This window comes from Orussus abietinus, unplaced genomic scaffold (genome assembly GCF_000612105.2).
Source record: "Orussus abietinus isolate OABI.00-Male unplaced genomic scaffold, Oabi_2.0 scaffold4, whole genome shotgun sequence".
NCBI classification, from domain to species: Eukaryota; Metazoa; Arthropoda; class Insecta; order Hymenoptera; family Orussidae; genus Orussus; species Orussus abietinus.
The window spans coordinates 1,883,356-2,021,932 of NW_019396014.1; the positions used below are offsets into that span (position 1 = coordinate 1,883,356).

Consider the following 138,577-nt stretch of genomic DNA (forward strand, 5'->3'; position numbering starts at 1 on the left):
TCGATCGCGGCGCAATCGCCGGTCAGGACGGAGCCCTCGGGATGGGGCGGCAGCGGAAGAGGTCGCCTGCTCCACCGGAAAGGCGGAGGCGCTGCGGTGCGGAGAACCGATCGACGGGAGGAAAGTACGCTGATTGTGAATCGAGCTGATTGCCCGAGTGCCGGTGGCGTTCAAACATCATCCACAAAGGCGGTAATGCCGGAGCACCGGCCTCCGCTCCCAAACTACCCCGTGCACCGCCCTAAAACGATTATCCACTCGCGAGCCAAAGTCGGGAGGGTAGTCGCACGGGGATGACGCTCGTAACGACGTATTGTGGGGCGAAAGCGGCGCTGGAACCCCGTAGGGATGTTCCGCCACTCGTCGAAATCCGAGAGGAGGATCCTCCCACCTAGATCCTGAAGAGTCGATACTCGAAGGAGTCGTCGATTGTCTTTGACGCGACGTCGGAGGTGCGACCCTCTTCCTCGTGGCGCTCGATTTGCATGGTGGATGCACGAGAGGGCGATTAACGTTTCTTTGTCTCCGTGATCCGTGATCCGGAAGATCAGGAGGGGACCCTGATGACGGCCACTCGTTGGAATCTTTCGGGGAGGTCCATGCAGCTTCATGGATTTCGATGGTTGATACTCCCTAGAGGACCTTGCGATAATAGGTTAGGTTCTCCCCATAGAAGACGTCGCGACAGTCGGTGCTCCCCATAGAAGACCTCGATCGAAGCTCTCAGGAGCCGTACCAAAAAGAAATGATTAAAGATACGACTCGGCAGCCTCGAAACTTTAATTTCCTGGCCGATAGAGCATCTACGGTTCCATTCTCCTCTCCAAGGATGCAGTTTCGCAGCCAATTTCAGGGTGAGCCCTTTTTCCGCCGAGTCACGGATGGCGCTGGAAAATTTCATTGTTATTGTTGACACCAAGTAGAGAGGTTTCCATTCTTTCCTGAATTCCAGCTGCGAGTGGGAGGTAACTTCTGGGTCATACCGAAGTTCGCTCCGGAACGGCATACTTAGGCAACGGCGCACGGTAATGGCGCGCAAGTGCGATTAACGTTTCTTTGTCTCTGCATTTTGTGGCCGGAATAAACGTAACCGGGCGGCGTTACTCGGCGCATTTCAATGAGCATAAAGTAGGAACTATTAAAAATATAAATCCTTAGCTGCGACTTTAATCCCCTGGGTGATGGGCTAACGCCTCCACCCTTTGGGATGAGTTTGAATCGCGTCCTTGCGACCGATTTCTCCGACCCTTTGCCTCCTAACGAAGATAGAAACGGGAAAATGGCATCTTCTACCGCTTGTCTCGGTTTTATGGAAACATCGCGAACTGAGGAAATAAGGGAGGTTTTCCCTACCCCGAGGGAAACGACGCAACTTTTCCTAGACGCCGAGCTCGTCGACCGAGTCGCGATTCTTCGCTCTAATTCACGACAAGGAATACCATCGGCGATCGCGGTCGAGATCGCTGGAGAGTAACGATCGAACTTGGCGAACTCGAAGTTTTCTCCTCGGAACGAAACGGGGCTTCGAAATCGATACTCCTCTCCTGTCTCGGGTTCGCGAACCCGAGGAGCGTGAACCTGGGTGAACCCTTTCGGGGAAATAATCGAGCCGAGGACGACGAACGCAAGGAAGGATTTTTTACGGCCCATCGGAGGTTTGGTCATCTCGGAATTGAATTCCAGTATCGATGAGGGTGGAGGAGGAAATTCGATTCGCGAGTTGCCGGAAGAGGGATCGAACCGAACGGTTGCGTGAGACCGGCTAAGAGGGACGTGAATTAATAATCCGCGTGGCGCGTTTCCAGGACGAACGATCCCCGAAGAGATGGACGAGCGGAATGCCCGACTCCGAGGGGAACCTGGAGGATGGGACCTCGTCGGAGTTCCGCGAGTCCTGGTTTCCCGAGTTTGCGAAGACAACAGCTGCGCGTCCCCTGAAATATTAAGGAGACCCCAGAGAGAGGTGGCCTCCTCGGACAACCCTTCCGCCGAGGGGTGTAATCGATGAAATAGAACCGTAATGTTCACCTTTGCGATCCGGATATAGAATCGAGCAAAGACCCCGGGTGTCGTTCCGAGTGCGGATCGGACGTCAATTAGGTCGAATTATGTGCACGAACCGACGTCAGCTCTATCGATCTTAGACGAGACATTGTGCCACGGAGAAAGTCGTAAGACGCTCTTTTTTGTAAATATTAAAAAGCATTCGATCAAGGATATTTTCCTCGGCGGCGAAAGTTCACTTGATTTGAACCTGCGATGCGACGCGTCCAGATAAAATGAAGGAAATTAATTTCTCAGGGATAACTAGACTTGATTTTGCGTCGTAAGAGTAAATCGAGGTGTCTTAGATTTAAGTCGATCGAAAGGATCAACTCCCAAGGATCTACGGGAATCTCGATTCGATAAATCACACTTCGAGGACGTGCGGAATTGCGTCTGCGGATTAAGATCGCGTGTATTAAGCCGGATTGCGGATCGCCTTAAAATTCCAGACTCGCGAGTCGCACCTTGATCTCCTTTCCAGGGGCCATTAATTATCGAGCTCGTAATCCCAGGAAGGTCCGGTAATTCTACCTCCTAGCCGGCCGATCGACCAGTCGAAAAAGAGATGAAACCGAATCGGTGGGAACGAAGGAACGCTGATTCGTCGCATTATTGACCGCATCGTTGAATTTTGGAGCACTCCAACCGAGATTCATGCAGATCACGGACGGGCTTTGGGTGTTTTAAAGTTCTCACAGAATCGAATCCGATTTGCACAACCCCCGAGGCTCTCTACGGGTTTCCTCGTGTAAACCCACGCTGCCGTGGTTGTATCTGATTTCACGGTGTAAACGGGTCAGCAGAGATCGACCGTCGAAATCTCACACGTTCTCGCGGGGATCCCTTTCGGCGAGGACGAGATCCATTCGCCGGGACATCGGATATAGGCGAACGAAAGCTCATCCCAAGATCACATGAGCTCGACGACACGTAATCTCGTGGATCGCGCACTTACCGTACTTTTTCATGATCAGGAAGAGTGTCCAAATTAAGTCCGTCCAGACAAAGGGAGAGCCCACCGAGACCGTTCCGTCAATCGGAGAAACGACTGCAGTCGGTTGGCAAAAAGTTCATCCCAGGCAGACTGCCTCGACGGTGACATTAGTCTTGTGGTGTCGGTCAAAGGAGGGAAACAAGGAGGCGGACAAAAACGCCCGACATTGACGAAGAAAGTCCGTGACTGCGGCTAAGACCCGTTCCATCGCCAGTGAGGGAGCGAAATCGTTCTCGGATTTTTCTAGAGAGACGAAAACCGTCAACGTAGTTATACTCGAATTTCACGGTGTTAACGTTAAGCCTCCGACGAGAATTTAATCGTTCGCCGATTTTTTTTTAAGAGCGCTACGTTGGTGTTTCTAAATGTACACGTAGAACGGGGAATGGATTCGGCTGTAAAAAATAAGATTCTTCTCGAGCGAGACTCCGGCATTAAACATTGAAGACTCATCCGGGAGCATAATGCCTCCACCCGATTCCAGTATTTGTCGTTCATAAAACCCAGGGGTAGGAAGATTTGAAGAGCCACCCCCCAAGTAAGTTTCCACCCCCGTGAAAGAGAGCGCAACCTCCTGGAGCAGCATCGACATCGGGGGATGAAGGAGCGTGTAGGCAACCAAGTGCGCAGTATATATATAGATATATATAAAGCGGAGCGCGACCGGCGGCGCGCTCAGTCGTGTCCCGCGCGTCGAGCCGCGAGGATCGTGCACCGCCTGGCCCAGGGGTTTCTGCGATTTTTTTCGTCCCGCCGTACCGCACCATCCCTTTCCCCGGAGTCCCACCCCTGTCTTGTAAGCCCCCACCCGTAGTCTGTATTGAGTAATAAATGATTCATCGGGAAGCCACCCCGACCTCTGCGCCTCCCAGTGGCTCGTTTTGACGGTCTTATTTTTCTCCCCCTTTCTCTCCACTTTGATTTGATTTTCATTTTGAAAGTGCGACACGCCCGAGATGATCGATCGAGGCTGCCACCGCGATTTCGGAACACCGTGTGCACAGTAGTATAGTTGAAATGAGAGGAAGCGATGGAGCTGAAGATCGGCATTCTGCTCCTGGCGCTTCTAAGGATCGCCAACGCTTTCGAAAGTAAGACTTCGTGCGTTGCGGCGATCGGGGAGCTAGGAGGATCTGTGCCAAACAATTTACCGTGATCGACGCTAAGATCGATCTGTGACTCGTTCCGATTGGAGAGCTTCGTTAAATGCGGCAAATGCGATAGTTTGGTTATATCCTGCGGTGCAAAAAAAGTACGGCTATTTGTGGAACCAACCGAAGTAAAAGTTTTACGGCGCTCGTTTCCCGGTCTTAATTAAACCTTTTGGGGCACTTGGAAGTAGCGGCTGGTGAAAAAAAAAAAAACAAGTGAAAAATCGTTTCTCCGTAATTGAACTCGACCCCGAAGTCACGATGCAGGGGGTGATTTCGGTTTCGCGTTTGCGCTCACTTTCCGGGCTCAATTTAGCTTTCGGGGCTTACACTTGAGCTTCTGGTTAACCGCAAATGGGTTCGGCGTGAACGAACCTGGGACCGAGACGTGCGAACATATGGGGTAATAAAGTTGGCGCGAGTAAAATAACAGAAACAGGGGGGTCGGGGACACCCGACGTTTACACCAAGCCGGGATATGCGGGAGGAAAATTGGAAGGTGTATTTCGCTTCGACTTAACCCAGGATTTGCTCACACCTCGCGTTTCCGTCGTACATTTCGGAAACTCGCTTTTGAGTTTTTACATCGTTCTCAATTGAGAATTGCTCAGAAAAATCCCGGAATTAATTTCGCCTCCATCCGTATTACCGAAGGACCGGATGAGTCCGGTTAAATCTCAACACTCCGACGCAGCCTTAATTTTCGAGGCTTAATTTAGCTTTTGGGTCTCGACACCACCGCGGTTAACCGCGGGTGGGTTCAGCGCAAACGAACCTGCGGGTTCAGGACGTGCGAACATACGGGGCAATAAAGTTCAGGCATGAAGAAGAAGAACACCACGAGGACCCACGAGGTGCTCGGTCGGGCCTCTAAGTGAGCCGCACTGCTGACTGATACACCACGTAAACTCCCGTTGGAGTCGTTAAAGCCAGCTTTACGACTTCCATCGGGACCAGCGTCTAAATATACTCGCCCACGCCTCGTCACTACTTCCAAGTCCCAGAAAAATTCGGATCCCAGACTTCATCGATCCAGTCCGGAAACTAATGCCCCTCTATGGGTCCTAGACTATACCCGACGCGGAATTGACCAAACTATCGCCATAAGAAAGTATTTATCGAAAAGTGGAAATGTCGCGAAACGTTCCTCGCCACGAATCGCTCTGTTGGCAGACTCGAAGGAGGAGGACGATGCTGACGACAAGGACGACGAAAACTACCCCATCGAGGAGTATGAATACGACTATGGGAGCGCCACGATATCCAGCGATACCGACCTTATATCAGGCGGATCGTTACCGATTTTCCTGACAGAACCCGTGGACACGTTCGTCGTCAAGGGGAAACCAGCCACTCTTCACTGCCGCGCCGCCCACGCTCTTCAGGTGAGGACCCTGAAGAAATGGACAAGATATCTCGACTATCAGGGCTGCATTATCTCGAATCCTCGAGAAACTCGGGAATTGATCCTTTTCCGTCATCTTTTCGCCTTGTACAGGTGTACTTCCGGTGCAACGGAGATCGCATGGACGGGTCCCATCACCAGGAATTCGTCGATCCGAGGACCGGGACCAGAATCGTGGAGGCGGAGCTCAACGTCACCAGGAACATCGTCGAAGAGTACTTCGTGAAAGAGGGGTTCAAGTGCGAATGCGTAGCTTGGTCTGGTTCGGGACAAATTCGAGGACAGCCTGCCGCCGTCGAGGTCGCATGTAAGTCTTGATCGTCCTCCTCTTCGAATTTATTCCGAAATCTTTGGGACGCCCCGATTCGAGATTCGACGAAAGAACGAAAAATGATGGATGCGATTAATTTTCGGAGAGGAAAAAAAACGACAAAAAACACGCGAAAGCTCTCGGCTCGCATTTAATCGGCCGAATGTGGGGTCGGCAATTTTCATCAGGCGCCTCGATCGGACAGCAAACAAGGCGCGCAAACAGGGCGCAAAATTAAATCGGCATTCGGCTAGGGGGAGGCGCACTTTGGAAATGGAATACGTGAGATCGGCGGCCAGTTTTCGATTTTACTCGAGGAATAAAATCGATCGGCGAGGCCGCTTCCTGGGGAAGTAGAGGACAACTCGGTGCCGGGGGTCACTCGATATCGAGCAAATAAGCTTATTCAAAAGTAGGCTCGCCTTACTAATGCTGTTTGCCTTAAGCCCGGCATGCGATTCCGACCACTCTGCTGGATGCACTTTAGTGGACGCGCAAGATCGGAATACATTGTCTCGACATGACAATCCTTTTAATGCGCGCCCCCCCTGCTCACCGTCCGCGAATCTCCCCGGAAATGCTCGCAATGGCAGCGCCGAGTTATTAAAAAAAAATTCGCCTACACAGGGCAGTCGCATCAGCAGCAAACTTGCAGGCTCCAAATGTACCCTCGGGAAACGCGGGATCGCTGAAAGGATTTTCCCGAGATCTCGTTTCGCCCGATGCGCCCGACGAACGGGAAGTTCCAGGTGGCGACACCTGATGCGTTAAGGCCCCCCCTTAAGCATGGCGTGCAATTAAGCCGACCAGCTGAGGCAGATACGATCTCGCACGCGCAAGGTCGGAGTGCAGGTTAAATCGTTCGAATGCAGCGATTATAATTGCCGGAGCCCGACATGTGGATTCCTCGATGATCCTTTTTAATCCCCCGGTAGAAATCCGATCCCTCCGGGAGATAGCGATGCCTTGGGAATGTAGATGCAAATCTCGCGACACGAGGATGCATAATGCATCCTAACGCGCGGCAGCACTCGCGCGTTTTAGCATCGCCGTTTCCCTTAAGGCACGCGATTGGGGCCACTTTACCAGATGCACTCTAGTAAACGCAGGAACAAGACCGAAATACCTTGTCCCGACACGACAATCCTCTTAATGCCGACGTTACACTTGGTAATTTTGCCCAACTTCTCCGCCAGCTCGCGAGTAAGGCTCGCTCGAGGACTGCACATCTCCTGGAAGGAGCTGAACCTGGAATTTCAAATCGTCTTCATCGTCCAATTTCGCCCCCCGCCGCAGATCGCGACGTCTTCCTGGGATTAATTACCACCTTCCGATTATTCCTTTGATAATTTCCCTCCTGGGGTCCCCGAGAAGGGATCCCTAATGCCGGGGACGCGTATGCAAATCCCGGAACGAAAGAGTGCATCCCACTGCGCGTGTTCCCCGGCGACGCCGCGCGTCTCCTGCACCGTCCCTCCACTCCGGGCAGGGTCTTCTAAATTATGCATTCCCCGGAATGCCGGGTACATTGTCCCGAACATGACAATTCCTTCGATGCACTCGTTCGCATCGGGCCGTTTTTGCATACGGTAGCCTCGCATCAAAGGCCCCTCTCGAGATACTAATGTCTTACGGATGCGTATGCAAATGGCGCAACAAAAGGGCAGGCGCACCGCGGTACGTCTTGCTCGGTGCATCTTAATATCGGGTGCCCCGAGCGAGAAGGGCGTCGCTGCAGCCACCGAGGCCGCCAGACAAGCCGGGGTCCGAGTCATGACGGGTAATTGCTACTGTTTGCTTTGGGAGCACCGCGTAATTACGGCCACTCCGGGCCGATGCCCGCCACTTGCCCCGCGGAATCCGCAAAGGATCCAACATTGGCCGAGTTGTTCCGACCTGGCAATTATTCTAATGCGCTCGTCCTGTCGGCCGGTCCTCGGTGCCGCTTCGAGGGGGGGCTCTTCAAAGTCGGTTCGCATACGAGAGCCGTGGAAAATCGGAAATCGAGAAATCGAGATATCGAGCCCCACCGATGGGGCGTCTCCCCGGCTCTCGATTCCGCCGTTCCGCGGTTGCGAAGCTCATTACCCTCGAGGGGCACTAAATGTCGCGTGTACCTGCCGATCCTCAAAAACGCAATTTCGCGCACTCGCTCGTCACGGGATATGGAGGCCCAAATTCGAAACCGCGGAGGGCACGGCTGCACCGTGCCGCTCTTTATGCACGATATTACAGCTTTATTTACGCGGCCCGGCCGGTAAATAATGACGTTGGGTGCGCGCCGGCCATTGGTTCTCGCGCCAGTGCCCACTTTTTTCCCTCCCGCGGTTTTTCCCCTCCTCTTGCCCCGCTTCCGCGGGACCGTATGAAAGGCGCCTTCCCATTTATAGGTATATCCTGGCCCTAATATCGCTGAGTGCTCGCCCACGGCGAATCTCCTCCCATTGCTCCGTGTTCGCAGGAATATTAAAAAACCGGCCGATCGGAACCGGTGTTAGGAATCTTGCGCTCCATTTGGGGGAGGGCAGACCACCAAGGGGTGGACGGCCCCGGGTTTTCATATTTTACAACCGAATGGGCCTCCTTACTGCGGGAAATCTAGCAATTAACGTAATGCGGGGACGGATTCGGGGCAGTTTTTGGGGGCGAGATGGTGGTCGATATCCTCGGGGAACGACGCAACGGGGTTTTCAGTTCCTTTGGGGGACTTTGCTTGGTTATCGGCTGCCGACCTTTTTCCGCAGACTTGAAGAAGCACTTTATATCGCCGCCGTATTCCGTCGCGGTCGAGGCAGGTCGTGGCACCGAATTGCAGTGCGTTCCTCCCTTGGGAGTACCGGCACCTCGTTTGTCGTGGCTAAGAAACGGCGCGCCGCTGGAACCGTCTACTGCACCGGAGAAAAATGCCGAGGAAGGCAGTCGCCTTCGGGTCTCGGCGGAAGGCCACCTTCTTCTAGAGCAGGCCGCCACCTGGCACCAGGGTAACTATACCTGTGTGGCAGAGAACATTGCGGCGAGAAGGAGCAGCGATCCTGCCCTACTTACCGTCTATGGTAAGACTCGAACTAAGTCGGTCTGTACGCTGAGGAAAAAAATTTCATTGAACCGGAGGAACTTTTCTTTGAAGGGTACCACAGAAATATTCGAGTCGAATAGCTATTCTTTGAATTAAAATAGTTTTTTTTTTTTAGTTTTGGTACCGTGCAAAGAAATGTTTCCTTGGTTCTGAGAATCTTTTTCTCAGGGTAGTCGCAGAAGGAGGCACTCGAACTCCTAAATCGTGTGCTCGGTCAGCCGAAGTTAGGACTCTCTCGTTTCTCGATCCCTCAGTCAACGGTGGCTGGTCTTCCTGGTCAGGGTGGTCCGAATGCTCCGTCCGATGTGGACGGGGACTCCAAAAGAGGACCAGGACTTGCTCCAACCCGACTCCCGTTAATGGCGGCCAGACTTGTCCTGGATCACCTGTCCAGCGAACGGAATGCGACATTTCATGCCCCGGTAGGTAGCTTTCGATCCCCCGGATGGACGCTTCAATCTCCAGTGGGTACTCTTCCGATGAACGCGAAGATCCACGACAAGAAACCGATTGCTCCTCCCGTTGTTATTTATCGGGGCCGTCGAATCAGCCGAATGGTAAAAAACCCTCTCATCCGGTCGGAGAGCTGCCCAGTCATCGCCCGCGCATTTCGCACGACATTCGCGTTCATTGGGGGGATATTTACTGCGAACGCGGTTGGCGGCTGTGTGGCCGTCTTCAGGGTTCACCGGGACTCACTTTCACGCTGCAGCTGTTGATGGGAGGTGGTCTTCCTGGTCACCTTGGTCGGCTTGTGGTCCGAACTGCTCGAGAACCAGAAGACGGTTCTGCAATGACCCTCCACCCAGCAATGGTGGCAGGTCTTGTCAAGGGAAAGACTTTGTCATCGAGTCCTGCACGGCCGATCGTTGCGGAGGTAGGATACTTTGATCACTTCATGGGAGTTTCGCGTCTTCTATAAAGGCTCAGGGTATTTAAATGAGGTCTCGTCCACAGCTCTTGGTCATGGAGGTCCTAGGATCTTCAAGGAAGGTCGGTCGCGAAATTAGTAGATCTTGTCAGAATTCGGTGTGAATTCATTAGGCAGGGTCAAAACGGTGTCGAATGTTTTAGCAACGACGGCAGTCGATAGGAAGACGTCGTTGATCCTCTGGGTATCGCTGAGCTTGGCCATGTTGGTGATCTCCCTCACGGCCATCTTCTTGGTCAGGATGGTGAGGCGGAAGGAGAGGATGGATACTCTCTATGGGGTGGCCAAGCTGGACTTCCGGTCCGAACTCTTTGGGAATCGCGCCCAAAAACCGGTGATCACCAGGACGGAGAGGTCCACCTTGACGAACGACTTCGATGCCGAGGATCGGGTCTTCGGGATGTCGAGGTATAGAGTTCCTGCTTACCTGTCCGGTGTGCGGGATTTTTCATTGATCCGTGTTGGATTAGATCCTGCTCGGAGCATCATTACGACGTGCCACAGTTGTCCGTACCTTCGACCAAGTCATCGTCCAGCTCCTCGAGGAGCCATTCCCCGAGGACGTCGATTCATCGACAGACGACCTCCGAGAGCGAAGACGGCTCTGCCAGTAAGTCCGATGAGCTGAGAGAATTTGCAATTTCTATTCCCCCTAAAAATCGTTCGTGACTTCCTTTGAGCAATTTTTTCTCTCCTGAATTATCTGCAGATTCTCCCTGCAACCCCGAACGGGAAGAGGACCACGAAGAGGATTCAAGATCAGGGGTCGAGAGCGAACTGCATCTAACTCGGGACGTTGAAGGGAGTTTCATAGTTAGGGCCCTGGTGTCCGATCAGGGAGCACTTCTGGTGGTCCCAGAGGCGGGAGTTTCGATATCGGTTCCCGAAGGATCGCTTTCCAGGGGACGGCGCGAGAACATGTACCTAGCCCTTCTAGGAGACGACTTCTTCCGACCGATCCTGCCGCCGAACGTGACCCTGCTCTCGGGAATCGTCAGTTGCGGTCCATCGGGAGTGAATCTAACCAAACCGGTGATTCTCCAGCTGGAGCACTGCGCCGAGCTGAGGACCAATAATTGGGAGCTGGCCCTTTGGTCGGCACCCATCGACCTGGATGGCTCCACCAGGTCCTACCAATGGAGGAAGGTTCTGACTCTAGGCGGAGAGCCGACCAACCTCCCTGGGCAGCCTTTCGCTCAGCTGGACCATTCCGGGATCTTTCTGGTGACCGAAACTCTGGGAGGATATCTGATAGCCGGGGAGAGTTCCACCGTGGCGCCTGGGATCGCGATGAAGAGACTCAAGCTCGTCGTCTACGCGTCCAGGGACAGGGACTACGTCAGGTGTTACGTCCTGGAGGACACCAGAGCCTCCTTCAAAGTGATCGAGGAACAGGAACGCCGGGTCAGAGGCATCCTGATCGATCGCCGCAGCTTCGGATTCCAGGCCAGCGGAGCTCCCCTCAGTCTCTATCTGGAGGACCTGGAGAGTGGGTTCGCGGACAGACAGGAAGTCCCCTACAGGCGAGTCTGGTCCACCTCCAGGACCAGCCTGCACAGGACGTTCAAGATCGAGAGGATCGCCGGAGACGTCCGTCTGGTGTTCGAGCTGAGGGCCAGCCAACGGGGATTCGAGGATCACGGGGTCCTTCTCAGGATCGATCTCGACGTTGCCGATCGAGGGAGCAAGAGGAGGAGTGGCAAGATAGAGACCACAGTCGTCAGCCGCACTGCCAGATCCACGGAGTCCATCGTTCCTAGGACATTCAGGTGAGGACCCCCATCACCTCTTAAACCCGGAGAAAAAAAAAATCTTATTGGACCAGAAAAATATTTCCGATAATTATTCCCACTGAATTGACACAATATGTGTGTGGTACCATTCGGGGAAATATTTCTTTGGTTCAATGAATTCTTCTCGGTGCACCGATGAGGGAGCTATTGATTTTATCGCAAGGCCTTGAGTTTCATCGGTGAGTCCGATTGCGTAGATTCTCCAAGAGCCTCAGGAAGCAACTGTGCCAATGCCTGGACCCTCCCAGCGCCCGCGGGAACGATTGGCGAATGCTGGCGCAGAGACTGCAGGTCGATCGGTACGTTATCACGTCGTGGGGGCTGCATTTCATCGGGTATCCTCCCCTGGTAATTTTCTATGGCGAGTTCGCTGGATGTTTCAGCTACGTGGAGTACTTCGCCACGAAGGCTAGTCCCACCGAGCACATCCTGGACCTCTGGGAGGCCAGGCACAGGGAGGCGACTGCCCTGGCGGATCTGCTCAACCATTTGAGACTGATGGGACGTGTCGATGCCGCCAGCATCCTCGAGAACCGTTTCGGACCCTGGCTCTAACTGCCCCGATGTCGTTCCCTATCGATGTAAATGTAAATACCAAGTCACCAAAAGTGTAATCGACAAGTTTTGTAGCACTCGTTGGAGGACCCTGTCCTCAAGACCGTGTACATAAAGCCCGTTTATAGGAAAACGATTGCAACTTCCTTGTAGCTTGCTTCCCCCCGTGCCATGCTCAGAAACAGACCTATACTCCTTCATTGAGAAAAACTTCCTTTGACTAATACTCATTTAGATCAAATAACAAGGTTTTAGTAGAAAGAACGATGCAATGCATCGCAATTGAACATTCGGTATTTTTGAGGGAAGACTAGGTTTCTTTGATTTCATGCCGGTTCCTTTAACTCCGTTGGAACTTTTTTTGGAGGAAGAGAAGAAAAATTGTTTCCTCGAGGTTCTTCTATCCAGAATTGGGTTAGAAAAGTGTAGGGTGGAAAATGTCTGCAGACCCACTTTTCCATGGCAGGGTGGTCCAGCACCGGCCACCTTGGCTATACAAGATGGCCGCGGGATTGGCGGGTAACTCTGCGGGAATTCCCCAGTCTGTCAAGAGATGCTCCCCACCGGGGTCCACAGAGGGATGCTGGGTAGCGTTTAATCACAGGAGTCCGTTCGTGGTAATTCCGGAGGACAATGCCTGTTGACTCGCGTTCTGGCGGAGCGGAGGGCTAGCGGGGCGGGTGGACGTGCGGAGTGCTTTTAGCGTTACTACCAGGACCCGCTTGGAACCGAATCAAAACGTTTCGGTCCAGTCGAAACAATTCCCAAAAACAACGGGGGCTGAGTGCATCGCTCGACGGAGTGCCCGCCGCTTTAACGGCCGTTTCGGGGGGAAAAAAAAGAGCCCTTCCAAAATAATCGAAATCATCCCAATGCAGGCCGGAAATCCAGCCGAACAGCGCGCATCGACCGCCGCTGCGTTTTCCCTTCCGCATTCGAGACATATCGGTAGCGAGTACTAATCCGCGGTGTCGGCTGCTGTTCCGAATCGATGTTTCGGAACGACGATGGAACGAATTTCCCCGCAGAATGGGATTAATCAGCGCGAAATGTCGATACCCGTTGATGACGGCTCCAATTTGGGCACGTCCCGTCGGGCGCGATGTGCGCGCGGCGCACGCGTTTCTTGGATTATATATTCCAGCCGAGCCTTTCTCTTGGGTTTCATTAGCCTCTGCTGGTGGCCTTTGTCATGTAAACGGCCAACGAGGGAGTAAAACCGAAAAACGAAGGACGAAAAGGGGTGCGCTCGGGGAAGCGTGTCGCGGTCGTTTGGCACCCCTTTCGCGTTTCATCTCTCATTGTTGGGAGTCCGGCAGGGGCGCGATACACAAATCGCGGCCCCGACGCCGTATTAATTTCCAGACCAATCGCGATTGGGATCTACAGGCAATTACGGGGAGATCGACCAATCGGATTGCGGGGGGGGGGCGCTTTACTCGCGCGACCACCGGAAGCTAGCGCGGAGCTCTACGAGCCGCACTCACGCGAGTGCGAGGAGGACGTTTCCGCTGACAAATCGGCATTTCGCCGCACGTGCTCAGATCTGGCGAAACGTCCCCGAGGTAATTAAATGAAGGATGGAATTATCTTTCGGATTTTCCTCATTTTTCTCATTTTTTTTTTCGGCCAGCCTCCCGGGCGTCTCGGTTTTGTTCCCCCGAGAGGCGCACCCTCGGAGAGGGTCGGCCTTCCCTCCGTTAGGACGGCGCGGAAATTCCGCACCGCTCGCCGCATTCCGCCGGTGAAAAGTTCCCGGGTGCCCCGTCGTCTCCGATTCCGGCCGGCCGGGACAAAGCGTCGGTCTCGGGCGCCGCGACGCCCGCGGAAAATTCCGCGGACTTTTACACCCGCGGCCGCCGAAGAGAGAAAACAAACGGCACATAGTTCGGGGAACAATTTCACCCTGGAATTCCACGGCCGTGGAGGCCAGTAAATTTCGCACGAATTCCCGCGTGTGGGAGCTGCCCGCACGGCGTGGCATCGCGAACACCGGCTACGACCACGGCCTGATCGTATAAGTACCCTAGGGCCTAGATAGTGCTCTCTCCCGAAACCTGGAGACAACTGGAAAGTTACGATAAGGAGTGAATTAAAATACAACACTTCGCAAGGACGGTTCCCCGAGAAAGAAATGCTAATTCTGGATTCCTAATGCCGACGGTTTTACAATCACCTTTGTAGGACATCGACTTCTGCGTCACCTTGTATGCACGTCCAGGACTATTACGGACGAGTACGTAGGCACGCGTTGCCCTCGAATAAAGCCGCGCGCCTCGGCGACCGTCGTTGCGATGTGGACTAGCCTTTTCGTGGGCGGCTTACCTCGTCGACTTCCGGCTCTTGCAGGAGATTTACACCGACGCGACGGAACTTACGACGAATTCCTGGCACGTGCGAACGCGCCCCAATACGGATTTCGAACGCGCGGAAACTCGCCTCGGGATTTCGCATTTTTAGCCTCGCCCTAAAGGCGAAACTACCTTTTGCCACGAGAGCAGCTACTGTCTGAAATTTCTGGAAGGAATAGTTGGAACCGCCAGGGCTGATAAGACGATGATTCGCTTTTTTACCCTCGCCCAAAAGGCGAAACTACCTTTTGCCACGAGAGCAGCTACTGTCCGAAATTTGTGGAAGGAATAGTTGGAACCGCCAGGGTTGACAAGACGATGATTCGCATAGGGACAGCCGAGCACCTCGGGCGCCGCCATTGTCGTCGCTTTTGCTAAAACCCTCTCGTTACCCGAGGCTCTTAGCGCGGCCAGTCATTTGTAAACCGGCCGTAAATCGGGCCGCGGCCGATCGTTCGAACCCGCAATGACGTACGATCGACGGCCGCCATAACTTAGAGGAGAATCAAAAGGCGATTACCCACGTTAGATCTGCCGGCGGCCGATCGACCTCCGGCCCCTGGCCCCGTCGATTCTTGATCGCGCGATGCATCGCATTAACAAATTGCCCGTGTACCTCTCACCTCCCCTCGTAAATCTACTCGGCGAGCCGTTCCTCTCGACGAATACGGAGATCGATACGGAACGAGGCGGGTTTCTTGAAAACAATCGCCGCAAAACGAGTCTAAGTGGATCGGAACTGGAAGTGGACTCGCAGAGGTTAGGTTATAACCACGGCTACAGCTGATCGGATCCGTTTAAAATGAATTCATTTTTTTTTTATATTCAGACATGACAAGGTATCACCACGTCTATAAAAATTAATGCATCCGTTTCAGGTGGATTTGGTCAGGTCCACCCTAATAAGATCCGAACGGAAGTGATTCGTCGCGTAGCCGCAGCCTATCCGAAGAAGCCGGAGACCAACATCCGGGGGACCAAAATGGCGGACCTAAGACGCCAAATCTCTTGTTCTCCACAAGGGTCATCGATGCGGAGCAAAATCTCGATGTCGGGTGGATGTTTCCTCGAGTTTCTCACGGCGGACCGTTAAGGCGCTCCTCTCGTAAACGGCCGCGACAAGATACGGGGATGCGGAAAGCGAGAAAGCGCGAAAAGAGAAATGGCGAGGAATCTCGATCGCGAACTCGGGAATTCCCGTCGAAGGGGCCGACAGAGACAAACCGCCCGGCGGGGGAAAAGCCTTGCCGCTATTAATTTCGCGACCCTGAAGAATCGGCCGTCACTCCGCGGGGAAAGCGAAAACCTCGCGGCGGGCTTAAGTGCACGCGGGAAGCCGATCGATTCGCAAAACAAAGCCATTCGTAAGCATCCCCGGCTAAGTCTCGACGGACGTCGGACGGATCCATCACGGCCGCCTCGGCCGTCGCTCCAACGGCCCTTCCGTCTCTCCGACGACGTCGTTAACGCCACGGCGCGCGGATTGCCTAATCGCCGCCACTTTTCCGGCCTTTGTCGCGGCCGGAAAACACGGGTCGAGCATTCAGCCGAGCCGCGACATTAACGCCACCCCAAACGACTGCATGTGCGCACTCGTTATCATTTATAAGAATCCCTTAAAACCGCGCGAAAGTGGCGTGGAAGACCCACGACACTTTATCTCCGGACGGAGGGCATCGAATCGTTCGAAACTTTAGGTTTCTTCGTTCTGCCAACACTTTCTACCCATCTACGAAAAGTGTACACTTTGGCGTTACCTTCTGCTTTCTTGAGCTTTCCGGCGTTCGGGATGTCGGCGAAAGTGTATCTACCCTTCTGCACCTTTCAAGAAAAGTGTGGGACACTCTTCACCCTCGAGGGTGGAAAGGGCAGACGACGCGAACAAACCTCTCACCACGTGATTACTTAGGCTTTACAGAAAGTCTCGACACTCGTGAAACTTCATTATTCCGCGGAAAATTGAACAAACGTTTATAAAGAAATTTAAAGAATGAAATTTCGCGAGGGCTTATATACTCATGCGGTACAGTCTCAAACCATTCCGTGCACTCGGTCTCAGTGTGACCGGTTTCCTTAAGGCCTCGATTGATAACAAGTTCTTATCAACCGAGTTTCGCCGGAGTCACGGCAGAAGTCGCACCCGCTGTCGGCGGCGTTAGGTCGCGTCGCATTTTCGCATAGATCTTTCTCTCTCACTTCCCGTTCCGGTCCCGCGTCCGCGTAACGATATCGTTACCGTCACCGTGGCCGAGGTCGCGGTCGTTATTACCGGGACGACGCGACGGAGGTAAAGGCGCGTCCACCCCCGCCTCGTGTAGGACGGCGTGACGCATGGACGCGTTTTCATGAAAGGACCGAGCCAGGAGGGGGCGCGCGATAACGCTCTTGTTCCTTCGAAAGCGGACACGTCCCGGCGCGTGTATCGAGGACCGGATTCGAGATACGAGATCGGCGGCGCCGATCTTGTACCGAGATAGCACACGACCCGTTCCGACCTCCTAGGGGGGCCGAAACTCCCGAAACCTCGCTGCGAGACGCGCCACTCCAAGATGGCGGCGCCCCTTTCCTCCACCCTGGCCCACGCTTCCGAGGGTTCCGTTGGATCTCTCGACGAGGCTTTCGGAACCCGGTCGATTTGTATGCTCGCGGGGCAAAACGGCGGGATTAATTTCCGATTCCTCCCCGGTGTCCGCGCCCAACGGAGCCGAGCGACGCGAAAAAGGAAAAGGGCATCCGGGACGCACCGGCCGCGTCATAAAATCCTCCGGGCGAGTGCCGGTGCCCGCGCTAATCGGACAATCGATAATTAAGGATAAACCCCCGTGTCGACGGGGGAGAGCCGGCGGAAAAACCGACCGGGGTCCAGGAATTCCAGTAACGAGCCCGAGATTCTCGGCGGCCCCCCTCTCGGCACGAGGAAGTAAAGAAGTCGGCCGGATCGCGCGGGGAAACGCGTTATTTACGGGGCTACTTCGAGGAATTTACCGCGGTACATTCTGCGGTGGCAATTTGGTTGCTCGGCCGTGTACGGGCCCGAGTACCAGGACGTCCATGTAAATGCAAATACAAGCGCATTTAAACCGAGCGACCGTTAATCCGGCCGGTAACTGCGCTCACGTGTGTGCACGACGGCATCGACGCCAAGAAATTCGCGGGTCCACCGGCGACGCTTCTCGCGGGAGAGGCCAAACGTTCCAAGATGGCGGCGCCGAGGAAGACACTCGAGGCGGTGATAAGGTGGCCCGTTGACCCCTCTTCTGGGAAGGATAGTTCTCCCGCAAAAGATGTCCTCCTCAAAAATGCCGTCCTATGTCCTAGAGGGCCCAAGGGCTCCTTGTCACATTTTTGGCTCCTCCCCAGACATACGATGTGGTACTCTAATCAAATTAACTGGATCATAGAAAATCAATCCGGAATTATTAGAGCTTGTTTTGACCCTTCCAATTGACAATCCAAAATTTTTCGAGTTATTAGATTTACCGCGCGTGTTATTTATGTATGTTACGGTGAAACACCGAAATCTGGAGAATGTCGACTTTCACCGGTAAATGTCAACATTCACATAGTCGCTTAGTGTATGTCCGAAATATTTGCTAAATACCCTTATTTCTGACTTACACCGGTAAATGTTGACATTCACCGGTGTGTGATGAAAGGGTCCGAATGTACAACAATGTAATGAAATATTCGATCTTTCACCGACGTATTTAATATCTGTTAACATTAACCGGTGAAAGTCGACATTCTCCAATTTCGGTCATTCACGATAACATGTATATATCCTTTCGACTCGTTATTCTTATCAGTTTTCAAACTCTGCCCACCTTAGGGATCGACCGTCCACCTCCGAGTCAGGTTCACGGAAGTGACGTCTGTATCCGGTCGACGTTTTTCTCTCCGAGTTCCTTTTATAGGACGGATCGAAGGGGACGCACCTTCGGCCAGGTTTGCGAGCTTCGGGAGCTCCATGGGGTGTCTCGTCAGGGGTGGAGGCGATAGGACGCGGACTCGCAGCCTCTCGATCGGCCTCTCGCAGACGACCCTCTCGGCGAGCGACACCCGGTGCCTGTCGGCGACAGGATAAAGAGCCGCTCCTACGCGCACTTACGTCACTTCCTTCCACGCCGGGTCTCGGGGCGCGTCGAGAGGGCGCAGCGCGCGGCACGCAGCGAGGCGCCCGTTATCGGCCCGACCCCCGGCCTGATAAGGCACGTCGGACTCGCCGAGGCATAAATTCCCCAGACCGGGAGGAACCTCCGTCTCTACTACCGCGTCCGGTTCCGCTCCCACGGCGGCCGATCGAGAGCGGCGACAACGCTGCGAGATACCGGCATATACGTGCAAAAACTACGCGACCGCTTCCATACGAAATAACACATTAGCATGTGCCATCCCCTAAACATCCGGCACGTCCCACAACATACTATTCCGAACCCCGTCGAATACATTTTATCATAACATTTTAAGTTTAAAAATACACCTAACCTCTTTCCGTTAGAATTGAAAACTCCAGCGAAGAAGAAAAACAAATGGCGGTCTTTAAATACTCGCGCGCAGATTATTCGGTTGTAACCAAATTTTCGACTCGCTTATAATATATCCGATATGTTAAATCTGTAGAAACAACGTTATAGGGATTTTTGCAATTTACTTGGTTGCGGTCGCCTTGGCAAGATCCCCCTAGTCTCTGGCGACAGCGGTCGCGGGTTCTCCAAACATCCGTGGGGTCGGTGACCTCTCGCCAATTGAGCGGTCACGTGACGCCCGCATGGGTCACCGGTTACCTGTTCGCCGCGCTCCCGAATCTCCCGGGTCAGTGTCCGCCGGACGATCGACGGAGGCGGTTGCGCGTCCGTGCAATCGGCCGTCGATTCGTCCGCGGAATGGGGGCTGGCGATAAATTAACGACTTGGAGCGGAGTTAAGGAGACGGCCGCGTCGGGGGAGCCGGAAGGGCGGGGGAGGTTGCCGCTTCCGCGGCGCGGGGCCGAGCGAGCGGGCATTGTTCGCTCGCGAGTCGCGATTTATCGTCCCGTCGGCGTTTAATTGTCCGGACGGGCATTCCCTAAGGAGGACGCCGGGCCCTAAGGAGGTGCCTTAGCGCGAGTCCTTTCCCGGGACTCGAGGAATCCCGAAGAAGATACCGGGGCGCCGGCCAAATTGAATTCCGTATCGGTCCGCCTCGAAACTTCTCGATATCCGGGGTCAGGGCCGCCGTCGATGGTAATACGCGAATTCCGGCCGATCCGACCCGCTCGACGAAGGCGACTTATTTTCCTTCTCTACGGAGAAGAAATCCGGGATTTTCCCGGAAAAGATCTCCCCAAGAATTTAATTTCATTCGGACGGAGCCGCGTCGTTTGGAGGGTCCATTCGCGCTCTGCGTGGAGGTTCCTTCGCTTCTTTTTAGGATACTTTCGGAGATGGATTTTGATGGACTTAAGTGATTTTGGAAGGGAGGCTTCGACGATGGTCGCAGAGGTACTCGCGTGCCCTCCTCACGTGGAGGGACCGTGCACCTCGGGTGCATCTCTAATTGCCAGTGACGAAAATACCCGAGAAATTGATATGCACTTGGTGTGCTGCCGAGTGTGACGTGGCGTGCGTCCAGTGAAATTCTTCATTGACGGGGTGGACGAGACGAGCAAAACCGAGACGTGGTCGAAGGTGGACAAAGGATTGCGTTAAGGGGAGGGAGAAAGAATCTCTCAATGTTTAAAGCCAAAATCGAGTTATTAAGTAGACAATTGATAGAAACTAATTATTGACTTCGGTTAGCCCCATCACTTGGCACGCGTGGAAAGGCGCGGTTTTATTAAACTCTCGGTGTAAACGATATCCAACCAAAGAGGGACGATAGGAAACATTCGAGCAGAACGGATCACGGCGATGTGTGATCGTTTACCCTGGTGGTTTAATAAAACCACGGCCTTTATTAGGCGCACCGAGTGATCGGGGTTAACTAGGTGCATATCCTTCGACTTTGGTCTATGTTTGGCCTTACTAATCCGCGATATCGAGAGAGCCAAGGCGTAAAAGTCGGGCCAATCGGTGGAGGCGCGATGGGGAACAAAGGACTCCGGGAATATACCGAGGATTCTGCCGAACAATTGGCCGCAACGGCTGGCGTGTCAGGGCGCGTTAAACGGCGCAGTAACTCATATTTAGCGGCGAATCGGCGGGCGCTTTTAAACAAATGAACGGCCAGTAAAAAGCGCCGTTCGTGACGAGCCGCTGTTAAAATGACGGGCACGGCATTCGGGGCTCGGTGAGCGTGCCCAAGTCCGCGTCTGCTGGTCGCGAGGTACGTGCCGGTTGCGGCCGCGTGCCCGGAATGTTTGCGGAATTATTCCGATCGCCGGGGATGCTCTCCCGCAGCTGTCCGCTCCGTAGCCGGGGATCGATCGCGCCCGCGGAAAAGGAGGAAAAAGAGCCGACCCAATAAAGCCGGTAACAATGGCAAGACGCCCGCGATCGACCACGAGCCCCGATCCGAGATGGGATGACGAATTGCAAAAAGCGTCGCGAGTGTTTGCACGATCGGCGGAAAGCGCCGGACCGGATTAGGTCGTCTTCCTTCCGGATGCGGCCAAGTGCTCGGAATGCCCGGCGAATTGCTCCAATCTCCAGACCTTTCCAACGCTGTCTGCTCTCCGCGATCGATCGCGTCCCTTGAGCTCATCCCCGGAAAGGAAAAATATCCGCCGGATGGAACCCGTCGAACGGCAGCCACGGCTAATCCGGGACGGGTCTTACGCGATAATGATAAATCATTCCGGCCCAGTTTTTCCCGGCTCCCCCGAGACGCCGAAACCACCGCGCGCAAGGTGTCGAGAAATCCCCTGGGGGAGAGACGCCGGTGCACCGGAATTTCATCAGCGGCGCTGCCCATTTTCTTTTTTTCCCTGGAAGCGATCGATCAGCAGGTTCCATCCGGACGTTCTCGTCACGAGCGAATCCCCTCGGCAGTAAAAACGCCGGGCGGGCCCTCCCGGTAAACGCGGCACGCCCAGCCATCTTGGAAGCGCGGCCAGACGGGAGACCTCGAGGAAATAACTCCCGGAGACTGATAGATTTCGCCTCGCGGACCGGCTGCCGGAGTCCTGTCGCGGGAACCGTCTTCTGCCCGCTAATGGTCGGCCATCCGAGTCGGATCCTCTTTTTGCCAGCCCATGGACGACGAGGGAAGTTCGCGACGGTTGCCCCAATGGGCCCGCGGAATCGATATCCCCGCCGCTGAGACGGAATCACGGCCGGCTGAGCATAACGTCCCATCGGCCCGCCATTTCTCCACTAATACATCCCTCGGGACTGAAGAAAGGGTTCCGGGGAATCTCGTCGCTCCTCTCCGCGGAGATCGCCTCCGAGGACACCCGGAGGGGCCGCGAGGCTTGACAAAGACGGATTCTGCCGAAACGGCCGCTATCGGCGTCGGGACGCCAACTTCCCCCGAGACTGCGAGTCGCTCTTCTACAAAGAAACCCGGCCCCCGGAAGTTTCGTCTTCATTGACGACGATCGGAAGCGGAACGCCCGCGTCTCCTGGGACGGAATTCGGAAGGGGTCCTGTGCCAATCGCCGGGAACCGCATTGTCTACGAGCAGCCGAAATGAGGAATTGGAAGGAGGCGAACGAGAGGAAACAATGCCGAATGTAGACGGTGGAACGCGAAGGTGGAACTTCCGACTTTCGGTCGTCGCTAACTGGACGGTTCGGACGAGAATCCTTGGGCTGCTGGACCGATAGAGGTCCACTAGGAAGGACTTTCGAATGGAAATTTTCGTCTCTGGACCCCGGAACACGGGGAGGCACCCGAAGAGATGTCGGAACAAAGAGCGAGACAATTCCTATCGGTCCCAAGTCGAACTCCCTCGAAACTGCATCTACAAAGAAACTCGACTCTCGAGAAGTTTCGTCCTCATTGACGACGATGGGAAGCGGAATTTCTTCGCCCCTGGGGACGGAATTCGGAAGAGGTCCTGGGCCAATCGCCGGGAATCGCGTCGTCTACGACCAGCCAAAGCGAGGAAGTGGAGGAATTAGGAAATTAGGAAATAAAGGAAAAACAAGGAGAGGAAGTAATGTCGGAGAACCTTGAAGAGTGGAACTTTCGTTCTTCGGACATTGCCAACTGGACAGCTGGAACGAGTCTCCTCCGTGCGGCATTGAAAATCCCACTGGAAAGGACTCGTCACTCCTTTCCTCTGAGAATTTCCGTCCCTGGACATCGAAGTACATGGAGGAAGCAGAAGAGGAGAGCCGAGGACAAAGAGCGGACTCGAGGCAAAACGATTCCTATCGGCGCCGAGGACTGGCTCCCGACTGCAACTTTGATGTATGTTGCGCCTGAAAACGCGAACGTCGAAGGTTTCCACCGGATACGCCACCGCGAATAACCATATTTAGAGAGGGAGCTTCGAATCCATCGCCATTGGAACACCGAACTCCTCGCCGGAAGTTACCGCCATTTTTCTCTCGGCGGTTTAACTCAGTCCGTGGCTTCCGCCTCGCGGTATGCAATAACGGTGGCACCTAGCGCCTCCAACAATGAGTCGAAAGTCATTCGGATTACTCCATCTGAAATTGAATCATTTCCAGTTTAATTAGATTTCCCCGGCGAGTCCGCTCGCTTGGCTTCCGCAAAGACTGGAGAGCTCGGCGGCGGCGCCGATGACTTCGACAAAACTTGCAACAATGGCGCACAAAGAGAGACCCGCGGTATTATTCCCGGCGGATGTAATCCCCTGGGCTTCGTCGGACGATATTTATTACACGAGCGGCTAAGCGGTCGGCTGAAGCGGAAAACAAAAGGGGATTTCCTGCGCCCAACGCGAACCCATCGTGCCGTCGAAGTTAAGACGCGAACTCGACTCCAAAGCCGAAAACCCATCCGGGGGGGTATGAATGCTTGCATTGGGTGCAGGCACATATTGCGCCCATATTTACGGACACGAGGTGTTCGAAACAATCGCCCCTGGGAAAATGGAATATTCCTGATGGAGGAATCTCCGCTCGTCGCTTTGGGAACGCTCGCATCCACAGTGCCCGGCCATGTTGAATGCAAAGTAGAAACTGCACCCGCGGCTGACCAGCCTTTTTATCTTTCCGTGAATCTCTGCATTTCGAACTTTGGTATTGCGTGGTTGACCAGTCCTATTTTGTTTATTATATTTTCGAAAATCCCGAGATTTTGAGCCTGGGTTCGCGGGACCCAAGTTGAAATTTTAGTCCTCCTTTGAACCTGTGTAACCTAAACAAAACGTCTTTTGGTTCTGACTCACTCTTTAAATTCTCCTAACCTCGTAAGTCGTAGTTTATTGAAATTAGGTGTAAGTAAGAAATTGCAAACACCTGTCACTTGAAGTCTAAAGTAGGACCTGAACGAAAAAATCCATTTACCTTCCCCGTTCCCAAGTTTAGTACGAAGCGACTGACTTAAACCCGAAAGGAGGCACTTCCATCCTTGGATCGACTTCAGGGTGAAATGTCAGGGAATTAGCGTAATTATATAAACACGGTTATAGGAATTTCCTGAATTTCCCGGCGCGGCCGGAACCTCGCGGATTTTCGCGGCCCCGACGGGAGTGTCTCGGATTACCATAAAGCGCGCTTCCGCGCGAGGCGAGCTTTTACGCGTGTTTTAAAATATTTGCTCTTTATGAAGGCCCCCAGGGGAGGGTGCATAAATTATGGGGCGCGAGACAAAGGGGAAGCGTTCGGAGTGACATCGCGCCGCGTTCCGAAATAGCGCAGGTGAAACTCCATGGAAACCTCGATTCCTCCCCGCGTCCCAGAGGACTTTGTCGGCCCCGTTTACGGTGCCGACAGGTGCCAAACGGGGTCACTTTTGCCGGTTTGCAAAAAGGTAACAGGCTCTTGATAACGCGTTTATCCCTACGACTTAAAACAGCTTCGCAACGGCGCATTCTCCGATAATAACGCCTCGGGTTTTTCTTCTTCTCGTTTCCCGTACGTGCGCTCGAAGGAAACGCTATTTCCTCCGCAGTTTTTCCCCGATCGTGTCCCACCGGAGAGCCGGGGGAAACAATTAACGTTCCCGTAACGTCGAGTGGTATCGACGCGTCGAGAGAGCCGGGGATATCCATCTTCGTGCCAGGTGAGAGGGCCGGTAACACCTGGTGCCCGGCCTGCATTGCCGGCGGAGCGAGCTGTCGTCCCGTCCCGATTCGCCTTTGCGAGCCGGCTCCCGAGGGAACCTCGGACGCGCCTCTTCCCGGGATTCCTGTTCGATCGCCGATCGCGAATCGATAGAAATCGAGATCGAGCTTCCACCCCGCAGCATCCGGGACGCGCCGACCGCAAACCACTCTCGCGATTACAATAGTTTCCGCGATCCTAACCTCCGTTACGAACCGTGCAACTCTGGCAAGACGTTTCTTCGGTACCAAGGAACTCCTGCAGTCACCTGTCCAAGTGTTTTTATTACTTTTTGATACTTAGAATAACCTCTAATCGTAACCCTTAATTCACTTTTGAGGTTATACACAGATGGGTGACTTCTACACCGTGGAAGTTTGAATTAAAACCTCGAAGGTTTAAACTCCACATCTAGAGTTAAATCAGGCCTTAATATGAATTAAGTAAGCGGTGCAACGTCGAAAGTGGGACTTAAACTCTGAAGCCGGACCAAGAGAGGGCTTAGTTAGGTCGTAGGTAGAGAATAGGGCTAAAATTTCTACTCGAGTCGGGCGGGCACTCGGAGGGCCGACTTTCTTAAGAGAGTTTCTTAATTGCTGGGGGCCGGCGAGCTCTTTGAAGGAGAGCTAGAATCCGCCTCGTTTTATTGGCGCCGTCCATCAGGGAGGACTCGACTCCGCGAGCCGCGCCAGCTCATCCTCGAGGCGCGAGTATGCCGGAGATATTTTAATTGTCGTCCTCAAAGCGTGCGGGGGCTCGGTCTTAATGCAAAAATTCCTGCTCGGCAGCCGCCACGCATGGAAGCTCGCCTTAACCCTCCGAGCGAGGCGATAATAACCCCAGAAACGTGGTTAACGTGGGGGCAAAAGCGACGCCAGCGCCGCGGAATTAGCGCTCGAGGCGGCGCCTCCCGAAATCACGAGAGTCGGAACCGAAACGTTGAATGGGAGGCGCGGAACTGCCGCCGCAGAGGCGGAAACCAAGGTAGGAAAAGTAGGCTGGAAGATCGAAAAGGAAGAGCGAACTAGCCGGGAATATCGCGTTCAACGCTATCAGGCTCACGGGGATGAAACGTGACGAGGTTAGGGAGAGTTCCGGGCGGCATTTAAATTTGCCCGGTTCGTTCGTTAGCGCTCCGGGGTGCAGCTGAAAGCGCGGCCGCCAGAGAGAGCCACCGTCTGCCCTGTAAAGAACGGCAGCTCGTAATAACCACCTGGGCGTGGGTTAATGCGGCCGAATTTAAAGTTACGCTCTTGCGATCGAGCGAACGGGAGGGCGCTGTTAACCGCTAAAGGAATTCTCCCCGATAATAGCCACCTGGCCGAGCGTTAATGTACCCAAATTCGAAGTTACGCCTCGATCGAGGCCCCGAACTATATGCACCCCATCTAGCGATCCATTTCGGGGGAGCAGCCCCCGGACTTGGGAGCGTCATAATTATCGAGGCCGACGGTGGCGCCTCCACATTCCGAAGCCAGAATTCAAAGGAGCTTCCTCGGGGAAATAATCCCGGGGAGGTGCTCCGCGAATCGATATTCGTCTCGCCTCGGGGTAATCGCCTTTCGAGAGGCGAACTTCCAATCGCGACTTCGGATTTTCATTAGCGACCCGCAAGTCGAGACCGAGTCGAGAATCGGGCCATCTTCGGCGATTCTCTGGGCTCAGGTGTTTGGATTTCCAGTGCCGAGGAGGAAACATCGCGAGAGATCGTCCTAAGACGAGGGGACCTCCGTCCGCCATTTTGTCTCGTTAAAGAAGCTCGCCATCCTCGATATGGGTCGCTCTCCCTCGAGTTTGGCAAATCAGAGACTGACAGGACATTTCTTCTCCCCGTTTTGTTTTAGTTTTCCGTCGTTTTGGGTCCGTTTCACCGGAGTCTCCTCGCAGGTGGAGGCTCGGAAATTCGCGTGAAATCCCCTCGGGTCGATCGTCCGGATAAACGATGCCGGTTTTTATCGCTACTCGGGACGTCCTCGTCGGACAAGATCAGGCGCGAGTAGTTACACAGAATGAATATTCATGGGGCCCAGATAAGGGTGAAATTGGAAGGTGTTCCTTCCTCGTTCGGCAGGATAAATATTCGAGATTAAGAGTCCCCGCCACCGGCAGGACAGGTGGCACGAATCCCGACCTACGTCGGGAGTTTATCTCGAATTCACGTCCGAACGGACACGGAGGAGAAACCCCGACGTGGAGGGACCTTAATATAGCCCTGGGCTACTTCGTATGCATGCCGCGAGAGGACCTTCCCTCTTATATTTAGAGCAAACTGCCGCCCAACGAAATGGGACTTCGAGCCCTCTCGGAGCAGGATGCCGATCCTCCTGATTTACGTCCCACCAGGACGAGGCCCTGGGAACGGGTTGCGTCCTTGATTATGGAAACGCTCCGAGTGAGATTTTCTCCCTCCGGTTTCTCAAACGCAAAATCCTACGAATAAACCACCCTGACCAACCTTTAATCAAACGGAACCTGGTAATTGTATCCGCCAACGCGGGACGATCGGGAAACTACTTTTCCATTTTTTTCCCCCCCCCCTTTTTCCAACGCAACATTTCACCGCATTATGCGCATCCCCTTTTCCCTCCGCATTGTAATCGAGCGACTTGTGTACACGTTCGGCGTTTATTTTGCTTTTTAATGCGAATTAATAAAAGCCGAATGCAAAAGTGGTCGCCAAACGGGGTGCTCCGGGGGTCGCGTAATTTATACCCCCGGGTGTAGGGTTGCTTTGGGCCATAAAGCAAGATAAATACGCGGCGCGTTCCCAGCGGCCCTAAAGGCCGGTCCACAACGGGCGACTCTCCTCTTTCTCCCAGGTGGCCTCGCTGACGCACCTTCATGGCGTCTCCGCAGGGCTCGTTCGCACAGGGACGCGTTAAGCCCGCGATTACATCGTCTCGAAGAAGGGACGCGTCGCCGTCGGCCACGCGACGAGAATAAACGAGGAAACGCGGCTTAAAGCCCCGGTCGATACACCTCTCTTTCCACGGGCGTGCATCTCGGGTGTCGTCTCGAAAATATGAGAAACGCGCCGTCCTTTTCCGGCATTCCCGCCTCTCCCCTCGGGGAAGGGGTCCTAATTAATCGATTTAGTTTCGGTCCGGCGGAAAACTATATTCGACCGCTCCCCGGGAAGCGGCCACCGGTGAAAATGCCCCGCGCTTTTTACCCGGCATAATTAATCGATTTAGTTCGCCCGGCTGAGAATTATTTTCGAGCGGAACCCGGGAATTCCCCCCCGGAAAAATGACGCGGCGAGGAATAGCCCGGACCTCTCGAAAATTCCCGAAAATGATTTACCGCGCTCCGGTGCGCTCCAATTTTTCCGCGATTCCCCGGATTTGCATTTTTTAAAGGGATGTCGCGATGAGGACTGCTGAATTTTTAAATTGCCCCGCCGACATGGCGGAGGTTGCTACGTGCGTACTTTGCGAGGGTAGTTACGGGGTATCATTAGACATGGAGGTCTTCGAGTCTCGAGGAACGATCCATCTTTATTTCTCGGGGATGCGACGCTACCGCCCCCCGACTAATCACGGGACTAAGAAGAGGACGCCCCAAGACGCGTCCCGGATTTCGCGGGATTTCCTCGGCGTCTTCCGGAACGTCCACGGCTGAGCGATGGCTCGAAATTAGGCTCAGGTTCGAGATAATCGCGTAATCGATCGCCCTCGGCCACGGCCGCTATCGAGTCATTTCGGAATCGAGATTAATCGAACTCGACTGCGAAGACGCCGCCAGCCGGCGATTCGCCCCGTCAGCTCGTTTCACGAACGAGCGAGCACGTCCTCGCGATGTCATCGGGACTCGGCCGTTTCGAGATTTATCGAAGCGATTCGGGAAAGCCGATTTCGAGCCATTCGACTCGAAATCGAGAAGCGACGAAACGTCGCCGAGAATGCGCGGATTTCAGGAATTCCTCCTCCTCGGTGCATTTATTGGGGTTTAGGAGTCGAAGGAAGTAAGATCGAGCATTCCAAAACAAGATGGCGGGGAGAAGGGTCGCCTCTTATGAGGTAAGTCAGTGTCGTGAAAGACGCGATCGAGGATGAGGCCCCTCGCCGCGGGTCGTCGCCGAACGAATTAACTCCGTCGCTCCGGCGTTCGCCTTTTTATCGGGCTGCGCGTAAATTGCTCGAAGCCTTTGAAGCCGGCGTTAATTATAACATCGACCGTAAATAACAGCCGGTGTAAACCATGGCGCCCGGAGTTCTGCCGTCGTCTGGAGAAGGCGAGTAGGAATAGACCCGGCGCGGTTCTCGCCTTTCGAGAAAAATCCACCCCCTCGTAAATTACGGAACGAATGGGCCGAGCGGGCCGATATAGGCTGAACTTACAGTCTATTAGCTCGAATGGAGCAACTGTACCGTGGCGATAGGCTTGATCCAATTAGCGACGTGCCATCACCGGCCGATCCGGATTCGAAATAAATCCGTCGACTCCTCCTTTTGGGTAGCCGATGATCGCCGCGGCGCGAAGAGCCGCCTTCATTAGCATATTTCAAACGGAACGAATTCCTCCCGAAACTCTTCTATCTCGTTTATCTCTCGCTTTTGTTGGATTTCCCACGAATTATCGGCCTTCGCGGGCGTTACACTTTCGGTGTACGTATATCTCGCGAGCACCGCTTCGTACGGCCGGCTCGAAGAATTGGGTTCAGCGATCTTTTTACCGGCGGGGCATTACGCGGAATCTAAAGGAGAGCACGTAGCTCGAAGGAGAAACGCTTTTCGTCGGGGAGCACCAGCTACTTTGAAAATGGGATCGAGCTGGCCGGGGAAGCGGAGGAGGAACGTCGATCCGTCAGAGCGCCGATCCCCCGGCGAGTCCTATCGATCACTGCCTACTCTAACCGGCATCGAACTCTCCGCCTTCCCCTGTCGGCGTCTCTCTCGCACTCCCGTGCGCGCGCCTCGCTCCGTCTCGCTCCCTCCCACGGGCTCGCGCTCCTCGTCCGTAGGGACGCTCGATACCGCCTCGTATCGACTCTAATTGATTCCGGTCGGCTCGCCTGCTTCTGGAGGTCTTGCCATTTTTATTTTCCCTTCTACCCGGGTCCTTCCAGCTATTAAAGGATGGACGCGACCCTCGGTTCAGGTTTTTCTTTTCCACGGTTTTCGTTATTGTGGATCATCGGGCGCTCAGTCGTCGCATACATGAATTTTCTTTGAGTCCTTTCGGAGGTCCGAGTGTTCGTATCCGCATGGCTAAATATGCAAAAGGCGACAAAAAGGAGGGATGGTAAAGTACAAGGCCCGCGGTTCCGCGGAATAAAGCTCCGTATCCTCGTGGGGCAACACCCCGATCGGCTCGCTCTAAACAGGGTGGCGTCGTGAAATATTCATAACCGAGTGGCAATTATCCGGAAGCGGCGGCGGGGCTATCGAGGAACAATGTTCCGGATAAAAGTATCGAACGTTCTCCAATTAAGGCTCGTTTGCATAAGGTCTCTCTCCGCGGCGCACTCGAGGCGGCCGCCATTACCGGGGTGTTCGCTCAAAGGGAATTATTTTATAACAATCGTCGTTCAACGATTAATTCCGCGGCAGTGCTTTACCTCGAGCCACGAACTACGGTACTAATTACTTATAGACCGGGGCGAAGGAAGAAGTTTCAGTTTTGGAAAGATTCTCGAGATTGACCGCCCCTCTCCTATCTAGCGCCGCGCGGTAGACGAACTCCATGAATAAGAAACTACTTGCTTTATTATATGAATATTTCATACGGCCGTTTCTCGCTGGTCGGTCCGTTGCGGAGGTCATTTCATAGAGTAAATTACTTTTTCACCGATATTGACAATTTGGCGTATTCAATTCTTGTTCGACTCGGAGGTTAGTTCCACGCTGCCCTCTATTACCCGACCCGACCGTGCGGAGGAAATTGCATTATGGATGCGAGACCGAGGCATAAGATAATCGAGCACTTAAATCGTTTTTCAGCGTTTCCTCGGCATCTCGTGCCATTACTCGAAGCATTTCAGAGGGCCCTCGAGTTTTTGAGTCGTGAGGGAACACCCTGAATATCGAACCGACTCGTTTAATCAATAACATATCCCGCGACCATTAATTTCCCTTTATCGAAGAAAAAACGAATCGCTGCTCTCAGCAGGTTATACCGGTCGTGGATCACCCCTCGCCGTCTCCTGGACATCCCGACCCGCGGCACGCGACTCATCGGCCGCATTAATTACGAATTAAAAACGCCCGACCGCTATGCGGAATTATTAATTAACCTTATCGAAGAAAAAGCAGAGCGTGTTGAGTCGGGATCCGCGGATTCGCGTAAGTCTCCCAGCAGGCTTCGACCATCCTTCGGCGTCTCTTCTGCATTCGAATCCACGGCACGCGACTCATCTGCATTAATTACGGATTAAAAACGCCTGACCGCGACGCGGATCGATCAACGAGTAATCTCGGAATTCGGCTGTCTCCCCGCGGATTTCTCGGATCCTCCGGCGCCTCCACGAGGTCTCTTCGACATCCGAATCCGGGGCACGCGACCCGCTCCCCGTTCCCCGCCACGCACACGCAGGCCCCTCCCACGCACCGCCGAATCGTGCGGACCCTGATTACACCATAAATCGAATCTCGGCCGACCGCGTGGAACCTCGGATTAAATGAAATTCCTATGCGATCTCGTATATCTTTCCGGTTCGGCCGGGCGCCGCGCCCGATATATCCGCCCCGCCACTCTTTTCTCGACCCGCAGCCCGTTCCGCACGCGAGTGCGTAATCCGCATAGCTGCATAGCAGCGGATTACGTGCGCGCGAGGCGTGACCGATGTCCCCGCGAGGCCGTTAATTCCGAGCAACGAGGCCGATTCTTCGCCGAGTCCGCTCTCGTTACCCACTATTGACTGCCCTACTATCCGTGGTAATTCGTTTTTTCTTTTCACTGATAATTAGCCGTTTCTCCGGCCGCGCCGAAACTCCCGAAAAAATGGCCCCAGGTCCGCTGACGGGGCTCGCGATCGGCTCGATCGACGCGATCAATGGGATCGCGAGCCGATATCGCCGGCCGTTACGGTGGCTGTTTGCGGTCGACCTATCGGCAACGGCCGATCGATCGAACGATTAAACCCGTCCGGTGCCGGACACCTTTGTAGACTACGGTGAAATGCGGCTGATTGCCGGTGCGAGAGAGAGGACAGACCGACGCGGTAGTGCGGTCGCTTGTGTATGGATTTAAGCGAATCACGGTGCACAATGGCCGCGCGGAACGGTCCCATCTTAATAAAGATCCGTTGGGGTGGCTCGCCCGTCTCGGCCATGTTTTATTCAGATGTGGGATTGTCGAGCCTTCGGAAAGAAGCGGAGCCCGATATTCGAATACCGCGATCGGATGGGCGCACTCTTCGAACAAGTTGTCCCCGATATCTTATTTTCCCCCGTTTCGGGCGACGCTAAATGGAGACGCGATAGCGTGTGCGGCAATGGCCCGACATTGTCGCTTCCATTTTTTCTTTTCTTGAGTGGACCTTCTTCGGGGTAGGGTGAGTTCGATGCATGAGAGGGCGAGCCCGAAAGTGAACCGTGCTAAAGGAACATTCGTTTGAATGCAGCTGCTGTTTCTTACCTGGTATTAAATTTACATTCTTAATTAATAATAAAAGGAAAAAAAACCTGCCGGGTGACATAGGCGACTCGTATAAAAAATGGGCAAATTTTGGGCGATTTTTCGAAATTCCGAGTTTTACCAAAATATCGGTGGTTTTACTTAAAAATCATTTTTTTCATCTTCGCAATTTGTAAGTATATCTTGAAAAAAAGAAATTACCGTACTATGACATAACGCACGGATTCGATTAAGAAATGGATTTTAGTTATGAAAATGAAATTCTTGAATTTCGCCCATGACCACTGCATAACCCTTAAGGCGCAATTACATGTCCAAGAGGCATTGGCCGCAGTAGAAGTGTCTTCTTCTGTCGAGCAGTTTTCCCGGATCTCTTTTCTCTTTCTTTCTTTTCCGAGGGAATGTACGCATGCGCGCTTTAAGGGAAGGCTCCGGTGAAGCGCATTTTCCACAGGGCTCATATTCCACGTGGCATCCAGGGAACGCGGGCCTCCGGAGAAAATGACGTACACCACTTTTCCGAGGAACGGCTCAAATCACCTCTCGTCCCCCCTGTGACCGGAGGAACGTCGAGGACGCGCGGCGACTGTCGGGCGCGTCGACATTTTCATCGGAATTCCGTCGGAGTATCGAGATCGCATCGCGGAAACGGGCGTGTACGAACGTACCCGCTCGCGTGCACTCCCGACAGGAGGAAATTCCGAAGGAAATGCTTCGAGGGGAGAATTATGCAGGTCCGAGGCATGCACCTCGCAGAAGACACGGCGGGTGTCGAGGCGACTCCATTGACGAGCACGACGGGAATCCACGAGCGCCGCCACTCGCGGATGCATCCGCGATTTGCATGTCGCGACGTTTGCTCGTCTTCCCCCGGATCCCCCCTCCGGACTTCGAGGACACGATCGCAAAGATCCGATAATTAAACCCCGAGGACACATTAGATCCCAGAGCGGGATAATTCGGTTTTTATTCCCCTATTTCCATTTCCACCCCGAGAAAAAAAAATTCATATTCAAATTTCGTCGATCCAAAGAGCAGTTCGATTACAACGCAATTTGCGCGGTTTTGACACGTCGTTATTTTCATTATTAATATTTCATTTCGTTAATCGGACCCACGTGGAACGGATACTACGCGTAAATCGAGGGATACCTGTATTAGAATTTACATGAGTAAAATAATTTAATTAACATTATATTTCTATGGTACCGTTCATGGAGATATTTCTCTGGTTCGACGAGATTTTTTTCCGCCGCCATTCGGATCAGTGTCACGAAATCGGAGAGCACGGTCGAGCGAGCTATGTCGGCGGTGATGCATCGCCGATGCGTCGATGATGCATCCGTGATGCATCGGTGAAGGAGTTTGGGACCCGCTCGTCCCGAACATGGAGTACATACGAGCACGCATGATGGAGCACGCGGGGGGTCCGGTCCAACCGGACGCGGGGAAATCGGAAAGACTCCGACTTTCCGCGGGGAGGTTTGATCGTTAACCGTGGGGGATCGAGGATCGAGGTAATCCTTTGATAGCACGAGCGGGTATTTGTCGAGCTAATGTTACGCGAGGGCACAGGGGGGCGACAGGGCGCACTCCCGTGCACGGCGCACCCTCGGCACGAGAGCCCGACCCTTTGTTTGAGCTCCGTCAGGCGCGATACATTTTCCGTTTCGCGCCGAGGGTGCAAACGATTGTTCGACGGGAATCTCCCGGTCGTTCGCGAGAGAGCGAAAGAGCATCCCGGGCGCACTTACGGGCATTACGATCTCGCCCTTCCGTCCCGGGGTCTCCTTCTTTCCGAATATTTACGAGGCGCCTCCACCCCGGCATTTTGCGCGGCCCTTCGGATTTATATCAACGGAATCGCGAGATCGTCGGCGACCCCGAGGTTCCGGACGAGAGACGTAACCCCGGGGTACCCTAGGGACGACCGCGGCCGACAGGTGTAATCCCGCGGCGCGGTATCGCCGGAAACCGCTCCCGGAAATCGGTATTAGCACTTGCCGATTATGTAAAGCTCGCGCGATTATGGAGATCGAATTAAGCTCAGGGCCGCCGGCCGAGGGCTCGCCCGGGGCTGCAATTCCCGTAAATTAAAGGACAATCGAGCCGAGGTCACTCCCCATTGTTGCGGCACTGGGTGCAGTTGCGGCGCCGCCGACGCGTCGCCGAGAGTGGCGCCCTCGTATTTCACGGAGGCGCCGTCCGCCCGGAAGTGAGAACCTTGACGACCTTCGGTTCGATCGGAAACACCGAAAGCCCGGGGACGAGAGGTTGCCCATAATTGTTTAATGCAATTCCCTAAAATTATTATAATAAATAAAATTATATATTTAATAAAACTAGGGATTACGGTAAACTCTTTAAAGTGGGGTGAAAGCGTTTATGAAATTTTTCTCCGATCTGGGTTCATCGAGACGTTTGAAGTATTACCGCGTGAACATGAAGGAGGGTTCCGACGCCCATGAAATTTCATTGGTTTTCAATTTAGAAGAATGACTATATACAAATTTTTAAATTGAAATTTCATGGTGTGCGAAGAAAATCGCAAACACCTCAGAAGTCACTCGAAAACCCTGGAAATGACCAAAGTATTTGTTATAGAAATTTCTTTCGCCGTTATACGTTATTAATTTCCGAGTCACTTTGTCGTTCCTCGTATGAAATCTCGTCTCGAAGATCGACCTCGATACTTTTTTTTTTGAGTATATCGTGAATCCGCGTTCATTGGAAACGGGCGATAATTACCTCGCAAAGTCGGGACAAACGATCGGCCTAGCCGCGGGCGTCGTTAGCTCCTTTCCGCAAACGCGACGCTCTCCTCCGCACCCTCTACGAGGACCTCGGTTCGCCGAGGAATCGCGTCGGTTCGCCGCAACTTACCGAGCTTTGATCTTTAGCCCCGATAAGTCGCCGCAGCCCGCAATTGGCGGGGCAAACTTTCGGCGAAGTTCGCGACACGACGGACGCTCGTCCGAGGGCGAAACTTCGATTCGGTTTCACGGAGCCCCCGAAAACGAGGTTGGGAAGGGTTGGTTTCGCCATTTCCGGAATTGGAGAGGTCCTCACGACAGGTGCATCTTCGAGGCCCCTACCCCTCCCTTGCACGTATCGAGTGTGCCTAATATTTGCGCACTTCGCTTATTTACGTACCACCCGGAGGTAACCGCAAAAGAGTGTGCAGAACGCACGGAAGAAAAAAGAGAGAAAAAAAAAAGTATGGAAACGAGGCCGCGACCCTTTCGACACCTCGAAATCCCGCGGAACGCGTTCGATTCGTTCAGTGGAGGGTTCTTGCGGTTGAAGTTAAAAGGTTAATTTAGACTTTCCCGGTTGATGGCGCTCGATCGACGTCACTCCGAGCTGGAAATCAGTTTTATTTGCCGCCGAGGGGATTCGCAATTGTACACGTCGGCGCTTTTGGAGCGGATTCGATTTTGAAATTCGGAGAGCCATCGGGAGGGCTTTGGCGAGTCAACGAGCTGCATCGGCGGTAAAGTACCGCTTGCAGTTGTCGTGTCCTATTAAAATCCGTCAAGCCCTTGCCGCAATTAAAGCGGCCCGGTCCGGCTTGTCAAATAAATCACGGATCAATAAATTAGCGGGCGGTTAAGCTCGCGGAGGCTTTATCTGCGGCCTGGCATCGCCCATGGCGGGGCCGCCGAAAGACCGGAAACCACCCCCAATAAAACACTTGCCTTTGCGCTCTTACGTGTGCGTCTACGTTCGCACTAGGGCCACCAATCTGCATTTTAAATGGCCGCACCCTATCCCGATAAGGGAGACCGGTCCACCTCCGGTACCCAAGGACCACCCCCAAAATAAACTCTCCTCGTTCGGAGAGAGCTTCGATCGATACGATTAAAACGAGTTCGAGAGGAGAATCTTAATCCAAGTTCTGGAATTTCACCCGAAATTAGGTGATATACCTAAAAAACTACCCCAATACGAATTCTCGTCCAAAGAGTGCTTTGCATTAATGCAACGATTAAAATTTTCTCGAAGGGCAATTCTTAATCCGCTCCTCGAAATTCGCCCAAAATCAGGCCCTACTTTTAAGGACCACCCTTAAAAAAAAATTCTCTACGTACAGACGGGGCTTTACATTAATACGAGGATTAAAACGAGTTCGATAAGGGGATTTTAATGCGATTCTCGAATTTTTCCCGAAATCGAGCGTTACGAGAAAAGATTCGGAGGGCCATTTAACGAACGACTCTGACTCATCCCTTGGAGTTCCGCCGCCCCCGGCGATTCCTTCCCGGAGCACTCCAGCTCGTAACTCTTGTTCCATTGAATTCGACGAGACCATAAAGCGGATCGTTCCTTGACGTCCCCGCCATGAGTGCGATTTACGCGGAGATTCCGCGCGCGCGCGCGAGCGTCGCCTTATTTCCGGCCGGTCCGAGTTTCCGGCTGTCCGGCAAGCCGTCCAATGAAGGGACTGCACGGTGTACTCGATTCCATTTGCCTTGTTTTCCTCCTGTCGAAACGCCATAGATAATGCCCCGCCATAGATAATGGTAATGTCGAATTGTTCTCCGGTCTGCCGGATATTGATTTTCCGCGTTAATTTAGCGCGACTGGTGCGGATCCTCCGAAACGAAATAAAAGTTTCATCTGACATTTAATTTATAATCCTCTTTCGTTCGATTGGATTTGGTTTTTAATCTTCCTCCTTGATTAGACGGAGTAGAAAATTAAATTTACACGGGCATGACTTTGAGGGAAACTGTAATTTCTTGAATAGATGTACTCGGACCACCCTTGAAAGAAAATACACCGTGACATTTGGCAAAGATATTGGGGCTATTTTTGCAATTAATTGAGCAAATATAAATATAAATATATTTAGCCAAGTTTTTGTATGCCAAAGGTTTCTTTTTTTTTTAATATGGGGATATTGGTTTTCCGTGTTAAGATGAGCGACGAGGGCAGATCCTCCGAAATGCCGGTAGGTGTAACTTTTTTTCTAACGTTCGCGAATGCGAAATCTCGCGTCATATTTTTTTCGGCTTCTTTTGACGGAATGACGCGCGAGTGCGCGCGCATCGCCCCCTCGTTCAGAGGGCGCAGCAAGCGGCAGAACTCAAAGTGAAAGCGACTTCCTTCGGCCGCAACTTTCGTGGAGGCGGACAATGGGCGCCGCGTAGCGGAGGATTTTCGAAAAAGGAACCCGAGCATGGGGCGCTTTGTCTCTAAGAGTTAGGATGCCCCGTCGTTTCCGGCCCGACTACGAGGAAACGACTTCCGGTCCCGGGCCACCCCTCGCGGATACCCCCTGCGGAATCCCCCCGGCGGAATTTTTTGGAACTTACGCGGAGTCGCCGCTCTACCTCGACCTCGGATACCGCGACAAGAAATCCCTTCAATTGCCCCTCCAACAAATAAATACCGAAAAACCGGGACCGCGCTCCTAAACGCAGAGGAAGGAATTCCGTCGAGCATCCTTTGCGGCAAAAGGAACGCCGGATAATCCACAAGGAAGAAAAAAAAAAAAAAAGTCGAGGGGAGGAGTGAAGCATCGAGGCACGTTAACGGCTCCGCGTCGCGGGGATTTAATTAAGTACGTCGAATCGCGAGAGCACGGCGACGATAACCCGTCGGGCTTGGAAACAATTTAACAGTAGCCCATTCCGGGTTTTAATGAACTGCGTCGGATCGGGCAAGAGTGCAGACGGCGGCCGGTAAATAACGGCCGGCCGCGGCGTCGATGGGTCGCGGCAACCGATGCATCGTAAACGCCGCGGCGAAATCGATGCTCCGTTAACTTCGCGCCGTGACGCATGGCCTCGGCGCCGATATCGCTTTACGACTCCTCCTGGAGGATCGGCTCGCAATATCTGCCCTGACTGGCAACTATTACATCCGAAGAGATAGCTGTAATACCAACGACGAGGTCGCGATCGAATCGGACCGAAATCGACCGACCCGCGCGACGGTCGGCGAGAGAATGAGGCGAGATCGGAAGAAGCGCGCCGGCGCGATATCGGGTTGCGCGCGGCGAGGCGACGTTGCGCGGCGAGGCGACGTTGCGCGGTGAGGCGACGTTGCGCGCCGCTGGATCCGCGCAGAGGTGCATCGGCGCATTCGCGCGCGAGGTCGCGCGGCAGGCGGGCGGGTGTCCGCGGCAGACAATGCGATCGGACGGGAGACGAGGCAGCGGCGCGCCCCTTTCGTGTACCGTTCACCGATACCCTCGGCCCCGTCGCTCCTAGGGATGCGCTGCTCTTGTCAACCCCGTTCCCGTCATCCGCGTGTTGCCATATTATCCCCACCCACGAGGATAAACCCGCAACAGCACTCGTACGCGCCGATTGCGCGCTCTGTACCGAGCACTGTTACGGGCGTGCCGCGTCGGATTTATGGATCCGCCGTTTAATTTCGTAAACGTACCCCGGGACGTAACATACCGCTCTTACATGAATCGAGACGCGGAGTAGGAAGTCCGTGTAGAGAGGGATTTCGAGGTCGAAGGTCGCACCCTAGAGGAGAGGATTTTTCACCCCGGATTCTCGGCGAACGACAAAGCGCGCGTTTCCCGCCCGATTAACGCACCCCCACGCTCCCTGCTAATTTCCGCGCGGAATCGCCGCGCGGCTTGGCGGTTCGTGCGAGGAGCAATTCCGGAGATTCCTGCCTCCGAGGAATGCACCTTTGACGGCGACGTCGAGTGCCGCTCGGCTCCAGACGACGACGCCGGGTTTAAAACGCGAACCTTCAGACCTTGGGGTCTCTTTTTGAACAACCCTCCTTGAAAATTATGAGAAAAATCCGGAGAGGTACTGTAGGATGGAATATGGGAAGGGGAGGAATTAGATATGGGGGAATCTGAGTCGGGTCGCAGATCTGGTGGATCTTCATGGGGGGTTGATGTCGCGTATCAGCAGGGAAGACGATTCCGGGAGCCCGGGTCCTTTTTGGGATCCTCCTTGCTGATGCGAACTCGAGATTCTTAAGACAAGGAAAAAGGAAAAGGACGGATTTAAGGATCGCGAAGGGATAGTCGTTTGTTCGGGCAAAGCCGTCGAGCAAGGACCCGTGTAGCTGCGGATGCCCATGGCGTTTTTCATGGCGACGAAGGAACTCCGGCCGGGGTGATACGTACCTCTGTCAACGTCCATGACTTCGGTCCATCTGCAAACTCCTTACCTGTTATGTATATTTCTGGCAAAACGCCCTCCCTCTTGGACAAGACCCTCCAAGTGTTCTGCAAATTCCGAACGAGGACCCTGACTAAACAAAGCCACACTTAGGAGGCTCTAATCATCCGCACAAACATACGTGGTTTCGCGAGCCTCGTTATTTCTCTGGTTTACATATGCAAACCATTCTGCAAACCGACGCAAGTTTTAGACCTACTCCGGCTCGACCTGGGGAGGTGCATTTCGTGCCATCGTTGACACGAGTTGGATATTTCTGCTCATCGTCGATTTCCATCGAGATGGCCCTCTGGGGCACGATTCTCCAGTTAGTACGGATTCTTTTCCCATACGAATGGATTCGCATGAAAAATATTGCATTGTTGCGAAGTCGCGTCTGTGGTCAACGGTCGAAAGTTGTATACGAAACTGTCAATTTTGCATGCGAATGTTGATCGTATGGGTTCGATAATCGAATATCTCCGGAATCCTAGTCTCGGATCCATACGATCAACTTTCGCATGCGAAATCTACACTTCGCAACAATGCGACATTTTTTAATGGGAATTTATTCCCATGAGAAAAAATCCGTATGAACTCGAAAATCGGAGTCCAGGGACCTAATTCTCGAGTTTGTATGATTTTTATTTTTTTTGCAAACGAATGGATTCGCATGAAAAATATCGCATTGTTGCAAAGTCGCGTCTGTGGTCAACGGTCGAAAGTTGTATACGAAACTGTCACTTTTGCATGCGAATGTTGATCGTATGGGTTCGATAATCGGATATCTCCGGAATCTTAGTCTCGGATCCATACGATCAACTTTCGCATGCGAAATCTATACTTCACAACAATGCGATATTTTTTAATGGGAATTTATTCCCATGAGAAAAAATCCGTATGAACTCGAAAATCGGAGTCCAGGGACCTAATTCTCGAGTTTGTATGATTTTTATTTTTTTTGCAAACGAATAGATTCGCATAAAAATTTTTGCATTGTTATGAGAGTCGGGTCCCAGCAGATAGGACAATCCGTTCGGGAGTGTTCCGGGCCAGAGCAGACTCCGTAGGCGTTGGCCTGGAAAACAAAAGAGGGGAAATAAAATAACCAACTCGTCAGAGCCTCTGATCGCGATCATCGATCTTCGTTTCTCCGCTCGCTCCTAGATCATTGATCAGCTGAATATCCTCCTTGTACTCGCGATACGAATCTGCAGCAACATCGCCGAGGCCGGGGATCGGCTTGGGCCTGGTGTGTGTCATCCGATCCCACACGACTCGTGCTTAGTTGAAAGAAATTAATTGGCCGATAAAAAGGAGTAACAAAGTCGCTGGATACCGGAGAACGACGTCTCCCGAAAGTATGAACGGAGCTCGAGCATGACCCTGCTTAAGGAGCGACGACCACGAGGAGTTTTATCGGAAGTCGCGTAGGATGTACATCCGTGTGCAGTCCTTAAGTCCTGCGGGGTGGAGGGAAAAATTGATAAGCTCCGCGAACAAACGCTCGCATATCCTGGGAATTGTGTCGCCGGGATGTGGACAAAAAGAAGGGCCCTTAACTTTTATTCTGAATTTAAGGTAACATAAAAGTGGCCTCGAAGAAGTTCCGTATATGAAACTTTTCTCCGAACTAGGTGTACCGAATCGTTTCAAAGTTTACAGTGTGAATGTGGGAGCTATAAGGAAGGTCCTGATATCCATGGAATTTCAATTTTTTAACAATTTCTTTATACATATTTTAAACATTTTTCTTAGAAAATGAAATTTCAAGGGCGTCGTCACCTTTCTTGTAGCCTCCATGTTCACTTTGTTAGGTTTGAAACGATTCGGTACACCCTATTCGGGAAAAAGTATCATGAACGAGTGATTGCCACTATCACACCCCCTTAATCCTTAGCGCTCCATCAGCTCCGCTACGAAGACATCCGTCATTTGTTCCGCAACTCGCGAAGTACGAAGGGTTAACAATATGTATTACAGTAGTGGAGGAAAATTTCTTCCGGGGTTTCTGCATAATGAGGAAACGGTGCCAAGAAGATGGAGTCCAAAGTGGAGACTCGTCGAAGGGTCGAAAGTGATCTTTGCCCGGCATATTGTGCTCAAAGGACTAACGACTAGCGAAGGCTCCATCGAACGCGATTAAGCCCCTCTCGCTCGACATCTTTCTCGAGATTAATGGCCCGTATCCAGATAGGCAGGATTCTCGTTGCATACCCGATGAAAGGAAGCCCGAGGGAGCGCGAGAGGGACAGAGAGGGAGCGAGCTTCCATTAAATGAAATCCAAGAAAAGCGAAAACAAGAGCGACGAGAGCGAAACCATTCATCGACGTTCCTTGGCGAACAATGCGACGAGACGAGACAAGTTCGCTCGGTTATCGCTGTCTCGGGAAGAATCGAAGAGACACGGCGAGACGAAGAGGAACAATGCAAATGGCCTCCTCCACCCCCGCCTTCCCTCGCCGTCTCCGAGGAACCACGGAATTTTCCGACATTAATTCCCGCATAAATCCGGATTTCGACTAATCAACCCTCGAATTGACATATCTCATCTTCGGGACTTTGGCAAATCCCGTCTCCACCGTGTAACGATTAATTACTTAGACCAGCGTGAAGGCTCAAATTGAAAAACGAGGGTGTCTAGTCGATACAAAAAAAAGGAGTAAGGAGGACAATGGAAGTAGACGTCTGCCTTCCTTCCTTCCTTGAGGTATCTGGGGACCGTCTTCAGCAACTCGTGGCTGTTTAAGTCCTTCGAGGATGGGTATTCCGGTCAGAGATATCGATCATGACCGGGCCGAGTTCTCTGCCAAAGCACAATAGAGATGTAGAGAGGTCGAGTGCTGGATGCTGCGGTACCAACCCTTGGACTTCGAGGGATGGACACCGATATATCGAGGCCTGTGATCGACCCTCCACCGCGATTCTAATGGAATTAATAGGTCCTCATAGCCGTACAATGCACCGCTAGAAATAAGCTCGTTGCTTAGAAAACGTCGGCACGATCGATCGTCACCGACGTATTCCGTACAATTGAAATTTGACAATGTTCTGGAATTTTTTTTGCCGACAGCACGTAGGGAAAGATATAAATTATACGTCGCAACGTCGAACGCAGTGCTCGTACGTGTGCAGAGGAACGGCGAACCACCTCAGCGTCTTCTTTTTCTGTTTGAAGTGCCCCTTTTCGTCGCGTTGTTCTTCTTTCGCCCCATCTTTGGGGGGCCGCGACTCCCCCAAAGTAACGTTGAAAGATTTCTTCAAGACCGACGACGCGACGCTGGGGTCCAGCTGAAAGGAGGAGATGTATTAACAAATAAAGTATCTGGAGGCTTCCGTGTATCTTCCATCGTACACGGTAATCCAAGGGGCCAGGGTTTTGCGACATCCCTCGATCAGCTGTTCCTCCGCGCGCAATGACTCCACCCTTGACGTCTTCCGAAATGTCTCTGGACAATTCATAGATTCCTGGCGCTACAAACGAAGAAAAAAGAAAGAAACCATTGAAAATATTTTATATCTACGGCTCTTACAATAGATTAGAATTTTAGAAACCTGGAGTATAACGTTCAGTCGGTTTCGCCAATCGGCTGGTCCCGGATGCGAAGACGGCGCTGAGTTTGCAGCACCGGAAGTCGCGAGGATTCGTAACCGCGTTAAAGGCTAAGCTCGCCTCGTAAGTGGTTGGATCCGGATTTCCCTGGAATCGTAAGAAACATAGTTGATAAGAGTGAAATTAAGGGATCTTCCATCGCACCAGACATTTCTGGGGGACTTTGGGAACCTTCATCTCAAATCTCCACCGCGAGCAATCTTTACGGATTCATTTCCAACCTTGATTTCCGCAATTACCGTACCCTCCCACCCCGCGGGCGATGAGGCTCGGTGTGTCCAAAAGCCATCCTAGAAAAGAAAAAAACGGAAAAAAGCCGAAATGGATCTTCCCGGAGGCTGGGCGTGCGAGATGCGAGCCGCGGAAGCAGCGGAGCCAACCCGAAACGGGGATAACTGAGAGAGCGCGGTTTCACCGGTAACCCCGCAGCGAGCCACAGGTGCGAGAGAGACGCACCGATGCGGACTCCACGGGACCGAGAGAGACGCACCGAGCGGAGGGCTCCGGCCATTCGCAATTCGCGTTGCAGAGACACAGAGCGCGGGGATTGGCTCGAATTTCCGGCTCAGCGGCCCGGAAGTGATTTCTCCGCGCGGAGCTACATCGACACGGGAACGTGGAAATGTCCCGAGCGCGACACCCGGACGTACGGAACGTCATTTCCGGGGACTGAGTTACGGCCGGGGCGCGACCGCGAGCGTGGCCGCTCCTGCCGCTTCGGGGAGCCTTCGGGGACCTTCTACTGGGACTCCCAGAGGCTGCTGGATAGGTCGACCCCAGCGCTCCTTCGACCGACCGCGGAACTATAAGGAGCCGACGAGAGCGCCTCTAACGACGAGACTCTAAAGACGTGCACAAATGCTTCAAGCAATGTTTAAGGGGATGCGAAAGTGGTATCCGGAGGGTTAATTAAACACATCTCCAAACTAGGTACACCGAATCGTTTCAAACCATACAACGTGAATATGGAGGCTATAACAAAGGTCTTACACTCGTCAAATTTCAATTTTTTTTTAAATCATTTTTATACACATTTTTTAAATTTGGCATAGAAAATGAAATTTAAGGGATTTAAGGATCTCTCATATAGCCTCTATGTACACGTTGTAAAGTTTTGAACCAATAATTTTGTTATGTCGAAAATCGATCTTGAAGCTATGCGTCTTGAAAGATGTAGAGGGGCCTTAGAAAGGGGTTTTCATTCTTTCAGAGTTGGGGTTGGTTTATATGACGGATTTTCGGGGGCATTGGCCGACTATCGGGAAGATCCTGATAGTCAAGGGGTAGAGGTCGATCGGCCCGATCCCTCCCTATCGCTCTCCGGTGTCCTCGCACCAGGACCCCCTCGATTAACGACCAAATTGGATCCTGGAGGCTACATCGCCTCGGGTACAGATGCAGAGCTTCGGAATGCATCGCCATTAATTTCACCGACCTCGCCCGATTATCTTGTGCCACGAGGATTACGTCCTGGTCCTGGCGTTTTTTAGGGGGCCTTGAATTCCGGCTTTACCACGGAATTAAATTAAAAATTAATCATTGTGCTTTTGTAGTCTCATTACCGATATCACGGTTGGACGGAAACGCTCAACCGTAGATCTAAAGACCGCATGGTGGACTCGAGTTTTTTTAGACTTGAAGTCCTGGGAGATGCCGAAGTCCCTTAGATCTACTTTTTCGATTTTCGAGAGGGTGTCCGATCCTCTGACGGGAATCCTTGGGCAGCTCCTTTTACACCGACTCTTCCACTTGTAGGCCAAGTCCTCCCTGCCTGTGTAGTAATCCCCAGGTCCTGAAATTCCAAAAATCCTAAAATAAATCCTGACTAAAGCGCATATCCACTCGAATTTTTTACCTGGGAACGAATCCTGGCACTTCTCTTTGAATCTGGGAACGTGCGAACCAAAGGAAGCGCATGTGTAGGATCGGAGACCAGCTGATTTTTTGGAAATGTATATTCCAGGTCCTGGAGTGTCCTCGGAAGAGTAGGGGAAACGCTACGCAGAGAATGAATATTACCATCTTATTCAGATGAAGTTGTACCGATGAACCGAAATCTCGTGGTGGAGAAGGTGTGACCGATCTTCAAAGCAATGGTCCTCGAGGGAACTACGTACTCCTCGAGGTCGGTGGTGATTAAATTTCCGAAATACCTTCGCACCCTGGCCAAAGGGTGGTGGTTTTGGAGTATAGTCCTCGCACTCGCATTGCTGATGGAAGTCAAAAGGACCTTTGGGAGGATCATAACTGTTGGGTCCAGGGAAATCCTCTCGCACCTTCCTGCTGCAGAGTGCATCCAAATATCGGGGAACTCTCGATGAAGCTCTCTTCAGTTCTTTCAGTTTCTCATTGTGGATTTTTCCCAAACTGGGCTTTACTTCCAACTCGTAAGTTCCTGGGCCTGGAGTGGAGAACGTCGGCGAATCTTGCCTGCCTGACATCCTACTCCAGAAATTGCCTTTGTACCTTCTGGTATTGAAGTTTACTTCCTGGAAGAATGGACCAGATTATTCTTTACCGAGTAAATGAACGCGTAATAGGAAATACGTGAATCGCACTTGTGTGGGAATATCGTAAAAGTCAGGAGGGTGCTTCTCCTCGGGAGGATTCTTTACGAGAGTACCAAATTGATTGATGTCGTAACCATTGACGTCACGTCGAGATGGAACCGAAACACCGGTTAATATTAACGACCGTGGAGGAGGTCCAATATGAATCTGAAATTTAATTCACTCACTAATTACTCCGTAACGAGTAATTCTGCTACGCTGATTCCCAGAATTTCATACTTTTCCTAATGGTCTTTTACAAGTGCCTTCGTGTCCGTGACAAGATTCGAGAAAATCATTTCCTAGGTCATAACCTGCGGATCTGCTGTACTTAACGGAATTGTTATTGAATCTCTGCTCGGTGAAATCGATACTGACGCCTCCCTAAATGAGGAAAGAACTTACAGGATCGTTTAATGATTACTTATCGAGTAAGATTATACTTTCTGGAATGTGACGTTTAGAGGCTTTCGGATAATAAGCAGCAGGTCCAGGAAAGCGAAACGCATCCTTCGAAATTTCTCCCGTTTTTCGTTCGGCTCCAACCAAGAAGGGATACTGACAACCTGTACAAATATTTATGTCGTAATTAATGAGAGAAATTAAATTGATTACAAATTACCAAGGTCTCTTGGAGGTTTAGAAAAATCTACGGCATCGTAAGCTCCAGGTCCGACAAATGGGCCGGTTTGATATACTCGTTTTGAAAACCTTTCCGCTCGGTTGTACGCCATTTTATTTATAAAAATTATTTCAATTCCCTTTCCTGTTCCTCATTATCGAAAGTGAAAACTTCGAACTCTGACGTAACCCAATCGGAGTCTTTCTAATTGATACCGGAAAAAGAAACTATCGAAATACCAGCCGTAGCATATAAGTGTGTTCATAATAAATTTCAAATTTACGTCATAGTAAACTCCTCTATGTATCAAATTCTGTACTATACCTTCAACCAATACTTGGTAGATAAATATGTCAAATGGTATTCTTCTCACTAAGAGTGAGAAATTTATCCGAAGAGTAACTGCTCGAGCAAAGAGAACTTCCTTTCCACTAGTCGATAACGTACCTCATGTCGACGTTTAAAGTTATCAGTGTTAATCACTGATAAGATGTTTACTGTATTTCTGATAATAGTGCACAATTATTTTTCTCGTCTCGGTATCGAATTACCGGAATGTTGACTTGAGAAGTGCGGTGTTTCCTTTATCGAGGTTTCCGGAACCACACCTTCCTGTTATCATTCGACTACTGCACATCTTATACTTCGTTTTGTACAACACCTCGGCAACAGATATTTCTTTCATGAAATCGCGCCGATTTATTTCCACAAAATTTGCAGAAATTTGAACGGTCCAAACTTTTGTGCGAACTACCCTTCCAACGGACGATAACGCGATTGATAACGTATTTTATAATCTTTTTTTATCTACTCTACCAACCGACGCTAATGACTATTAATTATTATGAATCACTGATAATAATACGTTTGCTGTATCGTGATTCACAATTATTTTTCAAGCCTCGATTTCGATTTACCGTAGGGTCGATTTAAAAAACACGGACCGCGGTAGTTTCCTTATCGAGGCATATCAGAACCACGCCTTCCTGTTATCACCAGACTACAACACATTTTATGAACTTCAAAGTGTGCCTCATTTTGCACACCTTGGCAACCGATATTTTTTCCTGGAAAACGTGCCGATTTGTTCCTTACAATTTGCAGAGAATGGAAATGTCGAAACTTTTCTATTCATTGCGTCACGTGCGTAAATGCGTAAACTGGAAAAAAAAATCAATGAAAATTTACATACGCATTGTTACACACTGCATAACTGAACTTGACTCGTGAACGTTGGATACGAGTCGAGGGGAACACGAATCACTCGAAAATATGGGATAATGGAGTAGGAGGTGGTGGGGTACCTTGCGATTTATCCAAGCTATCAGTCCCCTGTATATACGAACGACACGTTGGGCGAGAGAGCAGTTCTCTTGCACCGGAGATCCGATCTACTTGTCAAATACTTCGAATCGTGCACAAGGTAAGTATTTCATTTATTTAGGCCCAAACTTTCTCGCGGTTAGTAAAAATCTCAAGTGCTGATAAATACTCAACCGCGCGTCTGTCGAAGGTAACTTCGTCACTCCGCTAAAAATATCAAGAGGTTCGCATCGCGTTTCCGCCATAAGACGGGTGTGGTGATTAAGTCGCAAAAGAGTGCAGATTTGTTGATAAGAAGGGAGAAAAGAAGCAAGGGCGTTTTAATTAAAATTTGCGTCCATAGGGGACGCCAATTGCCTCGCAACGTCTAGGAAATACATTGAACCGGACAATACCCTAGATTAGGTCATGGCGTGATTGTATATCACAATCTGAACCGTACGTAAAAATCACTTTACGGAAAAAAAGGGATTCTTGCGGCGACGATATTTCATTCGATATTTCTTTCTCTCAGATTAGGTCATGACGTGATTTTATATCGCAATCTAAACTGTACGTAAAAGTCACATTACAGGAAAAAAGTGATTTGTGCGACATTTTTGCCATTAACATTTGATAACGTCAAGTGGGTTTAACATTTAGCAGCCACGCCGCAAGGATGTTCGGCGGATCGTGTACAAACACAAGTCGCGGAAACCGCACGACCTCGACGGATCCAGGTGGCAGGACAACGTGCCACTACTCAGGAGGAGGAGGAGGATCGCGTTCCGGAGGCTACGCAGGATCGAAAGGAGGATCGGGATCCTCTTCCAGGAGTAGCAGTGGGAAGGGTCCATCAAGCCCCAGTGCCGCGGACCGAGCTCGCGACCAGGAGTCCAGGAATGTGATCGCCGAAGCGGGCACCCTGGCGATTCCTGGAGCGGCACTTGTTCCTGGGAGAATGCCGATGAACCTGTCGGTCGCAGGAGTAGGCACCGTCCCCATGTCCGAAGGAATAGCCGCATCCATGTTGGCAGGACTTCGCGCTTCCGTGGCGGCATTGGGAGGATTGGCTCGCAGCGTGGTGTCGGCGACACCCATGGGGATGGTGATCGCCAGCATAGCCTACACCCCCAAAGTGGGGGTGGGCAGCGACCAGGTGCCCGGTCGTACCCCGGAAAACTTCTTCGCCATGGCGGTCCCCGCGCAAGCGGTCAATCTCCCAGATAAGGGTCAATTGCAGCGCATAGCCCAGGAATCCGGCAAAGTTAACATGGACGTGCGAGGGGTCCTAACCGCTGAACAGGACGTGAAGGTCCACGTGGTCAGAACCCCCACGGCGGAGCCGGTAAACGTCGTAAGGGCTGCCAAGGACGAGAGAACCGGGCTTTACGTGCACTCCTTGCCGGAAAGTGGAGTGCCAAATGGGAGGCTGGTGACCACCCCACCCACATCCGTGGTGCCGAATTCCCCGCCGTTGGTGTCACCGATTCCTGACGTCCCGGTAACGGTGCACACTGGTGGGGACGTAAACGCTCCGGTCGCCCCTCCAGCGACCGAGTTCCCTATATCAGGCGGGAGCTCGATCAGAGATACCGTAGTCGTATACCCCGAAGACGCGGGACTGGAGCCTATCTATGTTATGTTCAATACCCCCCGAAAAGGTGTGAAACCCTCTGGACACGATTATCACCAGGCCCCCAAGACGGAGGATATCACTGGGTTCCCTGGTCTTATCAAGCGACCGCCGAAAACTCCTAAACAGGGCGGGGCTGGAAAGAGAGCTCGCTGGGCCGACCCGAAGGGGAAAACAATATACGAGTGGGATTCCAAAAAGGGCGAATTGGAGGCGTACAGAGCTAGTAACGGTGAGCACCTTGGTAGCTTTGACTATAAGACCGGAGCACCCATTAAAGGACCGGTCCCTAATCGCAATATCAAGGACTATCTGTAATGTTGTCGGAAGGTACTTGCAAGAGCCGACCAAATGGCAATTACTGCTGATATACTTTGGTACTATCGAATTGTGCATTTTTAGTTAAGACTTAAGATAATATTCCGAGTTGTGTCAATTATTTTTAAGGGTTGTGACTGTCGTTCATTATCGCGACCTGTGTAACGGCGTGTTTTGTGATCGTTGCGAGTGTAATTGCGTAATGTGTAATCTTCTTCAGATATTACGTAAGCTGTAAGAGGCTCGAAAAATGGGACTGAAAATATTGCTCGAGTGGTACGACAAGTCCACCGGCTCTTTAGTGGGTAAAGGATACTCAAAGGACTTACGCGACGACGGATCGGTAATTGAAGAACTTGGCTTGAAGATTGACGGTACCGTCAACAATGGAGAATATGACGTGGAGCCCCGGTGGGTGGGTATTCTTCAGAGGTACTTTACTCATCGCATCGAATTGAGCCAATTTGACTACTTCGTTGCCTTTGAGTATCGGGACGAGTGGCCGGAGGATATGAGGACCTTGTCCTGGGAGCTGCATGGCAATCCTGCTGCGTTTAGGCGTAATGATTATTGGCATGTACCGGTTACTCCCGATGTCAGTGGCGAAGTTATTCGGATACATTATACCTATCACGGGAACAAATTCCCGCGGAAGAGAATTTGGTTTTTCATTTTGGGAACTGAGTTCGATTGCGACGTTTCGCGCAATGGGAATAAGGAAACGATTGTTCCCAAGGAGAAATTCATTTCGGCTGGTCAGTCCATTGACATAAAACACGCTGCATTGGCTAAAGGCGGTCATGGTAAATTAGATTACGGTAAACCGCTGGAATTATTGCTAGAGTTTTATGTTAGAATGACTTAATAATCGTTAACACATCCGAATGATTTGGGAAATTGTTTGACCTCGTATTGCCAAGCGTAACTCGTAATGATGAACACAAGAATTTTTGTAATTTGTGATTAATTATATTAGCCACATATCCTTTTTTCTATACCCAAAGAACATTTTGTATTTTTCTTATTTTTATTATCGAATAAAGTATTTTGCATGTCATACTCTTATTAACCTTTATTGTATGTTTAACCCAAATGAATAGGTGTACGGTGAAATTGTTGAATAACCTGATAATTCCTTCTATAAAATTTTACATCCTCGTAGTGGGTCTATCAAAATCTCTCCTAGTCCTTAACTTTCGGAACTCGGTATGTGTTATATTAAAAAGAGCTTATACCGATTTTCATATTTCTTTTTTATTTCTCAATAATAAAGTCACATTCCCCTCTGCATGTCTAACATTAATTTTCAGTTCTCCAACATTGATAGTAATACAATAATGTAACATCTGTCTCTAGAAATAAGATATATTAGTCTCTCGTTTAGACTACATGAACACCGTCATTATAGTTACAACTAGACCTTTCCAATATTTAAAAAATAATCGCTTTCGTCGTGTCTATGCGTAATAACAGCTGGGGTTGTTTTAACATTTCAGTCAATACGATGTTGAAATTTCAAGACACGACACTCTTGCACTTCCTTTTCACAAAAAAAAAAAACGATAAGTCTTTTATTGCTGCATTCTTCACACAGTTTTTATTTTAGCAAAATTGTTTCTAGCACACAAGTTCCAGTTACCATTCAATGCATTTACAGTTCAACTCTTAATAATTCACTGCACGTATGGAACTGTAAACTTTTTCTATGTACTCTTTGTTTTTCTGTATGTAATAAACTTATGACTTTTATAGCATAGGCAGATTTGTGTCAATTGAATCGATAGTTCCCAATCCTGTTGCATGTATGTGTTTGTATCGATTACGTGCAAGTCCTGGGAATGTTAACTGAAGCAGAACCAACTGTAAGTTTTGTTAAGAATGTCTGCAATTTTACTTTCAAACTTACTAAGATAAAGGCGCGACGTTTTCTTTACATCTGAGGCAACTGATCGATTGGCGTAGCGAACTTGAAATCTTCTGGAAAGAGCTTTATTGCATGTGGGTACATTAGCTTGTAAGACTGCCTGATTGTGACATCGGCTACTCCTGCAATGTCTCCAATTTCTTTCTGTGACCTTTTATCTTCTGAAGCCTAAATTTAACATATACAATATAAATGTTGATAACAGTACAATTATATAACGGAAAACAATGGCTTTCACCGGGACGGAAAAAAATCTCTGAATTCTCTTACCTGGGATGCCATGTAAATTGCCGCAGCAGCTACTGAAATAGGAGATCTTCCTGGAACAATGTCGATTTCGACTGCTTTTCTTGCAATATGCGTCGCAGCTCTTTGTACCATGTTAGGTAGTCCCAGGTTTGAACAAAATCTCGACATGAAGTCACCCGTTGTAATAAGATCGACACTAGTTTCCAAGGCTTTCAAGATAAGCTTGAAACATCTCCCTATTTCTTTCTTGCTTATCTTGCTAACTGCACAGATTTCTTTAAATGTACGAGGTACACCTTCCTGTCTACAGGCTATGTACAAGCAAGCCGAAGAGATGGCATCGTTTGCCCGGCCTTTCAGGTTTTTCCCATCATGAACTTGTTTAAAAAGATTATTGGCACGGTCCACAATGGTTTTAGGAAGATTGATACGGTCAGCCATTCCATTAATTTCACGAAAAGCATTAATCAATGCTCTATCCGAACTGCTCATCTGCAAACCTCATTTTTGTTACGTCAAGGAATGTATTTATAAATGTTCGATATATAATTTCAGTATACTAACAGTACGTCGATTTTGATATTTAGAAGCTCCGAAGGCATCGAAGGAGGCAGCTCCAGTTCCCGGTCCAATCATAGTGGATAAGTCTGATCCATTTAATAATGGATTTTCTGGACCACCCACACGAGATGGATCCACTCCTGCCTTTTCGTTGCTGAATGTTCGCCATTCCGACCCCACATCTATCACCCTTTAAATGTAGCAATAATTTAGTTTAATAGGCATAACAACATGAAATTATAGTTAACTAACATACTTTACCCCGTTGTAAATGTTTTTTACCTGTCACCCACAACTAAACCACATTCGGAGCATATTTGATCCCCTGCTCTATAGTCTTCGATGAGAGGTGCATCCGGATGGGAGTAACAGCACACTTTATTGGTATCATGTCTTCAAGATAAAAAAAACCATATTAAAGTAATTATTTTCGTTGTATAATTAACTTCATAATCATACAATTAAGATCTAAATGGTGAAATCTCCAAAATGATACTAAAGTTTCTTGGAAGATTTAGCTTAAAGTTCATCGATGCGAGAACTGCAATAACGGATGTTGCATTTAGAGCAACATACATTATCATTAATTGTACTTGAAATTGAATAAGTATTGTATTGTCAACTCCCTAGTCTGTTGAAATTTAAAGTCAGTTCGTTATCAGAATCCTACATTGACAAAGAATGTTCCATTTAAACACAAAAGTATTTTCTCTCTCCGTGAATTGAGGTTACAAATTCTAAAATGGAACTTGAAGGTTCTCAGAGCTCACGGGTATTTCATACGACCAACGGCGCATGAGAAAATATTATCGTGTTTTCTTTATTAACCTAGCTAACCATGTAAATTAAACGGCATTATCGATAAAAACGTCCTTAAGGAATCTTGCATCGTTGACATTCTAACTTTATTTCCCATTTCACACGTAATTGTATTAAATTCAGTTTCTACAGTCCGCGCCACCCATTCTTACGGACGTGGACTAAATAATGCGGATCAAAAATTAAGAAATTCACCTTGACGAACTAGCCATGCCTCATCTGTTGTCAATCGTGTTGTGCTTTGCTGTTGTGTATAAACAGGTATAAATAGCGAGGCATCGATAAATGCAGTATGAAAGATGTATCGTCTACTAATTAATCTGCGTCTCTCGAATTTCGTTTTCAACTTTCAACGCGAAAAGTAGATAGGTAAATGGCGCTATATACCTGTTTCCATGTCCCCTTCAACGTGTTTTCAAATTCCAGAGTCTTATTGAATGTGTCAAGTGTCACACACAGTGCGGCGCGTCGTCGCGGTGAGGACGAACCAATCAGAACTGCGCTTAAGTCCGCGTGTCACTTCTGATTGGTTGTCCAACTTTGATACGTTTACACATCGCAATCGATGAACTCCGCCTTATAACAAGGAGCGTTTCCATCCCTGTTAAATATTGATCAGTTTCGGTAGAACGCCGCTACGCCGGTCGGCTCTTAATCTCGGGTGCCTGGATGATACCTTGGTATTCCCATTGAATGATCACAAAAAAATATGGATATTCCGATAAGATGACGAGAAAGGGACACCTGAGAGGTCAATGTTCCGTTAATTTTTCTCGAACGTATTGCGCCACCACTGAGGGGTAACAGGTGGCAAATACGTTAGCCGTCCGCATCCTCCACTGGGGGGCAGCACAGGACGCGATCGCGCGTCCCTGCCCGTGAGCAAACTCCCAACTCATCTCTGATGCCTGTGACTTTTATTCGGTATACCTTCGTTGTTACAATATATTCGATGCGATTATACAGTGGTATTCTACAGGTTAGTTTTAGTAAAAAAGAGAGAAATAGAGACAAAAGCGAAGGGACATCTCGTGGGTGCTCCCACCATGCTCGTTGCACCTAGACGGGAAACTCTGTTGGAAGCATTCGACAGACTCGCATGGACCCGAACCCGAATTACAACGGAGCGCTGTTATACCGACTTCATTCCACGAATTGTAGTTTCCTACTATATCGGAGAACGGATTCACAGTAATGGGTGATTTACCGCATAAATGCGTACATACCGTACAAGGTCAAGATGCTACCTACTTGGAATTTAATACGATAAGTAACAATCACTGTTGTACATACGTCGATCCTGATATTGCGAGTTACGGAAGAAGTAGAGAAGTTCAATTTTTACTGTTAACAGAGGTTTATTGCAGGCAACTGCAATCGTCCGTACAGCTCGAAGGGATGACGATGTTTATTGCATTCTTTTTAGACTGAAAACCCATAAAGAACCGATGGATCCATCGTTCTGTACCCATTCTGTACATATTAGTCCAAGGTTGTACGAGTCTGCGATTCCTTCCAACAAAAGAGCGAAAGAAGAATGATTCGATGTTACATAGTATGATATCGGTAATACGGTATGTAAGAATGTACAAAGCTCGTCAGTGCGCACGTCTTTTCCTTTTAAACAAAACAAAATTGCCTCGTTGCTTACCTCCTACCTTCATCGAAATGCATTTCTACGAAGTTACTGTTAATTTCCCGGCTTACTTTGTGGCGACGAAATCGGCGAGTCGCGGAGCGAGATGCAATTTCGCCGGGCGATTCGTTTAATCGTTTCTCTTCTTTGTTTTCTTTTTTTTATTAAGGCGCTCGGTTAAGTTCTACGGTTTTGGCACTTAGAATAAGGTTTACGATTGCACTAAGTGGTACACTGTGATGGGTAGTATCTAGTTACAGGTCTCCAAATCTGGTGCGCTCCTGTGTCTAGTACCTGGGGCTAAGTACGTTTAAAACGGGTTCCTTAACTTATGTCTGCACCTAGATACTACGAATCTATCATGGAACGACCTGTGACAGCAAGTATTTAGATACAGGTATTCGAATTTTGATTTTCACCTACCCTGTTAGAAGAGTGCGATCGCTCTTCAGGTTCGCTAAGGTAATCCTGTTTGGAATGTACTCGGACACGTACCTGTATTTAAATACTCCGAAGAAGTACTTATTTGTCTCATCACCGGTGATACGTCTCGCACACCGATAAGTGATCGGGGCTCCTTCAATATTTTGATAAGAGGTTCCCTCGGAATACCGACATTTCTTAAGGTGTGCGAAAAGTCTTGAGTCACCCCTGTCGCGTCTTTACTTTTTTTGTTTATTAAATCACTATGTTACACGCGTGCAATTCTCTCGGGAAAATAAAAAAAAGGGGCATTTTCCCGAGAGAAGGAGAGAAAGAGAAGAGGAGATGCAATTCGACGAAGGATCGAGTACACTTCCTTCTCAAAAGTGAGATCGATGATCCAAATACGGTGTGGAGCTTTTAACCCGCTAGAAGACGCGCACGAATTTCTCAGCACCTTTCTAGATACGGCTGACATTTCATTGCGATCATAAATCATTTTAGGAACCGGACTCCTCGGTGACGATTCTACGAGGATCAAATGCCATTTGCTTTTGCGAATCGCTTTCCTGAAATAAAGCGAGGCGAAGCTGAGGACTATCGACGGGTTTCCTTACCCTGTTGATCGGTTACGGAGGAGCCTAGAAAAATAAATAACAATTCGAACATAGTTCGCCAATGAGTTATGATCTGTAATGAGTGACTGGCGGAACTCATATCGGTTTCAAGAAGGTTACCAAGTGCATCGGTGGAGAAACACTCCCTCGTCTCTCATCGAATTGCAAATTAAGATGCGATCGCCGATACAGTTACAATGGTTAACTTAACTAAATACACTGGTTTAAGTTGACCGCAGAGATACTGGATGGACGCTGGAAGTTCCTCGTAGCTTGGCTACCGAAACGACGATCAGGCCCCGATGCTCGTTGCTCGTTAATCCGTAGAGACAAATGGCAGTGAAACGTCGATAATTCGAGGAAAGCCTCCATTTTGGAATTTGGAAGTCCCCAACATTGGAATCCTGGTAGATATGTGGCGGAGCATCGAGCCTGTCCTCTACTTCTCAATAGCAGTATCCGTGGTACCTGGAAAATAACGACATTAATTAAATAAAAACACAGGTACCGTACTTGGCGTAAAACGCAAGTCTAAGCCGTACCTAAACCAGTCCAAAATCGGTATGGACGGTGACATCGCAGTTGTTCGGTTTCTCAGCAGCAGCCATGTTGACTTCGATCAGAGTATCGACGCTCTTGTTGGAGCTTCCATTAAGTATCTTTTGAGCGGCAATACTGGTGAACTGAACTTGCATATCGCTCAGGCTAGGATAAGAATGCAAGTCCCCGCGACTTATGGTTTTGTCCAAATTAGGCTCGGAACCTTGAGGAGCTCTCTGTTGCTTCCCAGATTCCAAGTTCTCGATGTACACGTTGTTAAAGGACCCCCCAAATCCGTCGTAGGATTTGGTGGGCGAGGGAGGATTCGAAGCAACGTTGCTTTTCGACCCAGGTCTTAAAAGATTCCTGTAGCTCAACGCGTCCTTCGACAGCGACAAACTGAGCTTCCTCGAGTTGTTCATCGCATCGTTGGTGTTCTTCGAGCTCTGCAAGGCGGTCGCCGGATGTTCTCCAGAGAGTACCAGGGAGTTCTTGTCCACGTTGTTGGTGGAGCCGTCGATGAGGTGTGCCTGGCTGTTGTTGAGCCGATTGGTCAGCTTCAGTTTGTTAGGAGTCTCTTCGTCGGCCTTCTTGTTCTCCTTGTCGGACTCGGAGAACGTGGGTTTGGAGTCCTTCGACGCATAGAGAGAAGAGGGCCTCTCCAGTTTGATGGGCTTCCAGTCCTCCACCTTCGAGATAGGCTTGTACAGCCTCTCTTCCTCGACTTTGCTCTTGAATAGCTTTTCGTCTTCCGTTCTGTTCTTGTAGGCTTTCTCTCCAACGAGTTCCTTCTCCTGCTTCTCCTTCCCAACTGGAATGCTCTCCTTCTCCTTGCTCCTGGACGTGCCGTTCTCGAAGGTGATGACCGACCTCATCGGAGAGTTGTTCTGCTGGACGTAGATCTTGGTCCCGGGTGAACCAGAGATGGTAGTGGTACTCAGGGAGTTAGAAGCCAAAGTGACGCTGCTTTGGATTCCCCTTTGCTCCGGTTGTTGGCCAGTGACAGGACTCAGGTTAGTAGAGACCTGCAACGTGATGGAGTTCTGAGCCTCCTGAAGAGGCGTCAGGGCTCCCTGTTGAATCACCTTCAGGGGCGACGACTTCACCGGCAACGTGGACGTCTTCAACGGCGACGAGGACAGTTTACCACTGGAAATCGATTTCCCGCTGGAATGGGTGGAGTGGCTGGACGAGGTTTTCTGGAGAATTTTGTGCTGCGGGGACCCATTGGAAGACTTGGTTCCGCTTCCGGTGGAGTCATGGCTTGGTCTCCTTGAACTGTGACGAACGCTGGACCTCCCTAAGGTCGCAGCCTTGGCTGGACTCGCATTGGCTGCTCGCACCGATCCTGAACTTCCACCACTTCTGCTAGGCGAGGAATTGGCGGAGTTCTTCTCGTTTTGGGTCGCTGCCCGATTTTGGTACGGCTCTTGATTGTTGCTTGCCGGTAGGACGGAAGCTCGAGACGTGCATCTGCTGAGGCTGGAGCACTTGGAGCGAGGCAAGGTGGAGCAGGGCGACCTGTGTCTTCGGGAACTCCTCGGGGTGGAGTTCGCCAGAAGACTGGAGGAATCCCCGCTTGCCTGGCGTCGATGTCTCCTCGGTAGAGTCGCCGATCGGACGGAACTCGAGTCGTCCCACACCTGGAAGCTGGCTTGCGACTGGTCCAAGCCCTCCATCATCTGTGAACGGTTACCTAAATTTAGGACAACCCCTCCGTACCAAGATGTACCTACTACACACGATTTTTCAGACATTTACCGATGGACTCGCGGCTCTGGTCTGCGTCGCCACACTGTGGAGGTGCACCACCCTGGGATTGAACCATTCTGTCGGAGGATACTGGGCACTGAACGTCCCCATCAGAGGTGCTCCCTTTCTGCGGGAGCTGCGTCTGAAGAGCCTCGACAGAAGGCCTATTTTCTCTGAAAAAATCCCGGAGAAACCTTGAGACAAAGGACGGTCACGGAGCTTATCGAAGGATCGAGGAAGGGTTTGCCAGCTAAGGGTGACTAGAAGCTTCGACCGCGATCCCCGAATACTTTATGCCTAAGGAAACCGAAACTTCTTACACCTTCCAACATCTTCCAAGTTAGGTCTGCACTATTTCTTAAAATGACTATCAACCTTGTTCTTGGGTTTCCGTAGGGCGAAAGTATCGGGTCGGGATTTGAACAGTCTGGGAAAAGCCAAATCGGGAAGAACTCCACATCAAGCTTTCTATGGGACCATCGCAAAGCGTGGTACTTTTTCTAGGGTGGTACCAAATTGGACACCCTACAACCAATCACCCATCACCAAAACACCCCCTTCCCCGACAGGACTCACTGGTTGGACTATGGGGTGCGCTGTCGGTGCTCGCATATTCCGCACTAGAAGACGTGTCGCTTCTGTCCGGTCTTCGAGGCAGCGACCTTGAACTTCCGCTTCGATGAAGACGCCTTGCAGAGCCCCACAGGCGCAAAGAGTGCCTCCTCTCGAGGCGTCCTGGCACCGAGCGACACCTGGCGAACAGGACCTTGTCGTTCGGATTTCCTGGAACAGGACGACAAGAGTTGCAGTTTTATGTATGCCAGGATGGATTTATGTATCGCCACCTAAACCTTAAAAGGAACCCTTAAAAGGCCCTGCAAAGGTTCTCAGAGCCTACCGGGCTGAGAAACGAGGACGTAAAACCGGGAACAAGGATCACGCCATATTTACCTCTTCGCCTAAGATTTTTCGAGACGGTGTTGTTACCTTTAACGCAAAGTTAATACGACTTCGGGACGCGTGAAAGCAAACTGTCCAATAAATCGGACAGATCTGCTCGACGGCGTCCTCGATAGTGACAGGGTATAAAACCCTCCTCTTTTTCTGCAAAGAAACTCTGACGGACGTCTCTCCTTTCAGCCGACTAGCGGGAATAAATCATGCCGCGGTTAATTGTCCAATATAATTGGACAAATTTGGCAAGGTCCGGCCACGAAGAGGTCTCGCTGACAGCCGGTGGAATTACTGCGAAATTGAACCGAGATGTCCAAAGTCGAGGATGAAAGGATCCCCCGAAAGAGGCTGGCGCGGTTGCCCGTAAAAAGGCTCCCGGGGAAATAAGTACACCAAGCGGACATTATAACGGGGTAATGCAGAGGAGGAAGAGAAGGAGGAGAGGAATTGCGCGTTATTTATCTCGGGGCTTTCGGCTAAGAAATTTTTCTTGAAACTCGGCACCGATGGTACGAGCTTCCGTCTCCTACCCGGCGATAAGGCGGGCGTAAATCACGCCAAGTGATCACCAAAAGTGTCCAATAAATTGGACAAGTTTCGTCGCAAATGGCGACCGCAACGTCCGCGCCGGCCAATGGCGTCCTTCGGGGATGTAATGTCGGGTCTTTAATGCGTTATTATTTTTTAATGCCGCGTTTCAAGGTGAATTTCTCCACGCACGTTGCGGGAATATATCACGTGGGAACGAACCGTTCGGTGAAGGGGTCTTAATTAGCCGGCCGAATGCAAAGAGTACGCGTCACGTGGATTTCGATCCTAATGAAGAAGAACCTCCGGTTGGACCCGATGATTGTATCTTTAGAAGGGTCTCGTGAGAACATACCCTAAGGGAATTCAGGGGACGAGGATGATTCAGGAGATGAAAATTACACGTGGCAGTTGTTGATCCCTAGCCCTCACGTGATCGGTGATCTCGACAGCACGTAACGGTAGACAATGTCGTGACGGATGGCTAATATATTGTTGTACTAAACGCTTTCGAGCCACCGCCGCGGGGCGGGCACGTGAACACCTATTTTCCAAGGGACAGGGAATATGAAAGCGCAGAAAAGTGGAGAAAGACCGGCTTGTTGGCAAAAAGGCGGCTAAAGTGGACCTCGAGTCATCCCGGTCGCGTGGATGCACGTCGGCGACATGCGAGGTCTTTTGCTCGGTTCTTTGCGATCCGGCGATCAACTGTACACGCGGTGGTCAACGAAGACTTTCTACCACGCAAATTTCTCAACATCTCGGTTTCCCATTACGTCTAGAAGCAGTCGCGAGGTGGTCTTGCGGGCCGTCCTCGTTCCAGCAGGAACCGATCGGTCCGGTCGAGGACCCAATTGGTCGCGGACACGTAAAGAAGCCGCAGCGGAACCGCGGCGGAATCGCGTCCGATTCGTGACGGGTGCGAACCTTGACCGGACACGAAGTCGGGCTCGTTCACCGGATGAAATAACGATTCTCGGCCTCGCTCGGTCACGACTCCGGCTGGGGGATCAGCTGGTGAGAGGAGAGTCTCCTCTTCTGGGACACCCAGCAGGGACATCCTATGTTTTCCTTTTATCGCGTGTCACGAGACACTCCGCGACACGCTCGCCTTTCTATTCCCGTCCTGGCATAACCGAAAACCCGTTACGGGAACTCCGAGTGACACTCGTTCCCCGTTGACGAGGGACTCGACAATAGTGGGAAGATGGCGACAAGGTCGGAGTTCCTGAACCCTGACAATGCCAGGAGGAAAATGAAACGTTTCCGCTTTTTCCTCCCAGGACCTGTAACGTTGCCGTCAGGGAACCGTCGCCAGGAAAAGGAAACGCCAAGGCAAATTCCCGGGACCAATTACTCATGCTTCCTCGAGATGGTAATACCGCATACCGAGTTTTTCAAAAGTATAATCATCCCGGAGGGCTCACGAAGACGGTGACTCGGAATGCTAAGACGCGAAGATCGATTCCTCCTCTGCGTTTCCCCTCCAGGCTGGAGCAATATTTTGGCATCAACTCCTGCAGAGCCCGGCCAAAAAGTCTCATCTCGCAGGATCCAGGACCTCCGAAGGAGGGGATCAGAAACCTTAATCTCCTACTTTACCGCTGTATGCAACACGTGTCGACTTCGAGATTTCGCGATGCCATTTCGAGTCGATGTTACGGTTCTACCTAGAACCTCCTCTTGGACCTTAAATTGGTCCTGGGGTAATATCGACGATAATTTAAAAAATTCAAGGTCCTAGGTTGGACTTGAAAAAATATTAGACATCTCCATTTCTTTTATCTACAGACCTAAAGTAAGACTTATAGACTGAAATCAGATCCGAGAGCTTATGTTACGCAGATTCAAAGTGGGGCCAAAATATCGACTCGAGCATGGCCAGGAAGTTCCTTCGGTCCGAAGTTGATAGAGTTACGAAACAAGGTTCCGTAAAATGAAATTACCTCCGCAAATGACGTCCGCCAAGTTGGTCTGGACAGCCTGGTGGGTGACATCGCCGTCCCTCAGGGTGAGCATTTCCCCATGGACCAGAGCCATGGCCTCGTCGTTGGTCATCAGCATCCCGCCTTGACCTCTGGCACTGGCCACCTCTCTGGAGCACCTCCTGGAACTCCCCGAGTCCCTTCTGAGCCTCCTGGTCTCCGGGGTGACCACGAAGTACCCTTGAGAGGTGTGGTAGATCTTTCTCTCCTGCATCAGCTTCGCCAAAGCGTCGTAGACCAACTCTCGACTGGGTCGCTGCATCGCTGGGAAGGCGTTCCTCAGGGCCGACCTCAAGGTGTCCAAGGTAGCAGCCTGCCTCTGGGAGGTCAATTCCAAAATGGCCCAGCAAAGGGCTTCCGGAAGAGGCGTGAACTGCCCCTGGGAAACGGGAGCTACCAGACAATCTTCGATGTCCCCTGAAACAAAAGTAGGGTAAATTGTAGCGGGTTTGCAAAAATGCCAATAGAAATGTTTTTGGCAGGATGTTTTAGTAAACGAATTCATATTTCATTTACCTGTGAAATTCTACATGCAATGCACACATGTGCAAGTACGCTGGGAGACATCAATGCCCTCCCATCCTGCACAGGCGATGCCGTATCTGCAGGGGAGGCATTCATGTCCGCCATTGTACACTGGGAGATATCAATGCCCTCCTATCCTGCACAGGCGATGCCGTATCTGCAGGGGAGGCATTCATGTCCGCCATTGTGCATAAATGGTATTTAACACGGTAGACATTCAAATAAAATATTCCTTACGACTGTACGTAATTATTAGTGACAATTTTTTAACGTACCCCGAACGTAGGTATAAACAACTGTTGCAAGCTTAAATTCATAATGTCTCAGTTATATGCCCATTACTTAGGGCATGTTCTTAAATATCCTAGTGGTACAATTTAATCGAGGGTACGACATCCCCTACTTTATCCTACCCCCAGAATTAACAACACGCACCATTACATTATCCAGAAATACGGTAAACTATTTACTGAGCGACAAATAAGGCGTACTTTAGTTAACTGTGAGACACGGTTGCTTTTTCTGCAATTTCCTCCGTGACGGACCAGACTGGCCGGATGTAGGAACGATCAAAGTTCACAGGTTCGCGAGTAACGGAGTGATAATCGGCAAAAAATGGAGAATCCCCGTGGAATCGGGTCGAGGTCGCGGACATTTTATTTCGGCACGAATCGCCGTTCTGTGTCATGGTGCCGTTATTTTGTCACCGGCGTAAATCCGATCTACGCCTGGAGGCTCCTCGATTTATTCGTCTCTATCGCGGATATCCGATGAGGAAAAATTCCAATTCGTATTTTACGCCGCTGATTGGTCATTTATTCGTTCAGATGCAATTGACAAATAAGGTTCGCCACCTAATCTGGCGTTGCACAAGGCAGAAAATCAGCGGCGCAGAGTTGCACGTGCAAAGCTCCGCACAGAGGAGACTGGCCAGTCTCGAAGAAACAATTCGCACGCCATAAATCGTGGTCTGCAATAATTAATTCAGACACGTCTGAATAGTCGTTGCGCTTGCTAAGCGGAGTGTGCGTGTAAGCGCAAAAAGGGCCGTCCGTGGTTTCTCTCGGAAACGAGACGAGCATGAGTTAGTGCTCTCTTCTGGTGTAATTGCCTGCGTGTAATTTTATTTTGTCACTCAGCTAGGGATGTCGCACACACACAAGGAGCGACGTAGTGTGCGAGGCCCCTTTCACGCCGTTTATCACGAGCGATTTCGAGATAATCGAGAGCATAGAAGGCCAAAGAGAAGTCGGAATGCCCCTCGGTTGCGAGGTCAATTTTTCATCGCGGAAAACCGACGAAACGAAAATCTTCATCCGCATTAGAAACGCGCGAAACCCCCGGAGGCATAAAAAAAATACAGATTGTATACGTTGCAAAATGATGGCGACACGAAATAAGCGCAACGAGCTTCACGAAGGTTCACGTGGAGGGTCGGAAAAGTAATTGCTTCGCCCCGTAGACCGAATCGATTTTAATTTCACATTCACACGTGCGAGATGTGTATGCGTTTACGGTCGTCGTGCTCTCTATGGCGAAATCAAGGGTCCGAAGATGTATGATGCAATTCCCGATCGTATAACCGTATAATAATCGCGTTACACCATGCACAGTTCACCCTGGGGAACAGGTTGTAACGTTCATTTTTTTTTTCTCTCCTCCTTACTTTCGAGAGGTTAAACGAGTGCCATACAAGGTGAACAATTCTTTGGATAAGCCCCGGCGTTGCTTAAGGCCGTCGAGAAGCCGATGCCCCTAACGCGACTGATGCGCATTTGATTGCGCTAACCGAGCCTCTCTTGAAAATAAGAGAGTCCCCTCGGCGCTAAAGATTGTACTCTCGAGGTCTGCAACTCACGCTACGGCGAGCGATCTTCTTTTTCTGAGGAGCCGCGAAATCCGCAGACTCATCGGCAATTCCGAATAATGTCTATCGCGACATCAGGGACGACCTTTAAGCGATTATGCATCCTGGAGAGGACGTTATGACGGTGGCATATGGCGTATTGATTTTCCTTTATGGCAACCATGAAACCAGGGTTTAACGGTGGATTTTACCCCCCAAGAAGCGCATGCTAGGGATTCGCCAAAAAATAGCGAAATCCTTAACAGTTGCATGGAAACCGAATTGCGCGAGTACTGGTCATATCTCGAACCCCTTTATTCGGAGCAAACTATTGTGTTTAATAATGCGCATCTGATTACGCGAATGGTGAATGACGTAGGGGTTCGAACGATCTAATCTATATGGACGCGCCCTAAAAAGCATTCGCCACCCCTGCACAGAGTTACCCTCTATTTTTCAATGCATCTTAATCCCTTCAACGCTAGCCGAGGGGCTGATTTAACAGATGCGAACCCGGGCCTGTACTCAACTCCGCAACTCGTTCCCCGAAGGCAATTACCAATTATAATTAAATCAATTAACAAAAATCCGCACAGCCTAACGAAGCTGATTCCTTAAGGCCCCTTTGCTCGTCGCCGCAGTGCGCAAACTTCGCGATCGATGCGGAAGAGGCCTGTAGGAAACTGCAAACGTGCATCTTCGTAACCAGGAAAAGGGTGCCGCGGTAATAAGAAACTCATCGGAAAGTCTTTACGCAACGGAGATTTTATTTTCCTTAACATAACATTGGTAGGTTCCTTAAGTAACAACGTATGAACAGGAAATTTCTTCATTCGAGGGAGGTCGGACGTTCTCGGACGCGATCAGCTGGGCCGCGAATCGTCACTGAGGCAAGAGGGGAAGGCGACCTTACGGGAGGCGCGCCGAGGCGACACTGGCGCCCTCTGGCAGGGCCGACGGAAACCGCCGGAAGGAGCGGCCCACCCACGCGTGGCTCAAAGGGGAACGCAGAGAGCACCCGACAGGTGCGTATAGGTGCCATTCCGGGTTTTATGGTTGGTCCGTGGCGTGCCTCGTCCCCTCTTCCCGGGCGAGCACCACCTCCGGCTCGTATCTCGGCGCTAACTTACGACAAGGAGGTTCTGGTACGCGGTTGTCTCTATACATGAAATACTGCACGAGAGGTAATAGTGCAATGAAATAGGGAACGGAGAGCCAGGGACCAAGAGCGGACCCGATGCGATATATATATTTATCGACTGGAGAACCGCCGGTTGAGTTACGAGCCACCTACCCCGCGCCCCTCGTCCTTCCCTTTATTGTTCTTTTCATGGCGCGATGCAATTATGACGAGCATCGCGAGCGAGTGGATCTTCAAACGGCGATTCGTCGCGACGAATGGATGGGAATCCCTCGATGCGATTCCTATCTCGAGACCGTCCCAGCCATTCGTCACGTGATCCCGAAGTTTACGATCCGCGAGGAATTCCCTAGGAATTTAGAAACCAGCCTTTCGATCCGATAGCGATTTCCGGTAGAAAAGCTCGAGATAACGAGGACCCTATCGCCGCTACCGACGTAACGCGTCGCGCGGGTGTCCACAGGCTCGAAGACAGGACTTTCGTTCCACGAGGCTGAATTTAGACAGGGACACCTCGCATAAATACGTCCAGGTGAGCTCAGGTGAGCCCAGGTGAGCGGTTACCTGCGTTCGGCGTCGTACTCGCGTGGGAGAGTCAAACCTCGCAATGGATTCGACTCCTTCCGCCCTCTCATTTCGGAGAGAAAAAGAGTCCCCCTCAAAATGGCCGCGTTTTCTCGGGCGGTAAATTCGAAGTTCCACGTCTCGGTGCACCCGGTACGACCTGGCGAAAAGTGTATCGGGCACTTCTGGATTTATGTCGGCTGGGTGGAAAGTCAACGGGGTCGGAATTCCCGCGGTGCATCCGTGGGATTCGGGGGGGAATTTCTCGCGAGGATTACCGATCGGACTTGTGATCCCCGTTCCCAAGTACAAAGCTAACACGGCGTCTAATTCCATCTGTCCCAGATGCATCTCTCGATACTTTATGCACGGCCGTGACAGCGCAATTTCACCGGAACCATTACCCGAGGACGATCGAGGAAGTCTCCTCGGACCCACCGTCCTGGGACGAAGGAAGGTTAGGCAAAAACCCAGAAGAGGAAGACACCGGGGACTCTCTAAATCCGGACCAGGAGACGTTTCTCCCGTCTCGAATCCTCGGTTTGACATTTCCCTCAGGCAGGAAGGCACGACCGGGAAGGTTCCGCCGTTCTTTCATTCGCGATGCAAATATGCCCGGTGCGACTTTATCGTTTTTACTCCTAGACGAAGAGGAGTCGAGGTTTCGTCGTACTCGCACAGCCGTTGTCTAGCTTCGTGGCGGGTCGAGGAAAGGCCGGGCAGGAACGATCGCGATCTCGAGGAAGCGGGTCGTTTCGGAACGACGGTCTCGTATTTGCATAGAGACGCGATGCGCCGCATCGTCGGATGCTGGGGAGGCATCAAAGGTCGCCTCGTTACCGGCTGCGATTCCGGACGACCGGGCGACCGTGTTCTCCGCCATTTTCCCATGAGCCGACCTATAAAACCGGGTCGCGATCTCTCCGGGTGATAGGCCGCGGAATCGGCGCATATGCGCCTTACCGACATCGCCGACATCGCCGAGCTGGCCGATATCGTTGACGTTGCCGACAGAGGCGGAGAGATCGTCGAGGCCGGGAACCTCGGAAGAGGTCGCGTGGGCGCCGATCTGTACCGATCTATGTCGGTCGTGCCCGTTTTTCGCCTCGTTACGTGCACTCCACCTTTTCGGAGCCCTCGAGTCAGCTGATGCGAGGGAACTTTTAGGGGGCCGCAGGCAAGAAACGCGGTTTCCTCGTTTCCTTCCTGGCCGACGCAGTTTCAGCGAAAAAGTGAAAGTTTATACTCGGAGGGGTATCTAGCGGTTTCTGGATTTATGGCCCGTTTTTCAAGCAGCGTGATCTATGCCGACTCGCGGCCTCCCGCGCGAGGTCCTGCGCGTGGGCGAACCGTGCCGCCTCTATGCCGCGTCTATGTCGGTTTTATGCCGCGTCTATGTCGGTTCTATGCCGCGTCTGTGTCGGTTCTATGCCACCTCTGTGCTTTGGCCTGATGCCTTAGTTTCCGCACGGGTCCGAGAAGAGACGAGCAGGGGGAATCCGAAGCGCCAGCCATAAAGAAACGCAATGGACGGCGGTCATCTTACCCTGAGATGATTACATCTCTTAAAGGGAAATTAAATCAATTGAAACCATGTACATGGCACCTCTTTCGATCATTTGTCATTGTTATACCCCCAAAAGCGGTATGCAATAATTTCACCATGTGTACACCTTTTAGCACGTGTTTTGTGGTACTTGAAAAAAGACCCCGGGCGATAAATGTCACGAGTAGAAAATTCCTTTGGGAAGGTCTCTTCGTCAAAAATCTCACTTTTGGCCCCATCCGCCCATTTATGGATCCATGGTTTCCCGCGTGTCCTCCATTTGGACTCCGGGCCCCTGCGTGGGCGATGTGCTCGCTCTATGCCGTTTCTATGCCATCTCTATGCCGTCTTCGATTATTTCTTCCCCTTGCGGTCCAGCGCGCGTGCCGCGTTCCGTCTTCCGGCATTTTCGCTCCACGTCCGTTTCGTTATGCCCCGTGCCAGATCCTGCCCTCCATTCCCTAGCTTCCCATCGACGTCCTCCAGCCTCGGGGCGATCGCGTGGGCGACGCGTTCGCTGTATGTGGTCTCTATGCCATCTCCGTGCCGTTGAATTACGTCTTTGTTTTCCTCGCATCTCGGGTACTGATTCGGAATTCGTGTGTAACGAAAATCCGACATGCAGGTACGTGATCATCCTGAAAGTCGGACACGCGGGTACTCTAGCGTCATGAAACTCTACATACTCAGGTACGCCGAGAAAAAAAAAGAACCCACCGAACCAAATAAATATTTAATTAATTCAAGGAATAATTATTAGCCCCAAATAAATCGTCATCATTCCGAAGTGTTGCATCCAATCTATTAAAGACTCCTGGGATGATACTTGAATTTGCCAAATATTTCATTAACACTATTCAAAGAAGTACGTTTTTCGTTCGATGACATTTGCTTCATGATAATCAACGATCGTCATGAAAATCCAACACGCGGGCCAGCGGAGAAAAATCAGACACGTGGACACACGCGGGCGAGACGGAAGCACGTAATCCTACTTTCAATATTAGCATTGCGGTTCGGTAAAAAAGGATCGGACCCCCGCATTTCTTTTTCTCCCTCTCGCGGTCCAGCACGCGTGCCTCGTCCCATCTTCCGGCATTTCCGCTCCACGTCCGTTCCGTTACGCCCCGTCCCAGATCCCGCTCTGCGTTCCCTAGCTCCCATCGACGTCCAGCCTCCGGGCGAATGCGTGGGCGGCCCTCCGTGTCGATCCGTGTCGGGAGCGTGCCGGCACAGTGCCGGCTCCGTGCTCGCGGCCTCTCACTTCTGTCACGCACGTAGGTCGGCTCTCCGGTCGTGCGTGCATGCAGGCGCGCACGCGTGCATAATAAAACCCGGTGGAATGATAGAAAGGTGCCGGCTAATAATAGCCCCGTCGACCTCGCCGGCAGGTGTTGTCGCCGCTCCGGAGACCGGAGGGAAAGATCGGATCGCGAGCGAATATATCCGATCCCTCTCGAGGAGGAGGTCCCAGGGGACTTCTTACGGGAGACCGAGGTCGCGTGGGTCGGCGAATCTGGAGCTGCGTGGCGAAACTCGATAAATCCGAGTCGAACTCTCCCTCGACATAGACGATGCATTGTGCACACTCCTCGTTTCAACTGCAAGAAGAATCTCTCCGAACCTCTAGGAAGTCGGATGTTAAGGATAAAAAAAAAAGGCGGAATATTATCCGGAGACTGGGCAGAACATTTTACCCGGGAACACATCGATTAAGGATAAAGTCCTCCGATTTCATCCCCGGGATACATCGAGGGGCAATGAAAGTCCTGGAAAACCTGAATATACATCGCGACGTACATTATGAAATAAACCACCTTTGTAGCGCTCCCCTTCATGTTTTTTAATTTTTTATTTTGGTAAGATTTCCGAACATTTATAACATATGTTACGAATGAAATACGAAATTCTGAATATGACGTTACAAAATTGTAAATTTATTTTCAAGTTTATACATGTAAATTCACTTCTCGGGCGTGAAATTTATTATTGACTGCAATGTTTGCCAAACGTCGGTGCTCTGGCGATAACCGGTCGTTCGTGAAAACCGTCAAGTTTGAGGAACAACTTTTTAAAAATCCTGATAAAAATATATGGGGAAAGTCCTGAAGATGCAGCTACCGCGTCTTCTGCCCCAGGTGTAAGTGCACCGCCGTAGCTGCATGTGCATCAGCGTGCCCGCCTCGAGCCGGACACCGATGTCGATAACGTTAACCCTAGTTAAATAGTAGAAGCGAGGAAGGTGTGGCCAACTTAACAGCTAATGTCCCAGTTGTAGTCGGCCTAACCTCCGACTTACGTATTCCCGACAACAAAGAACGATGTTAAGAGGCTCAGTTAAGAGCCTGATCGATCGATCGGCTCCTCGATCGGAATGCGAAATCTCCTACGCCGAGAGCAAATAAACGCTTAACGGGCATACGTTATATGCCGGTTTTTTTAGCCGTGAACATTCCTGGGATATCCAGGACTCGTTGGTAGCTATCCAATAAACGGTCCAACGTCCTACGGCGTTCCAAACGGGCGCGATCTAACGATACCGTTAATTGCACTTTAACTTATCGCGCCTGTATTCGGAGCCCGCGAGGATCCATTAATAACGATAAGGTTAATTCGGAAATAATTGATAAAGGCAAGGGCAAGGCGAAGTAAGGGCGCGGAGGCTAATTTACGGTGCTCTATCCCGGGGATAATGTACCGCTCCTCGCGGATGAGGATACCCGGCCGGTATGAGAAAAATCATACAGGCGGTAATCCCGTTATTATGACACTTAGAAAGTTGCGAAACTAGTATAAGGCCCCGCGAGTGCTCTTCCTTCTGTTCGCCGTAGAAGGAATTACCTCCCCGGGTCGAATTAACTCCGACGGTTTCGACGGTTCCGGGGATTTTTTAACTTGCGCCTTTTCGAGGTACCCTTGAAACGTGGATTCCGCCATTTACCGCGATTCCGCTGCGGCAGGAAGGTCCGGACAAATGAGGATGGTTAACGGCGTCTGGAAGGACGAGGCTAATTCCCGGTTCTGCCGGCAGAAAAGGGAGGAGATAAAAGCGGAAGGAGAAGATGACGCCCGTTTCCTTCTCGGTTTTTGCCCCTTTCGCGGACGACGAGATATCCCGCCGACCCGGATACCTTCCCTCAAAATTCCCGGAGAAGAGCGCGACCTTCCACCTCCCTCCTCGGCCACCTCCGAGACGAGCGCTCGTGATCGACCGATACCTCTCTATACATCGATTTGCATTCCATTTGCATCCCACGGATAACCTAACCCGAGAGATGTGCTCCGCGTCCGACCACGTATCCAAATGGCGAATTTATTCAGAATTTGTACCGGTTAAGGAGTTATTAGAGGATACTCTGTAATAACTTCGACCCCCTCCCGATAACGGATAGCGGTCGAGGATATCTCTCTATCCTCCAGGCTACCGAAAGAAGATGTACGTCTGCGATTCCCCTGTTCTCATCCTCGATATTAACCGAGGAGAACATGGATTTTAATTATTAAAATCGCATGGAAATCTTTGGAAACCACCGAAATATTGTCTCAATTACAATGTTACCGAATCGCATTGTCGTATGTCACGTGAAATGAAAGGCAATGGTTATCAAATAAGGAAACCGTATCTTTGATTTCCATTACATTTCACGTTAAATTTTGTCTCTCGCCCGTTCTCAGACCCTCGAGATTTGGGAGCACCCTTGGGTCCGAATGGCGAGGGTGCGTATCGCGACTCGGCCAGGTGTGAATGAACACCGTGTAGGAAGTCCCACGTACACGCACGCGTGGACCGGGCCCGAGATAGCGGAGAAATAGCGGCCCACGCGAAAACTCGCCATAAATTAAGCCTCCGACGTGGAACGCATAAACCCTCCTTCCATCTCGGGTTTCGTTCTTATCTGCGCTCGGCGCATGGGTGTACGGAGGTCGTAGGTGATACCGGCACATGGGTGCGGATTCCGCGGGGATACGCGCGTGCTACACCGGCCGGACTCCCGTGGGACACGGGAGAGCCGAGTAAAGGAAACGACGTCTCCCAAAGGGACAGGAAACCCACGTAAATGCGCCGACTTCGTAGGAAGTCGACGTCGACGAATGTGCTTGGCGTCCAAAATGGCGCCGGTTGCGCCACCTCGATCTCGGCAGGGTCCTATAAGATCTATCGCGCGATCGCGGATTAATTTCCCCACCTCCTTATCTATCGGTTATTACGGATCGGGAAGATTGCTAGAAGGGATGCACGAGAGTCCTTAAATTTATCCTGGCGAGCCTATCGGAGGCCAAAATGGCGCCGGTTGCGCCACCTCGATCTCGGCTGGGTCCTATAAGATCTATCGCGCGATCGCGGATTAATTTCCCCACCTTCTTATCTATCGGTTATTACGGATCGGGAAGATCGCTAGAAGGGATGCACGAGAGTCCTGGAATTTATCCTGGCGAGCCGATTTCTCGACCACTCGCGGAATGCTGTCGCGCGTAAGTAAAGCGATGTTATCAAGAAGGGAGAGAGAGAGAGAGCCAATTTCGGAATGCGGCCAACGTCTCAGTTAACTCGGTCCGAGCTTTGACTCGGCTGACGAGTTATGGTCGTCGGCCGGGGTACATGAAAAATTGCATTCCGAATACCGTTAATCGGCCGATAGGTGCATGACATTAGTCCGGACAACTCGAGCGCGCCGCGTTACGTGCGAGTGAACGATCGCCTCTGTTAAAGCGGCCGATAATGCGCCGCTCTACCCCAGAAGTGACCGAACACCTACTCCCAATATAATTCAATATGGCCGCGTTATCCTGCCCGGATCAACGCAAAGCCCTGTCTGCCAATTAGTTAATGGAGAGCCGTTGACGCCCCGAGGATTTAACACTCTCTCGCCCTGAATGCATTACCTTCGTTGCAAATATATAAGAGAGAAGAAAATGAATTTTTCACCCCAGAGTCGACGGGATGATAACCCATGAAATAGAATAACTGAAATATTATATTTAATTAAAGGGAGGAATAAAATATTAAATTTCTTTGATAAGGAGAGCAATTACGTGATTGTCGATTTTCATCGCGATGGCTTAACTTGACGTGGAAATTTTGCAAATCCCGGAATCGAGTTTCTAGAAAAACCGCGCCATTTTGCCTTATCGTTTCCTCGTGAAATCGCCTATGGACGTTGTTAACGGTTGCTAATGGTCCAGGGGAGAAAGTTAATTGCTCGATCCTCGGACGTCGGGCGTATATTGTTCCCTGCAAACTTGACTTTTACCCCCCCGAGAGAAGTGCACGCCGCAAGGTCGCGGGCGTTTGCATAATACCTCGCGGTGTCGAGTGGTAAAAAGCGAAGCGTTCCACTTAATAGGTGCGTTTTCTACCCGTAAAGGTTCTCGAAAGCGCGCGGCCTTAAAAGAAACTTCGAGGATTGTCTCGGAGGCGATACCGTACTTTCTAAGTACCTTTCCGAATGCCGCGAAATTGTCGCGCGGGGACTCGGTCGTTTCTCTCCCGATCTTTAGACTATTTACAACGTCGCTCTTAACCCTTCTCGACGATTCGTCATGCAAACTATGCCTCGACTTTCCCCAGAATGGCTTAAGAGCCTTCATAACGCTAAAACGATTTTTCATCCCCCTCCATGGAAGGAGCCGAGTCGAGAAATCGATTGCTGGGGTGACAAAAATTCCGGAATTTTGACACCTTCATTGGGAACATATCTCAGGTGGAAGGGTACTGATCCATGAAAATAGTTCATCGACCCAAGTGGCTTAACGATCTTCATAACGCTAAAAATTGATAATATTTTATTTTTCAATATTTTTCATCCTCCTCCACAGAAGATGGCTCTCCTCGGCCCGAGTCGAGAAATCAATCGCCGGGGGTAAAAATGCGGAGAATTTTGAAACCCTCCCTGGGAAAATCTCCCAGCTCGAAGGGAACAACGGGCCCATGAGAATCGTTCAGCGAGCAGAGTCCGGGAATAAGAGATCTCGACAATCTCCTAGAGTTTTTCGACCAGAGCGAGCGTCGGCGTCGGCGAGAGGGAAACCGGAGGCACGACGACCCAATTAGAGTCGCTTTGGTACCCCGAGATACACGGCGATTCCCCGCCATTGGAAAAGTGCACGCGGGGGCCATGAGAGAATTGCCTAGCCTGGTTTCCAGGGTCCTCGTTGCACCATGTAAAACGTAATCCGTTTACGAGCAAAATAAGGGCGTAGCCGCGCCGGCCGCGGCTCTCGTCTCTGTATCTGATGTGGCCCCAGGAAATACCGTCGTCTCTCCATTTCCCTTCCATGCCTTCCATTACCCCATGGCCCGAGATCGGGGATGAGTAGAATGCATTTACGAGGCAGGACGCGGAATAGCCTTGTATTATATTTCCCCGGAGAGCTCTTCCGGGATGCCTCGGTACCTCGCGACGTCCCCAAAGGACTCGTCATTTTTCTCGCGGTTTTAAAAATTCCTGCCCGAAGGGCCGCTCCTTTTTTTCCCGCGCTCAGGAAACACGGAGGAGGAAAGATCCTGGAGGGATTCTCGAGGTGGGTGCGGCCGTAGTCAGAAGTGAATTAAATCGCGATGGTTTTCAGACGGGGTCAGACCGGCAACACGTCGTGAGATGGTTGCTGGTCCTGGGGCTCGATCCACTCGCCATGGTTCCCGCTTCCTGGGTCCAGTGAAAGGCAAACAATCACGATTCTTACGCGATCGCGAGGAATAAAGTATCTCGTCCTGGAAAGGACCTCGCGCGTGCCTGAAATTGACGAGAGGCGTGAGAAAAAGGCGAACGTTTGGACTCGATCCTGACGTTACCCTGAAGGGATCTACGAAGCACCGCCTTCTAGAGATCGTTCCTAGGAATCGTAGCAAACGTTTTACGGGTCGAAACCGTGAGAGCGAAGTTTCCCCGATGACGAAATTCGGCAAGGACGAGGGAATCCGAAACCCGGCAACGAAGAATCCTGAGGGGGATCCCCTCGAAGGATACTTAATACCCCCGGGCAGGATGTTGGCGCGGGCATGCTTGCACACGAGATAATGTAATCTACACCGAGAGAGGCTTAGATTATGCATCCCGGGAGATCCACGAAGAAGATTCCGCGTGATCTATGGACATCGGCCGAGGGAACGACGTGGAAACTGCACCGGCGTTCTTCAGGGTGCAACTAGCCTCCGCGACTTCTACACGGAAGGAATCCTTAATGGCTCCTCTGTCCGGATACTGCCGAGAGAAGTGTGCGGGACTCTTTTTCTTCCTCGTTACTTTTCACTTACCGCGCCTGTTTCGTGTCGACACGAGGGAGGGGACGGAGCGGGGAACATGGCGAGTGGAGGTGCGGATGCATTTTCACGAGGAAGAGGTAAAAAATGGATTCGGGACGCGATTCATTATTTATGCCCGTCCCGGATGGCACGATCGCAGGGCAGGGACTAGACGTCCTCGGGATCGCCGGGGCTGGGGAAAGAGGTCGAGGGACGACCTCCTTCGTGATGTGCAGTTCCGAGCGAGAGTCCCATTCTGTCACGAGAGGATGTCGCGTGGAACGGTTCCGTTCTCACGGAAGACCTGGGATGTATCTGGCCGGCGAAAGAAAACGGGACGAGATTTACTGGGCGAAATTTCAAGGGAACGTCCATGGATGTCGCACGATTTTTCCGGCTCCACCGAAGGAGGTCGGGGGATGTTCCTCGAAGGACGACACGGTCTTCGGGGCAGGGGGTCGTCTCGTTAGACGAACCGCTAGGAGGACGCTATTTAGGACGGTCCAGTTCTCACGGAAGCTGGGGCGTAGGTGGGATGCAGACGTTGCGTCGTGTGTGTCTCGGGTACCGAGGCACGACTTCGCCGGCGACGAGATATTTGTTATTCATAAGACTCGCCGCAGGGCAGGACTTAACTCTCCACCTAACTGCGCAGCGGAAGGTGCTGACCTAGACAACCTCGGAACCGCGAAATTCCCAGGGATACCTCGACCAGGATGTTTCCGATGATCCCACAGACCCTCCGCATCCTTGATCTCTGAACTACGAATTAATCCAGGACCACCAGCAGGGCCGGGTAAAAACAATATTGCCGACCGTGTTACTTTTAATTTCATTTCGTTAAAAATCTGACATTTATACATTACTTTTATATACATGCGAGGATAGCTTATTCTCTTATACGAGTGGCGTCCCAAATACTGCGCATAGAATTAATAATGGAACGTCGAACCCGACGTGCGTTAGGACGGACGTCGATTTACAACAAACGTCGTGGACTCCCCACAATAAATCATAACATATTTCCACGATGGACGTTGTAACGACGGACAAGTTTCGCAATTTTTATAAGAGGCCTGGATACGAAGGAAAAATTCCTTGCAATTAATTTCAAGGATAATGATAATCCCCCATGGTCACGTGACGCAGTAAACGCTCACCATCGAACCTCCTTAAGACGAAGACCAATCAAACGTCCCTTGGTGTCGAAGAAAAGGTGTGAAAGGCGACGCGAAACGTGCGACACGTGCCTAAGTACACGGATGATAAAATTAAACTCGGTTTTGCCACGTATGGCGGGATTACCGGTGTCAACGTCGAGTCACCGTTATATAAGGTTGATTTAAACGTCGGCCATTTTACAGGGTGCTTTCTGCGCTCAGCTTCTAACCCAAGGGTCCGATTAATGTCCACTCGCGGATGTTTACATTACGCATAACGCCGTTAATTCCGCACATCTGCCCGGCGCCGTGTAAACGCTGCTCGTTTCCTTCTTAACGCGGCGAAATATCGCGCGATTAACGTCGATTGCGGTCGCACCTCCGAGATCCCTCGGAGGTGGGAAATCTCGAGTTTCACGGAGGTATTTGGAATATCATTATTTCCGCCGCAAGGGGGAGGGGAGAAAAAATTATTACGTCGGGGGATATTACGAAATATGACCGCGTCCGTATCGGAGCCGGAAATTATAGCCCGGGTAATTTTTACAATATTATAAAACCGGTGAAAGTTGAGATCGCGTCTCACAATTTATCATGCCTCCGATGCGGCCGATACTCTTGGATGCACCGCCGAGTGCGATTCGAATATTGCCTCTGAAAATTGAGATCTCAAGGGGAAGAGAGTACCGAGACCGTAAGCCCGCGGCGGGAATGGGGAATAAATCGAGGTAATGCAATTCGGCAAATCGCATTTATCCAGTGATTTATATATTGACTTATTTATATATTTATTTATGGACCTCATCGATCCTCCGAAATGATCGTCGTTTGTCCGAGGCCGGGCCGTGCGACTCGGCAATTTTCCCCGGCTCGTCATTACGTCGTTAACCGATCGATCGATCGATCGACGCATCGATTGATCCCAGCTAGTCGGTCTCGGATCACGGCCAATCAAAATCCCCGGGGTCGAGGCGTTCGAAAAGGGGACCCAATGTCAGGATTATCAGCCCTTAAACGTCGCTTTCTAGGAGCATGTCAATGACGATCATTGTTTATTATGGTTTCAAAATGGAGGTGCCCGATTTTGCGGTTAATTTAGACGACAATGGGCGAGGCAGACGGAGGAGGGATGCAGTCGATGATTTCTTAGCTGAGATGCGCCTCCACCTTAAATCATCGTGATCGAGCCTCGCATCTCGGAAGGTTCCTGATTGCGATTTATGCCGCGCATATCCTCGCATGTTCCAAGGACCTTATTTACGCGCGACGTCTTTAAGGACTGCCTTAAATTATTTCTTTATTTTTTTTTTATTTTTACACGCTCGGCTAGCGATACAGAGGAAATGATGTTTTATGGACGTGCCAGGAGGGATTAGATCGCTTCGGTTTATTACCCTCGAGAGGGTTAGGCTAATTCGCGGTAACTCGCGGTAATCCGCGCTTTCCGGATCAATCGGCACGTTCCTCCTGGGGAGACGGATTAAAAAGGTCCTTTGTAGAATTTTTCACGACTTACGGGATTCGAGATATCCCGCGTTAAAGTCGACCAATCGCGCGCTGGCTCTTGGAGAAAGTACCAGGTTTGTTTACGCGCAAGCGGATCGCTTTGCGGATTTATTGTTACACTCGCGAGCGGAAACCGGGCGGCGTTTGATCAACCTTTACATACACCGAGATGAGTTTCGTTTTCGCCGGGGTGCGGTCTGGAAGAAATCCAATCCCTAATCGATTTTTCTATACCCTCTATATTCGCAACGTCGATACCGAAAACGATCCTTCTGCGACTCGGCGTCGAGCGAGAAATATTTCCCTAATTATTAATATCGTTTATTAACGACTCGAAGTAATTTTGTTCCGGGCTCACGGTCAGCGACCGAATCGTGGTACTGCCAGGAGAATGGTAATTGGCGGGGGAGTTTGTCGCCGGTAATAATATTTTCGAGAGGAGAAAATGCCGGTTTCCTATGGTGGAAGAAAGGCTGCCGAGTACGACCGAGCGTGGCGAGCTGAAATAAAAGGATCGCGAGACGATAGGCGATGCTTCGCCAAAGTAAAAGTAAATTGTAATGATAGTGAGCGGTATGCACCGTATCTCAATCGGCCGGCTAATTGCACGGTGCGGTTTCACCGTATTGCGTTCCGCGTCTCCTTTTTTTTTTCCATCCCGCCGATTATGTTCCGCGGATGACAAAGTCGGCCGTGGAAACGGCGCGATCAGCTGATCCGCGGTCGCCAGGGACTCGAAGGCCGAGAAAACAATTACCGTCTCCACCTGCTCGAGGAAAGGTGTGTCCGGCTACTGGTCTCAAATGGTTTTCTAATTGAGGGACAATTTAAGAAAATTGCCCGCCGATATACCGGTAATCATGATTTTCAATTGAGGTGTCAACAACTCATGAGCCGGGTTAATCGTCCCGGCACTTACATTCAATTTGCAACTGCGCTCGATCAGAAAACGTAACGCACAAGTGGGCAGAGTACGATTCGTGAAAAGTGCGGCTAAAGGATTTCAAATCGCGGGAAGGAATTTCTCCGGTTAATAATCTCAACGTGAAAATTGCGCGTCCACCGGCGCACAAAGTAATATTTACCATGAAAACTTGACCAAAATTATGTGTCCAAAAAATGTACTATCCGGCATGTGTTCGATTCCTGGAAAGAACGAAAATTACGTGTACGAGTGGAGCGTTTACACAATTGGCTTATGGCCAAGTTCTTGTAGTAAATAATTCTATGTGGGTTGAAAAGCGTTACCTAATTACGCGAAAATTTTAGAAAGCCGGCCGGTATCCCGCGATCATTACTCCTGCATATATTGAAGGAAAATTGCCCTCTTCAATGACTTTTTACGGGGGAATTTTCAACTTAGAAAGGGTAAGTACTTCCGCGGGAGTAATTGTACGCGTACTCGTAGATCGCGAAATGTCCGTTCAAAGTCGAGGTCGCACTCGTGGAAACGCTAGCGAATATGAATTTACGCGGAGGGGCGTGTCCATGTCGGTTAATAATCCTCTAATTGCGCGGTGATTCCATTAAATCATTACTCCAATCACCGCGGGTGCCCCCTCGGACTTTAGGGGGGCGGAGGAACGGGAACGTTTCACCCGGTGCCAGGATTTACCGATCGTAAGGAACGACCGGCCGACGATAAATGAAAACCCCCTGGCCTTAATGATAACTCGCTGATAAGCTGCCCCGGCGCGGCCCAGGTCTATCCGAGGTTTTTCCCTCCTTTCACGGCGAAACTCTCACGCGATTATCGGCCGTTTATCGCGCCGAGCTTGCAACCCGTGTGAACCGCACAATGGACTTTAGAACGCCATTAACATGCGCCGCCATTTTTTTTTCGCATTTCCCTGATCGCGGAATCGCGAATCCATTCTTCCCCCAGCCCTTACCTAGGGACCTTTGGGATACACATTTATTATTTCCTTATCTTTTTCCTTTTTTTAATCATTACCGGGCAAGGATCTTAATCGCTTAATAAAATTCCCTCGCGCCGCAGAGAGGAATACACCGAAAAGGATTCAAAATGGCGCAGGTGGCCCCGACCTCTGGCTCGTAAAGAAGGGTCTTCTTGGAAGAGAACTTCGCATCTTGTGGGATTTCAAGTTAGGCTCGGCTCGTAAAAGAGATGACGAGTCGGCAAAGTCGTGCGAGTCGCGCGCGTTTCCAAGTCGTACGAGTCGTACGGTGAGCTAAACGAGCCCGAACATCGCCACCATCTCCTCGTCTTGTAGGAACACGAGCAGCCGACATGCGCCAGCAAAGTGCCATACCACCGACACCGGGGAACACTCGGCAACGCTTTTCAACACCCTCGAACATCCTCGAACACCGAGCAACGTGTCGGTATCTGGTAGAACACCGGCGTTAACAACCGTGTCCCTTGCTCGTAGGGAAGGAGCGGTCGGATTTATTTCCGAGGTTTATACATGGACGAGTCAAGCGAAGAAATCTTAAAAAAAGAAGAAATTCTCGCCAAAAATGTAATTCTCTCTACCTAAGAAAATGTCAAATGAAATCCACGGGAATTAAGAGTACTCAATTTTCCTCCGGTTTGCTTCATCAAGATCTATCTCCGAGGGTTATGTAAGGTAAAAAGTAAGTAAGTAAAAAAGATCGGAAATAATTACACCCAGAAAATGGATTTTTCTCCCGATCGAAGAAAGTACTGCAAGTCGGATTTATTTTCCTTTTCTGGAGATGCATGGAGTACTTCGGGGGTGGAAAGACGAAGAGATGTAGAGAGAGGCATGGGGTGGTTTTCCTGATTTCAATGAAATGTGCATACGCTTTGTATGCACTTTGTATGAATCTAATGCGGACAGTTTAGGCCCGTTTTAGTGTTGTACGCGAATGTTCGTTACGAGTGATATATTAAACACTCGGGGCACTTTTATCGGGCGATCACGCAACTTGACGAGAGAGACGAGCCGAGGGAAAGTGGAGGGCACAGGAGAGAGAAAAGTAAGTCTTATTGTGGCCGGCCGGAGAACTAGCAAGAGTGAGAGAGAGAGGGCCCTATGGGACGCGAAATAAAAAGAGAGAGAGGGGGAGTGATACCGGGAGCGTAGCATGATCGTGGGTTTAATGTCCGCTCTCGTATTTACGAGTCGGTCCGTTTTAAACCACCGCGGGGACCGGCGGGTTGATGCGAGATGCGAGTTGCGAGATATCGAAGCGAACGCCTTCGATAGGCACGCGATAGCACTCGAGAACTCGAATCGCTCGCCAATCGCCGGGGAGCTTAAATCATTACCGGATGCGGATAATCGGCAAGAGGTTCGTTCGCCAAGAAGATCCCTGTATACTTTCCACGTTTCGATGAAAAAAAAAAAAAAAAACATTGCGCGCAAAGAAATAAAAAAAAAAGGCCAATCGAGCCATGGATTCCTCCTCTGAATTTTTTCCCCACGAAAAGTCGTGGCGCTCGCGAAAACGGGAAAATTGATGATTACAGAAATGGCTAATAACACTTCTCCAACTATTTCTAGGAGTACCACAGGGCGCGCTGCATATTCCAATTTAGTCGAAAATATCGGCCGAGAAAGTTAAACAAAAAGAGCACACGCCCTCGCCGGGCACGCGATATCGTGAGAACTCGATTCGCTCGCGAATCTCTCGGGGAATTTCGTAAACTCCGGCGGAATCGCCGGTGCACCAGCTGCTCGGAAAAAATACCCCCGTGAATCTAGTCTTCCCGAGGAGAGGAGAGAACGCGCGCGTTTAATTCTTGGGACGGGAAAGCTCGACCTTTCGAAGCTTCCGCTCTCGACGTCGCGTTTTCTCCGCAGAGGAGAGTTTCGCGTGCGTATGTATGGCAAGGAAGTCCGCGTACGTACGCGCGTCCCCGAGAGCGTGAGTTACAAGTCCATGGTCCACATAAATGCAAATTACATGGACGTTTAATATCTCACGCGGGGGGCAATGTACTTAGACTCGGTGACTCTAAGCGCTAAGAGGTTCCTCTACGGGAGAATCGAATTAATTATTCGCTAACTCCATTATTCACCATCACCCCGACCTCATGACAACTTGAAATGGAATTTAATATTCGCTAATTTCATTATTAAACCACCCTCGGGATCCTCAGATCCCCCGAGTCAATTATTCGTTAATTTCGTTAATCACCATCCTCGGGATTTTACGATCGCCCGAAGCCGAGAAAAGAAATCAATTCGAAAATGAAAGCCCGCAATCTCCCGATTTACTTTGTATCGGAGTTGAAGAGTGGAAGAACGGAACCGAAAACGAGAGGCAGGAGGGGAAAGCAAGCGGCCGCGTGGGTGTGTAAAATGCGGAGGCGCGTTTCCGTCGGCGTGTTTATGAAGTAACGGTACCCGGGCGTAATACATTTATGGACGATAAGGTTGCAAACTGCGGCTACTAAAGATAAGAGGTGATAACTGCAGGGTGCAGTCCCGGTGCGGTGCATCGGAGTGCAAGGATGCCGGACGAGGAAGCGCCGTACTTGGCCTCTCTTCAACTATTCGCGACTCTTTTACACCTTTCAATTTACGACTTCGCCAAGGTGCGCTACGTGTACCCGCTTAGAAGGGATCCCAAGCTGCAAGAGGTCTCCTCGCCCCTTTCCCCGCTGGTTAAATATTTATAGAAACGTTACGAATCAATGACTCACCCAGGCAAGTGATGGCGTGATCGGCCGGAGGACGAAGGACGTTCCTGGACCAGGCTGCTCTGAGGACCTCCAGGGCACAGGGAGGTCCTCCGACCATCAGCACCCCAGGAGAGACGTGTCCCTTGTACCTCAACTGACGAGTCGCGTCCACCAGGGCGGCATTCCACCAGCACTTCGAATTGGCCTCGAGGAAGCCCTGAAACAGAAATTTCGAAATCCCGGGTCAGACGTTTCACGATGGAGGTGGATAGGAAAGAGGTAGGTTGGGATCGAGCACCCCAAGGCGTTCTTTCTATCATTAATGAAATGAAATGGTCCCTTCTGGGGTAAAAACAATTCCACACCCCTCTAGTCTTGGAGTAACAATGATAACGTTGTTATATAGCAGCTTTTCCCGAGCCATCGAATGAGATACGACGACGGTGTCGAGTGTTTGTCGTGCTGGGAGGGTTGTGTTTGGACGGGGGTTTTCCACCCTCGTTTATCAGGGGACGCCGAGGAACGCTTCTGCTCTTGGCAGCGGCTCTTATGGTATCGAGACTTATTGCCATGGGGTGGATAAAGCGACCAATGGTCATAGGGAAGCGACTTTCATGGGTCCATCGCTCTTCTCCACCTTCTATTTGGAGACGGAGTGCTAACCTGTGGTGCAACGACCAGGGGAAATTGAAATGTCTAATTACCGAGGGGCACGAGTTGCGCGTTCGCTACTCCCATTCGAAAGACTCGGTCAAGCAGCGAGTCATGAACCTCGGTTCATAAATACGGTTTGATTGGATTTCCGCATCGTTAGCAGTGGCTTCCCGCAAGGGTCAAGATCGCCCCGACACAATCGAACCACTTTCGCGTCGAGCCGATCGATTTGCCGCGTTTGAATTTCAAATTGCTCGGCATTGATTGGGCTTTGTTTAATTATCGCTCGGCAGCGGAAATCGGCGCAAGCCTCGAGGCCTCGCCGTAGTTCGCATTAAAATGGCGACCGTGACTTTCTCCCGCGCGTTTGTTCGAGCCTTATGTACACGGGGTATATCCTGACGATATCGCGCTCGTTTAATAGCCGCTTGTCATATATGGATGTCTGTTTCCTTTCCGAGGACATGCCGCTTCCTCCCCTGCGCTCCTTCCGCGTGTCTCGTGGTACATGTGCGATCGTGTTCCCGTCACTTCCGCTACCAGAATGCGCCGCCATTTTGTCGTCGAATTTAACGTTCGACTCGGAAGTTAAGTAACGCCGCGAGCGGATCGATAGTATCGCCTCGTGTCGATCATGGTACGAGGAAGGACCTCTCTATACAAATTAGCGACTTTTTCTTTTTTTTTTGACAACTTCAAAGAGGTGACGTTTTTTTGTATTTTCACTTTCAGAAGCCTCTGCATTTTCGAAGTTCTGTCTGCGGCTGACAGGATGGCTCTTCGGCGGTACATTTAAATCCTTCCTTCCCACTCGTTCCTTTAAGTGCCTTTTCCCGATAACTCCCGACTTCTGTCGCCGACGTGGGGACGAACTTAATGGAAAGGACTTGCCGGAGAATTGCGACAATTTCTTTTTTCCTCTTACCACTGCCCGGGAGGCGGCTAAGTGCCGGAAGCGGAAATTCGAGGCGTGGGAGGATCTCACGAACCCCTCGAGGATCTCCGAAAGTACCAAGTTTCCCCCTTGGGTAAAACCCTCTGAAACGTCTGTAACTCGAGGGAGAAAATAACCTAACGAATCAATGAGAATTAAATTTATTCGTCTGCAATTTTTCCAAAAAAGTCATATTTTTGTGCGACCTCGCCGCTTCTCAAAGAATCGCCATTACGGCGTTAATGCACTAACACCAAGAAATTCCCGGTGGATCTTGATAAAAAGATTTTTCCACGAAAATTCTTATTTTCCTGTGGCCTCGCCGCATCTTGAAGAATCACCGTCGTGTCGTCGATGTGTCGATTTACTAACATCAGGAAATTCGCGATGGATTTTAAAAGAAAGAAGCGTGATGTATCTTACCGAGCGATCAGCGGTTCGCTTAAAATTCCATTGTCTGTAGACTTGCAAAGTGTCGCTGACAATAAGAAGAAATTAACAGAGACGAGGATTCTTTATAATTTTTTCCCCAATAATCCTAGACCCCCCCAACAACTGCATCGACTGAAAGGAATTTACCTAACAGGGCTGAGTTTACACCTAATCATATAAGATTCCATCTCGAATCGAGGATGACTCCCATTCCCATACTTCGTAGTTTTCTCAGCGGCATAGGCGCTTTTTCTTTGATGTCAAGAGACGGAAGATCGAGCCGGTCGGAGAGCGTAATGGCGCTTAAATGTCCCTAATGTCGGGGCGGAAAAAAACTTTTATATTCAATACCCTCGGAGGTTTAACACCTCACGAACGGTCCGAGGTCTTTTTCCTAACGTCTGCCGCGGGGCATTAGGAGAAATAAACGCTTTTTATATTCATAAAATGGCTCGAACAATTTTTCGGATAATCGCTCCCTTTCTTTTCCCGATCGATCTCGATCGTAGCCGGCTTCCCCAGGGCCCGGGGGGAAAAAATCGAGGATTTCGAAAGTCGAAATTCTTTCTCGGCGATGCCCTACATTCGCATCGTTAGTTCTTTATCCCGGTTTCCCCACGTCTCCACAAAACTGCGATTCGTACCAGGTGAGTAATACCCGACGTCCGATTTCGACAGCGCCTCTCGTCGGCATTTTCTGCCGGCGACTTCGCCGGACAATTATTCAATACCAATTTGCATAAGACTCGGGACGATTCGGGGAGTTCTCGGGCACTGGGAAAAGTGGCGGCCCTCGGGTGATCCTCCAGGAAAGGCTAATCCTCTCGAATCGAATGGTGCTCGATCATTACGGTGCCAAAGGCCAGACCGGTAATACCGAGTATTAAGATACTCTCCCTAGTAGTGCATAAATTTAGTCAGCACCTGGTCTGACCGTTTATCCGCGAAGTTAGAGGATAATGGGCCGCTTTTGCATCTTGCATAATAATTAGCGACCGAGTAGGAACGGTACCTCGGGCTAGCCTCGCCGGAGGTTCACTGCCAATGGCGAGGAAATCGCTGAGCAATAAAGGGGAGACGAGAGCCGATTAAACGGAATTCGCCGATTGGACCAAGGGACGGAATGCGCCCGTTTCGCATAACTTATTTACCTCGCCCCGGGGATCGCTAAACGAAGCGCGACGATTCGCGGCGTCGTTTCTTGCGGCCCCGAGGAAGAGGCGTCCTCGAGGCGGCGAGTTAGTTCCGTCCGAGTAGCGCCTGCAGAAACGGGATCCTTTGCGTCGAATCGATCGGCCCGTTTCCAACGCAACGGCAGCCATCCTCGAGAAGAGACGTAATAACGCGCGATTAGTCGAGGACTCTCGAGAAAGATCCCTCTTCCGCGGAAAATCGACGCCCTTAACGGGTACTACGCGAGTCATCGCGTCCACGAGTACCACCTACGTCAATAATACTACTGGATATATTTACAATCGATGATATTATACGTAAATATACGTCCGGTTTAAACGCTAACGCGGTAATTTCGATTATTCGTCCGAGTCCCCGCGGCATCCAAGATGGCGGCCGGCCCGAAGAGAAGCGCGCCGAGGATCGCCGCCGATCGGCACTGGCCGCAAGAGTTCTTGCTCGTTCTAATGGATATTACGAATTAATGGCGGCTCCTTGGCGGACGGTGGTTTTTTCCCCCTTTTTCGCCGGCGGTATATTGCTAAAATGATAATAAGATAGGAGGCGAGGCCGGCCGCGCCGTAGCCGGGCCGCGAGCGGCGTTTCTCTCCCCTGGCGAGGCGAGTCGTTATGCTCGTCGGCAACTCAATCTGCCCGGCCGTAGTATCGGTGGATACTTACTGGGAACTGCTTCGCAGATACTTATCGTAAACGTTTCTCCGCGTGTAAATTCACCGGCGATGCTTTTCTTGCCCCGGCTCGCCTTGGCGTCTATCGCGGAGTAGCGCCCGTGCCTTTTCTTTATCCTTTATCATAATCGAGGTTGCTACCGATCGCTTAGGTTATGTCTCCGCCATTCCACGTGCTATTGGCAGTCTTCCCATTCCTCGAATCCCCGCCATCACCCTCGAGGAATTAATTATTCATACTTTTCTCTCATCCTCCAAGCGTACCTTCGACTCCTGCGACGACCGAGCGACGCGCTTCTTGCGCAAGAAAAAAGAAGATGGCGGCCGCGAGGCGACGCCAACCGATTGCTCCTCTAAGGTACGCGCCGTTTCGCGGCAACCGCTCGGGCGTTTCAATTATTAACACTTTTTGCTCGATCCTAAGACAGGTCTGCAGTCGATGCGCCGAGGAAAACGCGGAAAGACGGAGACGCGTCCCCGTGTTCCAAGGAAAACCAAGTGACGGAGCCGAGGTAGCGATTACCGGCTGAATTAATTGTTAACTTTTTCCCGTGTCTACAAGGCGTCCTCGTAGGACCGGTTGCTCCCCATAGGAATGAAAAGCTCGATTTAAAGCGTCCTTCGATCCGGTATACCGACTATTTGGCAGGCTCGCTCGTAACATTATCCGCCAAGTAGTCGCCCTCCACCCGTAGACGATTATTCCCCCGCGATTAATCCCTCTCCATCTAGGCATTCCATGAATTACTCCACGTCCGAGCATTCCGAGAATTTCCGGGGGAAATATTTATAGAGCGTCCACGGGTGGGTCCGCGATAAAGGAGTCCCCGTTTACGAGGGCGTCTCGCATGGGGCCCCATAAACGAGAGCCGAAGGGGGATTTGCGCCGCGCAGGAGGCGAGGATATTTGCGTAGCCACGGCGCTTTCGCCGTGTCACGAGGCATAAGTCCGTTGTCAATTTCTGCATGTAAAACCCGGCATGAACCGCGCTGGGAACGACGCGACGCGTCGCGCCGCGCGACCATAAGCGCGGACCCGCCATCGCCGGTTTATGGAGCGCTTTCACTTCTATCCTCTATGCACCTCGCCGACACTTTGCGAGGATATTTTCGATAATAATTCGATATATCTCGCGTATCGAGTGTCGGGACACATAACGAGGGCGTTTACGAGCCACCCGAGACGTTTCTATCAGCGAGAGTCTGTCGCGACGATGTCCGATAAATGGCACGCACTCTCGATTTTTAACCATCGATCCGGCTTTTCATGGAGTTCCATGGACTTTTATCAGCCGCATAGGGTGGGGCAAGAGACCTCCATTTTGGAAAAATCCCCAAGGAGCGTTCAAGGATCCCCCAGGATTTCAATGGGGACCCTGGACGAGTTCGTAACTCTCGGGAGCCGTTCTCCAGCCCGGGTCCCATTTCTACCCAGAACCCGTTCTGGCCTTGGGGCGTCGCGACGCTTCCTTTATTTATCCCGCGGTTTAATTGGCAAAGGGTAAAAACAGGCGTCGAGGCCGTCGCGCCCCTTGACTTCGGAGGGGCTCCTGATTTTACGACGCCCCAGGACTCGCCTCGGATAAGGATAAGGCATATCACCCCCGGACACTTCGCGGTAGGTTGTCGATCCTGCTCGTGGTGGACCTGGTGCCTTCTCGCCTGCTGCACGACGGAAATGGTCCACCCAGGCCCTCAGGGCTCGGTCCATGGAGCATTACTATGGAAATTATGCCGCCGTGATTTATGCTCCACCCTGACCGGACTCCACTGCCAATTGATACTCGAAACACTTAGAGAGCTCCTAACTTCAAGATCTGGACTCGTGGCAGGATTTGCGAGTCGGCAACGAACTCGTATATCGAACTCGCCACTCCGAGAACTCGAGGCGAGGCTTCGATTCTAGTGATTCGAGTTTTGCAAGAGTGGCCAACCAGTGCCAAGAAAAGTTTGCGGTTGCCAGAAGACGGTCCTGTTTATCTTCTCGGAATAAATTTCCCGCGAAACTTCGCCGGAAGAAAATTTCCGCCATTGGGAAACTCCATTGCGGGGAAGAGGGTGAATCGCGAGTTGCTCCATGTCGCGACGACTTGGGCCATTTAAAAGAGCAAAAGTAGAAAGTCCGTGTCACGGGACGTCACTTTAATGTCCAGGGGACAGCTCGTGCAGCTTTTAGGCCCGTGGAATATCATTTCCTCGTACAAAGGCACGATTCTCAGCTGCGCTCCGAGCGCTCCGAAAGAAAGTCCTCAGGGGGAAAGGAAAAGGTGGAGCGCAAGAGTGGACGGCAAATATGATTAAATTATTGAAATCTAGGTAAGACGAATTCCCCGTTGCGAGAAATTCTCCCGTGGGGATATGAAAGTACCGGAGGAGAAATGCGAAAAGTTCCGTTAATACATCAACGTACGTGAGGGAAATGCGAACTGGTCGGAAAAATCGGATCTCAGAGGAGCAGAAAGAGAGAGAGAGAGAGAGAGAGAGAGAGATAAACGGGGGAAAAAAGTACGAGGTATGGGAATTTCTGAAAGCGAGATATTTAAGTAAGGCACACTCGAATAAGCCCCGGGAGAAATGCAACAATCTCAATTAATGTATCTGCATGCGCGGGGAAATTACTCAATAGTCTCAGATATACGGGAAAGTTACGTTTTTTAGGGCGATTCTGGGACGAAAAGTCCGCACGCCGGGATTGATATGAAAGCACCGCACCGAGAGAAAGAGAATTCCCCTTCGGGAGTGGAGAGGCGAAAGAAAAGCCCGGAGAAATTATACCGCGAAATTGAAGGTGAAAAAAAGCCGATAATAGGCCGGAAGGTGACGGATGTGCGCTCGCAATTAGCGACGTTGTTCTTGATGAAGCCGATTTTTAGGGCGCGATGCAATTTCCTCCGGGCGACGAGAAAGTGCGATGAGAATTGCAATTTGCGCCACGCTCATCCCGAAGGGGCGAAATGAGGGGCTCGGCGATTCCGAAAAAACGCGTCCCTAGGGGGGAACTTCATCGTCTTTCTTTCGGAATTTCAGGTAATCCAGGGAATCGTAAATCGACTCGAGCCCGATTTAATCCGCGCTGGGGCAATTGGCGAAAAAATCAACGGCGATAATTATATAAGAAACCATAACGCGAACAATAAATACAGAGCGATGGACTTTTCGCCGCATAAAAATTTCACCTTCGTGTCCTTTTTTGGGAATTTCGGATTCTTGGTTTTGTAGTCAGATTTTCGGAATTTCAGAATCAGGGAAACCGATTCCTGGCGCGACGAAATTTTATTTTTTTGTACGTCTTCCTTTCGGAAGTTCAGATAATTCTCGATGATATACCAGGGAATCGTAAATCGACTCGAGTCCGATTGAATCTGCGAGGTGGCAATCTCCGCGGAATCAACGGCGATAATTGCAGCTGCAAATAAACGGCGGGGTGCCGTACCGCTCGGCGTTTTGTGGAACTATAACGCGAACTATAAATACAGTGCGTCCGTACGGTAACTCTAATTGCGGCCGATTAGACCGCCCTGTATAATTATCCGACTCGTCGACTCGGCGAGACGTTCCTTCTCGCACCTTTTCCGCGGCTTTCCGCTCCTCTCGGCAGCCGAGTAGCCGCAACGCGTGGCAGAGACCTTCCTTACCGGCGAGCCATTAATCGAATATCATTAAATTTCTCGTGAACCCTCACTCGGATCGAGAAACGCGCTTCGCTTTCCTCCGTCCCTTCCTTCTGACCCGTTTTCCCACATTTGATCCGCGGGCGGAAACTCACGGGCGCTTTTTTTCCACCCGGGAGATTCTAGGCCAACCCGGAAGAGAATAGGTGGATGGACCATTGTTTTCACATTCAACGATTCAGCAGCAGCCTCCAGGTTCCCTTCCGTGCGGCTTCCTCGGGGACGCCATCGTCGAGCCACGTCGAGGGTCCTCTTCGCACGGCACGAGAAGAGCAGCGGAAAAAAGTGGAGGACCCTCCTGGGTGTGAAAGGCGCGTTCCAATTTTATTTCCTCTGCCGGTCTCCTCGGCTCCAAAGGTGTCCGCTTCGCGTTAAGTGCTTCCTTTTCAGTCCCCAAAAGAGATTCGCGAAGATAGTCGGAAAGCGGTCGGAAGGAAGCTGCGGAAAGGGAAGATCGAGGAGAGACGGCTCGCGCAATTGAGTGCGAGAGGACTAGAAGGTAAACGAGCACTCCGGCGCGGAATTACCGCAGCTTTGAAACTCCGAGAGTTTGCTCTACGCTCAATTCTGGGATGTTTACCGGCGCCGGAGGTAAACTCGAGACCAGCGGTCTAATTGATGCGGAGCGGAACCGGTGCGGAAGAGATTAAGGTGATATGAAAACGCCGTCTGAGGGATCTTCTTTATGAAACTTCCCTACGAATCGTGTGTACCGAATCGTTCGAAATTTTACCGCGCGAACATGGAAGCCTACCAAGGAAGGTGCCGACACCGATGAAATTTCAATTTTAAAATTGGCTTGTAATCACCTTTAAATTAAAGAATTAATTTCATGGGTGTCGAGACCTTACTTAAGGCCTCCATGTTCCGGTGGTGAAATTTCAAACGATTCGGTACGATTGGTTCGGAGAAAAGTTTCATAATCGGTTGACCTCTCAAATACCGCTTTCATATCGCGTTAAGGTCCTAGGAATATAGTAAAGTGTATGGAGGAGGAACTAGACCGATGGGTGCTTCATCTGGGTGATGATAACCTCGTCGATCATCGACTTTTTCTCACTCGATGTCTTCATAAGATTTCATGCAAGGCAACCCGGGTGTTCGATGGGGAGCGAACGACTCCCCGATTAATCACCAGGACAACTCACCGGATTCAACCGGAGTAGGTTACTAGATTTTTTGGTCCTCATGTCCCCAGGTATGTCAAGAACGACAGGTGGTTAAAAAAACGCGTGCAGGTAGTACAAGCGTATCAATCATATGATTTTCTACAGGCCGCCTTCGCCGCCTATAGTCCACCCAACTATATTCCCTATATTCGTATCTCCCCAGGGACCGACCGCTCGGTTACAGGGGAAGCCCGAAACAATGTTCTCGACTTACATCTGCCTTCGTCTTCGCCTTCTAAGCCGCTTTTCGAGCTTTCCCATTCCCCTGGATTAGCATAATAGGAATGCAAAGTACCTGGAAGAGGTTGTAGCCCTTGTCGTACATCCACATCTCGTCAGCTGGGTGCTCCTTCGGACTCTCCCTTTGGCCAGGATTGAGCACCTGGGGTGGAGGACCTCTGGTTAGCTGGATGGCCAAGGACCTCTGCAGCAACAGGAGGCACCGGGATGGTCCAGGACCTCCCGGTCCTGATCCGTCCCCCAACAAAGAGGCCATCTTTCCTGCCTCTCGACTAGCCCGATCCTTGATCCGGTGGAGGCATCACGTCATCTGCACAGAACAACATTCGACCGTTAATGATAATTGCAAAGTCAAACAACTACTTCCTACGTTTGCGCTAAAAAGACCGGCAAAGACCTACACGGTTGTCTAGACGTCTGTAGACCGACGTCGGTTTCGAAAAACCGATTCGCTAACACATTTTTAATTTTTTTTTTATTTTCGACGCGGCGCAGAACGTTTGTCGGCGTATGTGCTCGATTTATTTAATAAAGGAAGCCCTTCGTCATTTTCGATTATGTAGGCAGTTGGGCACCAGCTGTGTTTGGCCGAGGCGAACGCCCTAGGAGATCAATATTATCTCCGGATGTCTATCCGACGTCACGTACTTTGGTTTAAAAATATAAATGGCGCCCCCTCGGAATTATTGCAATAGGGTGCTATTGGATTAATCGAGGGGTGGCTTTTCGAGAAGGGAACGAGTGCATCGGTGAATTGGATCTGGACCGTCCAATTTGTCTTGCACTGCACCTTTTTTTCGGGAATAATCGCCAGACTTGGCGTGACTATTATAGTTTTGGTAATGTTGACAATTCCTCGGAATTTCTCATCAATGGGGTGGTTTCTGCCATTCGATGTCGCATCCCAGGAGATCAATACCCTCCGTGGACGTTTGCCGATCGTCACGTTCCTGGTTTTGGAAATAAAGGGGAATCCCTCGGAATTATTGCGGTGGGGGTGAAGCGGATTAAGCGAAGGGTGCTTCTCCCAGGGGGTGGAAACAAGGGCGTGCCTACAAACTGGAGTCCCCATGGCTTGACTCCAGAATATTGTGGAAGGCGGCGAAAAAAAAAAATTATGTTAAATAATTATCACCGCGAGCTTTGATATACTCTTACTTATCTCGTTACAACCATAAAATATTTCTAGTAATACGTTAACTGTGTTAATCCTTTTTTCTGGTAAATTCGAAAAGAATATCTCGGTAGAAGAGGCAGAATTATTCACTAGAAATTTATCCAGTATTTCAGGAATCTGATTAAGATAAGCGTATATTCAGCCAGACTTCGGTAATCAGAATTCTCTGCTCATATTAATCAGACTTTCTCATTAGCGACAACTGGAAATCAATTAACCAGGCGCGTCTAGTAACATTAATCGAAACTTTCTTCGAGTGTCGCAGATACATCATATCCCTTTCAGGGACTGACATGTATGTCTCGAAGTGGTAATTGCTTAGTATCATTTTCTCTGTCACTATTTTCTGTGTGGTAAAATCGTTTCGAGATACGAGGGATTGATAGGAATTTTTTTCCAGGGGTCGGGAATCTTAAAAGACCCGCAGATTGGAATCGGCGATCGGATCTTCGCCTTGTGCCAGTTAAGAGACTGTCCGGAAGTCGGGAGGCGCGGAAGAGGCACTTCCTGTCGAGTGACTCACGGCTGGCGGATCGTAATAACGATGGGTAGGGATTGTAATGGTATATAGTGGTAATGGCATGCCGGTAATGGCGTACCGGCGACGGTAATGCCGGGACCTCGCAGCCGGTGAACGTCCCTGACCCTGGACCCTGTCAAAGTATCGACCCATCGAATTAAGCCGCCTCGTTTCCGAGGCCATTAGTGGTCCTTGCTCTCCGTGGACGTGGATGTCTCCCGGGTCTAAGCTGATGGATGGAAAAGGTTCGGAATCCACTTCCAGAGGGCACGACGAGATAGAGATCAAAGGGACCGAGGCTGCTTCAAAGTTTCGGGGACCATTCCTCCGTTATTGGCACTTGGGAGTCGTGGAAATAAATCCGATTCGTTCCCTCTCTTCGGTCTATAGGAAGACAGAGATAGAAAGGGAGAGAGATCACGGATAAAGAGAGAGAGATGCATCCGCCGATGAGGCTCCACCAGGGGGAGGGAATTACGAGAGAGGAGAGAAACCGCTCCGGAGGATCTTGGAGATTTCCCAAAAATCAATCCGGACCTTCCGCGCCTCCCAGAAAGTACAATGGCCTTCCCATGGGAACCCCCTTTCAGGCAGGAAGGTCTGGAGTTACGAGAGACGTTTCCATGGGATGTTGCACCGCGAGGGGTGGCTCGGTATAATGAAGTCATTTAAATGCATCGTGGCCTTTTCAAGGTAAAGGTCCCTTTTTCCGTCCTTCCTGGGATATTTAAACGCTTTCATTTTTACCACTCGGATGAAACGACAACCGCGTTCCCTTGCATCTCGGGAATATATTCCCTTCTCGGTGTAGGTCCTCGGAAACGGATAAACGAGTAAATGGCAATCGTTCTTCTGTACCTTTCTACCATCGGGAATTTTATTCACTCCACCTCGCTCGGGTAATCTCCTCGATTTGATCCTGGACTTTTGACGACTGGCAATTGCATTGTTATCGAATAATTACGCCAGTCGAAAAGTTCCCACGAGGATAGGTCAGGTTTCATATATCACTCCCACGGGCTCCCATTTCCTATCTAATCAATCTAAATTTCTACCGGGACGACGGGCCTTAAATTGGCACCGTCGGTCGCCCCAGGGTAACAAACTCGGCTTATTTCTAGCCATTTCACGGAGTTCCCTCGTTCTATTGACGCGGTGCTTTAACAAATTTCTTCATAAATAGGAAGTGACCGACTTGCACCTGTTGCACCGTGCTGCGTTGGGATGGGTCAGGTTTTCTGCTGGGGGATTTTTTTTTTTATTCGGCTCGAGGGAGGCTTTGAAAATACTTTCGGTCCCGGTCTCGTAGGGGTAGGTCAGGTTTTCACCTGCCATTCCCGTGGCCCCCGATGGTCCTGGTTTCCCGTTTGATTGGCCTAGATTTCTACCGCAGGAAGTACCTTGGATGTTCCATAAGAGTAACCCGATGAGCGACAGGACTTAAATTACTATCTCGATTCGATACAATGGGAGCTTCAATCAGGAGTCGTAGACGCACTTAAACGGCGTACGCGACCGTCGTCTTCCATAAATAAAAGGCTCCTCGCGTCGCGTGCATCCCGTGCACCTTGTGTGCATCGTCTGCATCGTGTGCATCTCGTGTGCAGACGCGTGTCACTCGTGCGTCACCGAAAAAGTGGGTCACCGATGTACCCTGGATCTCGGAGAGGCGAGGAGCCTTGGGAAAGGCGAGCGATTGCGATCGGCCGGTCGATCGATCGATACGAGATCGATCCTCCCACACCGGTCCCCATCCCAAGTCGATCTCGCGATCGTCATTCGCCTGCACAGTGCATTCGCAAATTTGAAGATCCACCGATACCACCCTTTGGAAATTCATTTTTCCAAAAGGTGTGTTTCCAAATCCTAAGGTGGACGCGCCGATGGATTACGATCAATACGAGGTCGATCCTCTCGTATCGATCCACGTCTTCGCCCTGGGAAAAAAGATTCATTGAACCAGAAAAATATTTCCTTCAGTGGTACCGAAGAAATATTTTGTTAATTCCAAGAATAATTATTTAATGCGAATAAATTCTCATTATTCCGGATAAGTGTTGCGTGCAATTTATTTGGTTCAATGAAATTAGTTTCTCAGTGCGGTCGAGCTTTCGATCGTTATTTACATATATGGTATATTCGCGAATTTTAAGATATATCGATACTACCTTTCGGAAATTCATTTCCAATATTTACGGGATGAATTATGGCACGTTCGTGATTTATCGATATTTTCAGGACTCGACCCTGCGTAATGGCGGAAGGGACGCTTTCGTTCCTCCCTTTGGATGCTTTTTCCCGTTGGAGCGACCGATAAAGGTGGACACGCAGAGGAAGGCCATGAAGATGAAGAAGATGAAACTGGAGAAGAAGAGTCGACGGTTAACCCCAGGACCCCATATTCTTGCGCGTAAACCTGCTCTACGTGATTACCGGATATTACGCAGGAGGTTCGCGGGTCCTTTGAAGTCACACCGCCACCTCAAGGCAAAATCCTGACGTATCCTCGAATGCGAAATGCAACGAGAGATTCGTTCTCCAAGACCCGCTCCCAAAGTCCCTTTCGAAACCTCCTCTCCTCGGAACTGTCCTCGGGCGAAGGGAAGAAATTCGTGAAATCTCGGAATCTTAGACTCGGATGCCCAGCGTTGCACAATTACCAGAGGACGGCAAGAAGCGTAAAAAGGAACGTACGAGTCAAAAGCTAATTGACGATGCGGTAATTTCCACTTATTATTACTCTCTCGCTCGGGTTGCGACAGAGGGTCGCCTCCGAGGGGGCTTTTTACCGGCAAAAAGACAGGCGAAAGCAGAGATAAAAAGGCCCATGAATCCGAGATCAACGTGTCCAGATAATTCCTGATTTACGACTGTTCCCAGCCGCCTCGTTTTTTATTAATCGTTGAAGAAAGATCGGCGAATCCGTGTCACGACGCCGGATTTCGTTGGTCCTGGAGAAGATATCTTCCAAAAGACCGGCGCGTCCCTGACCTAGGGGTCATAACGTGCGAACGTTGATGGCAAGGATCAGAGAAGAGGGAATCGCGGAAAAGCGGCGATCGAAACGGGCGAAAGGGAATCAGGGTTAGGACGGAACGGCACGAGGGAAGAGTAACGAGAGGGCTGTCGAGGGGATCGAAAAGGAGCAAACCTCCGGACGTCGGGGTGCCCGAGGATAATGGATCGGTCGGCATATTATTTTCTGCCTAGCGCCGGATACGCAGCAGAACGGTGCCCCGAGCGGTACGTAGTGCGTATCCCGGCTGGACCACCCAGCATCACGCGTTACATCCGAGCGGTCCGCGGCTGCCGGCATTCATCCATTACAAGTACCCCCCGTTACATGTACAAGTCCCTAGCGGAAGATAGTTCCGTTCGATAAGACCCACGCTGGTGGCTGTATTGGCCAAGTACGAGGGGATCTCGAGGAGTATCTCGCAGGCAACTCGCAAGACTTCGCGACTAGATGGGCCTCGGTTCCGAAAACGGATTAGGGATAATTTTCATTTTCTAAGCTTGAAATACAAAATCCGAGTCATTGAATTTTCTGGTATTTTCCAGATGACCAGATGATAAGACCCACGCTGGTGGCTGTATTGGCCAAGTACGAGTGGATCTCGAGGAGTATCTCGCAGGCAACTCGCAAGACTTCGCGACTAGATGGGCCTCGGATCCGAAAACGGATTAGGGATAATTTTCATTTTCTAAGCTTGAAATACAAAATCTGAGTCATTGAATTTTCTGGTATTCTCCAGATGACCAGATGATAAGACCCACGTCGGTGGCTGTATTGCCAAGGACGAGGGGATCTCGAGGAGTATCTCGCAGGCAACTCGCAAGACTTCGCGACTAGATGGGCCTCGGATCCGAAAACGGATTAGGGATAATTTTCATTTTCTAAGCTTGAAATACAAAATCTGAGTCATTGAATTTTCTGGTATTTTCCAGATGACCAGAAGATAAGATCCACGTCGGTGGCTGTATTGCCAAGGAGGAGTATCTCGCAGGCAACTCGCAAGACTTCGCGACTAGATGGACCTCGAATCCGAAAACGGATTAGGGATAATTTTCATTTTCTAAGCTTGAAATACAAAATCCGAGACATTAAATTTTCTCATATTTTCCGTTATTTCCAGATTACCCAACGTCTTCCTAGAGTTTACATACAAGACGCACCGACGACCATCATTACGTCTACTTATGGGTCAATCGGTCAATGACAGACGGTCCTCCTCCACCGGTGCGCTTTCCTCGGAGCAGCATTATCGGGACTTCCCACCGTTCCTCGAAATTCTAATGCGATGACGGCGTTTAATTATAGCAATGACGATCCTTCCCCGATCGGTGGGCGGGCTTGGTCGCTTCTAATGGAGCCATTCTGAGAGCACGAGTCTCGGGAAAAAAGTCCCCATCTTCCGACCATATCGGAACGCTAACGACATATACGTTACTTGCTCTGCATTACGCGGAAACTAACGTCGGCGATAAATAACCACGCGTGCATACTCGCGCCCGATAATTGCGTTCTTACCCGTTCTTATTCGCAACGCGTCAAGTAGAGCGCAAGAAATGGTAATCGGCGTCATACGTCTCCTCGACATTCGAAAAAGGGAGACCGAGCCTTTCTTGCCAATTAGCGATTAATTAGATCACTCGAGAATCTACGGAATTGAGAATTTCTAAAATATTCTTGCACCCCTCTCTGCGAATCCGAAAAATAAAACGCGCGTACTGGGCCCGTCTACTCGTAGCCATTAGACTGTTAAAAAGTTTCAATGAAACTTCCAAGAAAAATTTTATAAAATTAACATATTTTTTTTTTTTAACACTGTGCTCATGAACCAAGGTCAGGGCTGCCATGCTTCTCAAGACTCAGGGATAATGACAGCCGGCGTCACTAACCTACCGCAAAAGGGTGTCAATTGGCCGCGGTTGGTAGGTGCGTACCGTGCTAAATTGCTATGAAAGTACCTACGCGAAGGTGAAACTGGATTCGAGATTAATGGCCCCGTGTCCTTCTAGCCGAGTAGTTCTCCCATGCGAAAGCCATCGAGATCGAATTAAATTTTTCCCAGGGATAGGATTAATTTTAAAATCGGAAGAGACAAATTTGACGTCGTTGAGGAGACGCCGTTAATACGCGCGAAGGTCGCGACTCAAGGCTGAGCGCCAACGACGAGGGTCACTAACCTTCTCCAAAAGGATGTCAATTGGCCACGGTTGATGGGCGCATGCGCGGTCGCGCTAAATTGCGCTATGAAAGTAGCAACGAGAAGGTGAGGTCCAGCGAGGAGTCTTGGACGAAATAATAACGGCTCTCGATCGGCCGTAAAGTGCGCCCCGTGGGAAACCGCGCGAGGCTCGACCCAAAGAAAACGAGGAGAAAACCACGCCAAAGTCGCGATTTCCCTGCATATCGATGCCTCGATCGAAATCGAGAGGCCTGGAGAGACGGCGAGGCGTTTTTCAAGGAGAAGGTCTCCGGGAACGACCTCGGGGAGGTGGACGCGCCGTATAGAAACCGCTACTCGGGACACGTCTAAGAGTAATTGCGAGACGTCGCGATCGGATGTTTCCGGCAGGAAATCGATTTCAGCTTTTACGGGAAAAGTTTCTCCAGGAAGAGGACATTCGAGGAGCCGAAATCCTACACCAGGAGGACCCTGATATCCCGAATGGGGATTTTCTTTAGGCGATTCTAACGCGACCTCGGGGTCGCCTCGCGTAGAAACTCCGATCCAAGATGGCGGACGTTCGAGAATAATTGCCGATCGACGTGACCGGATACTTTCGCGTCCCTCCGGGTGAGGTAATGACGGCTTCCTCGAGGAAGGGTAATCGTCGCCACGTGGACGGTCCAACTCGTGTTTTCACTTTCTTCGAGTCCTTTTTTACCAACCGGGAACTTTCCACCCCCGACAGCGATTCTCGAAGAATCTCGAAAAATCACGCCTCGGAGGCAGAGAACATCGAGGGCCCAGGATTCGTTCCCCTTTCTAGAGGACGAATCTCGGGCACTTTTCAACTTTCTTTCTCGTAAAGGGGAAAGTCAGGGAGAGAAGAAGCGGCTAATCGCGGCGATTAAGGTCAAGTTTGTAACCGAGCCTCGGACGGTCCTAATTTCCGTAATCCCGGTTACGAAATCGTAAACGGTCATTCGAGGGACTGCAACGAGGGACCTGGAGATGCCTAAGCATTGCGTAAACCGTTATTACGTGGTTTCTAGCCACGACACACCTGGTCACCTGCACAAGGTGCGAACTACGGAACGAGGTGTCGGGCGCAGAAGGAGGGATTAATCCTCGCGATGAATCTCCCTCTCCGAGTCGCGAAACCGTACACACCGATAATTCGTAAACCGCGAGAACGCGTTTAACGTTTCCTGGGACACGTCGGGGAACAATCCGCCGAGAAATGGAAATTAATTTTCCAGGTAAACTCGGGAAATTACCAGGCCTCCTCTCATAAATTACCGGATCTCCGAGCGCGCTCATGAATGAAATTCACTCTGGAAACAGGTCCGACTCGGTAATGTATGTTAGAAAAATCGGGATTTAGAGGGAGGGGAGAGGAAAAAGAAAATCCAACAATTTATCCCCGCGACATGTAAAGTGTCACGGAAACGCAATTAACGTATGCAAACGCCAGGACGGCTTCGAGCCCGCTCGAGGAAAACTCGTTGCGTAAATACTTGTCGCGAGACTCTACCGGGCAGCCGGACGACTGGTGACTTTTACGAAAAGCGGCATACGGGGAAGTGAGTCGCAAACCCTCGAAATACCCACCCGATCTGGGAACAGGTCGCCGAATTGAATTACGACTGCAATAAAAGTAACGCCTGCGTCGCTTAAAACCGCAAGCGAGTGGGCGTAATGCAAATCGTCGGGGAAATTATCGGCCTTTTCCGTTGTCCGGGGTCGGGCGCCATTAACGGGCGGGATTGATTAAAATTTATGCAATTCCCTTGCAAAATCGTATAAGTCGGCCCCGGGGAATTATGGCGACAAGCGTCACGCTAAGTGCACGGGGGACACTTGTTGCGTCAAACGGGCCGCAACGACGGGCGATTCTCGCCGTAAAGAACCCAGGGACCGAGCGGAAGAGGAATGGATCACGTGGAGTGTCTCTATGAAACGGAGAAAATGTCTCTCTGGCGAAAAGGGAAAGGATGTGGCGCAACGGAATGAATGCGACTTCCACGTTTTTTTCTTTCCTTTTTTTTTACAAATTAAGTACCGACCGGCTGAGACTTTCGGATGGGTCCAAAGCTTAGACCATACATGTCTAGACCTTGCATTGCCGGGAAAGGGGTAAACTGGATTAGCGACGACTGGAGTTTAATGAGTTAGTCTAAATACACCGTTAAAAAATGATCACTATTATAAATTTATTACACGTATGTACTAAATTTCTAATATATGTTATACATTTGATTTGAAAATATGAAATTTGTATACCGTGCCCGAATGAAAGTTCCAACAAAAATGTTTAAAAAATTGTCATACTTTTTTCTGACACCGTATATGGTCGAGGATCTAAAGACGTCTCCTGGCGCTAGGTGCACGGGAGGGCGACGTCCCGACGCCGGTCACAGTCCTTTCGATTTCGAGGCCGATCTCGGTTTCTACGGCGCTACGACGCCGAGGAAGGACAAGACGTACCTCCGAGGACAGGTAAGACGAGTGCGCACCGCGACCTGGCGAAAAGGACGCCGCCGATTTCCCTCGTGGACGGCACGTCGCCCACGATCCTCGTCCTCGTCGGCCGTCGAGATTTCTCGCCGTCGACTCGGCCGACATGCGGTCGCTCTACCCTTCTTGTAACCTTATAGGCGACGAGAGGAGCTCGCTTATACACCGCACACGCCGCCGAGCCAGGTGAAAACGGCACCCAGGGGCAATGTCCCTGAGGAACTGCCGATTTCACGAACACCGGCTAAATCCTTCGGCTTCGACGAGGCCTTGACCGCTCTCGAGGATCCCTCTATGAAGAACGATCGGCGTGCCGGTAAAATGGCCGAACGCTGTCGGGAGGGAACTCGCAATATCGCGGAGTACCCCGGCCTCGAGAGGATTCCGAGGAGTTGCACGTATTTAGTAAACGACGCGAGGAGTGAGAATGTTACTCGAGAGCAAAATGTACCCGAGGGAATACCAATTCGCGGGAACACTCTCTTCAACGGCCTCGCGGAATACCGATTTAACGAGTCTGCGAGTGCTGGGATTGTCTTGCAAATTTAAACGCTCCCAAGGACGTCTTATGGAGGCATATTTTTGGAAATGGGACGGTTTGATAAATAACAGCATTGGAAAAACCACTTACGGAGGCCCGTTAATTTTTTTTTTTTTTTTTCATTGACAGTGCGGTTTAACAATTAACCGTGGAATTAAAACTCTAAGAACAACTCGCGAATTTCAACGCGCCTAAGGACGACTTTTGGAGGCCTATTTTCGCAAATAGTGCGGTTTAATAAATAACCATGAAATAAATACTCTAAGAGTAACTTGCGAGTTTAATCGCTCCCAAGGACGACTTATGAGGCCTATTTTTGGAAATAGTGCGGTTTAATAAATAACGACGCGGCCCCGGGCTTGGGTGCGGCCGATAATAATGGCCGGTGTTCTCCTCGAAGAGGAGATAGATGTCCGCGGGGCAATGCCGAGTGCATTTGTCGGGTGCATCCGAGAGCAGCTTGCAAAGGGTGCACCGTAATGGCGGCCGCGCACCCACGCCGCCATCTTTCAAAGACTCAAGGCCCTCTGGTAGTGGACTCGTTAAGAGAGCCATAAAGCCTCAACGACGCCATTACTTTCGTTACACCGGCTCGAGTTTCGCTCTCTTCTAACGTCTGCTCGATTTGAAGTACGCCGAGAATGAAAATTCCCATCGAAAAAAAAAAAGAAAATCCCCCGGTCGAATTTCAAATTTCGCGCGTAAAGACGCAAGGACGTCGCCGAAGAGCGCCACTCGAAAGGGATCGAATAAAGATCTTCCTGTGTACCAGGAGACGTTTAATCGGTCCTGCAAACTACCGCGGAACACGCGAGACCCGTAAATTAATCCTCCTCACGGAACGCAGATAGGATCGAGAAATTTTGCACCGGCCCCGAAAAGGTCAGCCCGATAAATGCGACTCGGTCGATTGTGCGCGCAGGAAATCCCGAAGGAGAAGCTGCGAGTCCTCAAAGTCTCATATATCCCCGTGTCAAGGAATCTCTAATCTCCCATATCTCATACATGATTAATCCCACCTCCCTCGGAATCCTTAAAATGAATATTTTTCTTCCTCTCGCGTCACGGAGAATCGTATGAGCGCCGACTCGCCGTTTCTTTCTCTCCGTGGGCCCCTAGAAAACGCTTTTTACCGAGACGCTTCCGACACGTGTCGGCAGAGTTTCTTCTCGGCGCGTTAGAGACACTTTTTCGAGGCTCGCCCATGGCGATGCTCCAAATTGAGTGCCCAGTTTCATTCACGACGGGACGCTCCCCGGTTTTTGCGCGAGTCCTCGGAGGAAGAGAGAGCGATTCGGGGGACAAAGGACGCAGAGGACCCCATCCCGTCGATTCGGGATTCCGATCGGGTTGCCAATGTCGAGATTCGAAAGTTCCTTGCGCAAGATCGACGGGGACCTTCCGAGCCGCTCCGGAATAATCGAGAGGTTAGGTATTTCTGAAAATGATAAAAAGTTGATCATCTTCTCTACACCTCCGGTTACCGGAAAAATCTTGATAATTGCATCTGGGGAAGGATCGGGAGAGTGGCCTCGGAGACCGGAAGTGGCCTCCCCTGCTTCCGAGTATCCAGTCACGACACCGATTTTCCTTCAGGAGGTTCAGAGGCCACTCCGCGTCGGCGGATCGCGAGAGCCTCCGGGGAGCAACAATGCCCAATTAAATAACAATTAAATCCCAGGACGTCGCATCTCGCCGATCCTCCCGGGGAACAATGGCGGACTAATGGGCCCGGGTAAACCGGGACTCCCAATTATTCCGCAGGGACTCCCGTGAAAGTCGAGGATAAACATCGTTTCCAGAATGCGGGGCCGATTGTTCACTTCGATTTTTCGCGACGATTTGTAGCGCCGATCGGGCGTATGTCGGGATTGAAATCGAGAGCGGCTCCGATCATCGGTTTTTAAGGGCGAATTCGGGGAAAAGGTGAGCACCTCTGAGACGGTTAACTCGTAAAACGAGGCCGAGGAGCCACCTGGAGAGGAGGGCCCGACAGCTGATACGTCGTTGATAAACCAGTTATTTCGCCTGTACAAAGGTTTATGGATCGCGGTAATCGCGTGCCTACTTTGTCGGATTGCAACGCGGGCCCGACATTATTTACGAGTCCCATCGCATTGGGAAACACGCGATCGTAGATAATTCATCGGTCCCGACAGAAGAGCTGCTCGGGTAAATATATAAATTCCGAGCCTAAACGGCGCTTTGCATAAAAGTCGGGAGAAGTAAGGGGGAATTCAGGATCTCGAAATAGCCCGGCCTCGTTGCGACCCCACGTGGTAACAGACCATGACTGACGTTTCTGTTGAAAAATCCAACGTCGACGTCCTGTTGCAAATTAAGCTTCCACGCTTTTTGCAGCCACCGACTGCGCCGCGTTATCCCATGAAATCCAATAAAAGTGCGGCCGCCACTTCGGTGGGCCCGCGACTGAAAGGGGTCCGGCCGCCATCTTGGATGGGAGGACGTATCGGTAAACCAGTTATATCTGTTTTAAAAATTGCCAATTTCACTGCCGGACCTTTCGTTAGCTTCGATCTCACAATCAGAGTTCGAGATCCAATAAAAGTGTGGCTGCAACTCGGTGGGGCCGGGACTAAGAGGCGCCCGGCCGCCATCTTGGAAAAGGGAACGAACAATCGACGTGTCAGTAAATCAATTACGTCTGTTTTAAAAATCGGGAATTTAATCGCTGGCCCGAAAATTCCGATCGACCTCGGAATTCACGATGGAGAGTGAGAAAATAAAAGAGCGATCGTTGTACGGGCAAATGAAAGGCGGACGCCATGTTGGGGGGGCCGAATATATCGCGCGAAAAAATTTCACCGTGCCAAAAATCGGTGCGATCCAATCGAGTCGGAATTTCCGCGAGCTAACCTAACTTTCTTCCTTCGAGAAAGGGGAGAAAGAGAACCCGACGAGAACCGGGGACATCATTGTCTCCTGTCTGAAAACAGAGGACTTTCTAGATGGCAACTATTAGCAAGCCTACCCAGGACCAAGATTCAGGAAAGAGTCGACAAAACGTTGCTTTTTCGGCTCCGATTCATTGAGCCAATTAAACCCCGCCACTGGTAGAACAAAGGGTAGTCGTTACAAAAGAAAGTACGCACTCGCCACCGCGAATGAACCGAAAACAAAGCAAACCCGTGGAGTGGCTCGACCGTGGTCCGATTTGCAGGAAGCCTCGCCGGAACTAGAGAACTGCATAAAGGAAAGTTCCTGAAAAGTGCACGAACCGCGCGGGGGGGGGGGGGGCGGGATTGCCGAAAAAGAAAGAAGAAAAGAAAGAGGACGAGTCGAAGAAGCGAGTTAACCAGCCGTGGCGGAAACAAAGAGGGGGTTATTAATTATGAGAGGGAAAGCCCGCGGGAGGTAAAGTGCCTTCTGAATCGGCGATTCATCCGGCCGGTTGCAGCTTCTTGCAAGGGAAGCATAAAGAGAAATTATTACGAGGAGCGGAGACGACGAGGAGGATCTTCACCTTGAGCCTAGACAATCGTCACACAGACAGGAAGCGATTTTCGATGAATGCTAATGGTCTCCGATCTCAATGGTTCCCCACAAATCCCGGACCTGCCCCAACGTGTACTCCCGGCGCGATCCCGCCGATCCCTCGGGAGTTCCCATCAGACTCAAGCATCGGACCCCTTGCGGTCATCGCGGCGCAAAAACGCGTCGGGAACCCGAATCGAGATTCTTTTTACCCGTCGATCGTTATACGTATTACGTAAAAAGCAAACCCAAGCCATCCGAGATTGCGTTTGAATGCGAGCTAACGCCATAAGTCTCGGGGGTGGTCCCCGAATTTCCAGAGTTCCACATTGGTTTTCTCAGTGCCAACGCCATCGTTTGGGAGTTCCAGACTGGAAAACGGCAGGGAACGTCGGATGTCTCTCTGTCTTCCAAGATGGCGGTGGCCGCCGAATTCCGAACCTGCCCCAACGGGGCCGACGGCGCGTATCGGGCGGCGATCCCCGGGCCCCTGGGGCCCGAGGAACAGGTCCGGCTTGGTTTTCACGCGGCGAGGACCCGGCCGGGATATCTCGGGGCCGGTTTACGAGACGGGGGGCTCGCGCCACCCGACAGACTCGGCTGGAACCCCGCCGGAACCTGAATCGAAGGGGTTCTCAACCCGCCCCCCGGACCACTCGCGCAGGTTCATTCAAAAGGCCCCGGTCGCCATCTACGGGCGCGCCTTTACGTAATCCCTCGCGACTCCCTCGACTCGCGAGCGGTCGGCCATTTTCGGCGCCGAGAATATGCCCCACCTCCCGGTCGCCATTTTCCAAAATTTCAGGACTTTCGCCCCATTGTTGAGACTTTGGTTTCATTTTCAGCGCCGAGAATATGCCCCACCTCCCGGTCGCCATTTTCCAAAATTTCAGGACTTTCGCCCCATTGTTGAGACTTTGGTTCCATTTTCGGCGCCGAGAATACGCCCGACCTCCCGGTCGCCATTTTCCAAAATTTCAGGACCTTCGCCCCATTGTCGACACTTTGGTTCCATTTTCGGCGCCGAGAATACGACCTCCCTCCCGGTCGCCATTTTCCAAAATTTCAGGACCTTCGTCCCATTTTTGAGACTTTGGTTCCAGGCCCCCTTGTCAACGCGCCAGGTGGAAACTCGTTATCTAATTCCGTAGTCTCCTTGTCGCTTGCACCTAGCACTGCACCCGGGGGTCGCGAATCCTCCCCAGGACTCGAGATCCCAAGGGAGAGGATCTCACGGCGCGAAAGCGCTAATCGATTTCGATCGGGCAATTAATCGAAGCGTCGCCCGCTGCGTCGTGAAATTAATTCCTAGACGGCCTGACCTAACCGATCGGGGGATCGGGGAAGAGGACGCCCATCTTGCCTCTCCGTGCTCGGATCGCGATAAATCGCCGATTAAACCGGAGGTCGCGACCCGCCATTACTTCCCGAGATCGCCGACCGGGGGGGGTGGAGGAGGGAAACGGGCGAATTATCCGGCGAAACGCTTCCGGAATGTCCGATGCACCTGTTCGCCACGACTTCCCGATCCGCTTTAGCACGCGACGCTCCTCGGCCACCTTAGATCTCGCTTTTACGGTAAGACCCGACGGTGTACACCACGTGGACCGTGTAAGTACTTATTCCCGAGGTCGGTCATGTAACTCGCGAGGAAACGGACCTGGTAAAAATGACCGGCGTTCTTCCCTTCTCCCGAGTTGCGCAACCGGCCGACTGCCACCTTAACATTCTCATTTCTTCTGGGGTTATGTCACCCCGACTTCCTGGGAGCACTTCTAAATACCGATCGATGTATCGCTCGATCTGAAATGAGACCGACGTCGATCCGCGATCGGCGTGTCAATGAGAGACACTCGGCGCAGAAATTGCATACGTCGATCGATCGGAGGTTTTTGCGAAATCGGTAAATATAGTCTACGTTTATCCCGGCGTAACGAGAAAAGAAATCCCGGGATAGATTATTACTTGTCTTTTCTTTTCCATTTTTTTTTTCTTTTTTTCCCGGTGGAAGATTGAAACGTGACGCGCCTTTGGACGGTCTTTTCAGTTCTTCTCGTGAAACGAAGTCGCGAGACACGCTGTTTACTTTTCTTTTCTTTTTGCAAAATGTGGACAAAATGGATATGTGCTGCGCCTTTGGAAGATCTTCTCGAGGATCCTCCTCTCCTCGGGTTTACGACGGGGACGAGTCGAATCTCGGCTGCATGCAAATTGCACTTCATAACTCGTTACCGCTGGCTCTCGCGCCGTGGCTACCGAGATAGGCGATCGTTCAATTATAATTCATATGTTTATGCATAGGTACGAGGCCGCGCGATAACCGCAGCGGCCACGGAACCTCGGCGGCAAGTGCCGATCGGCCTATGCGGAAATCGATCGAACGCCCGGCATATTGTCCAAAATGAAATACCAAAAACCATTCCCATTTTCGTATCACTTCGCGCAAGTACTATCAGGTAAGTTCTAGTCTTAGCTTTGCACAGAGCCAGGACTCTTCTTGCTCTTAGATGTTTTTCACCTTCTAGACTCTGTTATAGGACCAATTTCCATCGCCATCCAGGAGCGCAGTTTTCCGTCTTACGTGAATTTCTACATCATCCATGGTGTGCCCATCGCCCGTCGACGGTTCGCGTCCAGGAGGCCGATTTACCTCCAGATAGGCTCTTCGCCGGAAGGAGGACTCGTCGGTTCAACGACTCCTCGAAGTGCGTGTCTTCGCCGGGTATTAGCTTCAAATTCGAAATCCGTGAGCACAGGACTGCCGGCGATCCGCCTCGAGGAGTTTACATCGGCTCGGCATTACGGTAATTTCTCTGAGGACAATGACTGCCGGTTTCCGAAATCCTTCGGGGGCTGCCGGCCGAAGTGTGGGAACGCGACGAGGAGCGCTGTACTCATTTGTACTCGTACCTTGCGCACTCGTTCCGAGGCGCGTCTATGTATGGGAGAATCCGTGGCCAGGTTCCCGTATGACGCCGGGACGGAGGCGTCGTTCCCGCCAGGACCGTTATCGGGCTTCAAGGATATCTCGTGTCGCGTGCATTATCCTTGCCTCGGAGTAACCTGCACGGGAGTCCGGCTCCCCTGGAACTCGGTGTCGCCTTTCCCCTTTTATCCCTCCCCTCGCCTACGAACATTGCAAACCCCATGAACAAATTTACATGTTAAAGTAAAGATGCCCCCCCATGCCCTCTTCGAGCCCATTTACCCCAAATCGAATATCATTTTTATTTCATGCTCCTCTCTCTCATACTTTGACATGTTTTCAAATGAGTGCCAGGGACTGTCGGAAAAGTCTCGTCGAAAAGTCCCAATCGCGCTTTTTTTATTACGTAAATATACGATTAATTACGTAAATATTAGGTCGACGGTTAATTATTAATAGCTTCATATTAAAAATTGAGGAAGGCATGGAGGTTGAAATCGTGAATATTCTACAAACGGGAAAGACTCGTTCCCAGTTGCCGAGTCGACCTCACATATCACTCCCATCTATCCCTCCGGAAGTGACCCGCTGATAATAGCGGGTATCTACGTCTATCTCTGACGCTCCAAGAGCGAAGGGTCCGAGGTTAATTTTTTTTCCAACTCCTTTCCACCGAGATATCTCGTCGGGTTATCGTCCCGGAGGTTGGGGACAATTCCCATTATCTTTCCAAATTGCCCCCGAGAGGCGGACCCAAAGGGGAGTCGCGACTCTCCCGACACTTTTACTTTCCGCCGTTTGCCCTGTGGAAACCGGATTTTGAAACGGGGACGTTTAATGCACGCCAGGACGGTGGGCACTATTGTATAAATGGGAATAATTGCACGTCGGCTCCGGGATCGCAGGGTCCGCGTTTAATCGCGGCCCTGGAACGTGATGGGTGAACGATTGCCCGGCAGAGATTTATTCCCGAGGAGGATCCTTTGAGATGTTAATTCCTAAATGAAACGTCTCCCCAATCGAGAAGAAATAACCGCGCGAGAGACAAAAACTAGCAGACCGCGCTACTGCGCAAAATTTCCGCATCTCGCTCTTCCTTTTAAATAAATTACCGCAATGTCACACGTCTCTTGAACGGTTCCAGGATCCCGGACGAAAGGGGAAACCTAACCTCTAAGCCGTACTTTGCAAAACACCCGGAGAGTAATATCGGACCTAACGAATTGCACGGAACGAATGTCCTTTGCATAATTCCACTAATGGCCGTGGTATATTCCGTCGTTAGAGGGTATTTCGAGGAGGTATCGCTTCGAAGCGATTATTCCCGCTTAGAAAACCGGCGACATTAAGCGTCGCGCGTTCCCGTTTCCGGTCGTTCCTTCGGCTGGTTTCTTCGACTGTCCGAGACTACCTTGCCCATAACCGGTCAATAGAGTTCCCTACCGGTTACGCGGGATCGTGGCCATCGGCGGAGACACTCTTCCCCTTGGTCCAAAGACTCGTCCCTGCAGCCCCCGGAATTCGGAAGAAAGGACGACTCCTTGCCCGACCCTTCTCGCAACTTTTTGTCGGTCCTGCCGCCTCGAGTCGGCTTTCCCAAATTCTTTCCAGAATCCCCTTCGTTCTCGAATTTCAAGCGCGGCAAGATGGCGATTTTGAAACACGAGTCTGGTGAAAATACCAGAAGGGAGCGACTCCCACGATTTTATACCATCCACCGGAGTGAAAATGTGAGATACTTCACGTGAGATTAATCGACACAGACGTACATAGATAATTTCCTATTTTCATCCGGAGGACACTAAATCCGGTGAATAAACTCCCTTTAGGTGAAACTCCGAGAAATGAGCACACTCACCAGGGATACAAAATCGACCCTCAAAGTGCCGATGATTTTCAGTTTTCTGTTATCGTTTCTAGTAGTTTCGGGTTTCGATTCAGGATTCTCGCTCGTCGAAAACGATCGAATCGATCCCGAAGACGACCTTGATGGCACACTTCGAGGTAGCCCCCGGATCGAGGGGGATTTAAAACGCGAGTGGCTTACCACCGGAGAATGTGTCTCGCACGAATAATCGCGAAAGTAACCGCGAAGGAAGGAACAAAGGCATCTCGGAGGCGGCATCGTCCAATGAAAACTATGGCTCTGCTCGAGTAAATCCTACGTTTTCACGGCCGACTTGACTCGCCTCCGTTGCTCCTTTTTGCGCCCGACCAGTACCCGACGGGTGCCTACTTACTTTCCGCTAATTCCTCCCGCAGCCCGAATTACGCACGCGGCTGCCCCTTGAATTTGCATACCGCTCGATAAGCCTGGAATACGATTCCAGCCGTGAGAAAAAAAAAGAAAACCACGGGAAACACCCCAGTCGGGTTTTCTCATAGAAGCTGCAGTGTCGGGACAGATGTAGTAATAAGTTTTCATTATACAAGGAAGATCAGGCAATAATCGTAAATCCATTCAGGAATATTTTTGAAAGAACTTTTACCGATACCAAGCTTCTCCACCTAGCCTTATCAAATTCAGCAAATCAGCAACTTCGATGGACACCCTGCCCAGGATAATTTTTCCTGAGGCTCAGAAGATCAACTGGAATCATTTATCCCGCTCGAACAAGTATTCCAAGCATATGTAGGGATTTCTTTAAATTCAGAACTAGAACACAGAGTTAAGTAAAATCAAGATACGCACTCGCGACACGCGGAGTGCCGAAGTTGCCACATAGAATGATTCTACGCGCTACGCTAGGGCCATCTTGACTTCTCCTGTATGGAAGTCACGGACGAAGTTGCCAAAATCAGCATATTTAAGAGTCCCAGAGGGTCTGTTTGTCGTTCTCGGATGGAAATCACGGAGTTGGCAAAAGCTTCGTACCAAAGCAGAACCTCTTGGGAATGGGTTTTCGGGAGAGGAGGGAATAGTGCCTCCACTTGCGCCGTGAAATTTTGTCTCCTCTACCTGACGCGCCTGCGCCGTGGGTGTTCCGAAATGAATGCATGGAATTAACGTGGCTTTATCTATATGGAGATACGGAGGTAGAAAAATTCATGGCTTGAGAAGGAGCCAGAAAAATATCGGGGAACGATTTGTCGAGCGTCGAACGACGTGCTTGGCAACTGCACACCTTGCATGATCTACAGGCGATAACGCCATGGTGCAACCCCGATAATAAACGGCGTGCGTAATGATTTATTAGTTGTTACAGTTAAATAAGACCCCACGGGAAGTATAACTGCGGACTAAGCAGTAAACCAGGAGAATGGATTACAGCTGACTGTGCAGCTCGGCGGTGGTGCAACCGCTCGGCGGTGCTTCATTTTGCGTTACCTACTTTTTCGTCAACTTCTTTCCCATCGGACAACCCGACGCACCGGCGAGAGGCATGGCCTCGGTAAAAGAAGATTGAGTGCCGCGACGGAGAGCCGCAATTATTAAATTTTAAACCTCGAAACGCATCCACCGAGTTCGCTCGACTTGGCGGCCATTACGCGCGTCCGCCTTTCGGAAATATCATATCGGGATGAAATATATCACGAGCGGCCGAGGATGCGCAATCGCGTGATCCTTTCGAAGTTTCGACAGGATCTTTCAGCCGAGTCACCGGTAGAAACGGTCCCGAAGAGGAGACGCGTATACTCGGTAAAAGAAGATTGACCACCGTAATGGCGGACTTAAATTATTACATTAGAAAGGCAGGAGCTGACAGAAGAGTAACCAGTGTCGCAACTGATCATCAATCCGGGCTTGGATTATTTCTACACGTGTTTAATCACTTGGCCTCTTCCGCCATAAACCCGGAGGCAAATTGACATTGTCACGAGTCCTGCCGGACTGGAAACCGAACGGGCGCCCTTGAATTGCTCGATCTTTTCGGACTCTTTTCGCCGCAGTCCTTGGACCGAGTGGGTACGTAATCGGGTAATGTTTACCTCGGCCAAATAGGGTTAGCCGAGCAAGTGCGCCCGAGGAATTGTGAAATTGAAGTGATAAAAACCGGGACGAAGCCACCGGGACTTGCCTACGCGGTTCCATTACGCAGATAAGCGTGTACACCTCGGGTGCCTCGCGCTTATCGACAATGTTCTTGGCACACTTGCCGAGCAATCAGGAAACGCAAATGGCGGGACATTGAATCGGTAAGTAGGAATAATCCGAAGCCTCCCACTGCGGTCCAGGAATAGCGAGATAATCGGACGATAAGATGCAAGGTAGAAAACATTCGAGGATTTGGTCCTCCGAATAGAACCTGACGTTCGTACGCTGTTAAAAAAATGCATAAAATTCATACACATACCAAATTTTTTTTAAGTTAGGACTGTCTCTAAAATCGTCCTCGAACGTGCCCCGAACATATGTCAAATCTATTTATTTGCCAAAAAAACGTTTAATATCAAGTACCGAACAGAACAAATTTATAACATACGCTATACATTTCATTCGAAAGTATGTTATAAAATAATATTTTTTTTAACAGTGGATATTCACGTATTCAATTTTCATCCTCGCCTGTGAGCCCTCATGTCCAATTTTCGATACACTCGAATTCTGTTATGGTACTCCTATATTCAAAGAAAAAAAAGAAAGAGATAATTCCACATGAAAAAAAGAAAAGAGTCACCCTCCAAAACCGGGGGCGGGGTTTTTCTGAGAATCCCGAGGGATTCTCAGGCGCGGCCAAGGTTAAGGTTAGGATTCTCAGGCGGTTCCCTCGGGACCCCCGACATCCCTGCAATCGATAGGAAGACCTGGAATTCCTTGGGGGTGGAAAACTCGAATCTTCCTATGATTCCCACAAGTGAGCCTTCCCGTGATTCCGATCCGTTGCGAGCGATCGACGAGGCGTGTACCGAGACTCGGCCCGTCCAATTACGCAATTGGCTCCTTCGATCGCTAATTGAAAACCGACCTTCGTTCGCATAATTCATCCCAAGATCCGGTACGCAACCGCGCAGTTTCAAGTTCGGCGTTGTACTAAGAACTGCGCCACGAGGGCAGAATTAAACCGATCTCATGAATCGATGGCGAAAAGTGTGCGGCTTACACCTAAATTCCGGCAAATCGGCACGAAATCAATTATCCGATAATCCATCGAAAAAGTGACTTCCGATCTCCTTTTCGCGTGGTTTATCGCGATCGTTAAAACGAGGCGAGGGATCCATTCCAACCTCGCGTCCTGATTCCAGTTGGAAATTAATAAAAAAAAATAAAAAAATGAAAAATAAGGCGATTCGCCATGCGTGACCGATCTGCCGAGAAAAGAGTACGGACACCGCCGTGTCACGTGACACGCGGAGACGCAACGAAACGTCCTCGGATTAACGACTGGAAATTTAATGCCCGTCCTGGCTGAATAAAAAAAGAGAAAAATACGAAGAAATAAGTAAAACCCAAAAGTACTTACCGAGGTGCAGGATGCGACGTCGGAAAGTCCTCCAGGTAAGGAGATTCCTCGGGATCTTCATCCACGAGAAGAGAGGGAGATCGGAGTCGCGACACACCCTGGTCCACGGGTCCAGGGAGGATCCACAGGACCCTCGGGATCCTCAGGGACCAGAAAAGATCCTCGCAGCCTGGACCACCCAGTTCTCCCCTCACAACACTCACCACTCGGACGCCTCTAGTCCCGACCGAGACGTCCGATGCAAAAACCAATAATAAATGAATAAAGAAAATACAAGCACAATCCCGAAAGCCCAGGAGAAGCACCCAAGATCCTGCGCCCAGTCTCGGCTTAAAAGAACCGACAAGATGTTCGAAGGATCGCCGAAAGGATAATAATAATGAAGTTCAAAGTCCGTCGATTCGCGTACCCCTTATTTTCCCCTCTCACATTTTCCCTTAATCCCGGGCCCGACCCGGCATGCGCGGACCACCTGCGCCCTTAATCCAAACCGGTTCAAGGTCACCGGGGTGCCGGCTCGCTTTTTCTCGCCTTTCTCTCTCTCGGTTTTGCTTTTTCCCCCGAAAGTCACGTGCCTCCTCTAGTCCCGGGGGAATTTTCACTTCCGTGAGGACTCTGTCTACCGGGGGACGAGACGGGGCCTCGCGCGCTCAGGTGACAGGTGCAACGTCGGGCACGGTCGTCGGCTTCGCACTGAGGGGAAGCAGCGCCCGGCTCGGCGGAGCTGCGCGAAACTGGCTTTACCAGTGGTCCTGTCGGCGCTGGAGCTGGAGGGGCGCGCCCGTGGTGGGATCGGGTCATCCATCCCTTCCCCGTCGGCTCCATGGGCGGGATGCTGCCGGCAGGGACCTTCGCGGTCGGAGTCCGTTTCGGCGACCCTTTGTGGGGCCCCGGGCTAGGGCACGTTCCCTAGAGATATTCCTCCGGAGTTGACGGCTCCTATTCCCGAATATACATACAATAAATACCTGTGCCCGTGAAATGAAAACCTGATGGTTTTGCTCGGTGGGATAATTAATTGTTTATTTCCAGGGAACGCTTCGATCGAGCGAAACTAATTTTCAGCATCACTCGGCTTAAATCGCTCGATTCGACCGACCAAAGATTTTAGTCATTTCAGAATATATTTTTCTTCGTTGCTCTTGTTACCCCAAGTACTGCAATTGGCATGATCAACCAGGAGTTATTACCCCATGGAATTTGATCGCGTTGAATATTTTTCAGCCAATAACCATATTCTGGAGATATTTTGTCAGGATAAATCCTGGAGATTTGTGAGATAGATTCAATTGTGTAGCGTCCACGTCGTGCTCGAGTGTCGGATAAATTTGTACCGATGTGTTTGCACGGATTTTTTTTCTAAGGATGTATCGTCACGCGGGTAGACACCTTGCGGCTCCAAAACGAGGCTTCCAAAGTCGCCTTAAATTCTAGATAATCGCCGTTGGGTTTCTTTGTTGCCTCGAGGTCGAAATCGGGAGGAAGGATGTGGCCGGGTCGGGGAAGGGCAATTTCTCATCCGGCCGAAAAGGGACTCCAAGTACGGCACGTAACGCCGGAGCGAGACGAGAAACGGAAAAGCGCGTAGGTCGCGCGTGAGGGAGAGAGAAGGCGCGACCGGGCGGCAGCTGTTCGCGCGCCGGAGGGAGAGAGAGAGAGAAAGGGAACGGAAACGGGCAGGAGGAGCGAGAGAGACGACCTGCGTCCGCAGGGGTATGCGGGCGGATTCCCAAGGGACGCCCCCGGGACGTCTCGCCGTCTGGAACGCCGCTGACGGTCAGGGAGCTGAGCTGTCCACCGGTCGACTCTCCGAACCGAACATGGAAAACGAAATCTCGATAATCCCATGCGCAAAAGGACGAGGAAGAAACGGAAACGAAATAGAGAAACACCATTAAAAAATGTAGTAAGACGTAAATTCCACCGGTCGACTCATCGAATCGAACGTGGAAACCGAAATCTCGATAATCCCACGCGCAAAAAGATGAATAAGGAACGGAAACGGAATATAGAAACACCATTAAAGAATGTAGTAAGGCCTAACCTCCATCGACGTAAACTCCACCGGTCGACTCATCGAATCGAACGTGAAAAGCGAAATCTCGATAATCCCACGCGCAAAAAGATGAATAAGGAACGGAAACGGAATATAGAAACACCATTTAAAAATGTAGTAAGACCTAAACTCTATCTACGTAAATTCCACCGGTCGACTCTTCAAATCGAAATCTCGATCATTCCACGCGCAAAAGAACGAATAAGGAACGAAACGGAATATAGAAACACCATTAAAAAATGTAGTAAGACCTAACCTCTATCTACGTAAATTCCACCGGTCGACTATTCGAATCGAACGTGAAAAGCGAAATTTCGATAATCCCACGCGCAAAAAGATAAATAAGGAACGGAAACGGAATATAGAAACACCATTTAAAAATGTAAATTCCACCGGTCGACTCTTCAAATCGAAATCTCGATCATTCCACGCGCAAAAGAACGAATAAGGAACGAAACGGAATATAGAAACACCATTTAAAAATGTAGCGAAACCTAACATCCCTCGGCCTGAATCCGGCGACGCCTGGTCCCACGGTCCCTTCTGGACGCGTAGGTGCGTTTGATTCAAGGATACCCATAAATAAGGAGGGCAAAAATAGGTGAGAGTGGAAAGAGGGGAAATCGCGGGATTCCGTGTGCCGCAACGAATCCTATATACTCGTAGAATTCATGGTTTCGCGTGATTTCCCCGTCCTTACCGTATCGGCGGTAATGGCGGCCGGCCGCCATTATGGAGAACGAGTTCGCCCGACGCACCGGTGTACCGGTCCTCTGTTAAGGATATCTCGTCCCTTGTTTAATCCCGTTTCGCGGGAAAATGACGAGCCGGATAAGCGGATTATTGTCAACTCTCGGATGGGCTCGCTGCTTAAACGGATTAACGCGAATATCGAGAACCCGACGAGCCGCGAGTTACTTCGATTTTAACGCGTCCTCCGCGCCAAGATACCGGCGAACGGTCGTTAGAGTTTTATATAAGAGCCTTTTAAGTACCGTACGGTCAGCTGAGAACAGCCGAGTGACCCCTCCTCAAGTGGGCTAGTAGTAGACTGCTCTAGTTTTGATTTTATTTCCGATCCCACGAGGCGCGTCCACCTCGGGGGACGGAATTTCTCATTCGGGCTCGAATATAACTTCGCCATCTCATCGGCGACTCGTAGCATTTAATTCGAGATTTTACGAAGGGTGATCATGGAAATGGAATTTTTCATTTTTTATCGAAAGCAAGTTTTGCACCTCGCCGGCAATCCGCTGTCAAGCTAATAGATCATTCTATCCTAAATCGCGCTTATAATGCTACATTTTTAGCTTTAGCACGTGATCATGGAGGTCCTAAGAAAAATCGCGATGCCTATGAAATTTCATATTTCGAAAGAAAGAACACGTTCTAGACTGGAGTAAATGAAAAATGGTTTTGGAATATAAATATAAAATTTCATGAGTATCGCGTTCTTCCTTAGGGCCTCCACCAGCACGTGCCGAAGTTCCAATTCGGTACATCCTGTTTGGAAAGAATTTTTAAAAATTTGATAAGAGATGAAAATGTTCACTTCTGATCGAACGGAACTGCACCTCATCCGGGAGATCCCGGTGGACCGAAAACGAAACGTTGGAGGAATCCGGTCACGGGCCAGCGCGTTCCCACTCGAGGTACTGCCTTGAGAAGGTGATCCAGATCAACGGGATGGATACATCGATGGGTCGGGATATGCATTAAGTCGGCAGTGAGAAATTATCGAAACGCTTTGCATAAGTATCAGTTACGTTACGGGGAACGAGCACCGGAGGAAACCGGGCCTCTGGGAAAGAATGGCAAGACCGGCATTAGCGTTATGGGACGAAAGTACCATATTTTAGGACCGACGTCTTTGGGCCCGGTAACACCGCTCGTTTGCAACGACGGTCCAGTCGACCGGGAATTCGGAGTGCCGGCCTAATAAGTACCAGTTGCCGTGCATTTCCCGGCTTTCTATCGGACCTGGACGCCGGGATAAAAATCGAGGAAAATCCAGGGAAAAAAATCGCCGAGCCGAGTCACGACGACTCGGACTCGGGTTTTCGCGATCGGCCCCCGAGTGCATTGACTAGGCCTCGGGCTCGTGTCTCCACGGTCGAGCGAGCGTCTCCATTGGTTTGTACCTTTTAGGTGGCCACCTACTCTCTATGAGCCCGGTACCCGGCACCGATCGCAGGTGTGTATACATAGGTGCGAGCACCGGCCGAGTCCCGACATTAGCTCCGGTCGCGGCCCTTCCCGGTGTTGGTGCGCTACCATGCGGCTCGGTGCAAGACCGAGTGCATCGGTGTTCTCCGCCAACTGATTACCGGCCCGATATATAAGCTCGCGCCGAGATATCGCCGGTTAATTTATAATGTCCGAGCCGCGTTTACGGTTTACGCCTCGCGGCACGAAACGGCCGGGAACGTCCGCGAGATCTACGTCCAACCTTCCCAGATATACCCCTTTTCGCTTCCCCGTTCTTTCCGTCGACTCACGATTTCCTTCCATTTACGTAAACCGCGGTTTCTAGCCACGCCCGAACCCTTAAACAGTGTAAGCGATTCCGTTGATTTTTAGTGGCTTTAATTTTTTTTTTTCATTTTTTCTTTTTTAAGAAAATGACCCGCCACCTGAAATACCCTAAAATTCCGACAGTGTTTCATTTCGAGAGTTAAAATTATGGATTTTCTGAGTATATATCCCCTCGGGATAAATATTGCTTTTATCGAATTTCAGAGGAATTACTTTTTCCAGGAGTGCATCATTTAACACTCGGAACTCCATCCGGCAACGAATGGCATTCCTCGCAGTAATGATCCGCGTGATGACGCAGTACTCGCAACAATAGGCGACTCCTCGCGAATCGAGAGTAGGTGTCGGAGACGGCCTTCGCGAATACTCTCGGAGGAAATCTGCGGAGTGACTGAGAAGTCAATGACGTTCGTCGTGGCCTAGAAAAGTCTGAAAAGCGAATTAATTACCGCGACCACAATGGCGACGCAAACATTGCGACAGCGCCGCGTGGGTACGCGCGGTCTCTCTTCCTCGGGGTTTTCATTTTCAATGCCTCGCCAGTCGCGGTTAGAAAAGAAAGATTCTCGAATCATTCCTTTTCATTTTCAGGAGAGCCTCGAAAAGTCCTTCCTTGTCAGGTGACAGAGACTCTCCGCAAAAAGCGCCCTCAAAATCCATTTTTGTCAGATTAAGCTTCCTTCCTCTCGCGTGAAAAAAAAAAACAACCTGCAAAACCCTTTGCCGTTTTTTCCTCCGCCATCTTGTTTTTTTCCTTACCCTGAAAAGAAGCGTTGAAGTCTCCGAGAAGTGGACCACGTGGTCCCGAAGGTGAAGGTAACGACGGTGAAAACGCGGAGGACAATTGGACACCGTAGGAAAATATTCGCACAACGACCGTCTCGCTTGGATTAATAAATCGATTATCGATGAAATCGGCGTTGCATGCGTTTCCACCCGAAGGGGAAATTTATAGCGCGTGTTATTATCGGCCGATAGGAAATTAACGCGTTACCGACTTCACGCATGCTCTCTATAATGAGGATCATAATCAGACTGGAAATATTGCGCGTGCGTATGAGTTATAACCCGCGTTAACGTCTTTATTAGAGTGCGCCCTCTTCATCGGAGGTTATGGATGGATCCTTTCCTTCGACGTTAAATCATCGACATTGAAATAAAATCAAGCCCCGAGAAAAGTCCCCTCACAAACAGTACATCTCGGAGCGATCGTTTCTCTTCTTAATGGCGCTAATTTCAGACGCAACTTCATTAGAACGGTTCATCAAGCAGTAGAAAGTTGCGGAGCGCCAAGAACGGCGTTGAAAGAAGTAATTAACGGATTAATACATTTTCTGGAGCACTCCCCCCGGCGTAAGCGTGCGTGCGACCTGACCTACCCCAGTTTCGACGTTATCCTTATCAGCACTTCCCGGCATGGAATTATAATTTTAGTCAGGAAAAAAATTCACCGACCTCGTACTAAATTTCAGTTGCATCGAGCTCAGCTTTTTACCTCGGCGACTCGTCTCTCATAGCGCCAATTTGTGTCTGCGCGGTTTCTAGCTCTCTTCAGAAGGGAAATGGAATGATTGATGGATGCTTTCAGCTTCCTCGCTAAAGAGTAACGATCTCCGGTAATGGACGGCGTCCCGTCCCGGAAAGAATTCTCTAATAGGGAATTTTTGAATTAATACGGCTTTTTTCCGCACGAGCGATATTCCGCCTAATAACACTAATTTAGGAGGCCGCTTCATTAGGGCGGATCCGTTCCCGCGAGCGGCTAGAAAGCAGTCGATCAATCGTAATGGCACCGAGGGAGGTAATTAAATTCCCAGGGGTTTCCTGGGCCATTTTTACGCACGTCGGCGTGTCGATACTTTGTGCCCCGTCATTCGCAAGACATACGTGCTTACACTTACGTGTAATTTAGACGTAGAAAGGGAAAGACGGCGGATAGAGTCATACGGCCGGACTTCCGTTTCTCGCAGCCGAGGTAAATGTCCGCGGCACTCGTTTGCTATTTTTTTTCCTTCTCCCCGTTACTCCTTTTTTCCGTACCCTTGCAGGTAGCGATTATTAACTTTTCCGAGCTCTCTTCGGGAAGATCGCGAGATGATTGATATACGTTGCCGAGAGCAGGGATTTCTCGCCGCAATCGCTTTTCCTGCTTAGAAAAGCCTCTCTCCCTGTTTCTGCTCGAAAAGCGAGCGACCCAGATATCTACGCTAATGCGGAGCGCGATAGATTAATTAATAGATATTTTTTAATTAATCGTAAGTCCTACCGTACCTCGTGCCAGGGGTCCTTTGTTCATGCAGCTCTCGAAATACGCGCGCGATGCATTAATTAACATTTTTCTTTTTTTTTTTTTTTTTAATCGAATGTACTACATACCTCGAATCGGAAGTCCCTTGCACATGCAGCTCGACAGGTACGAGCCGCACCGAGCCGCATCCCTGACGCGTGCGATTATTCCGCAAGGTCGTACACGCACCTGCGCACACTGGCGCACCTCCCGGGAAACCTCTGGGATTTTAATTACCCCTCTATTACGAGCGATCGACTACTTTCTAGCGGTGGATGATCCGTTCTAATGAAGATATCCGCCGCGTAAAAGTCGGGTTACGTCGCGGCCGACAAGTCATGTTAATCAAGAGACCAGGTCACCTACATCTAGAGCGAATGATCTTGCGGAGAAACGCAGGCCGATCTGAGCGATTCGCCCTCCCCCGGGAGCGGTCCCCTTGAAATCGAAATCCGCGCCATCGAATGGGATCGATCGCCGCGATATCGAATTTCTCCGGCGCGGCCGACACCTCTGGCTAATAAGTAATTAATCGGTCATCGCGTATCAAATCTCGTCTCCCATTGGCAAGGAAGGATCTAAATGGACCCCTTCGATCAATCGATACCCGGGATCGAGGGGACGTTTTCGATATTCTTTGGAGAGAGGCGTTTCCGGCTCGCCGGGTGGAGGAGCATGCGTAAGAAATTCACCCCGAAGGGAACATTAATCTTTCGGGCATTTCCTCGGGATCGGAGGTACCGCCGAGTGCGTTATTACTCCGAATGAAGCCCTTTCGCGAGGTGATCGACTGCCGGCCTGGATCCAGCCTGGATCCGGCCTGGATCTGCAGATCCCTATCGGGAAATGGAAGTTTCCGGGGTGTCGCGGACCCGATACCGATCGCAGATCGCGCGGATCGCGATCTTGCCTTGGAATCGCGAATATAAACGAGGGAAAGTCCGATCGAGTTACCGTACGAGCTGCACGATTACCCGACTCCCACGAGTTATCCCGCAGGAATTTCCCTCGGATAATTTACGGGCGATCGTTGGCATTACTTGCCGCGGCATGACCTATGTTACTGTCGCCATTGCGAGCCTAGCTTTTCGATCCAAGTGCCATTTTAAATCGACGGTAACGACACTCCCTACTTTCCTCCCTCCTCCTTGCTCTTCGCGTAAAGAAACATTTGAATAAATCAATAAATTTGAATAGGTTCAATCGTTGAAAAATGGCTATTACGCGACATCCCAAATATTAACGAAATTCTTTGGTTAATAATTTCGGATGATTACTTGGAATACTCTGATAGATCGCACTAAGTGTTAAGTACATTCAACCAAAATATTCGATTCATTGTCTAAACCACTTCCTACTGTTACTTTCTAAACAATGGGATATTTAATTAAACGCTTTAATAGATGAAAGTAAACGGGTTACGTTTAATGAAGTGAGGCGAACTGAAATTCCGTTCACTGAACCAAGACGTTTTCTAAAATCAACCAAATGTAGTCAATCGATTTTTTTTTATTTTTTTTTTTACGACATTTCTACTTCGACTATTTAAAAGGCGAGTCGCTTTTCCGCGGAGAAATGTCTCGTGGCGCTTCAAGGATGCGTCCTGGCGATCCTGTCGTTCTTTTCGAGCTCGATGCAAGAGGACGCTCTTCGTCATCCAAAAATTGTCAACCGCGTTTCAGTAGAAGAAGTCGAAGAGTCGAGGAATGAATGGGACCACTCCTTCGTCCTGGAAGCGTTTCATCCTCCGGGTCGCGAGCCGCGGGTCCTTTTTGCGCTCTGTACGGCTCATTACCTCGCGCGATAATCGCTCGATCGAGACCCCTTCCCTCTTCTTCCTCGACTTCTTCCTCGGCTTCTTCCTCGGCTTCTTCGGCATGACGGCCATTACTGGACTACCGTGGACCGTCGAGCGTGAAGGAAGAAAGAGCCCTTCCACGCAAAAAGGACCTTACACCTCCCATTATTCCCGACCTTCCCCACACCTCTCCACCTCAAGACGTATCGAATAATCCGAAAAATAATTCTAATAACAATCCCGAGCGACTTCTGTGACTTTTACGACCTCATCGACAAGACAGAGAGTCAAAGGCAAACAGGGAATTAATCCCGAAAAATCCAGGGAAGGTATTTACCTATGCCTTGGGAAATCGTCTTATATGAGGGATTTATTCCTCATTGTTATCTCGTTTATCGTATCCGTTGAGTAATTCCTTACGCAAAAGCCCCGACATCCGGGCCATTACGAGGATCTCGAGGATCGTTTTCGCTGTTGCGAAAAACGATTTCCGAAATGACCGCCGGTAACGGGCTCTCCGGCATCGAGAAATATGCCGGTGGAGCGGCGCTCGTTAAAATCATTCCGCGCGAGGCGCGCCCGCGGATAAATTAAGGATAAGGCCCGTTAAGAGAAAACGCGTAATTTATAACCAGGGACCGACCGAGAGGCGACACCGACTGTTAGCCGCGCTTCTATAAGGCGAGGAGGCCTTTTCGGGCCCCGTAAAAATGAGCGACATTAATTCGAAAGAGCAGCGATCTTATCGGCTCGGCATTTTTGCGTACCGACGGCCCACGCCGAGGCGCACCGTCGAAACGACGCCGCTCGACGAGCGTCCTTTTTCTCCCTGCTCCCCTTAATTTTCCATTTAAATGACCGAGGGCACCCTCGTACGGGGATTTTTCACCACCGGGGGAATAAATTCGACGTTTTAACGCGGCGTCTCGCTCTTCCGGTATTCGAGCGAGTATTTCTGCGTCCCGACGCGTCGTCGATCGACCGATCGTATCGATACGCTCTCTACCGGTTTCAGCTTAGAAGTTCGTTCACCGGTATGCGATCCAAGGCCGTTGCAAATCCCTGCTCGGTATGTCCGATCCGCTTGACGTTTCTCGTCCTTTAAATAAACCCACGGGAAAAAGTAGAAAAAAAAATCTGGGGAAATTAACGGCTCTTAGAAAGGAACCACCGGAAGAGAATATTCCTTCGTTTCTTCATTATCGATTCGTGGGTCGTCTCGAATCGATCGATAGCCGTAGGAAGCGAGCGGAAAAACTGTGTCAGTGGTCGGCAGTCGAACCGGTGCATTTCCGTCTGCACCGGTGCACTGGCGGTGCAACAGGTGCAGGCGGATACCTGCCATAGGGCCGGATAAGGCAATATGACCAGGAGCATGCGTCCATTTATGACAAGGGGGCCTCGAAGTACACGGTACGGTGCGTGCACCTTCACTTCCGGTGCCCGAGGTTTCCCACAATGGGAAGTACTTCCGCTTCGAAGGGACGAGATCGCCGATTAAGTGCGTCGCGCGTTTCCACGACCTCGCAAGGCCGTCCGATTGGTAGCCCATGTATGTAGTCACTTTTGAAATGTGGAAAGTCGCGTGATCAGTCACTTTAGAAATGTTGTACGTCAACGACGGAAAGGGCAGTCTTGCACTCGGTACACGGTAACGTCGACCAAACGGGGAAACGCCTGCATGAGAAAAAGGAGGCTTCCCGTATTAGCGATTTTCCCATAACGCAACGTGCTCGCATTCCCATTTAAGGGGGTCGTGAGATCACCGGTGAAACGCATCCCGACTTTCCACGACGTGTCAAGGCCGTTCGCTTTTCCAGCGGAACATCGAGGTGTCTACTTTCCTTGCATCCCTGTTGCGCGCCGTTCGTCCCTACGGTATAATTGACATTGTGGAAAATTATTTGACCGATCGGTGCCCGCGATAGCCCGCTGATATTTACATTAGAGGCCGCGACTTAAATTACAGATGAACATTACGCCGACAGTGACGGTGGGGTGCAGTACTTGGAGCTGCACTTGCGGTCGCAGGAGCATAAACGTCGCCGACCTTGGCATTGAACTCTCCGCCCAGAATGAAGTCGCAACAGGATATCGTGGAGATCCTTGAATTGCAATCCGAGCCATCCTCGGGATATCCAATTTCAATAGACAATCAATCTCAATAGACACTCCAATTTCTCATTCGCAATTATTGACATTGGTCGGGGATTTAAATCCAAACCCTCCGCGAGCACAGCAAATTGTAGCAACCACCGGTACAGTTGCGGCACTGCACTCGCGTGAGCATAATTGTCAGCAACCTTGGCATTGGGCTCGGCATTCGCGGTATAGAGGTCTCATTCATTTAACATTTCTCGAGCGTAAAACCGGCCAACACAGGTCCGATGTTAAACTACGCGTAGATCCCAGACGAGGTATGTTAACTCTGGCGTTAAGCATACATAACGACGAGGGGAAAGGGGGGCGAAATGGTGGACGAGTCCCGAGACACAAGGGATATTCGGTTCGAAGACAAGGAAGTTCTCACGACTCTCCCCACGATCCTGCGAGACCGATTTCGAGCGTTGATAAGAGTCATCGCGGCCTCGGAGGGGTATCCTGCGGAAGTGCACTTGCAATTACATCCCATATTTTCCCTGTACTCGGAGTTCTCGTCCCTGAACCACGACTACGGTCCACGACCACCTTAAGAAGTGGTGCACGAGGTGTAAAGAATTTTTTTTCTTCACCCCGTGTAATTTCGTTAGTCGCGACCCTCGACCGGAGAAGAGCTCGCAGGTCCCTTTGCGCCTAACAAAAGCTACCGCGATAAATCCCGGTAACGATCGTGATTAATCTCGAATGGCGGGGCCAGCTTCCGGAATGGATACCGGCGTCACGACGACGAGGGAACTTTTTTCCCTCTGCGTCGAAAGCCGCACTTTCCACGCTCGGAGCTCCGGCCGAGGACGATACCGCACGCGAGTCGTGCTCCTCGTATTTCGAGTTCTACGGCTGTTATTAATTATCCCCTCAATTTTCAGCCCATTAAGCCCCCTCTTCCCTCCTCCGCGAAATCGGCGTCTTTTCATCCCGTCCCCGATTTCCCTGCTTATTAATTTCCAAACGCCTCCTCGGGGGAGACCTCGCGATCCCGGCTCGACCGATGACCGAAGTACCTTCAGCTGGTGAAATAAAGTGGGAATAAAAAAAATTCCTCGATATATAAGTGCATCGACTGGGAAAGCAACGAGGACCGACATTCATTTTAATTTCGGCATTAATTTTCGCATATTTCCGGCGGAATCTCGAAACGCGACGCGGTTTACGCGGGCGCCGGCACGGTGGATGCGTACTTGACCCTGTTCCCCGTAATTCCCATCCTTCCGCGGCAATAAGCAAAGTACACGTTACGCGCGCGAGGGAGGACCCAGTGGGCGGAAATTGCGAGGAAAGCCGATTGCAAAAGCGAATATGCAATCTCGGCCGGCGCTTAATGGAAAGGCTTACCGCGAAAAGGAGGCCGCAGTATCTCGGCTTCCTGCCTTTGAGGTTGGCCACTACTGCCAGAGGATTCGACTCCGAGGCCAGGGCTGAACTCCAATTTGACCGTGGACCATTCCAAGTGGGTCGCGAGAGTCGCAGATCGGCCTCGGGGCCCATTTCCGTCGGCGATCCTGAAAGCAAAAACCAGATACAAATAGCCTGGCATATACGTCGAACTTCCGGAAATTCCGACAAAGAGAGCAATATGCTGAGTAAAAACCGAGCACTCCCCTTAATTCCCTCCCTCCGACGTGCATCTACCTTCAATGCTCCGTAACCGAAATTCTCTCTCTGCAGCCAAGAAAAATTAAAAAAAATAAAAATGATAAACGAGACATTTTTAAACATCATCCTATATCCACTATATATTTACAAATTCACGCTTTATATACATTGGTATAAAAATATTTGAATTTTTTCATCGTTAAGCAAGATTCGCGAGGCCAAAGTGCATCGGGGTAGTCGACTTGTCCAGGGAGAGGTCAGTTCCCGGAGGGCCGAAAGTCGGCCGAGGCTCGAAAGAAAGAACGGAGGATAAATTTCGGGGCTTTTCCTCCGGCAAGGCCCGACCTCGCTGCCACTCGTGTCAATGACTCCCGTGACGCAATCGACTCGAAAGGAGTCATGAGACTAGAAATGAGTTCCCAGAAGCTACGGTCGCTTGTCGCTCGCGACAGGAGATTTGCTTATTCCGAGAGGGCAGGGCGCGTCTCGGCCGTGGCAGCTCGAATATGGGACTTCCGCGAAAATGTCGGCGCAGCATCCACTCGGGTGAAGCGAGTCGACGTGGCCGCCTCGACAGGCCTGGGAAACGCTCGACGAAGGAATAATTAATCGGCCGAGTGGCGCTGAAACGACCGTCAAAATAAACGGAACAGCGGTGGAATTAATACATAACGCGTAATGACGATAAAGGACGTGATTCACGGCGGCGCGTATCGCGAGAGACGAGGCTCGTGTGTCTGGGACCATAAATCTAATCCCAGGCGGGGAATAAACTCCGCGATATATGAATTATTCCGTATACGGTGTTGCGTTTCGAAGTCCCCGCTCGGCATTCCCCGAGTTGGGCCGAGAGCTTTCAAAACGCGCGTTTATCTCCATCTCGCCGCGAAACGTGCATCCCCGAAGCCCGTTCTTTGAATTTCTATCGCTTTCCATTACCCTCTGGATTAACTCGCGTGGAGGACTCGGTGTACCGATAACTACCGCGTGTGCATGTCCTACGCGCGGAGATTAATGGCGGGTGCGAGTTTGCGACCGCGGACAAAGGAGGGAGGGAAACGCTCCAGGAGGAGGATAGATCGGCCGACATGTCCCTCGAAAAGACAGTGGCTGCTGGAATCAAATGGCAATCGTGCTATCAGCTCCCAGCCGGGAGCTGGGACTTTCACTGGGAACGCCGTCTTTTGTTGCGCCGTATCGTCGGGCACCCGCGGGTAGATAATGCACCGGGGAATTCTCACGCATTGCTTAGCCTACTTGGGGGAAGCCTATATTTGAAGGAAGTACACTCGAAGGGAGCCTATTCGAAGGAAATCGCGAGGCATCGCGTCCCCGACGCGCTTTTTACGCCGCCATTTTGGTCCCGCGGCTCTTGTCAATGCCTCGTCAGAAAATACAGTCGTTGGGTCTATACAATTTATATTTATATTCCTTCCCGAGGTTAATTATTCCTTCTCTTTCAGAAGCATCGTGAAAATTCATATTCGGCTCGTCTCGTCGCTTTGTACCTGTTATATGTTAGAAGCGAGTTCAGGAGACGCTCCTCCGCCGCGCTCTTTTCGCCGCCATTTTGGTTCCGCGGCCCTCGTAAATTTCTCGCCCTGGGGATCGGTTTCGCGGAGAAGTCTAACTACTCGTTATTAGTACGTTCGTGGGCAATCGTGTCGTGTTCCGGCCTGGCTGATTTATGCCCTCCACCTTCCCTGGATTTTCCAACGGCGAGGATAAAGACTGCACTTATCGCTAGCGAGAATGGCCGCGTTTACCGAGCGGCGCGCACCGCCGGTACACCACGGCTCGTTAAATTGATAAAAGACGAGACCCAGAAGGAACGTCGTGTCGCCGACGCCTCTCGGACGGGGAACAACCTAAATAGCTCGTAAATTTGTTTATTTACTCGTTCGTTTAGCGACTACTTCGCGTAATGGCGGCGCGTGCCCGGCCACGTGCGCCGCTCCGAAGAAGACGCCAGAAGAAATCCGATAAGTCTTAACGACTTCCCACCCGTACCTGTAAGACCATTCTAATTATCCATTAAATCCAATTCCACGGCTATCCGCATCTTCACCTACTCCGTCTCATCGATCTCCGTTATCGGTCGCAACCGATTATCCCTATTAATGCTCCTTACCCGCGCTCAGGCAAGTACTCGCAAAAACGCGAAAAATCCGCGTCCTCGTTAATTCATCCGTTCCAAAGTCTCACATGCTCGCGACTCGAATGGCAAAAACCATTTCCTAGGAGCTTCGAGAGGTCTGCGAAATATCCCGAGGGCCATTGTCGCGTTCGTGCCAACGAGTCGGTACTTTTTCCGCGACTCCCCGCACTTAGCGCGTAGGCCAGCACTTGTTGCGTCGAGATGGTCCATTGTGTGCAACGGAGGCTGCCTTCACCCATTTTAGTGCCGCCCACGCAAAACGCAGCGGCCACGCAAGTGCATTCGGCGTTTCGGTAGCGGCGTTTCCTTGCACCTTACCACGCGAAGGAGAGCGCGCTTTTATCGGCTCTCAAGAGCCATTTTACGGATTCTTATATTTTTTATGGACCTCGAGGGCCCAATACCCAGACTCGAGGCAAATCCTTCCCACGTGGGAGAACTCGACACGGCGATGGGATTATTTTATTGGCAGGACTCGACGTCTTGCTCAGCGGTGCTAAGATCCTTTGCGTGTCGCGTCAATTTTTACGACCGGCGGATAAATAAATTTTACGACTCGCGATTTGGAAAGGGTGTCCAGGTGTGTGCATTTGGCGGGAAAAATGTCCAATTGTTAAATCGTACTATCAGGAAAGAGTGGGTTGCGAGAGAAGTGCCCGTAAGTTGCGCAAAGAGGTTCCGGTCCGCCCCGGCCGAAAACTAATTTCAATTTATAGAGAGCCTCAGCTGACCAAACACATCTCGAGCACACTTCGGGCCAACCTTTCGAGGAAAAGAAGCCCACGCGTGGGAAGGAGGATCGTACTAAATGTCAGTACTCCTTGCCGAGGCTTAATTAATTCCGACCACACCTGCAATTAATCATGACGCATTGCCGCGGTAGGAAGACCGCGACAAATGAACTTCCCTCCGCACTCGATCACTCGGCGTCGATGGGCAGATTTATTCGCGGTCCTGAATGTCGAAAGGTGCGAGAGAGGTGGGTATTGGAAATGATATTTGCACAACCATGAACGGCTCCTCAGCTGACCAAACCCTGTCGAGTGCGCTCGAGAGGTCTCCGCTCGAAAGAGACCGCCTCGTGTCGTCTTCCTCGACGAAGTCGTCTCCAGGTCCCTCTTGCACAACCCGAAGTCACGAGGGGACTCTGCGCGGATTTGCCATCAGGGACTCTCGTCGCGAGGACCCCGAAGAGAGTCGAGTCCTCGAGAGGGAAGCCGCGTATTTACGTAAGCTTCTCTAAATAATAGGCAGGTCCCGACGAGGAGGAAGAGGGAACCATAACGCAACGGAACCGCATTGCGAGCGTAACGGCTCGTAAAACTCAAGCTCCTCGTTTTTGCGAGTCTCTGGGCCGGGAAGTTGCAGCCCAGAGGCCGAGACGAGTCGGGAAACGAGAGAAAGGGGGGGGCCATGGAAGGTGCCAGGGGGTGTCGGAGGTGCAAACGGGAAAGTTTCGCCACGGGAGTCTCTTAGCGGAGCTAATAAACCGGAGGGAAGATCGTCCCGCTGAGAAAATCGGCCATGAAGTGGCTGCTCGTGAGCAGGTGGGCAGAGGGGACGAGAAGGATCCTGCCGGTCCTGTTCCTCGCGGAATAATGGTTCCAGGGCCATATTCGCCGGACGCATCGGTGGGTTCGTTGCACTTCTGGCTGCAACTGCGGTGCGCGAGGAGAGAGGCGAGGGACTGGCGCCAAATCTTGCAAAAAAGAACCTCGCTCGGACACACCGCCGAGGTATTTTTAAAACTCGCTCGCGCCGCCGACCGGTGATCGCGACGATTCCTTCGGAGAGATTTGCGAGATTCCGAGTCCCCGATGCACACCGACCGCGGCCCCGAAGGTTGCGCGCCGCCCCAAGTACACCGCGACCGCGCTAATTCCAGGGTTCTTTACGACGTGTAATAACTCCGCAGAGATGTCGGACACCCTGCCGAGGTATTTTTAAAACTTGTTCGACGCCCCGGCGACCGATGATCACGACGAGTCCTTGCGAGATTCCGAGTCGCCGATGCGCACCGATCGCGGCTCCGAAAGTTGCGCGCCGCCCCAAGTACACCGCGACCGCGCGAATTCGAGGGTTCTTTACGACGTGTAATAACTCCTCAGAGATGTCGGACACCTTGCCGAGGTATTTTTATAACTCGCCTGATGCGCCGGTGATCGCAACGATTCCTTGCGAGGTTCCGAGTCCCCGATGCGCACCGACCGCGGCCCCGAAGGTTGCGCGCCGCGCCAAGTACACCACGACAGCGCAAATTCGAGGGTTCTTTACGACTAGAAACGACTTCACAGAGATGTCCCGTCCAAATTTGGATCTCCAAAAGGTCGACCTGTGGGAAGAATGCTCCCACCTTTCGGGAGTAAAATCGCGAAAAAACGACGTCGCTCCTCGGTGGTCTTGGATGAAGGAAGAAAAAAGAAAGGAAGAAGAGGGGGAAGAAAAGAGGAGATTCGCAACGGAACCTCGACGCGTCTCATTGTGCGCGGCGCTCGCAATTTTTTTCTGCGTCATTTTAAAAGGCGAGGCCATTCAAAAAGAGAAACCAGTCGATCGGGCCCGCTCGTCTCTGCCTATGGTCACGAGGTGTGCCCGCCAGTTCGCGAAATCGCGAATTCGGTGATAAAAAGCCTCGGCCAAGATGGCTGCCCCGAGCGCGTATTTCCTCGCCGAACAACCCTGTAAGAGTATTTACTGCCGATCGTAAAAGTCTCTTTACGACGTTCAGCCGATCGGCCGACCCTGCTACGAGCAGACGACGTTGTTGCTGCTTCGCAAACATTTCCCTGGCCTCGGCCCCTCCCCACAGTTCCCGCATTCCTAGGATTTTCCAAACTATCGGAAAACCGGAAAATTTCTCGAAAATCGGAAAAGTCCCGCGACGCGTGGCTAGTTTTCACGAATTTCATGGCGATTGGCTCCGATGGTCTATTTTGTAAGATCGAGATATCTCTTGGCAGCGCCGTCGGTTTCTTTTAAGAGTTTGCGCCGAATCCTTGGCGCACTTCCCAGCCGAGGAGGACGGAGATGTCTCCCGACAGTGGAGGAACCGAGATGGAAATTATTATCCCTTCGAGTGCTCTCGTGGTAACTACTCCTCTCGTCTAATTCCGAAAGGGGCATTCACTCGGATCTGGAATATCGGCCTCTCCTGAATCTTCAGGGCGGAAGGATGCCGCAATGCATCATACCGCAGCGGGCATCCGCAAACGCATACGCAGACGTCGGCCCTACGCCAGGATCGATATCAAACCTGAGAATTCCCAGGAAAGACCTGCGAGGGAGAGGAACCCACTCCAAATTCCGCCCTCCCCTAAATCATAAATTATTTTAATTAAAAAATTCTGGAATTCTGTATCTCGAAAAGTTTTTAAGAAATTTCGGTACCGATACGGGATCTATATCTCACCTGCGAGGATCCATCGGGAGAGTCGAAGGCGATCGTGCAATCGCGACGATAATTAAGATTGCCGCAATTTCATAATCATCCTCCCAACGGGGATCGGTTTGCGAAATCCACAGGCGACCGATTCCCGAGTCGAGTTATAATTCCTGCCCCGTCTCAAATTAATCCGCGGTCATTATTTAAACGGGCCAATTTATCCGCGTGTGCGCGCTTGCAAAATCCTGGAGAATTCCGCGTGCGAGGTGGGAAATTAGGCTAAATCCGTACATGGAAGGACGACCGGTGCTTTGGCCTTACAATACCTTATACACCGGCCCCAGTTTGCGTACCGCAGGAACAAAGGACAAACCGACGTGAAATCATGAAACCGCGGCGAGTCCTTGACGAGAGCTATTTCTAATCCTTTAACGGCCAATCCTCGTCCACCTCGTTCGTTAATCATTTTCTTTCCCAACGATCCGCGACGTAAACGCGTCCATCGCCGTTAGTTGTAACGTTTCCCTTCGATTAATCAAAAATCGAGGTGAATCCCGCGACGCCGGGATTTTTCAAGATTTTAGGCGATTTTCGCGACGCCGGGATTTTTCAAGATTTTAGGCGATTTTCGCGACGCTAGGATTTTTCAAGATTTTAGGCGATTTTCGCGACGCCGGGATTTTTCAAGATTTTAGGCGATTTTCGCGACGCCGGAATTTTTCAAGATTTTTTAGGCGATTTTCGCGACGCCGGGATTTTTCAAGATTTTTTAGGCGATTTTCGCGACGCCGGGATTTTTCAAGATTTTAGGCGATTTTCGCGACGCCTGGATTTTTCAAGATTTTAGGCAATTAGCGCGACGCCGGGATTTTTTCAAGATTTTAGGCAATTTGTGCGACGCCGGGATTTTTCAAGATTTTTTAGGCGATTTGCGCGACGCCGGGATTTTTCAAGATTTTAGGCGACCTCCGCGACGTCTCTCGGAAGTCGAATCCGAGGGTAAAAAAGGTCCTCTCGGAGGATACTTACACTTCGACCCCTCGAAGATTGCAGGAGATCCAGCTCGTCGTTCGCAGGTCCGGTCGGTCCGGTTTCACTTTCGTTCCATCTCGACGGACGTGTTACGCGCGTCGCGGTTCGGCGAACGAATCTGCGCGATCCTCTTGGACGTCCTCCTTCGACGGGACGAAATCCTTGGAAGAACCGCGGAACGGGATTCCCAGAAACTCAGCATCTCCCCGGCCAAGTAAAATCTGCAAGCCGATAAAGAACCGGATTATTACCCGCGCTTAAATCGAACAACATCCGCGTCCAGTTTTCGCATCTCCCGGCGAGGCATCGAAAGGTTGCCAAAACCATCCGGCGTGACATAACCTCTCGAACGCTCATCCGAAGTTAATGGTCCGCCGACCGCAAAGCAATAAATGAAACTTATCTCTGCCAGGTAATGAGGGACGGAAAACTCATTCCTCGGCCTCGGCAATATTCATTGTAATCGGCGTTCTTTTAAATTGAATTATGCAAACTGCACGGGAGGGGAAAGGAAAAAGAAGAAAAAGCGAAGTTCGCGCCGGGCGGCGGGGTATATTTTGCAATGCAGATCGGCAAAACGGGCGCGATTACGACTATTGTCGTCGCCTTCTGTCATTTCTCATCTCAATGCCAAGTATTATTGCACGTCGCATCATCGCCGCATTCCTGGTCCCATTACTCCTTTCGTCGCGGCGTTTATTCAATTTTCCGCGAGATGAGTACCCTCTTTTCCTTTTTTTTTTTTTTTCCATTTCCCACGGCAATGGCGTCAATATCCGTCATCTATCGGCCGGGCATCCTGGGTGGGATTTTTCGATAGAGAGAAAACTCTATGCCCGAAATCCCCATTCCCATAGGTGCGTGTCGTAAACGTCACATGCCTCCACGCGTCGGTTCGCCCAGAGGCGAAGGCGCGGGATGTCCGTCAAAGGGGTCTTGACCTTTCCACGCTCTCGCTTGTGGGGCCCGAGGGGGTCCAAGAGGGCCCTAGGGGGGCCCAAGGGGCCCTGCGACTCGTGGGACCTAACCTCGAAGTGGAACGTTCCGTTTCCGCCGTCCCGGCTTTCGTAACTCGATTTCGTGTGCGCCGGGTGTCGACCCGGCCCGGGGCGGCTCGTTAATAGATGACCGATGGCCGATGCGCGCGATAATCGATTATCGATAATTTATAATCTATAATCTACGATCTATAATCTGCGGTCGTTAGGATCGACCGTGGGTCGGCGGGTCGACCGATCGCGGCGCCGATTGGTCGGTCCTTCGTTCCGCGGTCCGCGGTCCACGGTCCTCCCCCTCGGGCCTCTTCGGCCACCCTCGGGTCCCCTCGGCTCTCCTTTCCCCTCGGTCCGACGACAATACCCAATGACGCGCCGGAACGTCCACCCACGTGACCGGCGCGCCGCCCGAGCCCACGGGATGCCTAGATGCGCTTTTGTATGCAGAAACCGGGCATTGTATGCCAGGCACGCGCATTATCGCACCCGATTATAAAACGGACGGCTCTGCCCGACCTAGGCCCGATCTGCATTCGACCGTGCAGATTTCCTGCATCGGGCGTGCAAACGCGCGACACGCGCCATCACCGGACCGCGTCCTTCCCATAAACTGGGACGGAGAAGAATGCGCCTCAGATTTTCACATTTGAAAAAGAAATGAGACGTGATTTTAATTTTAAATAAATCATCGATTAATAGGACCATGTAGAATATACAAGAAAAATTGTTACGTCAATACCCGTAGGAATTAAAAATACGTACTTATATTTTTATTGAAATATTACAAGCAAAATGATTTGTTTCGTTTCCATTGACCCGGGTTTAGGAGAGTTTCGGAGGAAAAACTCCGCACGCTTGACCAGAGTGCGAATGATCACCGATTGACATGGGATCGACCGATCAGTGATTATCTTCAAGAATATCGTAAGGCTCGAAATTCCGCCTGAGGGAATTTCTCTATAGTGTTCGAGCTCGCCTCTTGTCAGGGCGTCCTATCGATTCAGGGGCGTCACTCCCCGTTTCTCACCCCAAGGGTGGGTCCCTCGTCGAAATTCGTCCCGCCTTGGGTAGCATACGTAATCCGTCACGGCCGACCTGGCTCGATGCACCTTGCACCCGATATGAGGTTTCTCATGGGGTATCGAATGCGTATCTGCGCGATCCACGAGATCGGGTGAACATACGGCCGAAAATTCCCGAAGACGTACAAGCTCTGTACGAAACTGGAATTTCACATGAAAGGAGAGAAAAGTAATTCGGTTACAATTACCGAAGCAACGTGGCTAAGAGATATTGTTGTAACGCGAACCACACAAATCCACGACACTGGGCTAAAAACTTGCAACAGTGATTACCACTTGGAATGGTAATCCTAACCATGTAGGGAAGTTACGATAAGCGACTGGCACCTTTCTGTTATCTTGACTAAACGGTGAAGTTCCTTTTAATTTTTTCTCGTCTTACGGATGGAAAGACCCACGGCTCCGGGAATAGAAATTCCCCGAGGACTCTCTGGAATTCCTGCATGAAATTCCAAGGCCGAGGCCCGATGTTCCGCAATTTCGATGCTGCGCACGCATCCGCGGTACACTCGAGAGCCGCTCGTGAGACCGGCGACCGAGTCATGTCATGAGTCATGTCGCGGCGGATTTATGCCGCGAGCACGGATTTATTGGTTACGATTATTGCCCCATTGTCCGCGTAATCGTTCCCGTACCAGGGCGAATCGCAAGGACGATCCAGAGGCGACTTAGATCGAGAGATGCGCCGCGACCTTCTGAATCGAGTGCGTCGATCATGGCGCCCCTCCTCGAGCTACGCGAGAACTCATAACCGACACCCATCCACAGTAAATTCGAAATGCAAATTCAAGGCGAGCTGGCGCAAGGACCGCCTCGTTTCGCAAGAATTCAAAATCGTCCTCGCATCCGCGAGAACATTAAACGCGTTTACGGACCGAGCGGAGGTCGGAGGAGCCGCGAGATGAGAAAACAGCGCGATACATCAGCGCTGTCATAATTATTGCCTGGCAAAAAGCACGTGGGCCTCGAGGTGGCGATAAGAGGTTGAGCGTCGCGACGGTACATTGTTGCGCCGCCGCTCTCTTCGTAACGAAAATCCGCCGATGATGGTTTTCTTTTTTTTTTTTTCCTTTTTTTTCCGACGAGACTTTCTACTCGACGTAGTATCGCGAGAGAAGGGAGATCAAAGACGTCTCGTCGATATTGCGAGGGATTTTCATGACGACTTAATCTCCACTGATTATTCCATCAAAGATCGTCTTTAATTCCCCTCGACGCCTGGAGCAAGAATGTCAGAGTCGCACGTTTTTCTAAGAGAAAAAAAATGGAAATCATGTAAAACGAATAATACTTTTATTGTCGAGAAAATCAGATGTCACTCGGATCTCTCACGAGCGTCGTTTTCGAAGGGCATTTGCCGTCCTGGGGGCGTTTCGTGGACACTTCGTGACGAAATTCCGCCAGGGTGTGGTGCACCTCCGGCATTGTCGCAATGCAAATACTGCAGGTGTAAAAGTTCGAGGTACACCGGTATTGTCTGCCGGCCGGTCTCTCGCGGTGGAGGATGTTACACAACGTTTTACACGTCGGACAGGCTTAACCACAAGGTGTTCTGTAATTTATAGTTCATCGGTGTACATCGCTTGGTGCAATTAACGTCGTTGTACAAAATGCCAGGAGACTGTCGAGCGAGCCATTAAACGCCGGAAATCCGAGTTCGTCTCATCGCTTATCCGCGTGGTTTGCAATTTTTATCCCCCCCCTCCGGTTACAACTTTCGTTTCATTGAAACGGTACTCGAGAGTCCCGAGACACCGTAGGTTCACAAGAGCGACCTTAACCCAGGACCATTAAATATCCGGCAGTAGGAAAGTCGGCGCTCTCGGCCAGAGACTCCGCAGAGGAGGGCTGACCTCGGGAGGCCATCTTGTGCATCGGCTGCTCACCTTGTTGCGAGCCACGACCTTCGACCTCGAGAAAGAGCCACGAGGTCCTCTCTACGCACGAACGGCGGTGTTAATTCCCCGAGGTGTGTGCCCCGAGTGTTCGAACCACCTCGTTAATTTCCCCGCTTACTCGAAGGTCCGTTCGAAAACCTTCCTCCGATTTCGGCAAACTCCTTGAAAACTCCCCCTAGGGTCGTTCAGAATTTGCAATCGCAGCGGAAACGCGCAATCTTCATTATTCTGGCCGGAACTTATAAAATTTAATAAGGACCTAGTAACCACGAGTCGGCCATTTTGAATCCAGTCTTACAGAGGCGAAGAAATGCCACTGAATTTCCTTCCCGATACCCTTCCAGGCGATTTACTCTTTCCTCGAGGTATTCCTGTCTAAAATAATCCACAGACGTGAAAACCGGCGCTTTTCCGCAGGTGCGGTTCGCAAGGTCGTCTCACCTACGGCCGACCAGAGGCGTCTCTCCCACGTCCTTGATTCTAAATCGGTGGATCTAAGCTCCTGCGAGCTGTGCGAATTCCACCGCGTTCAGCCGAGTCTGTAATGCGATCCCGTGGACGCACTGTGCACGAGTGTGCATCGACCTTAATGCAACGACACGCCTCTGCAAAGTGCCAAGACCCGCCGAGAGTGCGGATTCTATTACTCCCGATGGAGACGTCAAGTCGAGGGAGATTAAAGAACGCCGAAAATAGAGGTGCACGGAAAATCACCGGAGTGGCATTTACCCGGCAAGTATCTATCTCCAAAAATGATCTTCCCTGTGATAAAAAAAATTCTGACCAAAAAAAAAAAGGAAAGGAAAATAAAACACGGTCATTCCGGAGGAGGCGTCTAGACGATGGATCCCTCGCCGGTGATCGATAAGCATCCCGGCTCCGTTTAACCTATTATCACATCGCCGTATTAATACATCGCGGGATCGGAAGTTTAAAGTCGCAGGTAAGGCGATAGTCAGAACCGAGTGACACGTACACCTGTAAAGTGATCCCGTCTCGGAGACCTGTAAATCTGGTACGAGTTTCCTCTTTACGAGGAGGACGCTCCCCGTCGGCGGTCTTAAGCCGGCGTTAAAGGACAAAAGTTCATAATCGGATAGGCAGGGCGTCCGAAAGCTGCCAGGCAATTACACGTGCTTATTCGAAATGACGTAAGCTACAAGGTGTGATATAAGATACGAGATCGGGCCCGTTGCATAAGCGCAGAAGCAGTTTCCACTGCAACTCGGCGAGGATTACCGGCCGCGTTTCAGCCGGGGACCAGTTAATATCTTTTCTTCGAGGCTCGTTTTAATTAATGTCCGATGGCCGAAAATGTCACGACATTTAATGCAAGCTTCCGACAAGACCGGCATAAATGCCCGCGCGATACCGCTCGCGCGGAAAGCCCGCCGACCGGACTTTCCGGTATTCCGCAGAAATTCCCAGAAGTTTCTCATCTGAACGAGAGCAAGAAAAAAATTGAAAAAAAAAAATAAATGCAGACGGGGAACGTAACGAGATGGATTACGGGGGGCGGGAAAAGCTCCCCGAAAATACGACGGAAAATCGGGGTCCAGTTAGTTCGGCTCTTTTTTTTTTTTTAAGTTGTCAGGTCCTTTTAGGTGTACATTTCCAACGAAGAACCGCCTACGATGCATCTCGCTATACTCCCCGTGTGCACTTTCACCAAATTCATCCTCGATAATGAAGAGTCTGCGCAGCCTGGCACTTGTGCCCATCCTAAAGGTTAATTATGACACGAGCGGGAGTTTAATTATATAAATTATATGTTTATAACCGGGGGAATAATGGGGGAGCGGGGCCGATAGATCACTCGGGCCTGAATGTTAGGGTGCGCCATCTTGGCAGCGAATCTTTCCCGGGCTCGCCTTAAGTGGGTGTAAGCATCCGCGTTGACAACTGCGGCGCTAGTCCGAGGTGGAGGTTTTCGATCAGTCGGTAAAAGGGGGACAAGCTCGTTATTCACTCTGAAAGGTTAACCGGGATCCCGCGAACAATGGATCACCGATCGCGTCCCGATGTAACGCGATGCATCGCGATCTTGCGGTGCGGTTGCGATCCGCGCGGTTCGGATCACCATTCGCGGCTCGACATTTCGCCCAAAGCGGGAAACTATTTTTAACGGGGCTAAAAATATATATATATATATACACGCACGCGTACATATACCCGCCTATCCCGGCATCGCAAGCTTTGCTTTCTCCCGAGCGGACTCGGCATTGCGCCCGGGAGAAAAGAAGGACCCCCCTCCGGGATCGCAGACAGTCGCGAGCGGGCGGAGCCGGAGAAACGATCATTGATAATAATCCCGGAGAAACCCTGGAAACCTGGTATATTTCGGGATGCAAGAATCGCTCGGACCGGTCCCCGTTGATATTGTGCGACGGCGATTAATGCAATCGCATTCGTTATCCTGGATGACTTGGAAAGAATCGCCGGGACAGAAGTCGCCGCGGCAATTACCACGGATTTTACTGCGTCTCTCTCTCTCTCTCTCCGCCTCCGATTCTCTCTTCGCTCCCGTATCGACTGTTCCCTCCTTCTCGCTCTTTAGACTGCATTCCGAGTTTAAGGCCTCTAGTATGTACGGAGAGAAATGCATACGTAAGTGCACCAACGGCGCGGCGTATACCGAGGTGTAGATGGAGCGTAAAGTAAGACGGAGGACATAGAGGACTTGTCGGGATCGAGGATGAATCGGTTAATCGATACCGGTATTCCGGGAGAAACGCCTATCCTAACCTGAATACGCAAGATCAATTGTTCCGCAAATCAGGATTCGGTACCTTCAGTAACAAATTCCACACTCTCCGAGGTATTCATAAAATGCATACACTTTTGGTGCACAAGATTGTTTTAAAAAAAATGAGAAATCTCATAAAGGTGAATTATTATACATTCATGATAAACCTCAGAATAAATTTCTAATTTGGTAACACCACATTGGCAGTTTATGAAATTTTGTAAGAAAAGGAGTACACCCATACCTTACATCAATAACATATGTTGTTTGGAAATGTTATAAAATTAGTACACCATGGCCGAATGAAATTGCCAATAAAAATTGTATGAAATCTTAATAATTTTTTTTTTTCTTAACGGGGCAGAAATCGTAGAAAAAAAATTCCTCCTCCCACGTGCCTTGGATTTGAGGTTGTCAGGGTGGAGTCGTTAACGGTGGAGCCGCGTAAGGAGCGATTCCTGGACGCCACGGAATGGGA

The 138,577-nt window shown here is 50.7% G+C and overlaps 5 protein-coding genes across 8 annotated transcripts; 2 read left to right on the forward strand and 3 right to left on the reverse strand.

Annotated features, from left to right (window-relative positions):
- Positions 1–4,051: 4,051 nt before the first annotated feature.
- LOC105695489 (netrin receptor UNC5C) lies at positions 4,052–12,352 on the forward strand. The gene is made up of 12 exons (XM_012417036.1): positions 4,052–4,131; positions 5,365–5,576; positions 5,690–5,903; positions 8,651–8,959; positions 9,237–9,404; positions 9,695–9,859; positions 9,940–9,975; positions 10,057–10,321; positions 10,384–10,527; positions 10,594–11,682; positions 11,904–12,005; positions 12,090–12,352. The coding sequence occupies exons 1-12, from the start codon at positions 4,071–4,073 to the stop codon at positions 12,259–12,261; spliced, it is 2,937 nt and encodes a 978-aa protein (XP_012272459.1). The 5' UTR covers positions 4,052–4,070; the 3' UTR covers positions 12,262–12,352.
- Positions 12,353–42,582: 30,230 nt separating this feature from the next.
- LOC105695434 (sperm-tail PG-rich repeat-containing protein 2-like) lies at positions 42,583–45,543 on the reverse strand. Its single transcript, XM_012416973.1, has 4 exons — positions 45,256–45,543; positions 44,958–45,099; positions 44,695–44,894; positions 42,583–42,780 (listed from the first exon to the last, which is right to left on the reverse strand). The coding sequence occupies exons 1-4, from the start codon at positions 45,541–45,543 to the stop codon at positions 42,583–42,585; spliced, it is 828 nt and encodes a 275-aa protein (XP_012272396.1).
- A 2,098-nt stretch (positions 45,544–47,641) lies between these two features.
- On the forward strand, positions 47,642–51,089 carry LOC105695798 (pyocin-S1-like). Its single transcript, XM_012417727.2, has 3 exons — positions 47,642–47,696; positions 48,239–49,443; positions 49,750–51,089. The coding sequence occupies exons 2-3, from the start codon at positions 48,255–48,257 to the stop codon at positions 49,758–49,760; spliced, it is 1,200 nt and encodes a 399-aa protein (XP_012273150.1). The 5' UTR covers positions 47,642–47,696; positions 48,239–48,254; the 3' UTR covers positions 49,761–51,089.
- On the reverse strand, positions 50,768–53,400 carry LOC105695799 (transcription initiation factor IIB). 3 transcript variants are annotated; one of them, XM_012417731.2, is made up of 6 exons: positions 53,278–53,400; positions 52,546–52,656; positions 52,267–52,453; positions 51,724–52,194; positions 51,436–51,621; positions 50,768–51,374 (listed from the first exon to the last, which is right to left on the reverse strand). In XM_012417731.2, exons 1-5 carry the CDS (start codon positions 53,292–53,294, stop codon positions 51,460–51,462), a joined length of 948 nt encoding a protein of 315 aa, XP_012273154.1. In that variant the 5' UTR covers positions 53,295–53,400; the 3' UTR covers positions 50,768–51,374; positions 51,436–51,459. The 3 variants fall into 3 exon arrangements, with proteins under 3 accessions (XP_012273154.1, XP_012273153.1, XP_012273151.1); XM_012417730.2 differs by having other exon boundaries at positions 50,768–51,389; XM_012417728.2 differs by having other exon boundaries at positions 50,768–51,621.
- A 1,977-nt stretch (positions 53,401–55,377) lies between these two features.
- On the reverse strand, positions 55,378–113,062 carry LOC105695790. Of its 2 annotated transcripts, none has more exons than XM_012417709.1 (8): positions 112,378–113,062; positions 90,681–90,935; positions 81,685–81,880; positions 61,479–61,934; positions 58,627–58,833; positions 58,060–58,223; positions 56,301–57,980; positions 55,378–56,226 (listed from the first exon to the last, which is right to left on the reverse strand). In XM_012417709.1, the coding sequence occupies exons 2-7, from the start codon at positions 90,879–90,881 to the stop codon at positions 56,301–56,303; spliced, it is 2,904 nt and encodes a 967-aa protein (XP_012273132.1). In that variant the 5' UTR covers positions 90,882–90,935; positions 112,378–113,062; the 3' UTR covers positions 55,378–56,226. The 2 variants fall into 2 exon arrangements, with proteins under 2 accessions (XP_012273132.1, XP_012273131.1); XM_012417708.1 differs by having other exon boundaries at positions 58,060–58,244.
- Between the last annotated feature and the right edge of the window lie 25,515 nt (positions 113,063–138,577).

Bases quoted from the DNA above. Each gene is read 5' to 3' on its own strand.
- LOC105695489 (XM_012417036.1), top strand. From the start codon at position 4,071: ATGGAGCTGAAGATCGGCATTCTGCTCCTGGCGCTTCTAAGGATCGCC. The intron at 5,577-5,689 runs GTGAGGACCCTG...CGCCTTGTACAG, and splicing joins GCGCCGCCCACGCTCTTCAG to GTGTACTTCCGGTGCAACGG. The intron at 9,976-10,056 runs GTCGGTCGCGAA...CGAATGTTTTAG, and splicing joins TCCTAGGATCTTCAAGGAAG to CAACGACGGCAGTCGATAGG.
- LOC105695434 (XM_012416973.1), bottom strand. From the start codon at position 45,543: ATGTCAGGCAGGCAAGATTCGCCGACGTTCTCCACTCCAGGCCCAGGA. The intron at 44,895-44,957 runs GTAAAAAATTCG...TTGGAATTTCAG, and splicing joins GTGCCAGGATTCGTTCCCAG to GACCTGGGGATTACTACACA. The intron at 42,781-44,694 runs GTTGAGCGTTTC...TCCTCCTTTCAG, and splicing joins ATGCGGTCTTTAGATCTACG to CTGGACCCCAGCGTCGCGTC.
- LOC105695798 (XM_012417727.2), top strand. From the start codon at position 48,255: ATGTTCGGCGGATCGTGTACAAACACAAGTCGCGGAAACCGCACGACC.
- LOC105695799 (XM_012417731.2), bottom strand. The intron at 52,195-52,266 runs GTTAGTATACTG...TGAGGTTTGCAG, and splicing joins AATATCAAAATCGACGTACT to ATGAGCAGTTCGGATAGAGC. The intron at 51,622-51,723 runs GTAAGAGAATTC...TGTTAAATTTAG, and splicing joins CAATTTACATGGCATCCCAG to GCTTCAGAAGATAAAAGGTC.
- LOC105695790 (XM_012417708.1), bottom strand. From the start codon at position 90,881: ATGGCCTCTTTGTTGGGGGACGGATCAGGACCGGGAGGTCCTGGACCA. The intron at 81,881-90,680 runs GTACTTTGCATT...TTTCTGTTTCAG, and splicing joins AGGGCTACAACCTCTTCCAG to GGCTTCCTCGAGGCCAATTC. The intron at 57,981-58,059 runs GTAAATGTCTGA...AACCGTTCACAG, and splicing joins CCAGAGCCGCGAGTCCATCG to ATGATGGAGGGCTTGGACCA.